Below are 119266 nucleotides of genomic sequence, written 5' to 3'. Positions count from 1 at the left end.
GCATATTTAGGAATGCACAGGTTCATCCCTTGCGCAGGGCCCAATAGAAATCCCAAGGATCTCCAGTGTACAGGTTCAACATTCCCAGCTAAGCCATCTAGAAATCCCTCATATCTCGCATGTATCGTTTCCTCCCTTCTTGCAAATCTAGTATGGAAATCCCCCAAATCTCCCAATTACAGGTTCATCCCTTCCGGCAAAGCTGCATATGCATCATCCAATATATCTCACAGGAGCCGATTCACCCCTCCCCGTGGAGCCCAATAGGAATCTTGCATATAGGAATGCCCAGGTTCATCCCGTCCGTCGTGCTCAATAGGAATGCCAAGGATCTTCAGTTTAAAGGCTCACCATTCCCCTCAGAGCCCTAGAGGAATCCCCCATATCTCCTGTGTTTCGTTTCCTCCATCCCTGCAAAGGTAGCAAAGGGACCTCAGATATCTGTCATTTATCGGCTCATCTCTCCACACAGAACTGTATAGGAATCCCATTGATCACCATGTGCAGGGTTATCCCTCCCTGCGAAGCCATATAGGCCTCATCCCATATATCTCCCAGGAACAGGTTAATCCCTTCCCGATGAGCCAATATACAAACCCCATAAATCTTCCCTGTGCAGGTTCATCCCTCTCCGCAGAGCCCTTTAAGAATCCCCCACATCTACTATATATCATTTCCCCCCACCCCCATGAGAATCCCACAGATCTCCCATGTATATGTTCATTCTTCTAGAGATCTCCCGTTTATAAGTTCATCCCTCAATTTAGAGCTGAATGGAATTTGCACACATTAGCATGTACATCCCTCCCCGTGCATCCCTACAGAAATCCCTCACATCTATGTGTCTGCTCATCCCTCCGAGCACAGCCGTATAGGAATAGCACACATAGGATTGAACATATTCCTCACTTCCCACTGAGCCCTACATGGATCTCACAGATCCCCAATGTTCATCCTTCCCAGCAGAGACCTTTAGGAATATAACAGATCCCCCATGTACAGGTTCACCCCTCCCCGCTCAGCTGCATAGGAATCCCTTGGGTCTCCCATTTTCAGGCTTCCCTGAAGAGCCCTATAGGAATATGCCAGATCTCCCATGTAAAGGTCCAGCCCTCCCCACCCAGCTGTGAAGGGATCCCTTGGATCTCCCATATTCATCCTTCCCTGAAGAGCCCTATAGGAATATACCAGATCTCCCCTGTAAAGGTCCATCCCTCCCCACCCAGCTGTGAAGGGATCCCTTGGATCTCCCATATTCATCCTTCCCTGAAGAGGAATATACAGATCTCTCATGTGCATGTCCATCCCTCCCCGCCCACCTGCATAGGAATCCCTTGGATCGCCCATATTCATCCTTCCCTGAAGAGCCCTATAGGAATATATAGATCTCCCATGTACAGGCCCACCCCTCCCCACCCAGCTGCTTAGGAATCCCTTTGATCTCCCATATTCATCCTTCCCTGAAGAGCCCTATAGGAATATACCAGATCTCCCATGTACAGGTTCATCCCTCCATGCCCAGCTGTATCGGAATCCCACGGATCACCCACGTCCATCCTTCCCTGCAGAATAGGAATATAACACATCTCCCATGTACAGGTCCATCCCTCCCTGCCCACCCGTGTAGGAATCCCTTGGCGCTCCCATATTCATCCTTCCCTGAAGAATCCCATAGGAATATTTCACATCTCCCATGTACAGGTCCATCCCTCCCTGCCCACCCGTATATGAATCCCACGGATCACCCATGTCCATCCTTCCCTGCAGACCCCTATATGAATATAACAGATCTCTCATGTACAGGTTCAACTCTCCCTGCCAAGTGGATAGGAATACCTTGGATCTCCCATGTTCATCCCTCCCTGCAGAGCCCTATAGGAATATAACATCTCCAATGTACAGGTTCGTCCCTCCCTTCCCAGCTGTATCGGAATCCCACGGATCACCCACGTCCATCCTTCCCTGCAGAATAGGAATATAACACATCTCCCATGTACAGGTCCATCCCTCCCTGCCCACCCGTGTAGGAATCCCTTGGCGCTCCCATATTCATCCTTCCCTGAAGAATCCCATAGGAATATTTCACATCTCCCATGTACAGGTCCATCCCTCCCTGCCCACCCGTATATGAATCCCACGGATCACCCATGTCCATCCTTCCCTGCAGACCCCTATATGAATATAACAGATCTCTCATGTACAGGTTCAACTCTCCCTGCCAAGTGGATAGGAATACCTTGGATCTCCCATGTTCATCCCTCCCTGCAGAGCCCTATAGGAATATAACATCTCCAATGTACAGGTTCGTCCCTCCCTTCCCAGCTGTATCGGAATCCCACGGATCACCCATGTCCATCCTTCCCTGCAGAGCCCAATAGGAAAATAGCAGATCTCCCATGTACAGGTACATTCCAGCCCACCGAGCTGTATAGGAAACCCACAGATCTCCCATGTTCATCCTTCTCCACTGAGCACTATATGAACATAAGATCTCTTATCCCTGCCCGCCCAGCTGTATAAGAATCCCTTGTCTCTCCCATATTCATCCTTCCCTGAAGAATCCCATAGGACTATACCAGATCTCCAATGTACAGGTCCACCCCTCCCCGCCCAGCTGTATAGGAATCCCTTGGATCTCTCGTGTAGTGGTTCATCCCTCCGCACTGAGTTATATAGGAATCCCTTGGAGCAGGTTTATCCCTCCTCCCGTTCTTGGATCCGTATTTTTTCACCTGCACACAATGGGTCAGAATCACACACAGGTGAATTCCTCCCCTCCCAAATGAGGCACTCACAGACCTCGAGGGCTTGGAACAACTATTACATAATTTGTTTGCATGCCCCTGTCCAACCAAGACTGCGTGAGATCTTTGTAGTGGCTTAATCCTGCAAGCCCCACGTCTTTAGACCACTCACACGCTCTTCTTCTCGTTTTTGATATGACGCCTTTTCAGTGTATCTTTCTCGCGTGTGTTTTTTACTGCCCTTCCTCTATTGATGTGAAAAAAATATGAGCGCTTTTCAGTCGATCCTTCCTGCAGTTGGGTGATAGTTTGCCACTGCTCATAGATGGCTTCTTGGTCTTGGGTTGTGATTGTTGCTCAGGGTGCGAAAGGAGCGTTTAAATGTATCCAAAACAAAAGGGGGCTCGTCCGGGATTTGAACCCGGGACCTCTCGCACCCAAAGCGAGAATCATACCCCTAGACCAACGAGCCAGCTGTGAGCAGAGCCATGAGCGAGCAGTCAGCCTTGTGGCGTGCCACATCAGCACTGCTTCCTATTTTACTGTTCATTTATGCATGATATTAAATGGGAGTTTTGTGTTGCAATCACAACTGATCGTTAATATCAGTTCACCCTCCTATTAAATTTAGAGGTGGAAAGACATTGCCCGTTTTGTTAATTTATGTACACAGTTTTGAAAAAAGAGGTGTCATTTTGCTGAAAGCAACTCTGACTCTGTACGATGCCCATCCCTGCCTGATCCTCTCCATGATCTCTAGCATCTTGCACTGCGCGATTGAAACATGAATAAGAGGATACTGCTCCAGTCTGTGGAAAAGTGGATCTGAGAGTCTTATGAAATTATGCACAGCAGCTGTGCAGTGGCTCGTTGGTCTAGGGGTATGATTCTCGCTTAGGGTGCGAGAGGTCCCGGGTTCAAATCCCGGACGAGCCCTCACTTCTTTTTTGACTCTTTCCAAATACGAAATAAACACAAGATTTAAATCTTCTATCACAATAAAACAACAGCAGTTTAGGATTTGAAGCCGCAACCCTATCGCACCCAAAGCAACAATCATACCAATTGACCAAGAAGCAGACCCACATAGAGCAAGGTGCTGAGATGGGAGTGGAATCTTTCACAGCTCCAAGTCCATTGAGTGCAGCATAAGGGACTGGGGCTGCTCAGAGCATGTACACATCGCAATCCTAATGTGGTGATCTCAATGGAATAAGGGCAGCGAGCCGGTCCTTGGAGATAGAGCTCTGATTACACATTTCTTTACATGGGCTCTTGGGTGCCAACTATTGATTTTCGCAACGGGGTCCAAAACGAAATTTTTATTTTCGCTATGACGGCACAAATTCCATCTCCAGAGCCAAAGCACACATTTTACAGCACATGTAGCAGCAGTAAATGGAAGAAAGCCATAGCATTACAGGCATGGCATGTCTAAATATAACCCCTCAGCAACAGTCGCCTAACCTGCTGAGGTGTGTCTGCAACATTCTGCTTTAGTATTCCCTACCTCTCCCATGCCCGCAAACCGCTTAAGCCGGTCCCCCATTCACACACCTCCCCAATCAAGGCTAAGGGGACAATGATGCAGCCTTCCCTCTTTGAAATGAGCAACACTTGCTAATTTTGCAAGCTGTGTACTAAGCTTTATTACGTCCGAGCCCAGCACGGGAGGAGCCAGAAGCCCTGCTTCGCCCAGTGATATCGAAGAGCATGTCACTGAATCTTTTATATTTCATGGTTTGTGGTTGTAGAAACTCCACGGGGCAACATAATACTCCTGCCCCCCCATTGTTTGAGGAGAACAGGGGCAAGTGTGCCCTCTATCCCCATGTACTCGTTGCCTATACCTGAAGCGCCCTTAATGGTTGCCTGGTCGGTGCAAAGCAGCGTAAGCGGCAGGGGGGAATAGGTACACGGTACAAATGCCCCAGAACTTCATGCATTCTGCCTTGCCCTCCTCCCTCCTCTACCTTCGTTGAGAGTTTTCCCATTTTTAGAATACACTTTTCTTTTGCTGTCAAACGTTTTGCTAGGAATTGTCCCCAGTGTTTAGCGGCTGAACGTTGACCTCACTATATCTCCTCATTGGATAATCCTTCATTACCTCAACGGCCTTCTTCTTCGGCCTAGTACTTAAGAGGTATCAATCCGCATGACAGGGACCCTTTCCTTTTTTTTTTGTTGTTGCAGATTCCACGCTTTTCCACCAAGAGCCCAATACCCACAGATGAAGGTTTTCTAGTGTGGGAATCCCCCAGATTTCCCATCTACAGGTTCATCCCCCCCTGCAGAGCCGTATAGGAATCGCATATTTAGGAATGCACAGGTTCATCCCTTGCGCAGGGCCCAATAGAAATCCCAAGGATCTCCAGTGTACAGGTTCAACATTCCCAGCTAAGCCATCTAGAAATCCCTCATATCTCGCATGTATCGTTTCCTCCCTTCTTGCAAATCTAGTATGGAAATCCCCCAAATCTCCCAATTACAGGTTCATCCCTTCCGGCAAAGCTGCATATGCATCATCCAATATATCTCACAGGAGCCGATTCACCCCTCCCCGTGGAGCCCAATAGGAATCTTGCATATAGGAATGCCCAGGTTCATCCCGTCCGTCGTGCTCAATAGGAATGCCAAGGATCTTCAGTTTAAAGGCTCACCATTCCCCTCAGAGCCCTAGAGGAATCCCCCATATCTCCTGTGTTTCGTTTCCTCCATCCCTGCAAAGGTAGCAAAGGGACCTCAGATATCTGTCATTTATCGGCTCATCTCTCCACACAGAACTGTATAGGAATCCCATTGATCACCATGTGCAGGGTTATCCCTCCCTGCGAAGCCATATAGGCCTCATCCCATATATCTCTCAGGAACAGGTTAATCCCTTCCCGATGAGCCAATATACAAACCCCATAAATCTTCCCTGTGCAGGTTCATCCCTCTCCGCAGAGCCCTTTAAGAATCCCCCACATCTACTATATATCATTTCCCCCCACCCCCATGAGAATCCCACAGATCTCCCATGTATATGTTCATTCTTCTAGAGATCTCCCGTTTATAAGTTCATCCCTCAATTTAGAGCTGAATGGAATTTGCACACATTAGCATGTACATCCCTCCCCGTGCATCCCTACAGAAATCCCTCACATCTATGTGTCTGCTCATCCCTCCGAGCACAGCCGTATAGGAATAGCACACATAGGATTGAACATATTCCTCACTTCCCACTGAGCCCTACATGGATCTCACAGATCCCCAATGTTCATCCTTCCCAGCAGAGACCTTTAGGAATATAACAGATCCCCCATGTACAGGTTCACCCCTCCCCGCTCAGCTGCATAGGAATCCCTTGGGTCTCCCATTTTCAGGCTTCCCTGAAGAGCCCTATAGGAATATGCCAGATCTCCCATGTAAAGGTCCAGCCCTCCCCACCCAGCTGTGAAGGGATCCCTTGGATCTCCCATATTCATCCTTCCCTGAAGAGCCCTATAGGAATATACCAGATCTCCCCTGTAAAGGTCCATCCCTCCCCACCCAGCTGTGAAGGGATCCCTTGGATCTCCCATATTCATCCTTCCCTGAAGAGGAATATACAGATCTCTCATGTGCATGTCCATCCCTCCCCGCCCACCTGCATAGGAATCCCTTGGATCGCCCATATTCATCCTTCCCTGAAGAGCCCTATAGGAATATATAGATCTCCCATGTACAGGCCCACCCCTCCCCACCCAGCTGCTTAGGAATCCCTTTGATCTCCCATATTCATCCTTCCCTGAAGAGCCCTATAGGAATATACCAGATCTCCCATGTACAGGTTCATCCCTCCATGCCCAGCTGTATCGGAATCCCACGGATCACCCACGTCCATCCTTCCCTGCAGAATAGGAATATAACACATCTCCCATGTACAGGTCCATCCCTCCCTGCCCACCCGTGTAGGAATCCCTTGGCGCTCCCATATTCATCCTTCCCTGAAGAATCCCATAGGAATATTTCACATCTCCCATGTACAGGTCCATCCCTCCCTGCCCACCCGTATATGAATCCCACGGATCACCCATGTCCATCCTTCCCTGCAGACCCCTATATGAATATAACAGATCTCTCATGTACAGGTTCAACTCTCCCTGCCAAGTGGATAGGAATACCTTGGATCTCCCATGTTCATCCCTCCCTGCAGAGCCCTATAGGAATATAACATCTCCAATGTACAGGTTCGTCCCTCCCTTCCCAGCTGTATCGGAATCCCACGGATCACCCACGTCCATCCTTCCCTGCAGAATAGGAATATAACACATCTCCCATGTACAGGTCCATCCCTCCCTGCCCACCCGTGTAGGAATCCCTTGGCGCTCCCATATTCATCCTTCCCTGAAGAATCCCATAGGAATATTTCACATCTCCCATGTACAGGTCCATCCCTCCCTGCCCACCCGTATATGAATCCCACGGATCACCCATGTCCATCCTTCCCTGCAGACCCCTATATGAATATAACAGATCTCTCATGTACAGGTTCAACTCTCCCTGCCAAGTGGATAGGAATACCTTGGATCTCCCATGTTCATCCCTCCCTGCAGAGCCCTATAGGAATATAACATCTCCAATGTACAGGTTCGTCCCTCCCTTCCCAGCTGTATCGGAATCCCACGGATCACCCATGTCCATCCTTCCCTGCAGAGCCCAATAGGAAAATAGCAGATCTCCCATGTACAGGTACATTCCAGCCCACCGAGCTGTATAGGAAACCCACAGATCTCCCATGTTCATCCTTCTCCACTGAGCACTATATGAACATAAGATCTCTTATCCCTGCCCGCCCAGCTGTATAAGAATCCCTTGTCTCTCCCATATTCATCCTTCCCTGAAGAATCCCATAGGACTATACCAGATCTCCAATGTACAGGTCCACCCCTCCCCGCCCAGCTGTATAGGAATCCCTTGGATCTCTCGTGTAGTGGTTCATCCCTCCGCACTGAGTTATATAGGAATCCCTTGGAGCAGGTTTATCCCTCCTCCCGTTCTTGGATCCGTATTTTTTCACCTGCACACAATGGGTCAGAATCACACACAGGTGAATTCCTCCCCTCCCAAATGAGGCACTCACAGACCTCGAGGGCTTGGAACAACTATTACATAATTTGTTTGCATGCCCCTGTCCAACCAAGACTGCGTGAGATCTTTGTAGTGGCTTAATCCTGCAAGCCCCACGTCTTTAGACCACTCACACGCTCTTCTTCTCGTTTTTGATATGACGCCTTTTCAGTGTATCTTTCTCGCGTGTGTTTTTTACTGCCCTTCCTCTATTGATGTGAAAAAAATATGAGCGCTTTTCAGTCGATCCTTCCTGCAGTTGGGTGATAGTTTGCCACTGCTCATAGATGGCTTCTTGGTCTTGGGTTGTGATTGTTGCTCAGGGTGCGAAAGGAGCGTTTAAATGTATCCAAAACAAAAGGGGGCTCGTCCGGGATTTGAACCCGGGACCTCTCGCACCCAAAGCGAGAATCATACCCCTAGACCAACGAGCCAGCTGTGAGCAGAGCCATGAGCGAGCAGTCAGCCTTGTGGCGTGCCACATCAGCACTGCTTCCTATTTTACTGTTCATTTATGCATGATATTAAATGGGAGTTTTGTGTTGCAATCACAACTGATCGTTAATATCAGTTCACCCTCCTATTAAATTTAGAGGTGGAAAGACATTGCCCGTTTTGTTAATTTATGTACACAGTTTTGAAAAAAGAGGTGTCATTTTGCTGAAAGCAACTCTGACTCTGTACGATGCCCATCCCTGCCTGATCCTCTCCATGATCTCTAGCATCTTGCACTGCGCGATTGAAACATGAATAAGAGGATACTGCTCCAGTCTGTGGAAAAGTGGATCTGAGAGTCTTATGAAATTATGCACAGCAGCTGTGCAGTGGCTCGTTGGTCTAGGGGTATGATTCTCGCTTAGGGTGCGAGAGTTCCCGGGTTCAAATCCCGGACGAGCCCTCACTTCTTTTTTGACTCTTTCCAAATACGAAATAAACACAAGATTTAAATCTTCTATCACAATAAAACAACAGCAGTTTAGGATTTTAAGCCGCAACCCTATCGCACCCAAAGCAACAATCATACCAATTGACCAAGAAGCAGACCCACATAGAGCAAGGTGCTGAGATGGGAGTGGAATCTTTCACAGCTCCAAGTCCATTGAGTGCAGCATAAGGGACTGGGGCTGCTCAGAGCATGTACACATCGCAATCCTAATGTGGTGATCTCAATGGAATAAGGGCAGCGAGCCGGTCCTTGGAGATAGAGCTCTGATTACACATTTCTTTACATGGGCTCTTGGGTGCCAACTATTGATTTTCGCAACGGGGTCCAAAACGAAATTTTTATTTTCGCTATGACGGCACAAATTCCATCTCCAGAGCCAAAGCACACATTTTACAGCACATGTAGCAGCAGTAAATGGAAGAAAGCCATAGCATTACAGGCATGGCATGTCTAAATATAACCCCTCAGCAACAGTCGCCTAACCTGCTGAGGTGTGCCTGCAACATTCTGCTTTAGTATTCCCTACCTCTCCCATGCCCGCAAACCGCTTAAGCCGGTCCCCCATTCACACACCTCCCCAATCAAGGCTAAGGGGACAATGATGCAGCCTTCCCTCTTTGAAATGAGCAACACTTGCTAATTTTGCAAGCTGTGTACTAAGCTTTATTACGTCCGAGCCCAGCACGGGAGGAGCCAGAAGCCCTGCTTCGCCCAGTGATATCGAAGAGCATGTCACTGAATCTTTTATATTTCATGGTTTGTGGTTGTAGAAACTCCACGGGGCAACATAATACTCCTGCCCCCCCATTGTTTGAGGAGAACAGGGGCAAGTGTGCCCTCTATCCCCATGTACTCGTTGCCTATACCTGAAGCGCCCTTAATGGTTGCCTGGTCCGTGCAAAGCAGCGTAAGCGGCAGGGGGGAATAGGTACACGGTACAAATGCCCCAGAACTTCATGCACTCTGCCTTGCCCTCCACCCTTCTCTACCTTCGTTGAGAGTTTTCCCATTTTTAGAATACACTTTTCTTTTGCTGTCAAACGTTTTGCTAGGAATTGTCCCCAGTGTTTAGCGGCTGAACGTTGACCTCACTATATCTCCTCATTGGATAATCCTTCATTACCTCAACGGCCTTCTTCTTCGGCCTAGTACTTAAGAGGTATCAATCCGCATGACAGGGACCCTTTCCTTTTTTTTTTGTTGTTGCAGATTCCACGCTTTTCCACCAAGAGCCCAATACCCACAGATGAAGGTTTTCTAGTGTGGGAATCCCCCAGATTTCCCATCTACAGGTTCATCCCCCCCTGCAGAGCCGTATAGGAATCGCATATTTAGGAATGCACAGGTTCATCCCTTGCGCAGGGCCCAATAGAAATCCCAAGGATCTCCAGTGTACAGGTTCAACATTCCCAGCTAAGCCATCTAGAAATCCCTCATATCTCGCATGTATCGTTTCCTCCCTTCTTGCAAATCTAGTATGGAAATCCCCCAAATCTCCCAATTACAGGTTCATCCCTTCCGGCAAAGCTGCATATGCATCATCCAATATATCTCACAGGAGCCGATTCACCCCTCCCCGTGGAGCCCAATAGGAATCTTGCATATAGGAATGCCCAGGTTCATCCCGTCCGTCGTGCTCAATAGGAATGCCAAGGATCTTCAGTTTAAAGGCTCACCATTCCCCTCAGAGCCCTAGAGGAATCCCCCATATCTCCTGTGTTTCGTTTCCTCCATCCCTGCAAAGGTAGCAAAGGGACCTCAGATATCTGTCATTTATCGGCTCATCTCTCCACACAGAACTGTATAGGAATCCCATTGATCACCATGTGCAGGGTTATCCCTCCCTGCGAAGCCATATAGGCCTCATCCCATATATCTCTCAGGAACAGGTTAATCCCTTCCCGATGAGCCAATATACAAACCCCATAAATCTTCCCTGTGCAGGTTCATCCCTCTCCGCAGAGCCCTTTAAGAATCCCCCACATCTACTATATATCATTTCCCCCCACCCCCATGAGAATCCCACAGATCTCCCATGTATATGTTCATTCTTCTAGAGATCTCCCGTTTATAAGTTCATCCCTCAATTTAGAGCTGAATGGAATTTGCACACATTAGCATGTACATCCCTCCCCGTGCATCCCTACAGAAATCCCTCACATCTATGTGTCTGCTCATCCCTCCGAGCACAGCCGTATAGGAATAGCACACATAGGATTGAACATATTCCTCACTTCCCACTGAGCCCTACATGGATCTCACAGATCCCCAATGTTCATCCTTCCCAGCAGAGACCTTTAGGAATATAACAGATCCCCCATGTACAGGTTCACCCCTCCCCGCTCAGCTGCATAGGAATCCCTTGGGTCTCCCATTTTCAGGCTTCCCTGAAGAGCCCTATAGGAATATGCCAGATCTCCCATGTAAAGGTCCAGCCCTCCCCACCCAGCTGTGAAGGGATCCCTTGGATCTCCCATATTCATCCTTCCCTGAAGAGCCCTATAGGAATATACCAGATCTCCCCTGTAAAGGTCCATCCCTCCCCACCCAGCTGTGAAGGGATCCCTTGGATCTCCCATATTCATCCTTCCCTGAAGAGGAATATACAGATCTCTCATGTGCATGTCCATCCCTCCCCGCCCACCTGCATAGGAATCCCTTGGATCGCCCATATTCATCCTTCCCTGAAGAGCCCTATAGGAATATATAGATCTCCCATGTACAGGCCCACCCCTCCCCACCCAGCTGCTTAGGAATCCCTTTGATCTCCCATATTCATCCTTCCCTGAAGAGCCCTATAGGAATATACCAGATCTCCCATGTACAGGTTCATCCCTCCATGCCCAGCTGTATCGGAATCCCACGGATCACCCACGTCCATCCTTCCCTGCAGAATAGGAATATAACACATCTCCCATGTACAGGTCCATCCCTCCCTGCCCACCCGTGTAGGAATCCCTTGGCGCTCCCATATTCATCCTTCCCTGAAGAATCCCATAGGAATATTTCACATCTCCCATGTACAGGTCCATCCCTCCCTGCCCACCCGTATATGAATCCCACGGATCACCCATGTCCATCCTTCCCTGCAGACCCCTATATGAATATAACAGATCTCTCATGTACAGGTTCAACTCTCCCTGCCAAGTGGATAGGAATACCTTGGATCTCCCATGTTCATCCCTCCCTGCAGAGCCCTATAGGAATATAACATCTCCAATGTACAGGTTCGTCCCTCCCTTCCCAGCTGTATCGGAATCCCACGGATCACCCACGTCCATCCTTCCCTGCAGAATAGGAATATAACACATCTCCCATGTACAGGTCCATCCCTCCCTGCCCACCCGTGTAGGAATCCCTTGGCGCTCCCATATTCATCCTTCCCTGAAGAATCCCATAGGAATATTTCACATCTCCCATGTACAGGTCCATCCCTCCCTGCCCACCCGTATATGAATCCCACGGATCACCCATGTCCATCCTTCCCTGCAGACCCCTATATGAATATAACAGATCTCTCATGTACAGGTTCAACTCTCCCTGCCAAGTGGATAGGAATACCTTGGATCTCCCATGTTCATCCCTCCCTGCAGAGCCCTATAGGAATATAACATCTCCAATGTACAGGTTCGTCCCTCCCTTCCCAGCTGTATCGGAATCCCACGGATCACCCATGTCCATCCTTCCCTGCAGAGCCCAATAGGAAAATAGCAGATCTCCCATGTACAGGTACATTCCAGCCCACCGAGCTGTATAGGAAACCCACAGATCTCCCATGTTCATCCTTCTCCACTGAGCACTATATGAACATAAGATCTCTTATCCCTGCCCGCCCAGCTGTATAAGAATCCCTTGTCTCTCCCATATTCATCCTTCCCTGAAGAATCCCATAGGACTATACCAGATCTCCAATGTACAGGTCCACCCCTCCCCGCCCAGCTGTATAGGAATCCCTTGGATCTCTCGTGTAGTGGTTCATCCCTCCGCACTGAGTTATATAGGAATCCCTTGGAGCAGGTTTATCCCTCCTCCCGTTCTTGGATCCGTATTTTTTCACCTGCACACAATGGGTCAGAATCACACACAGGTGAATTCCTCCCCTCCCAAATGAGGCACTCACAGACCTCGAGGGCTTGGAACAACTATTACATAATTTGTTTGCATGCCCCTGTCCAACCAAGACTGCGTGAGATCTTTGTAGTGGCTTAATCCTGCAAGCCCCACGTCTTTAGACCACTCACACGCTCTTCTTCTCGTTTTTGATATGACGCCTTTTCAGTGTATCTTTCTCGCGTGTGTTTTTTACTGCCCTTCCTCTATTGATGTGAAAAAAATATGAGCGCTTTTCAGTCGATCCTTCCTGCAGTTGGGTGATAGTTTGCCACTGCTCATAGATGGCTTCTTGGTCTTGGGTTGTGATTGTTGCTCAGGGTGCGAAAGGAGCGTTTAAATGTATCCAAAACAAAAGGGGGCTCGTCCGGGATTTGAACCCGGGACCTCTCGCACCCAAAGCGAGAATCATACCCCTAGACCAACGAGCCAGCTGTGAGCAGAGCCATGAGCGAGCAGTCAGCCTTGTGGCGTGCCACATCAGCACTGCTTCCTATTTTACTGTTCATTTATGCATGATATTAAATGGGAGTTTTGTGTTGCAATCACAACTGATCGTTAATATCAGTTCACCCTCCTATTAAATTTAGAGGTGGAAAGACATTGCCCGTTTTGTTAATTTATGTACACAGTTTTGAAAAAAGAGGTGTCATTTTGCTGAAAGCAACTCTGACTCTGTACGATGCCCATCCCTGCCTGATCCTCTCCATGATCTCTAGCATCTTGCACTGCGCGATTGAAACATGAATAAGAGGATACTGCTCCAGTCTGTGGAAAAGTGGATCTGAGAGTCTTATGAAATTATGCACAGCAGCTGTGCAGTGGCTCGTTGGTCTAGGGGTATGATTCTCGCTTAGGGTGCGAGAGTTCCCGGGTTCAAATCCCGGACGAGCCCTCACTTCTTTTTTGACTCTTTCCAAATACGAAATAAACACAAGATTTAAATCTTCTATCACAATAAAACAACAGCAGTTTAGGATTTTAAGCCGCAACCCTATCGCACCCAAAGCAACAATCATACCAATTGACCAAGAAGCAGACCCACATAGAGCAAGGTGCTGAGATGGGAGTGGAATCTTTCACAGCTCCAAGTCCATTGAGTGCAGCATAAGGGACTGGGGCTGCTCAGAGCATGTACACATCGCAATCCTAATGTGGTGATCTCAATGGAATAAGGGCAGCGAGCCGGTCCTTGGAGATAGAGCTCTGATTACACATTTCTTTACATGGGCTCTTGGGTGCCAACTATTGATTTTCGCAACGGGGTCCAAAACGAAATTTTTATTTTCGCTATGACGGCACAAATTCCATCTCCAGAGCCAAAGCACACATTTTACAGCACATGTAGCAGCAGTAAATGGAAGAAAGCCATAGCATTACAGGCATGGCATGTCTAAATATAACCCCTCAGCAACAGTCGCCTAACCTGCTGAGGTGTGCCTGCAACATTCTGCTTTAGTATTCCCTACCTCTCCCATGCCCGCAAACCGCTTAAGCCGGTCCCCCATTCACACACCTCCCCAATCAAGGCTAAGGGGACAATGATGCAGCCTTCCCTCTTTGAAATGAGCAACACTTGCTAATTTTGCAAGCTGTGTACTAAGCTTTATTACGTCCGAGCCCAGCACGGGAGGAGCCAGAAGCCCTGCTTCGCCCAGTGATATCGAAGAGCATGTCACTGAATCTTTTATATTTCATGGTTTGTGGTTGTAGAAACTCCACGGGGCAACATAATACTCCTGCCCCCCCATTGTTTGAGGAGAACAGGGGCAAGTGTGCCCTCTATCCCCATGTACTCGTTGCCTATACCTGAAGCGCCCTTAATGGTTGCCTGGTCCGTGCAAAGCAGCGTAAGCGGCAGGGGGGAATAGGTACACGGTACAAATGCCCCAGAACTTCATGCACTCTGCCTTGCCCTCCACCCTTCTCTACCTTCGTTGAGAGTTTTCCCATTTTTAGAATACACTTTTCTTTTGCTGTCAAACGTTTTGCTAGGAATTGTCCCCAGTGTTTAGCGGCTGAACGTTGACCTCACTATATCTCCTCATTGGATAATCCTTCATTACCTCAACGGCCTTCTTCTTCGGCCTAGTACTTAAGAGGTATCAATCCGCATGACAGGGACCCTTTCCTTTTTTTTTTGTTGTGGCAGATTCCACGCTTTTCCACCAAGAGCCCAATACCCACAGATGAAGGTTTTCTAGTGTGGGAATCCCCCAGATTTCCCATCTACAGGTTCATCCCCCCCTGCAGAGCCGTATAGGAATCGCATATTTAGGAATGCACAGGTTCATCCCTTGCGCAGGGCCCTATAGAAATCCCAAGGATCTCCAGTGTACAGGTTCAACATTCCCAGCTAAGCCATCTAGAAATCCCTCATATCTCGCATGTATCGTTTCCTCCCTTCTTGCAAATCTAGTATGGAAATCCCCCAAATCTCCCAATTACAGGTTCATCCCTTCCGGCAAAGCTGCATATGCATCATCCAATATATCTCACAGGAGCCGATTCACCCCTCCCCGTGGAGCCCAATAGGAATCTTGCATATAGGAATGCCCAGGTTCATCCCGTCCGTCGTGCTCAATAGGAATGCCAAGGATCTTCAGTTTAAAGGCTCACCATTCCCCTCAGAGCCCTAGAGGAATCCCCCATATCTCCTGTGTTTCGTTTCCTCCATCCCTGCAAAGGTAGCAAAGGGACCTCAGATATCTGTCATTTATCGGCTCATCTCTCCACGCAGAACTGTATAGGAATCCCATTGATCACCATGTGCAGGGTTATCCCTCCCTGCGAAGCCATATAGGCCTCATCCCATATATCTCCCAGGAACAGGTTAATCCCTTCCCGATGAGCCAATATACAAACCCCATAAATCTTCCCTGTGCAGGTTCATCCCTCTCCGCAGAGCCCTTTAAGAATCCCCCACATCTACTATATATCATTTCCCCCCACCCCCATGAGAATCCCACAGATCTCCCATGTATATGTTCATTCTTCTAGAGATCTCCCGTTTATAAGTTCATCCCTCAATTTAGAGCTGAATGGAATTTGCACACATTAGCATGTACATCCCTCCCCGTGCATCCCTACAGAAATCCCTCACATCTATGTGTCTGCTCATCCCTCCGAGCACAGCCGTATAGGAATAGCACACATAGGATTGAACATATTCCTCACTTCCCACTGAGCCCTACATGGATCTCACAGATCCCCAATGTTCATCCTTCCCAGCAGAGACCTTTAGGAATATAACAGATCCCCCATGTACAGGTTCACCCCTCCCCGCTCAGCTGCATAGGAATCCCTTGGGTCTCCCATTTTCAGGCTTCCCTGAAGAGCCCTATAGGAATGTGCCAGATCTCCCATGTAAAGGTCCAGCCCTCCCCACCCAGCTGTGAAGGGATCCCTTGGATCTCCCATATTCATCCTTCCCTGAAGAGCCCTATAGGAATATACCAGATCTCCCCTGTAAAGGTCCATCCCTCCCCACCCAGCTGTGAAGGGATCCCTTGGATCTCCCATATTCATCCTTCCCTGAAGAGGAATATACAGATCTCTCATGTGCATGTCCATCCCTCACCGCCCAGCTGCATAGGAATCCCTTGGATCGCCCATATTCATCCTTCCCTGAAGAGCCCTATAGGAATATATAGATCTCCCATGTACAGGCCCACCCCTCCCCACCCAGCTTCTTAGGAATCCCTTTGATCTCCCATATTCATCCTTCCCTGAAGAGCCCTATAGGAATATACCAGATCTCCCATGTACAGGTTCATCCCTCCATGCCCAGCTGTATCGGAATCCCACGGATCACCCACGTCCATCCTTCCCTGCAGAATAGGAATATAACACATCTCCCATGTACAGGTCCATCCCTCCCTGCCCACCCGTGTAGGAATCCCTTGGCGCTCCCATATTCATCCTTCCCTGAAGAATCCCATAGGAATATTTCACATCTCCCATGTACAGGTCCATCCCTCCCTGCCCACCCGTATATGAATCCCACGGATCACCCATGTCCATCCTTCCCTGCAGACCCCTATATGAATATAACAGATCTCTCATGTACAGGTCCAACTCTCCCTGCCAAGTGGATAGGAATACCTTGGATCTCCCATGTTCATCCCTCCCTGCAGAGCCCTATAGGAATATAAGATCTCCAATGTACAGGTTCGTCCCTCCCTTCCCAGCTGTATCGGAATCCCACGGATCACCCATATCCATCCTTCCCTGCAGAGCCCAATAGGAAAATAGCAGATCTCCCATGTACAGGTACATCCCAGCCCACCGAGCTGTATAGGAAACCCACAGATCTCCCATGTTCATCCTTCTCCACTGAGCACTATATGAACATAAGATCTCTTATCCCTGCCCGCCCAGCTGTATAAGAATCCCTTGTCTCTCCCATATTCATCCTTCCCTGAAGAATCCCATAGGACTATACCAGATCTCCAATGTACAGGTCCACCCCTCCCCGCCCAGCTGTATAGGAATCCCTTGGATCTCTCGTGTAGTGGTTCATCCCTCCGCACTGAGCTATATAGGAATCCCTTGGAGCAGGTTTATCCCTCCTCCCGTTCTTGGATCCGTATTTTTTCACCTGCACACAATGGGTCAGAATCACACACAGGTGGATTCCTCCCCTCCCAAATGAGGCACTCACAGACCTCGAGGGCTTGGAACAACTATTACATAATTTGTTTGCATGCCCCTGTCCAACCAAGACTGCGTGTGATCTTTGTAGTGGCTTAATCCTGCAAGCCCCACGTCTTTAGACCACTCACACGCTCTTCTTCTTGTTTTTGATATGACGTCTTTTCAGTGTATCTTTCTCGCGTGTGTTTTTTTACTGCCCTTCCTCTATTGATGTGAAAAAAATATGAGCGCTTTTCAGTCGATCCTTCCTGCAGTTGGGTGATAGTTTGCCACTGCTCATAGATGGCTTCTTGGTCTTGGGTTGTGATTGTTGCTCAGGGTGCGAAAGGAGCGTTTAAATGTATCCAAAACAAAACGGGGCTCGTCCGGAATATGAACCCGGGACCTCTCGCACCCAAAGCGAGAATCATACCCCTAGACCAACGAGCCAGCTGTGAGCAGAGCCATGAGCGAGCAGTCAGCCTTGTGGCGTGCCACATCAGCACTGCTTCCTATTCTACTGTTCATTTATGCATGATATTAAATGGGAGTTTTGTGTTGCAATCACAACTGATCGTTAATTTCAGTTCACCCTCCTATTAAATTTAGAGGTGGAAAGACATTGCCCGTTTTGTTAATTTATGTACACAGTTTTGAAAAAAAGAGGTGTCATTTTGCTGAAAGCAACTCTGACTCTGTACGATGCCCCTCCCTGCCTGATCCTCTCCATGATCTCTAGCATCTTGCACTGCGCGATTGAAACATGAATAAGAGGATACTGCTCCAGTCTGTGGAAAAGTGGATCTGAGAGTCTTATGAAATTATGCACAGCAGCTGTGCAGTGGCTCGTTGGTCTAGGGGTATGATTCTCGCTTAGGGTGCGAGAGGTCCCGAGCCCTGTCTTCTTTTTTGACTCTTTCCAAATACGAAATAAACACAAGATTTAAATCTTCTATCACAATAAAAAAACAGCAGTTTAGGATTTGAAGCCGCAACCCTATCGCACCCAAAGCAACAATCATACCAATTGACCAAGAAGCAGACCAACATAGAGCAAGGTGCTGAGATGGGAGTGGAATCTTTCACAGCTCCAAGTCCATTGAGTGCAGCATAAGGGACTGGGGCTGCTCAGAGCATGTACACATCGCAATCCTAATGTGGTGAGCTCAATGGAATAAGGGCAGCGAGCCGGTCCTTGGAGATAGAGCTCTGATTACACATTTCTGTACATGGGCTCTTGGGTGCCAACTATTGATTTTCGCAACGGGGTCCAAAACGAAATTTTTATTTTCGCTATGACGGCACGAACTCCATCTCCAGGGCCAAAGCACACATTTTACAGCACATGTAGCAGCAGTAAATGGAAGAAAGCCATAGCATTACAGGCATGGCATGTCTAAATATAACCCCTCAGCAACAGTCGCCTAACCTGCTGAGGTGTGTCTGCAGCATTCTGCTTTAGTATTCCCTACCTCTCCCATGCCCGCAAACCGCTTAAGCCGGTCCCCCACTCACACACCTCCCCAATCAAGGCTAAGGGGACAATGATGCAGCCTTCCCTCTTTGAAATGAGCAACACTTGCTAATTTTGCAAGCTGTGTACTAAGCTTTATTAAGTCCGAGCCCAGCACGGGAGGAGCCAGAAGCCCTACTTCGCCCAGTGATATCGAAGAGCATGTCACTGAATCTTTTATATTTCATGGTTTGTGGTTGTAGAAACTCCACGGGGCAACATAATACTCCTGCCCCCCCATTGTTTGAGGAGAACAGGGGCAAGTGTGCCCTCTATCCTCATGTACTCGTTGCCTATACCTGAAGCGCCCTTAATGGTTGCCTGGTCCGTGCAAAGCAGCGTAAGCGGCAGGGGGGAATAGGTACACGGTACAAATGCCCCAGAACTTCATGCACTCTGCCTTGCCCTCCACCCTCCTCTACCTTCGTTGAGAGTTTTCCCATTTTTAGAATACACTTTTCTTTTGCTGTCAAACGTTTTGCTAGGAAGTGTCCCTAGTGTTTAGCGGCTGAACGTTGACCTCACAATATCTCCTCATTGGATAATCCTTCATTACCTCAACGGCCTTCTTCTTCGGCCTAGTACTTAAGAGGTATCAATCCGCATGACAGGGACCCTTTCCTTTTTTTTTTGTTGTGGCAGATTCCACGCTTTTCCACCAAAAGCCCAATACCCACAGATGAAGGTTTTCTAGTGTGGGAATCCCCCAGATTTCCCATCTACAGGTTCATCCCCCCCTGCAGAGCCGTATAGGAATCGCATATTTAGGAATGCACAGGTTAATCCCTTGCGCAGGGCCCTATAGAAATCCCAAGGATCTCCAGTGTACAGGTTCAACATTCCCAGCTAAGCCATCTAGAAATCCCTCATATCTCGCATGTATCGTTTCCTCCCTTCTTGCAAATCTAGTATGGAAATCCCCCAAATCTCCCAATTACAGGTTCATCCCTTCCGGCAAAGCTGCATATGCATCATCCAATATATCTCACAGGAGCCGATTCACCCCTCCCCGTGGAGCCCAATAGGAATCTTGCATATAGGAATGCCCAGGTTCATCCCGTCCGTCGTGCTCAATAGGAATGCCAAGGATCTTCAGTTTAAAGGCTCACCATTCCCCTCAGAGCCCTAGAGGAATCCCCCATATCTCCTGTGTTTCGTTTCCTCCATCCCTACAAAGGTAGCAAAGGGACCTCAGATATCTGTCATTTATCGGCTCATCTCTCCACACAGAACTGTATAGGAATCCCATTGATCACCATGTGCAGGGTTATCCCTCCCTGCGAAGCCATATAGGCCTCATCCCATATATCTCCCAGGAACAGGTTAATCCCTTCCCGATGAGCCAATATACAAACCCCATAAATCTTCCCTGTGCAGGTTCATCCCTCTCCGCAGAGCCCTTTAAGAATCCCCCACATCTACTATATATCATTTCCCCCCACCCCCATGAGAATCCCACAGATCTCCCATGTATATGTTCATTCTTCTAGAGATCTCCCGTTTATAAGTTCATCCCTCAATTTAGAGCTAAATGGAATTTGCACACATTAGCATGTACATCCCTCCCCGTGCATCCCTACAGAAATCCCTCACATCTATGTGTCTGCTCATCCCTCCGAGCACAGCCGTATAGGAATAGCACACATAGGATTGAACATATTCCTCACTTCCCACTGAGCCCTACATGGATCTCACAGATCCCCAATGTTCATCCTTCCCAGCAGAGACCTTTAGGAATATAACAGATCCCCCATGTACAGGTTCACCCCTCCCCGCTCAGCTGCATAGGAATCCCTTGGGTCTCCCATTTTCAGGCTTCCCTGAAGAGCCCTATAGGAATATGCCAGATCTCCCATGTAAAGGTCCAGCCCTCCCCACCCAGCTGTGAAGGGATCCCTTGGATCTCCCATATTCATCCTTCCCTGAAGAGCCCTATAGGAATATACCAGATCTCCCCTGTAAAGGTCCATCCCTCCCCACCCAGCTGTGAAGGGATCCCTTGGATCTCCCATATTCATCCTTCCCTGAAGAGGAATATACAGATCTCTCATTTGCATGTCCATCCCTCCCCGCCCACCTGCATAGGAATCCCTTGGATCGCCCATATTCATCCTTCCCTGAAGAGCCCTAAAGGAATATATAGATCTCCCATGTACAGGCCCACCCCTCCCCACCCAGCTGCTTAGGAATCCCTTTGATCTCCCATATTCATCCTTCCCTGAAGAGCCCTATAGGAATATACCAGATCTCCCATGTACAGGTTCATCCCTCCATGCCCAGCTGTATCGGAATCCCACGGATCACCCACGTCCATCCTTCCCTGCAGAATAGGAATATAACACATCTCCCATGTACAGGGCCATCCCTCCCTGCCCACCCGTATATGAATCCCACGGATCACCCATGTCCATCCTTCCCTGCAGACCCCTATATGAATATAACAGATCTCTCATGTACAGGTTCAACTCTCCCTGCCAAGTGGATAGGAATACCTTGGATCTCCCATGTTCATCCCTCCCTGCAGAGCCCTATAGGAATATAACATCTCCAATGTACAGGTTCGTCCCTCCCTTCCCAGCTGTATCGGAATCCCACGGATCACCCATGTCCATCCTTCCCTGCAGAGCCCAATAGGAAAATAGCAGATCTCCCATGTACAGGTACATCCCAGCCCACCGAGCTGTATAGGAAACCCACAGATCTCCCATGTTCATCCTTCTCCACTGAGCACTATATGAACATAAGATCTCTTATCCCTGCCCGCCCAGCTGTATAAGAATCCCTTGTCTCTCCCATATTCATCCTTCCCTGAAGAATCCCATAGGACTATACCAGATCTCCAATGTACAGGTCCACCCCTCCCCGCCCAGCTGTATAGGAATCCCTTGGATCTCTCGTGTAGTGGTTCATCCCTCCGCACTGAGCTATATAGGAATCCCTTGGAGCAGGTTTATCCCTCCTCCCGTTCTTGGATCCGTATTTTTTCACCTGCACACAATGGGTCAGAATCACACACAGGTGAATTCCTCCCCTCCCAAATGAGGCACTCACAGACCTCGAGGGCTTGGAACAACTATTACATAATTTGTTTGCATGCCCCTGTCCAACCAAGACTGCGTGTGATCTTTGCAGTGGCTTAATCCTGCAAGCCCCACGTCTTTAGACCACTCACACGCTCTTCTTCTCGTTTTTGATATGACGCCTTTTCAGTGTATCTTTCTCGCGTGTGTTTTTTACTGCCCTTCCTCTATTGATGTCAAAAAAATATGAGCGCTTTTCAGTCGATCCTTCCTGCAGTTGGGTGATAGTTTGCCACTGCTCATAGATGGCTTCTTGGTCTTGGGTTGTGATTGTTGCTCAGGGTGCGAAAGGAGCGTTTAAATGTATCCAAAACAAAACGGGGCTCGTCCGGGATTTGAACCCGGGACCTCTCGCACCCAAAGCGAGAATCATACCCCTAGACCAACGAGCCAGCTGTGAGCAGAGCCATGAGCGAGCAGTCAGCCTTGTGGCGTGCCACATCAGCACTGCTTCCTATTTTACTGTTCATTTATGCATGATATTAAATGGGAGTTTTGTGTTTCAATCACAACTGATCGTTAATATCAGTTCACCCTCCTATTAAATTAAGAGGTGGAAAGACATTGCCCGTTTTGTTAATTTATGTACACAGTTTGGAAAAAAAGAGGTGTCATTTTGCTGAAAGCAACTCTGACTCTGTACGATGCCCCGCCCTGCCTGATCCTCTCCATGATCTCTAGCATCTTGCACTGCGCGATTGAAACATGAATAAGAGGATACTGCTCCAGTCTGTGGAAAAGTGGATCTGAGAGTCTTATGAAATTATGCACAGCAGCTGTGCAGTGGCTCGTTGGTCTAGGGGTATGATTCTCGCTTAGGGTGCGAGAGGTCCCGGGTTCAAATCCCGGACGAGCCCTCACTTCTTTTTTGACTCTTTCCAAATACGAAATAAACACAAGATTTAAATCTTCTATCACAATTAAACAACAGCAGTTTAGGATTTGAAGCCGCAACCCTATCGCACCCAAAGCAACAATCATACCAATTGACCAAGAAGCAGACCCACATAGAGCAAGGTGCTGAGATGGGAGTGGAATCTTTCACAGCTCCAAGTCCATTGAGTGCAGCATAAGGGACTGGGGCTGCTCAGAGCATGTACACATCGCAATCCTAATGTGGTGAGCTCAATGGAATAAGGGCAGCGAGCCGGTCCTTGGAGATAGAGCTCTGATTACACATTTCTTTACATGGGCTCTTGTGTGCCAACTATTGATTTTCGCAACGGGGTCCAAAACGAAATTTTTATTTTCGCTATGACGGCACAAATTCCATCTCCAGGGCCAAAGCACACATTTTACAGCACATGTAGCAGCAGTAAATGGAAGAAAGCCATAGCATTACAGACATGGCATGTCTAAATATAACCCCTCAGCAACAGTCGCCTAACCTGCTGAGGTGTGTCTGCAGCATTCTGCTTTAGTATTCCCTACCTCTCCCATGCCCGCAAACCGCTTAAGCCGGTCCCCCACTCACACACCTCCCCAATCAAGGCTAAGGGGACAATGATGCAGCCTTCCCCCTTTGAAATGAGCAACACTTGCTAATTTTGCAAGCTGTGTACTAAGCTTTATTAAGTCCGAGCCCAGCACGGGAGGAGCCAGAAGCCCTGCTTCGCCCAGTGATATCGAAGAGCATGTCACTGAATCTTTTATATTTCATGGTTTGTGGTTGTAGAAACTCCACGGGGCAACATAATACTCCTGCCCCCCCATTGTTTGAGGAGAACAGGGGCAAGTGTGCCCTCTATCCCCATGTACTCGTTGCCTATACCTGAAGCGCCCTTAATGGTTGCCTGGTCCGTGCAAAGCAGCGTAAGCGGCAGGGGGGAATAGGTACACGGTACAAATGCCCCAGAACTTCATGCACTCTGCCTTGCCCTCCTCCCTCCTCTACCTTCGTTGAGAGTTTTCCCATTTTTAGAATACACTTTTCTTTTGCTGTCAAACGTTTTGCTAGGAATTGTCCCCAGTGTTTAGCGGCTGAACGTTGACCTCACTATATCTCCTCATTGGATAATCCTTCATTACCTCAACGGCCTTCTTCTTCGGCCTAGTACTTAAGAGGTATCAATCCGCATGACAGGGACCCTTTCCTTTTTTTTTTGTTGTTGCAGATTCCACGCTTTTCCACCAAGAGCCCAATACCCACAGATGAAGGTTTTCTAGTGTGGGAATCCCCCAGATTTCCCATCTACAGGTTCATCCCCCCCTGCAGAGCCGTATAGGAATCGCATATTTAGGAATGCACAGGTTCATCCCTTGCGCAGGGCCCTATAGAAATCCCAAGGATCTCCAGTGTACAGGTTCAACATTCCCAGCTAAGCCATCTAGAAATCCCTCATATCTCGCATGTATCGTTTCCTCCCTTCTTGCAAATCTAGTATGGAAATCCCCCAAATCTCCCAATTACAGGTTCATCCCTTCCGGCAAAGCTGCATATGCATCATCCAATATATCTCACAGGAGCCGATTCACCCCTCCCCGTGGAGCCCAATAGGAATCTTGCATATAGGAATGCCCAGGTTCATCCCGTCCGTCGTGCTCAATAGGAATGCCAAGGATCTTCAGTTTAAAGGCTCACCATTCCCCTCAGAGCCCTAGAGGAATCCCCCATATCTCCTGTGTTTCGTTTCCTCCATCCCTGCAAAGGTAGCAAAGGGACCTCAGATATCTGTCATTTATCGGCTCATCTCTCCACACAGAACTGTATAGGAATCCCATTGATCACCATGTGCAGGGTTATCCCTCCCTGCGAAGCCATATAGGCCTCATCCCATATATCTCCCAGGAACAGGTTAATCCCTTCCCGATGAGCCAATATACAAACCGCATAAATCTTCCCTGTGCAGGTTCATCCCTCTCCGCAGAGCCCTTTAAGAATCCCCCACATCTACTATATATCATTTCCCCCCACCCCCATGAGAATCCCACAGATCTCCCATGTATATGTTCATTCTTCTAGAGATCTCCCGTTTATAAGTTCATCCCTCAATTTAGAGCTGAATGGAATTTGCACACATTAGCATGTACATCCCTCCCCGTGCATCCCTACAGAAATCCCTCACATCTATGTGTCTGCTCATCCCTCCGAGCACAGCCGTATAGGAATAGCACACATAGGATTGAACATATTCCTCACTTCCCACTGAGCCCTACATGGATCTCACAGATCCCCAATGTTCATCCTTCCCAGCAGAGACCTTTAGGAATATAACAGATCCCCCATGTACAGGTTCACCCCTCCCCGCTCAGCTGCATAGGAATCCCTTGGGTCTCCCATTTTCAGGCTTCCCTGAAGAGCCCTATAGGAATATGCCAGATCTCCCATGTAAAGGTCCATCCCTCCCCACCCAGCTGTGAAGGGATCCCTTGGATCTCCCATATTCATCCTTCCCTGAAGAGCCCTATAGGAATATACCAGATCTCCCCTGTAAAGGTCCATCCCTCCCCACCCAGCTGTGAAGGGATCCCTTGGATCTCCCATATTCATCCTTCCCTGAAGAGGAATATACAGATCTCTCATGTGCATGTCCATCCCTCCCCGCCCACCCGCATAGGAATCCCTTGGATCGCCCATATTCATCCTTCCCTGAAGAGCCCTATAGGAATATATAGATCTCCCATGTACAGGCCCACCCCTCCCCACCCAGCTGCTTAGGAATCCCTTTGATCTCCCATATTCATCCTTCCCTGAAGAGCCCTATAGGAATATACCAGATCTCCCATGTACAGGTTCATCCCACCATGCCCAGCTGTATCGGAATCCCACGGATCACCCACGTCCATCCTTCCCTGCAGAATAGGAATATAACACATCTCCCATGTACAGGTCCATCCCTCCCTGCCCACCCGTGTAGGAATCCCTTGGCGCTCCCATATTCATCCTTCCCTGAAGAATCCCATAGGAATATTTCAGATCTCCCATGTACAGGTCCATCCCTCCCTGCCCACCCGTATATGAATCCCACGGATCACCCATGTCCATCCTTCCCTGCAGACCCCTATATGAATATAACAGATCTCTCATGTACAGGTTCAACTCTCCCTGCCAAGTGGATAGGAATACCTTGGATCTCCCATGTTCATCCCTCCCTGCAGAGCCCTATAGGAATATAACATCTCCAATGTACAGGTTCGTCCCTCCCTTCCCAGCTGTATCGGAATCCCACGGATCACCCACGTCCATCCTTCCCTGCAGAATAGGAATATAACACATCTCCCATGTACAGGTCCATCCCTCCCTGCCCACCCGTGTAGGAATCCCTTGGCGCTCCCATATTCATCCTTCCCTGAAGAATCCCATAGGAATATTTCACATCTCCCATGTACAGGTCCATCCCTCCCTGCCCACCCGTATATGAATCCCACGGATCACCCATGTCCATCCTTCCCTGCAGACCCCTATATGAATATAACAGATCTCTCATGTACAGGTTCAACTCTCCCTGCCAAGTGGATAGGAATACCTTGGATCTCCCATGTTCATCCCTCCCTGCAGAGCCCTATAGGAATATAACATCTCCAATGTACAGGTTCGTCCCTCCCTTCCCAGCTGTATCGGAATCCCACGGATCACCCATGTCCATCCTTCCCTGCAGAGCCCAATAGGAAAATAGCAGATCTCCCATGTACAGGTACATCCCAGCCCACCGAGCTGTATAGGAAACCCACAGATCTCCCATGTTCATCCTTCTCCACTGAGCACTATATGAACATAAGATCTCTTATCCCTGCCCGCCCAGCTGTATAAGAATCCCTTGTCTCTCCCATATTCATCCTTCCCTGAAGAATCCCATAGGACTATACCAGATCTCCAATGTACAGGTCCACCCCTCCCCGCCCAGCTGTATAGGAATCCCTTGGATCTCTCGTGTAGTGGTTCAACCCTCCGCACTGAGTTATATAGGAATCCCTTGGAGCAGGTTTATCCCTCCTCCCGTTCTTGGATCCGTATTTTTTCACCTGCACACAATGGGTCAGAATCACACACAGGTGAATTCCTCCCCTCCCAAATGAGGCACTCACAGACCTCGAGGGCTTGGAACAACTATTACATAATTTGTTTGCATGCCCCTGTCCAACCAAGACTGCGTGAGATCTTTGTAGTGGCTTAATCCTGCAAGCCCCACGTCTTTAGACCACTCACACGCTCTTCTTCTCGTTTTTGATATGACGCCTTTTCAGTGTATCTTTCTCGCGTGTGTTTTTTACTGCCCTTCCTCTATTGATGTGAAAAAAATATGAGCGCTTTTCAGTCGATCCTTCCTGCAGTTGGGTGATAGTTTGCCACTGCTCATAGATGGCTTCTTGGTCTTGGGTTGTGATTGTTGCTCAGGGTGCGAAAGGAGCGTTTAAATGTATCCAAAACAAAACGGGGCTCGTCCGGGATTTGAACCCGGGACCTCTCGCACCCAAAGCGAGAATCATACCCCTAGACCAACGAGCCAGCTGTGAGCAGAGCCATGAGCGAGCAGTCAGCCTTGTGGCGTGCCACATCAGCACTGCTTCCTATTTTACTGTTCATTTATGCATGATATTAAATGGGAGTTTTGTGTTGCAATCACAACTGATCGTTAATATCAGTTCACCCTCCTATTAAATTTAGAGGTGGAAAGACATTGCCCGTTTTGTTAATTTATGTACACAGTTTTGAAAAAAGAGGTGTCATTTTGCTGAAAGCAACTCTGACTCTGTACGATGCCCATCCCTGCCTGATCCTCTCCATGATCTCTAGCATCTTGCACTGCGCGATTGAAACATGAATAAGAGGATACTGCTCCAGTCTGTGGAAAAGTGGATCTGAGAGTCTTATGAAATTATGCACAGCAACTGTGCAGTGGCTCGTTGGTCTAGGGGTATGATTCTCGCTTAGGGTGCGAGAGGTCCCGGGTTCAAATCCCGGACGAGCCCTCACTTCTTTTTTGACTCTTTCCAAATACGAAATAAACACAAGATTTAAATCTTCTATCACAATAAAACAACAGCAGTTTAGGATTTGAAGCCGCAACCCTATCGCACCCAAAGGAACAATCATACCAATTGACCAAGAAGCAGACCCACATAGAGCAAGGTGCTGAGATGGGAGTGGAATCTTTCACAGCTCCAAGTCCATTGAGTGCAGCATAAGGGACTGGGGCTGCTCAGAGCATGTACACATCGCAATCCTAATGTGGTGATCTCAATGGAATAAGGGCAGCGAGCCGGTCCTTGGAGATAGAGCTCTGATTACACATTTCTTTACATGGGCTCTTGGGTGCCAACTATTGATTTTCGCAACGGGGTCCAAAACGAAATTTTTATTTTCGCTATGACGGCACAAACTCCATCTCCAGGGCCAAAGCACACATTTTACAGCACATGTAGCAGCAGTAAATGGAAGAAAGCCATAGCATTACAGGCATGGCATGTCTAAATATAACCCCTCAGCAACAGTCGCCTAACCTGCTGAGGTGTGTCTGCAGCATTCTGCTTTAGTATTCCCTACCTCTCCCATGCCCGCAAACCGCTTAAGCCGGTCCCCGCTCACACACCTCCCCAATCAAGGCTAAGGGGACAATGATGCAGCCTTCCCTCTTTGAAATGAGCAACACTTGCTAATTTTGCAAGCTGTGTACTAAGCTTTATTAAGTCCGAGCCCAGCACGGGAGGAGCCAGAAGCCCTGCTTCGCCCAGTGATATCGAAGAGCATGTCACTGAATCTTTTATATTTCATGGTTTGTGGTTGTAGAAACTCCACGGGGCAACATAATACTCCTGCCCCCCCATTGTTTGAGGAGAACAGGGGCAAGTGTGCCCTCTATCCCCATGTACTCGTTGCCTATACCTGAAGCGCCCTTAATGGTTGCCTGGTCCGTGCAAAGCAGCGTAAGCGGCAGGGGAGAATAGGTACACGGTACAAATGCCCCAGAACTTTATGCACTCTGCCTTGCCCTCCTCCCTCCTCTACCTTCGTTGAGAGTTTTCCCATTTTTAGAATACACTTTTCTTTTGCTGTCAAACGTTTTGCTAGGAAATGTCCCCAGTGTTTAGCGGCTGAACGTTGACCTCACTATATCTCCTCATTGGATAATCCTTCATTACCTCAACGGCCTTCTTCTTCGGCCTAGTACTTAAGAGGTATCAATCCGCATGACAGGGACCCTTTCCTTTTTTTTTTGTTGTTGCAGATTCCACGCTTTTCCACCAAGAGCCCAATACCCACAGATGAAGGTTTTCTAGTGTGGGAATCCCCCAGATTTCCCATCTACAGGTTCATCCCCCCCTGCAGAGCCGTATAGGAATCGCATATTTAGGAATGCACAGGTTCATCCCTTGCGCAGGGCCCAATAGAAATCCCAAGGATCTCCAGTGTACAGGTTCAACATTCCCAGCTAAGCCATCTAGAAATCCCTCATATCTCGCATGTATCGTTTCCTCCCTTCTTGCAAATCTAGTATGGAAATCCCCCAAATCTCCCAATTACAGGTTCATCCCTTCCGGCAAAGCTGCATATGCATCATCCAATATATCTCACAGGAGCCGATTCACCCCTCCCCGTGGAGCCCAATAGGAATCTTGCATACAGGAATGCCCAGGTTCATCCCGTCCGTCGTGCTCAATAGGAATGCCAAGGATCTTCAGTTTAAAGGCTCACCATTCCCCTCAGAGCCCTAGAGGAATCCCCCATATCTCCTGTGTTTCGTTTCCTCCATCCCTGCAAAGGTAGCAAAGGGACCTCAGATATCTGTCATTTATCGGCTCATCTCTCCACACAGAACTGTATAGGAATCCCATTGATCACCATGTGCAGGGTTATCCCTCCCTGCGAAGCCATATAGGCCTCATCCCATATATCTCCCAGGAACAGGTTAATCCCTTCCCGATGAGCCAATATACAAACCCCATAAATCTTCCCTGTGCAGGTTCATCCCTCTCCGCAGAGCCCTTTAAGAATCCCCCACATCTACTATATATCATTTCCCCCCACCCCCATGAGAATCCCACAGATCTCCCATGTATATGTTCATTCTTCTAGAGATCTCCCGTTTATAAGTTCATCCCTCAATTTAGAGCTGAATGGAATTTGCACACATTAGCATGTACATCCCTCCCCGTGCATCCCTACAGAAATCCCTCACATCTATGTGTCTGCTCATCCCTCCGAGCACAGCCGTATAGGAATAGCACACATAGGATTGAACATATTCCTCACTTCCCACTGAGCCCTACATGGATCTCACAGATCCCCAATGTTCATCCTTCCCAGCAGAGACCTTTAGGAATATAACAGATCCCCCATGTACAGGTTCACCCCTCCCCGCTCAGCTGCATAGGAATCCCTTGGCTCTCCCATTTTCTGTCTTCCCTGAAGAGCCCTATAGGAATATGCCAGATCTCCCATGTAAAGGTCCATCCCTCCCCACCCAGCTGTGAAGGGATCCCTTGGATCTCCCATATTCATCCTTCCCTGAAGAGCCCTATAGGAATATACCAGATCTCCCCTGTAAAGGTCCATCCCTCCCCACCCAGCTGTGAAGGGATCCCTTGGATCTCCCATATTCATCCTTCCCTGAAGAGGAATATACAGATCTCTCATGTGCATGTCCATCCCTCCCCGCCCACCTGCATAGGAATCCCTTGGATCGCCCATATTCATCCTTCCCTGAAGAGCCCTATAGGAATATATAGATCTCCCATGTACAGGCCCACCCCTCCCCACCCAGCTGCTTAGGAATCCCTTTGATCTCCCATATTCATCCTTCCCTGAAGAGCCCTATAGGAATATACCAGATCTCCCATGTACAGGTTCATCCCTCCATGCCCAGCTGTATCGGAATCCCACGGATCACCCACGTCCATCCTTCCCTGCAGAATAGGAATATAACACATCTCCCATGTACAGGTCCATCCCTCCCTGCCCACCCGTGTAGGAATCCCTTGGCGCTCCCATATTCATCCTTCCCTGAAGAATCCCATAGGAATATTTCACATCTCCCATGTACAGGTCCATCCCTCCCTGCCCACCCGTATATGAATCCCACGGATCACCCATGTCCATCCTTCCCTGCAGACCCCTATATGAATATAACAGATCTCTCATGTACAGGTTCAACTCTCCCTGCCAAGTGGATAGGAATACCTTGGATCTCCCATGTTCATCCCTCCCTGCAGAGCCCTATAGGAATATAACATCTCCAATGTACAGGTTCGTCCCTCCCTTCCCAGCTGTATCGGAATCCCACGGATCACCCATGTCCATCCTTCCCTGCAGAGCCCAATAGGAAAATAGCAGATCTCCCATGTACAGGTACATCCCAGCCCACCGAGCTGTATAGGAAACCCACAGATCTCCCATGTTCATCCTTCTCCACTGAGCACTATATGAACATAAGATCTCTTATCCCTGCCCGCCCAGCTGTATAAGAATCCCTTGTCTCTCCCATATTCATCCTTCCCTGAAGAATCCCATAGGACTATACCAGATCTCCAATGTACAGGTCCACCCCTCCCCGCCCAGCTGTATAGGAATCCCTTGGATCTCTCGTGTAGTGGTTCATCCCTCCGCACTGAGTTATATAGGAATCCCTTGGAGCAGGTTTATCCCTCCTCCCGTTCTTGGATCCGTATTTTTTCACCTGCACACAATGGGTCAGAATCACACACAGGTGAATTCCTCCCCTCCCAAATGAGGCACTCACAGACCTCGAGGGCTTGGAACAACTATTACATAATTTGTTTGCATGCCCCTGTCCAACCAAGACTGCGTGAGATCTTTGTAGTGGCTTAATCCTGCAAGCCCCACGTCTTTAGACCACTCACACGCTCTTCTTCTCGTTTTTGATATGACGCCTTTTCAGTGTATCTTTCTCGCGTGTGTTTTTTACTGCCCTTCCTCTATTGATGTGAAAAAAATATGAGCGCTTTTCAGTCGATCCTTCCTGCAGTTGGGTGATAGTTTGCCACTGCTCATAGATGGCTTCTTGGTCTTGGGTTGTGATTGTTGCTCAGGGTGCGAAAGGAGCGTTTAAATGTATCCAAAACAAAACGGGGCTCGTCCGGGATTTAAACCCGGGACCTCTCGCACCCAAAGCGAGAATCATACCCCTAGACCAACGAGCCAGCTGTGAGCAGAGCCATGAGCGAGCAGTCAGCCTTGTGGCGTGCCACATCAGCACTGCTTCCTATTTTACTGTTCATTTATGCATGATATTAAATGGGAGTTTTGTGTTGCAATCACAACTGATCGTTAATATCAGTTCACCCTCCTATTAAATTTAGAGGTGGAAAGACATTGCCCGTTTTGTTAATTTATGTACACAGTTTTGAAAAAAGAGGTGTCATTTTGCTGAAAGCAACTCTGACTCTGTACGATGCCCATCCCTGCCTGATCCTCTCCATGATCTCTAGCATCTTGCACTGCGCGATTGAAACATGAATAAGAGGATACTGCTCCAGTCTGTGGAAAAGTGGATCTGAGAGTCTTATGAAATTATGCACAGCAGCTGTGCAGTGGCTCGTTGGTCTAGGGGTATGATTCTCGCTTAGGGTGCGAGAGGTCCCGGGTTCAAATCCCGGACGAGCCCTCACTTCTTTTTTGACTCTTTCCAAATACGAAATAAACACAAGATTTAAATCTTCTATCACAATAAAACAACAGCAGTTTAGGATTTGAAGCCGCAACCCTATCGCACCCAAAGCAACAATCATACCAATTGACCAAGAAGCAGACCCACATAGAGCAAGGTGCTGAGATGGGAGTGGAATCTTTCACAGCTCCAAGTCCATTGAGTGCAGCATAAGGGACTGGGGCTGCTCAGAGCATGTACACATCGCAATCCTAATGTGGTGATCTCAATGGAATAAGGGCAGCGAGCCGGTCCTTGGAGATAGAGCTCTGATTACACATTTCTTTACATGGGCTCTTGGGTGCCAACTATTGATTTTCGCAACGGGGTCCAAAACGAAATTTTTATTTTCGCTATGACGGCACAAATTCCATCTCCAGAGCCAAAGCACACATTTTACAGCACATGTAGCAGCAGTAAATGGAAGAAAGCCAGAGCATTACAGGCATGGCATGTCTAAATATAACCCCTCAGCAACAGTCGCCTAACCTGCTGAGGTGTGTCTGCAGCATTCTGCTTTAGTATTCCCTACCTCTCCCATGCCCGCAAACCGCTTAAGCCGGTCCCCCGCTCACACACCTCCCCAATCAAGGCTAAGGGGACAATGATGCAGCCTTCCCTCTTTGAAATGAGCAACACTTGCTAATTTTGCAAGCTGTGTACTAAGCTTTATTAAGTCCGAGCCCAGCACGGGAGGAGCCAGAAGCCCTGCTTCGCCCAGTGATATCGAAGAGCATGTCACTGAATATTTTATATTTCATGGTTTGTGGTTGTAGAAACTCCACGGGTCAACATAATACTCCTGCCCCCCCATTGTTTGAGGAGAACAGGGGCAAGTGTGCCCTCTATCCCCATGTACTCGTTGCCTATACCTGAAGCGCCCTTAATGGTTGCCTGGTCCGTGCAAAGCAGCGTAAGCGGCAGGGGGGAATAGGTACACGGTACAAATGCCCCAGAACTTCATGCATTCTGCCTTGCCCTCCTCCCTCCTCTACCTTCGTTGAGAGTTTTCCCATTTTTAGAATACACTTTTCTTTTGCTGTCAAACGTTTTGCTAGGAATTGTCCCCAGTGTTTAGCGGCTGAACGTTGACCTCACTATATCTCCTCATTGGATAATCCTTCATTACCTCAACGGCCTTCTTCTTCGGCCTAGTACTTAAGAGGTATCAATCCGCATGACAGGGACCCTTTCCTTTTTTTTTTGTTGTTGCAGATTCCACGCTTTTCCACCAAGAGCCCAATACCCACAGATGAAGGTTTTCTAGTGTGGGAATCCCCCAGATTTCCCATCTACAGGTTCATCCCCCCCTGCAGAGCCGTATAGGAATCGCATATTTAGGAATGCACAGGTTCATCCCTTGCGCAGGGCCCAATAGAAATCCCAAGGATCTCCAGTGTACAGGTTCAACATTCCCAGCTAAGCCATCTAGAAATCCCTCATATCTCGCATGTATCGTTTCCTCCCTTCTTGCAAATCTAGTATGGAAATCCCCCAAATCTCCCAATTACAGGTTCATCCCTTCCGGCAAAGCTGCATATGCATCATCCAATATATCTCACAGGAGCCGATTCACCCCTCCCCGTGGAGCCCAATAGGAATCTTGCATATAGGAATGCCCAGGTTCATCCCGTCCGTCGTGCTCAATAGGAATGCCAAGGATCTTCAGTTTAAAGGCTCACCATTCCCCTCAGAGCCCTAGAGGAATCCCCCATATCTCCTGTGTTTCGTTTCCTCCATCCCTGCAAAGGTAGCAAAGGGACCTCAGATATCTGTCATTTATCGGCTCATCTCTCCACACAGAACTGTATAGGAATCCCATTGATCACCATGTGCAGGGTTATCCCTCCCTGCGAAGCCATATAGGCCTCATCCCATATATCTCCCAGGAACAGGTTAATCCCTTCCCGATGAGCCAATATACAAACCCCATAAATCTTCCCTGTGCAGGTTCATCCCTCTCCGCAGAGCCCTTTAAGAATCCCCCACATCTACTATATATCATTTCCCCCCACCCCCATGAGAATCCCACAGATCTCCCATGTATATGTTCATTCTTCTAGAGATCTCCCGTTTATAAGTTCATCCCTCAATTTAGAGCTGAATGGAATTTGCACACATTAGCATGTACATCCCTCCCCGTGCATCCCTACAGAAATCCCTCACATCTATGTGTCTGCTCATCCCTCCGAGCACAGCCGTATAGGAATAGCACACATAGGATTGAACATATTCCTCACTTCCCACTGAGCCCTACATGGATCTCACAGATCCCCAATGTTCATCCTTCCCAGCAGAGACCTTTAGGAATATAACAGATCCCCCATGTACAGGTTCACCCCTCCCCGCTCAGCTGCATAGGAATCCCTTGGGTCTCCCATTTTCAGGCTTCCCTGAAGAGCCCTATAGGAATATGCCAGATCTCCCATGTAAAGGTCCATCCCTCCCCACCCAGCTGTGAAGGGATCCCTTGGATCTCCCATATTCATCCTTCCCTGAAGAGCGCTCTAGGAATATACCAGATCTCCCCTGTAAAGGTCCATCCCTCCCCACCCAGCTGTGAAGGGATCCCTTGGATCTCCCATATTCATCCTTCCCTGAAGAGGAATATACAGATCTCTCATGTGCATGTCCATCCCTCCCCGCCCACCTGCATAGGAATCCCTTGGATCGCCCATATTCATCCTTCCCTGAAGAGCCCTATAGGAATATATAGATCTCCCATGTACAGGCCCACCCCTCCCCACCCAGCTGCTTAGGAATCCCTTTGATCTCCCATATTCATCCTTCCCTGAAGAGCCCTATAGGAATATACCAGATCTCCCATGTACAGGTTCATCCCTCCATGCCCAGCTGTATCGGAATCCCACGGATCACCCACGTCCATCCTTCCCTGCAGAATAGGAATATAACACATCTCCCATGTACAGGTCCATCCCTCCCTGCCCACCCGTGTAGGAATCCCTTGGCGCTCCCATATTCATCCTTCCCTGAAGAATCCCATAGGAATATTTCACATCTCCCATGTACAGGTCCATCCCTCCCTGCCCACCCGTATATGAATCCCACGGATCACCCATGTCCATCCTTCCCTGCAGACCCCTATATGAATATAACAGATCTCTCATGTACAGGTTCAACTCTCCCTGCCAAGTGGATAGGAATACCTTGGATCTCCCATGTTCATCCCTCCCTGCAGAGCCCTATAGGAATATAACATCTCCAATGTACAGGTTCGTCCCTCCCTTCCCAGCTGTATCGGAATCCCACGGATCACCCACGTCCATCCTTCCCTGCAGAATAGGAATATAACACATCTCCCATGTACAGGTCCATCCCTCCCTGCCCACCCGTGTAGGAATCCCTTGGCGCTCCCATATTCATCCTTCCCTGAAGAATCCCATAGGAATATTTCACATCTCCCATGTACAGGTCCATCCCTCCCTGCCCACCCGTATATGAATCCCACGGATCACCCATGTCCATCCTTCCCTGCAGACCCCTATATGAATATAACAGATCTCTCATGTACAGGTTCAACTCTCCCTGCCAAGTGGATAGGAATACCTTGGATCTCCCATGTTCATCCCTCCCTGCAGAGCCCTATAGGAATATAACATCTCCAATGTACAGGTTCGTCCCTCCCTTCCCAGCTGTATCGGAATCCCACGGATCACCCATGTCCATCCTTCCCTGCAGAGCCCAATAGGAAAATAGCAGATCTCCCATGTACAGGTACATCCCAGCCCACCGAGCTGTATAGGAAACCCACAGATCTCCCATGTTCATCCTTCTCCACTGAGCACTATATGAACATAAGATCTCTTATCCCTGCCCGCCCAGCTGTATAAGAATCCCTTGTCTCTCCCATATTCATCCTTCCCTGAAGAATCCCATAGGACTATACCAGATCTCCAATGTACAGGTCCACCCCTCCCCGCCCAGCTGTATAGGAATCCCTTGGATCTCTCGTGTAGTGGTTCAACCCTCCGCACTGAGTTATATAGGAATCCCTTGGAGCAGGTTTATCCCTCCTCCCGTTCTTGGATCCGTATTTTTTCACCTGCACACAATGGGTCAGAATCACACACAGGTGAATTCCTCCCCTCCCAAATGAGGCACTCACAGACCTCGAGGGCTTGGAACAACTATTACATAATTTGTTTGCATGCCCCTGTCCAACCAAGACTGCGTGAGATCTTTGTAGTGGCTTAATCCTGCAAGCCCCACGTCTTTAGACCACTCACACGCTCTTCTTCTCGTTTTTGATATGACGCCTTTTCAGTGTATCTTTCTCGCGTGTGTTTTTTACTGCCCTTCCTCTATTGATGTGAAAAAAATATGAGCGCTTTTCAGTCGATCCTTCCTGCAGTTGGGTGATAGTTTGCCACTGCTCATAGATGGCTTCTTGGTCTTGGGTTGTGATTGTTGCTCAGGGTGCGAAAGGAGCGTTTAAATGTATCCAAAACAAAACGGGGCTCGTCCGGGATTTGAACCCGGGACCTCTCGCACCCAAAGCGAGAATCATACCCCTAGACCAACGAGCCAGCTGTGAGCAGAGCCATGAGCGAGCAGTCAGCCTTGTGGCGTGCCACATCAGCACTGCTTCCTATTTTACTGTTCATTTATGCATGATATTAAATGGGAGTTTTGTGTTGCAATCACAACTGATCGTTAATATCAGTTCACCCTCCTATTAAATTTAGAGGTGGAAAGACATTGCCCGTTTTGTTAATTTATGTACACAGTTTTGAAAAAAGAGGTGTCATTTTGCTGAAAGCAACTCTGACTCTGTACGATGCCCATCCCTGCCTGATCCTCTCCATGATCTCTAGCATCTTGCACTGCGCGATTGAAACATGAATAAGAGGATACTGCTCCAGTCTGTGGAAAAGTGGATCTGAGAGTCTTATGAAATTATGCACAGCAACTGTGCAGTGGCTCGTTGGTCTAGGGGTATGATTCTCGCTTAGGGTGCGAGAGGTCCCGGGTTCAAATCCCGGACGAGCCCTCACTTCTTTTTTGACTCTTTCCAAATACGAAATAAACACAAGATTTAAATCTTCTATCACAATAAAACAACAGCAGTTTAGGATTTGAAGCCGCAACCCTATCGCACCCAAAGGAACAATCATACCAATTGACCAAGAAGCAGACCCACATAGAGCAAGGTGCTGAGATGGGAGTGGAATCTTTCACAGCTCCAAGTCCATTGAGTGCAGCATAAGGGACTGGGGCTGCTCAGAGCATGTACACATCGCAATCCTAATGTGGTGATCTCAATGGAATAAGGGCAGCGAGCCGGTCCTTGGAGATAGAGCTCTGATTACACATTTCTTTACATGGGCTCTTGGGTGCCAACTATTGATTTTCGCAACGGGGTCCAAAACGAAATTTTTATTTTCGCTATGACGGCACAAACTCCATCTCCAGGGCCAAAGCACACATTTTACAGCACATGTAGCAGCAGTAAATGGAAGAAAGCCATAGCATTACAGGCATGGCATGTCTAAATATAACCCCTCAGCAACAGTCGCCTAACCTGCTGAGGTGTGTCTGCAGCATTCTGCTTTAGTATTCCCTACCTCTCCCATGCCCGCAAACCGCTTAAGCCGGTCCCCGCTCACACACCTCCCCAATCAAGGCTAAGGGGACAATGATGCAGCCTTCCCTCTTTGAAATGAGCAACACTTGCTAATTTTGCAAGCTGTGTACTAAGCTTTATTAAGTCCGAGCCCAGCACGGGAGGAGCCAGAAGCCCTGCTTCGCCCAGTGATATCGAAGAGCATGTCACTGAATCTTTTATATTTCATGGTTTGTGGTTGTAGAAACTCCACGGGGCAACATAATACTCCTGCCCCCCCATTGTTTGAGGAGAACAGGGGCAAGTGTGCCCTCTATCCCCATGTACTCGTTGCCTATACCTGAAGCGCCCTTAATGGTTGCCTGGTCCGTGCAAAGCAGCGTAAGCGGCAGGGGAGAATAGGTACACGGTACAAATGCCCCAGAACTTTATGCACTCTGCCTTGCCCTCCTCCCTCCTCTACCTTCGTTGAGAGTTTTCCCATTTTTAGAATACACTTTTCTTTTGCTGTCAAACGTTTTGCTAGGAAATGTCCCCAGTGTTTAGCGGCTGAACGTTGACCTCACTATATCTCCTCATTGGATAATCCTTCATTACCTCAACGGCCTTCTTCTTCGGCCTAGTACTTAAGAGGTATCAATCCGCATGACAGGGACCCTTTCCTTTTTTTTTTGTTGTTGCAGATTCCACGCTTTTCCACCAAGAGCCCAATACCCACAGATGAAGGTTTTCTAGTGTGGGAATCCCCCAGATTTCCCATCTACAGGTTCATCCCCCCCTGCAGAGCCGTATAGGAATCGCATATTTAGGAATGCACAGGTTCATCCCTTGCGCAGGGCCCAATAGAAATCCCAAGGATCTCCAGTGTACAGGTTCAACATTCCCAGCTAAGCCATCTAGAAATCCCTCATATCTCGCATGTATCGTTTCCTCCCTTCTTGCAAATCTAGTATGGAAATCCCCCAAATCTCCCAATTACAGGTTCATCCCTTCCGGCAAAGCTGCATATGCATCATCCAATATATCTCACAGGAGCCGATTCACCCCTCCCCGTGGAGCCCAATAGGAATCTTGCATACAGGAATGCCCAGGTTCATCCCGTCCGTCGTGCTCAATAGGAATGCCAAGGATCTTCAGTTTAAAGGCTCACCATTCCCCTCAGAGCCCTAGAGGAATCCCCCATATCTCCTGTGTTTCGTTTCCTCCATCCCTGCAAAGGTAGCAAAGGGACCTCAGATATCTGTCATTTATCGGCTCATCTCTCCACACAGAACTGTATAGGAATCCCATTGATCACCATGTGCAGGGTTATCCCTCCCTGCGAAGCCATATAGGCCTCATCCCATATATCTCCCAGGAACAGGTTAATCCCTTCCCGATGAGCCAATATACAAACCCCATAAATCTTCCCTGTGCAGGTTCATCCCTCTCCGCAGAGCCCTTTAAGAATCCCCCACATCTACTATATATCATTTCCCCCCACCCCCATGAGAATCCCACAGATCTCCCATGTATATGTTCATTCTTCTAGAGATCTCCCGTTTATAAGTTCATCCCTCAATTTAGAGCTGAATGGAATTTGCACACATTAGCATGTACATCCCTCCCCGTGCATCCCTACAGAAATCCCTCACATCTATGTGTCTGCTCATCCCTCCGAGCACAGCCGTATAGGAATAGCACACATAGGATTGAACATATTCCTCACTTCCCACTGAGCCCTACATGGATCTCACAGATCCCCAATGTTCATCCTTCCCAGCAGAGACCTTTAGGAATATAACAGATCCCCCATGTACAGGTTCACCCCTCCCCGCTCAGCTGCATAGGAATCCCATGGGTCTCCCATTTTCAGGCTTCCCTGAAGAGCCCTATAGGAATATGCCAGATCTCCCATGTAAAGGTCCATCCCTCCCCACCCAGCTGTGAAGGGATCCCTTGGATCTCCCATATTCATCCTTCCCTGAAGAGCCCTATAGGAATATACCAGATCTCCCCTGTAAAGGTCCATCCCTCCCCACCCAGCTGTGAAGGGATCCCTTGGATCTCCCATATTCATCCTTCCCTGAAGAGGAATATACAGATCTCTCATGTGCATGTCCATCCCTCCCCGCCCACCTGCATAGGAATCCCTTGGATCGCCCATATTCATCCTTCCCTGAAGAGCCCTATAGGAATATATAGATCTCCCATGTACAGGCCCACCCCTCCCCACCCAGCTGCTTAGGAATCCCTTTGATCTCCCATATTCATCCTTCCCTGAAGAGCCCTATAGGAATATACCAGATCTCCCATGTACAGGTTCATCCCTCCATGCCCAGCTGTATCGGAATCCCACGGATCACCCACGTCCATCCTTCCCTGCAGAATAGGAATATAACACATCTCCCATGTACAGGTCCATCCCTCCCTGCCCACCCGTGTAGGAATCCCTTGGCGCTCCCATATTCATCCTTCCCTGAAGAATCCCATAGGAATATTTCACATCTCCCATGTACAGGTCCATCCCTCCCTGCCCACCCGTATATGAATCCCACGGATCACCCATGTCCATCCTTCCCTGCAGACCCCTATATGAATATAACAGATCTCTCATGTACAGGTTCAACTCTCCCTGCCAAGTGGATAGGAATACCTTGGATCTCCCATGTTCATCCCTCCCTGCAGAGCCCTATAGGAATATAACATCTCCAATGTACAGGTTCGTCCCTCCCTTCCCAGCTGTATCGGAATCCCACGGATCACCCATGTCCATCCTTCCCTGCAGAGCCCAATAGGAAAATAGCAGATCTCCCATGTACAGGTACATCCCAGCCCACCGAGCTGTATAGGAAACCCACAGATCTCCCATGTTCATCCTTCTCCACTGAGCACTATATGAACATAAGATCTCTTATCCCTGCCCGCCCAGCTGTATAAGAATCCCTTGTCTCTCCCATATTCATCCTTCCCTGAAGAATCCCATAGGACTATACCAGATCTCCAATGTACAGGTCCACCCCTCCCCGCCCAGCTGTATAGGAATCCCTTGGATCTCTCGTGTAGTGGTTCATCCCTCCGCACTGAGTTATATAGGAATCCCTTGGAGCAGGTTTATCCCTCCTCCCGTTCTTGGATCCGTATTTTTTCACCTGCACACAATGGGTCAGAATCACACACAGGTGAATTCCTCCCCTCCCAAATGAGGCACTCACAGACCTCGAGGGCTTGGAACAACTATTACATAATTTGTTTGCATGCCCCTGTCCAACCAAGACTGCGTGAGATCTTTGTAGTGGCTTAATCCTGCAAGCCCCACGTCTTTAGACCACTCACACGCTCTTCTTCTCGTTTTTGATATGACGCCTTTGCAGTGTATCTTTCTCGCGTGTGTTTTTTACTGCCCTTCCTCTATTGATGTGAAAAAAATATGAGCGCTTTTCAGTCGATCCTTCCTGCAGTTGGGTGATAGTTTGCCACTGCTCATAGATGGCTTCTTGGTCTTGGGTTGTGATTGTTGCTCAGGGTGCGAAAGGAGCGTTTAAATGTATCCAAAACAAAACGGGGCTCGTCCGGGATTTGAACCCGGGACCTCTCGCACCCAAAGCGAGAATCATACCCCTAGACCAACGAGCCAGCTGTGAGCAGAGCCATGAGCGAGCAGTCAGCCTTGTGGCGTGCCACATCAGCACTGCTTCCTATTTTACTGTTCATTTATGCATGATATTAAATGGGAGTTTTGTGTTGCAATCACAACTGATCGTTAATATCAGTTCACCCTCCTATTAAATTTAGAGGTGGAAAGACATTGCCCGTTTTGTTAATTTATGTACACAGTTTTGAAAAAACAGGTGTCATTTTGCTGAAAGCAACTCTGACTCTGTACGATGCCCATCCCTGCCTGATCCTCTCCATGATCTCTAGCATCTTGCACTGCGCGATTGAAACATGAATAAGAGGATACTGCTCCAGTCTGTGGAAAAGTGGATCTGAGAGTCTTATGAAATTATGCACAGCAGCTGTGCAGTGGCTCGTTGGTCTAGGGGTATGATTCTCGCTTAGGGTGCGAGAGGTCCCGGGTTCAAATCCCGGACGAGCCCTCACTTCTTTTTTGACTCTTTCCAAATACGAAATAAACACAAGATTTAAATCTTCTATCACAATAAAACAACAGCAGTTTAGGATTTGAAGCCGCAACCCTATCGCACCCAAAGCAACAATCATACCAATTGACCAAGAAGCAGACCCACATAGAGCAAGGTGCTGAGATGGGAGTGGAATCTTTCACAGCTCCAAGTCCATTGAGTGCAGCATAAGGGACTGGGGCTGCTCAGAGCATGTACACATCGCAATCCTAATGTGGTGATCTCAATGGAATAAGGGCAGCGAGCCGGTCCTTGGAGATAGAGCTCTGATTACACATTTCTTTACATGGGCTCTTGGGTGCCAACTATTGATTTTCGCAACGGGGTCCAAAACGAAATTTTTATTTTCGCTATGACGGCACAAATTCCATCTCCAGAGCCAAAGCACACATTTTACAGCACATGTAGCAGCAGTAAATGGAAGAAAGCCATAGCATTACAGGCATGGCATGTCTAAATATAACCCCTCAGCAACAGTCGCCTAACCTGCTGAGGTGTGTCTGCAGCATTCTGCTTTAGTATTCCCTACCTCTCCCATGCCCGCAAACCGCTTAAGCCGGTCCCCCGCTCACACACCTCCCCAATCAAGGCTAAGGGGACAATGATGCAGCCTTCCCTCTTTGAAATGAGCAACACTTGCTAATTTTGCAAACTGTGTACTAAGCTTTATTAAGTCCGAGCCCAGCACGGGAGGAGCCAGAAGCCCTGCTTCGCCCAGTGATATCGAAGAGCATGTCACTGAATATTTTATATTTCATGGTTTGTGGTTGTAGAAACTCCACGGGGCAACATAATACTCCTGCCCCCCCATTGTTTGAGGAGAACAGGGGCAAGTGTGCCCTCTATCCCCATGTACTCGTTGCCTATACCTGAAGCGCCCTTAATGGTTGCCTGGTCCGTGCAAAGCAGCGTAAGCGGCAGGGGGGAATAGGTACACGGTACAAATGCCCCAGAACTTCATGCATTCTGCCTTGCCCTCCTCCCTCCTCTACCTTCGTTGAGAGTTTTCCCATTTTTAGAATACACTTTTCTTTTGCTGTCAAACGTTTTGCTAGGAATTGTCCCCAGTGTTTAGCGGCTGAACGTTGACCTCACTATATCTCCTCATTGGATAATCCTTCATTACCTCAACGGCCTTCTTCTTCGGCCTAGTACTTAAGAGGTATCAATCCGCATGACAGGGACCCTTTCCTTTTTTTTTTGTTGTTGCAGATTCCACGCTTTTCCACCAAGAGCCCAATACCCACAGATGAAGGTTTTCTAGTGTGGGAATCCCCCAGATTTCCCATCTACAGGTTCATCCCCCCCTGCAGAGCCGTATAGGAATCGCATATTTAGGAATGCACAGGTTCATCCCTTGCGCAGGGCCCAATAGAAATCCCAAGGATCTCCAGTGTACAGGTTCAACATTCCCAGCTAAGCCATCTAGAAATCCCTCATATCTCGCATGTATCGTTTCCTCCCTTCTTGCAAATCTAGTATGGAAATCCCCCAAATCTCCCAATTACAGGTTCATCCCTTCCGGCAAAGCTGCATATGCATCATCCAATATATCTCACAGGAGCCGATTCACCCCTCCCCGTGGAGCCCAATAGGAATCTTGCATATAGGAATGCCCAGGTTCATCCCGTCCGTCGTGCTCAATAGGAATGCCAAGGATCTTCAGTTTAAAGGCTCACCATTCCCCTCAGAGCCCTAGAGGAATCCCCCATATCTCCTGTGTTTCGTTTCCTCCATCCCTGCAAAGGTAGCAAAGGGACCTCAGATATCTGTCATTTATCGGCTCATCTCTCCACACAGAACTGTATAGGAATCCCATTGATCACCATGTGCAGGGTTATCCCTCCCTGCGAAGCCATATAGGCCTCATCCCATATATCTCCCAGGAACAGGTTAATCCCTTCCCGATGAGCCAATATACAAACCCCATAAATCTTCCCTGTGCAGGTTCATCCCTCTCCGCAGAGCCCTTTAAGAATCCCCCACATCTACTATATATCATTTCCCCCCACCCCCATGAGAATCCCACAGATCTCCCATGTATATGTTCATTCTTCTAGAGATCTCCCGTTTATAAGTTCATCCCTCAATTTAGAGCTGAATGGAATTTGCACACATTAGCATGTACATCCCTCCCCGTGCATCCCTACAGAAATCCCTCACATCTATGTGTCTGCTCATCCCTCCGAGCACAGCCGTATAGGAATAGCACAAATAGGATTGAACATATTCCTCACTTCCCACTGAGCCCTACATGGATCTCACAGATCCCCAATGTTCATCCTTCCCAGCAGAGACCTTTAGGAATATAACAGATCCCCCATGTACAGGTTCACCCCTCCCCGCTCAGCTGCATAGGAATCCCTTGGGTCTCCCATTTTCAGGCTTCCCTGAAGAGCCCTATAGGAATATGCCAGATCTCCCATGTAAAGGTCCATCCCTCCCCACCCAGCTGTGAAGGGATCCCTTGGATCTCCCATATTCATCCTTCCCTGAAGAGCGCTCTAGGAATATACCAGATCTCCCCTGTAAAGGTCCATCCCTCCCCACCCAGCTGTGAAGGGATCCCTTGGATCTCCCATATTCATCCTTCCCTGAAGAGGAATATACAGATCTCTCATGTGCATGTCCATCCCTCCCCGCCCACCTGCATAGGAATCCCTTGGATCGCCCATATTCATCCTTCCCTGAAGAGCCCTATAGGAATATATAGATCTCCCATGTACAGGCCCACCCCTCCCCACCCAGCTGCTTAGGAATCCCTTTGATCTCCCATATTCATCCTTCCCTGAAGAGCCCTATAGGAATATACCAGATCTCCCATGTACAGGTTCATCCCTCCATGCCCAGCTGTATCGGAATCCCACGGATCACCCACGTCCATCCTTCCCTGCAGAATAGGAATATAACACATCTCCCATGTACAGGTCCATCCCTCCCTGCCCACCCGTGTAGGAATCCCTTGGCGCTCCCATATTCATCCTTCCCTGAAGAATCCCATAGGAATATTTCACATCTCCCATGTACAGGTCCATCCCTCCCTGCCCACCCGTATATGAATCCCACGGATCACCCATGTCCATCCTTCCCTGCAGACCCCTATATGAATATAACAGATCTCTCATGTACAGGTTCAACTCTCCCTGCCAAGTGGATAGGAATACCTTGGATCTCCCATGTTCATCCCTCCCTGCAGAGCCCTATAGGAATATAACATCTCCAATGTACAGGTTCGTCCCTCCCTTCCCAGCTGTATCGGAATCCCACGGATCACCCACGTCCATCCTTCCCTGCAGAATAGGAATATAACACATCTCCCATGTACAGGTCCATCCCTCCCTGCCCACCCGTGTAGGAATCCCTTGGCGCTCCCATATTCATCCTTCCCTGAAGAATCCCATAGGAATATTTCACATCTCCCATGTACAGGTCCATCCCTCCCTGCCCACCCGTATATGAATCCCACGGATCACCCATGTCCATCCTTCCCTGCAGACCCCTATATGAATATAACAGATCTCTCATGTACAGGTTCAACTCTCCCTGCCAAGTGGATAGGAATACCTTGGATCTCCCATGTTCATCCCTCCCTGCAGAGCCCTATAGGAATATAACATCTCCAATGTACAGGTTCGTCCCTCCCTTCCCAGCTGTATCGGAATCCCACGGATCACCCATGTCCATCCTTCCCTGCAGAGCCCAATAGGAAAATAGCAGATGTCCCATGTACAGGTACATCCCAGCCCACCGAGCTGTATAGGAAACCCACAGATCTCCCATGTTCATCCTTCTCCACTGAGCACTATATGAACATAAGATCTCTTATCCCTGCCCGCCCAGCTGTATAAGAATCCCTTGTCTCTCCCATATTCATCCTTCCCTGAAGAATCCCATAGGACTATACCAGATCTCCAATGTACAGGTCCACCCCTCCCCGCCCAGCTGTATAGGAATCCCTTGGATCTCTCGTGTAGTGGTTCAACCCTCCGCACTGAGTTATATAGGAATCCCTTGGAGCAGGTTTATCCCTCCTCCCGTTCTTGGATCCGTATTTTTTCACCTGCACACAATGGGTCAGAATCACACACAGGTGAATTCCTCCCCTCCCAAATGAGGCACTCACAGACCTCGAGGGCTTGGAACAACTATTACATAATTTGTTTGCATGCCCCTGTCCAACCAAGACTGCGTGAGATCTTTGGAGTGGCTTAATCCTGCAAGCCCCACGTCTTTAGACCACTCACACGCTCTTCTTCTTGTTTTTGATATGACGCCTTTTCAGTGTATCTTTCTCGCGTGTGTTTTTTACTGCCCTTCCTCTATTGATGTGAAAAAAATATGAGCGCTTTTCAGTCGATCCTTCCTGCAGTTGGGTGATAGTTTGCCACTGCTCATAGATGGCTTCTTGGTCTTGGGTTGTGATTGTTGCTCAGGGTGCGAAAGGAGCGTTTAAATGTATCCAAAACAAAACGGGGCTCGTCCGGGATTTGAACCCGGGACCTCTCGCACCCAAAGCGAGAATCATACCCCTAGACCAACGAGCCAGCTGTGAGCAGAGCCATGAGCGAGCAGTCAGCCTTGTGGCGTGCCACATCAGCACTGCTTCCTATTTTACTGTTCATTTATGCATGATATTAAATGGGAGTTTTGTGTTGCAATCACAACTGATCGTTAATATCAGTTCACCCTCCTATTAAATTTAGAGGTGGAAAGACATTGCCCGTTTTGTTAATTTATGTACACAGTTTTGAAAAAAGAGGTGTCATTTTGCTGAAAGCAACTCTGACTCTGTACGATGCCCATCCCTGCCTGATCCTCTCCATGATCTCTAGCATCTTGCACTGCGCGATTGAAACATGAATAAGAGGATACTGCTCCAGTCTGTGGAAAAGTGGATCTGAGAGTCTTATGAAATTATGCACAGCAACTGTGCAGTGGCTCGTTGGTCTAGGGGTATGATTCTCGCTTAGGGTGCGAGAGGTCCCGGGTTCAAATCCCGGACGAGCCCTCACTTCTTTTTTGACTCTTTCCAAATACGAAATAAACACAAGATTTAAATCTTCTATCACAATAAAACAACAGCAGTTTAGGATTTGAAGCCGCAACCCTATCGCACCCAAAGGAACAATCATACCAATTGACCAAGAAGCAGACCCACATAGAGCAAGGTGCTGAGATGGGAGTGGAATCTTTCACAGCTCCAAGTCCATTGAGTGCAGCATAAGGGACTGGGGCTGCTCAGAGCATGTACACATCGCAATCCTAATGTGGTGATCTCAATGGAATAAGGGCAGCGAGCCGGTCCTTGGAGATAGAGCTCTGATTACACATTTCTTTACATGGGCTCTTGGGTGCCAACTATTGATTTTCGCAACGGGGTCCAAAACGAAATTTTTATTTTCGCTATGACGGCACAAACTCCATCTCCAGGGCCAAAGCACACATTTTACAGCACATGTAGCAGCAGTAAATGGAAGAAAGCCATAGCATTACAGGCATGGCATGTCTAAATATAACCCCTCAGCAACAGTCGCCTAACCTGCTGAGGTGTGTCTGCAGCATTCTGCTTTAGTATTCCCTACCTCTCCCATGCCCGCAAACCGCTTAAGCCGGTCCCCGCTCACACACCTCCCCAATCAAGGCTAAGGGGACAATGATGCAGCCTTCCCTCTTTGAAATGAGCAACACTTGCTAATTTTGCAAGCTGTGTACTAAGCTTTATTAAGTCCGAGCCCAGCACGGGAGGAGCCAGAAGCCCTGCTTCGCCCAGTGATATCGAAGAGCATGTCACTGAATCTTTTATATTTCATGGTTTGTGGTTGTAGAAACTCCACGGGGCAACATAATACTCCTGCCCCCCCATTGTTTGAGGAGAACAGGGGCAAGTGTGCCCTCTATCCCCATGTACTCGTTGCCTATACCTGAAGCGCCCTTAATGGTTGCCTGGTCCGTGCAAAGCAGCGTAAGCGGCAGGGGAGAATAGGTACACGGTACAAATGCCCCAGAACTTTATGCACTCTGCCTTGCCCTCCTCCCTCCTCTACCTTCGTTGAGAGTTTTCCCATTTTTAGAATACACTTTTCTTTTGCTGTCAAACGTTTTGCTAGGAAATGTCCCCAGTGTTTAGCGGCTGAACGTTGACCTCACTATATCTCCTCATTGGATAATCCTTCATTACCTCAACGGCCTTCTTCTTCGGCCTAGTACTTAAGAGGTATCAATCCGCATGACAGGGACCCTTTCCTTTTTTTTTTGTTGTTGCAGATTCCACGCTTTTCCACCAAGAGCCCAATACCCACAGATGAAGGTTTTCTAGTGTGGGAATCCCCCAGATTTCCCATCTACAGGTTCATCCCCCCCTGCAGAGCCGTATAGGAATCGCATATTTAGGAATGCACAGGTTCATCCCTTGCGCAGGGCCCAATAGAAATCCCAAGGATCTCCAGTGTACAGGTTCAACATTCCCAGCTAAGCCATCTAGAAATCCCTCATATCTCGCATGTATCGTTTCCTCCCTTCTTGCAAATCTAGTATGGAAATCCCCCAAATCTCCCAATTACAGGTTCATCCCTTCCGGCAAAGCTGCATATGCTCTTTGAAATGAGCAACACTTGCTAATTTTGCAAACTGTGTACTAAGCTTTATTAAGTCCGAGCCCAGCACGGGAGGAGCCAGAAGCCCTGCTTCGCCCAGTGATATCGAAGAGCATGTCACTGAATATTTTATATTTCATGGTTTGTGGTTGTAGAAACTCCACGGGGCAACATAATACTCCTGCCCCCCCATTGTTTGAGGAGAACAGGGGCAAGTGTGCCCTCTATCCCCATGTACTCGTTGCCTATACCTGAAGCGCCCTTAATGGTTGCCTGGTCCGTGCAAAGCAGCGTAAGCGGCAGGGGGGAATAGGTACACGGTACAAATGCCCCAGAACTTCATGCATTCTGCCTTGCCCTCCTCCCTCCTCTACCTTCGTTGAGAGTTTTCCCATTTTTAGAATACACTTTTCTTTTGCTGTCAAACGTTTTGCTAGGAATTGTCCCCAGTGTTTAGCGGCTGAACGTTGACCTCACTATATCTCCTCATTGGATAATCCTTCATTACCTCAACGGCCTTCTTCTTCGGCCTAGTACTTAAGAGGTATCAATCCGCATGACAGGGACCCTTTCCTTTTTTTTTTGTTGTTGCAGATTCCACGCTTTTCCACCAAGAGCCCAATACCCACAGATGAAGGTTTTCTAGTGTGGGAATCCCCCAGATTTCCCATCTACAGGTTCATCCCCCCCTGCAGAGCCGTATAGGAATCGCATATTTAGGAATGCACAGGTTCATCCCTTGCGCAGGGCCCAATAGAAATCCCAAGGATCTCCAGTGTACAGGTTCAACATTCCCAGCTAAGCCATCTAGAAATCCCTCATATCTCGCATGTATCGTTTCCTCCCTTCTTGCAAATCTAGTATGGAAATCCCCCAAATCTCCCAATTACAGGTTCATCCCTTCCGGCAAAGCTGCATATGCATCATCCAATATATCTCACAGGAGCCGATTCACCCCTCCCCGTGGAGCCCAATAGGAATCTTGCATATAGGAATGCCCAGGTTCATCCCGTCCGTCGTGCTCAATAGGAATGCCAAGGATCTTCAGTTTAAAGGCTCACCATTCCCCTCAGAGCCCTAGAGGAATCCCCCATATCTCCTGTGTTTCGTTTCCTCCATCCCTGCAAAGGTAGCAAAGGGACCTCAGATATCTGTCATTTATCGGCTCATCTCTCCACACAGAACTGTATAGGAATCCCATTGATCACCATGTGCAGGGTTATCCCTCCCTGCGAAGCCATATAGGCCTCATCCCATATATCTCCCAGGAACAGGTTAATCCCTTCCCGATGAGCCAATATACAAACCCCATAAATCTTCCCTGTGCAGGTTCATCCCTCTCCGCAGAGCCCTTTAAGAATCCCCCACATCTACTATATATCATTTCCCCCCACCCCCATGAGAATCCCACAGATCTCCCATGTATATGTTCATTCTTCTAGAGATCTCCCGTTTATAAGTTCATCCCTCAATTTAGAGCTGAATGGAATTTGCACACATTAGCATGTACATCCCTCCCCGTGCATCCCTACAGAAATCCCTCACATCTATGTGTCTGCTCATCCCTCCGAGCACAGCCGTATAGGAATAGCACAAATAGGATTGAACATATTCCTCACTTCCCACTGAGCCCTACATGGATCTCACAGATCCCCAATGTTCATCCTTCCCAGCAGAGACCTTTAGGAATATAACAGATCCCCCATGTACAGGTTCACCCCTCCCCGCTCAGCTGCATAGGAATCCCTTGGGTCTCCCATTTTCAGGCTTCCCTGAAGAGCCCTATAGGAATATGCCAGATCTCCCATGTAAAGGTCCATCCCTCCCCACCCAGCTGTGAAGGGATCCCTTGGATCTCCCATATTCATCCTTCCCTGAAGAGCGCTCTAGGAATATACCAGATCTCCCCTGTAAAGGTCCATCCCTCCCCACCCAGCTGTGAAGGGATCCCTTGGATCTCCCATATTCATCCTTCCCTGAAGAGGAATATACAGATCTCTCATGTGCATGTCCATCCCTCCCCGCCCACCTGCATAGGAATCCCTTGGATCGCCCATATTCATCCTTCCCTGAAGAGCCCTATAGGAATATATAGATCTCCCATGTACAGGCCCACCCCTCCCCACCCAGCTGCTTAGGAATCCCTTTGATCTCCCATATTCATCCTTCCCTGAAGAGCCCTATAGGAATATACCAGATCTCCCATGTACAGGTTCATCCCTCCATGCCCAGCTGTATCGGAATCCCACGGATCACCCACGTCCATCCTTCCCTGCAGAATAGGAATATAACACATCTCCCATGTACAGGTCCATCCCTCCCTGCCCACCCGTGTAGGAATCCCTTGGCGCTCCCATATTCATCCTTCCCTGAAGAATCCCATAGGAATATTTCACATCTCCCATGTACAGGTCCATCCCTCCCTGCCCACCCGTATATGAATCCCACGGATCACCCATGTCCATCCTTCCCTGCAGACCCCTATATGAATATAACAGATCTCTCATGTACAGGTTCAACTCTCCCTGCCAAGTGGATAGGAATACCTTGGATCTCCCATGTTCATCCCTCCCTGCAGAGCCCTATAGGAATATAACATCTCCAATGTACAGGTTCGTCCCTCCCTTCCCAGCTGTATCGGAATCCCACGGATCACCCACGTCCATCCTTCCCTGCAGAATAGGAATATAACACATCTCCCATGTACAGGTCCATCCCTCCCTGCCCACCCGTGTAGGAATCCCTTGGCGCTCCCATATTCATCCTTCCCTGAAGAATCCCATAGGAATATTTCACATCTCCCATGTACAGGTCCATCCCTCCCTGCCCACCCGTATATGAATCCCACGGATCACCCATGTCCATCCTTCCCTGCAGACCCCTATATGAATATAACAGATCTCTCATGTACAGGTTCAACTCTCCCTGCCAAGTGGATAGGAATACCTTGGATCTCCCATGTTCATCCCTCCCTGCAGAGCCCTATAGGAATATAACATCTCCAATGTACAGGTTCGTCCCTCCCTTCCCAGCTGTATCGGAATCCCACGGATCACCCATGTCCATCCTTCCCTGCAGAGCCCAATAGGAAAATAGCAGATGTCCCATGTACAGGTACATCCCAGCCCACCGAGCTGTATAGGAAACCCACAGATCTCCCATGTTCATCCTTCTCCACTGAGCACTATATGAACATAAGATCTCTTATCCCTGCCCGCCCAGCTGTATAAGAATCCCTTGTCTCTCCCATATTCATCCTTCCCTGAAGAATCCCATAGGACTATACCAGATCTCCAATGTACAGGTCCACCCCTCCCCGCCCAGCTGTATAGGAATCCCTTGGATCTCTCGTGTAGTGGTTCAACCCTCCGCACTGAGTTATATAGGAATCCCTTGGAGCAGGTTTATCCCTCCTCCCGTTCTTGGATCCGTATTTTTTCACCTGCACACAATGGGTCAGAATCACACACAGGTGAATTCCTCCCCTCCCAAATGAGGCACTCACAGACCTCGAGGGCTTGGAACAACTATTACATAATTTGTTTGCATGCCCCTGTCCAACCAAGACTGCGTGAGATCTTTGGAGTGGCTTAATCCTGCAAGCCCCACGTCTTTAGACCACTCACACGCTCTTCTTCTTGTTTTTGATATGACGCCTTTTCAGTGTATCTTTCTCGCGTGTGTTTTTTACTGCCCTTCCTCTATTGATGTGAAAAAAATATGAGCGCTTTTCAGTCGATCCTTCCTGCAGTTGGGTGATAGTTTGCCACTGCTCATAGATGGCTTCTTGGTCTTGGGTTGTGATTGTTGCTCAGGGTGCGAAAGGAGCGTTTAAATGTATCCAAAACAAAACGGGGCTCGTCCGGGATTTGAACCCGGGACCTCTCGCACCCAAAGCGAGAATCATACCCCTAGACCAACGAGCCAGCTGTGAGCAGAGCCATGAGCGAGCAGTCAGCCTTGTGGCGTGCCACATCAGCACTGCTTCCTATTTTACTGTTCATTTATGCATGATATTAAATGGGAGTTTTGTGTTGCAATCACAACTGATCGTTAATATCAGTTCACCCTCCTATTAAATTTAGAGGTGGAAAGACATTGCCCGTTTTGTTAATTTATGTACACAGTTTTGAAAAAAGAGGTGTCATTTTGCTGAAAGCAACTCTGACTCTGTACGATGCCCATCCCTGCCTGATCCTCTCCATGATCTCTAGCATCTTGCACTGCGCGATTGAAACATGAATAAGAGGATACTGCTCCAGTCTGTGGAAAAGTGGATCTGAGAGTCTTATGAAATTATGCACAGCAACTGTGCAGTGGCTCGTTGGTCTAGGGGTATGATTCTCGCTTAGGGTGCGAGAGGTCCCGGGTTCAAATCCCGGACGAGCCCTCACTTCTTTTTTGACTCTTTCCAAATACGAAATAAACACAAGATTTAAATCTTCTATCACAATAAAACAACAGCAGTTTAGGATTTGAAGCCGCAACCCTATCGCACCCAAAGGAACAATCATACCAATTGACCAAGAAGCAGACCCACATAGAGCAAGGTGCTGAGATGGGAGTGGAATCTTTCACAGCTCCAAGTCCATTGAGTGCAGCATAAGGGACTGGGGCTGCTCAGAGCATGTACACATCGCAATCCTAATGTGGTGATCTCAATGGAATAAGGGCAGCGAGCCGGTCCTTGGAGATAGAGCTCTGATTACACATTTCTTTACATGGGCTCTTGGGTGCCAACTATTGATTTTCGCAACGGGGTCCAAAACGAAATTTTTATTTTCGCTATGACGGCACAAACTCCATCTCCAGGGCCAAAGCACACATTTTACAGCACATGTAGCAGCAGTAAATGGAAGAAAGCCATAGCATTACAGGCATGGCATGTCTAAATATAACCCCTCAGCAACAGTCGCCTAACCTGCTGAGGTGTGTCTGCAGCATTCTGCTTTAGTATTCCCTACCTCTCCCATGCCCGCAAACCGCTTAAGCCGGTCCCCGCTCACACACCTCCCCAATCAAGGCTAAGGGGACAATGATGCAGCCTTCCCTCTTTGAAATGAGCAACACTTGCTAATTTTGCAAGCTGTGTACTAAGCTTTATTAAGTCCGAGCCCAGCACGGGAGGAGCCAGAAGCCCTGCTTCGCCCAGTGATATCGAAGAGCATGTCACTGAATCTTTTATATTTCATGGTTTGTGGTTGTAGAAACTCCACGGGGCAACATAATACTCCTGCCCCCCCATTGTTTGAGGAGAACAGGGGCAAGTGTGCCCTCTATCCCCATGTACTCGTTGCCTATACCTGAAGCGCCCTTAATGGTTGCCTGGTCCGTGCAAAGCAGCGTAAGCGGCAGGGGAGAATAGGTACACGGTACAAATGCCCCAGAACTTTATGCACTCTGCCTTGCCCTCCTCCCTCCTCTACCTTCGTTGAGAGTTTTCCCATTTTTAGAATACACTTTTCTTTTGCTGTCAAACGTTTTGCTAGGAAATGTCCCCAGTGTTTAGCGGCTGAACGTTGACCTCACTATATCTCCTCATTGGATAATCCTTCATTACCTCAACGGCCTTCTTCTTCGGCCTAGTACTTAAGAGGTATCAATCCGCATGACAGGGACCCTTTCCTTTTTTTTTTGTTGTTGCAGATTCCACGCTTTTCCACCAAGAGCCCAATACCCACAGATGAAGGTTTTCTAGTGTGGGAATCCCCCAGATTTCCCATCTACAGGTTCATCCCCCCCTGCAGAGCCGTATAGGAATCGCATATTTAGGAATGCACAGGTTCATCCCTTGCGCAGGGCCCAATAGAAATCCCAAGGATCTCCAGTGTACAGGTTCAACATTCCCAGCTAAGCCATCTAGAAATCCCTCATATCTCGCATGTATCGTTTCCTCCCTTCTTGCAAATCTAGTATGGAAATCCCCCAAATCTCCCAATTACAGGTTCATCCCTTCCGGCAAAGCTGCATATGCATCATCCAATATATCTCACAGGAGCCGATTCACCCCTCCCCGTGGAGCCCAATAGGAATCTTGCATACAGGAATGCCCAGGTTCATCCCGTCCATCGTGCTCAATAGGAATGCCAAGGATCTTCAGTTTAAAGGCTCACCATTCCCCTCAGAGCCCTAGAGGAATCCCCCATATCTCCTGTGTTTCGTTTCCTCCATCCCTGCAAAGGTAGCAAAGGGACCTCAGATATCTGTCATTTATCGGCTCATCTCTCCACACAGAACTGTATAGGAATCCCATTGATCACCATGTGCAGGGTTATCCCTCCCTGCGAAGCCATATAGGCCTCATCCCATATATCTCCCAGGAACAGGTTAATCCCTTCCCGATGAGCCAATATACAAACCCCATAAATCTTCCCTGTGCAGGTTCATCCCTCTCCGCAGAGCCCTTTAAGAATCCCCCACATCTACTATATATCATTTCCCCCCACCCCCATGAGAATCCCACAGATCTCCCATGTATATGTTCATTCTTCTAGAGATCTCCCGTTTATAAGTTCATCCCTCAATTTAGAGCTGAATGGAATTTGCACACATTAGCATGTACATCCCTCCCCGTGCATCCCTACAGAAATCCCTCACATCTATGTGTCTGCTCATCCCTCCGAGCACAGCCGTATAGGAATAGCACACATAGGATTGAACATATTCCTCACTTCCCACTGAGCCCTACATGGATCTCACAGATCCCCAATGTTCATCCTTCCCAGCAGAGACCTTTAGGAATATAACAGATCCCCCATGTACAGGTTCACCCCTCCCCGCTCAGCTGCATAGGAATCCCTTGGGTCTCCCATTTTCAGGCTTCCCTGAAGAGCCCTATAGGAATATGCCAGATCTCCCATGTAAAGGTCCATCCCTCCCCACCCAGCTGTGAAGGGATCCCTTGGATCTCCCATATTCATCCTTCCCTGAAGAGCCCTATAGGAATATACCAGATCTCCCCTGTAAAGGTCCATCCCTCCCCACCCAGCTGTGAAGGGATCCCTTGGATCTCCCATATTCATCCTTCCCTGAAGAGGAATATACAGATCTCTCATGTGCATGTCCATCCCTCCCCGCCCACCTGCATAGGAATCCCTTGGATCGCCCATATTCATCCTTCCCTGAAGAGCCCTATAGGAATATATAGATCTCCCATGTACAGGCCCACCCCTCCCCACCCAGCTGCTTAGGAATCCCTTTGATCTCCCATATTCATCCTTCCCTGAAGAGCCCTATAGGAATATACCAGATCTCCCATGTACAGGTTCATCCCTCCATGCCCAGCTGTATCGGAATCCCACGGATCACCCACGTCCATCCTTCCCTGCAGAATAGGAATATAACACATCTCCCATGTACAGGTCCATCCCTCCCTGCCCACCCGTGTAGGAATCCCTTGGCGCTCCCATATTCATCCTTCCCTGAAGAATCCCATAGGAATATTTCACATCTCCCATGTACAGGTCCATCCCTCCCTGCCCACCCGTATATGAATCCCACGGATCACCCATGTCCATCCTTCCCTGCAGACCCCTATATGAATATAACAGATCTCTCATGTACAGGTTCAACTCTCCCTGCCAAGTGGATAGGAATACCTTGGATCTCCCATGTTCATCCCTCCCTGCAGAGCCCTATAGGAATATAACATCTCCAATGTACAGGTTCGTCCCTCCCTTCCCAGCTGTATCGGAATCCCACGGATCACCCACGTCCATCCTTCCCTGCAGAATAGGAATATAACACATCTCCCATGTACAGGTCCATCCCTCCCTGCCCACCCGTGTAGGAATCCCTTGGCGCTCCCATATTCATCCTTCCCTGAAGAATCCCATAGGAATATTTCACATCTCCCATGTACAGGTCCATCCCTCCCTGCCCACCCGTATATGAATCCCACGGATCACCCATGTCCATCCTTCCCTGCAGACCCCTATATGAATATAACAGATCTCTCATGTACAGGTTCAACTCTCCCTGCCAAGTGGATAGGAATACCTTGGATCTCCCATGTTCATCCCTCCCTGCAGAGCCCTATAGGAATATAACATCTCCAATGTACAGGTTCGTCCCTCCCTTCCCAGCTGTATCGGAATCCCACGGATCACCCATGTCCATCCTTCCCTGCAGAGCCCAATAGGAAAATAGCAGATGTCCCATGTACAGGTACATCCCAGCCCACCGAGCTGTATAGGAAACCCACAGATCTCCCATGTTCATCCTTCTCCACTGAGCACTATATGAACATAAGATCTCTTATCCCTGCCCGCCCAGCTGTATAAGAATCCCTTGTCTCTCCCATATTCATCCTTCCCTGAAGAATCCCATAGGACTATACCAGATCTCCAATGTACAGGTCCACCCCTCCCCGCCCAGCTGTATAGGAATCCCTTGGATCTCTCGTGTAGTGGTTCAACCCTCCGCACTGAGTTATATAGGAATCCCTTGGAGCAGGTTTATCCCTCCTCCCGTTCTTGGATCCGTATTTTTTCACCTGCACACAATGGGTCAGAATCACACACAGGTGAATTCCTCCCCTCCCAAATGAGGCACTCACAGACCTCGAGGGCTTGGAACAACTATTACATAATTTGTTTGCATGCCCCTGTCCAACCAAGACTGCGTGAGATCTTTGGAGTGGCTTAATCCTGCAAGCCCCACGTCTTTAGACCACTCACACGCTCTTCTTCTTGTTTTTGATATGACGCCTTTTCAGTGTATCTTTCTCGCGTGTGTTTTTTACTGCCCTTCCTCTATTGATGTGAAAAAAATATGAGCGCTTTTCAGTCGATCCTTCCTGCAGTTGGGTGATAGTTTGCCACTGCTCATAGATGGCTTCTTGGTCTTGGGTTGTGATTGTTGCTCAGGGTGCGAAAGGAGCGTTTAAATGTATCCAAAACAAAACGGGGCTCGTCCGGGATTTGAACCCGGGACCTCTCGCACCCAAAGCGAGAATCATACCCCTAGACCAACGAGCCAGCTGTGAGCAGAGCCATGAGCGAGCAGTCAGCCTTGTGGCGTGCCACATCAGCACTGCTTCCTATTTTACTGTTCATTTATGCATGATATTAAATGGGAGTTTTGTGTTGCAATCACAACTGATCGTTAATATCAGTTCACCCTCCTATTAAATTTAGAGGTGGAAAGACATTGCCCGTTTTGTTAATTTATGTACACAGTTTTGAAAAAAGAGGTGTCATTTTGCTGAAAGCAACTCTGACTCTGTACGATGCCCATCCCTGCCTGATCCTCTCCATGATCTCTAGCATCTTGCACTGCGCGATTGAAACATGAATAAGAGGATACTGCTCCAGTCTGTGGAAAAGTGGATCTGAGAGTCTTATGAAATTATGCACAGCAACTGTGCAGTGGCTCGTTGGTCTAGGGGTATGATTCTCGCTTAGGGTGCGAGAGGTCCCGGGTTCAAATCCCGGACGAGCCCTCACTTCTTTTTTGACTCTTTCCAAATACGAAATAAACACAAGATTTAAATCTTCTATCACAATAAAACAACAGCAGTTTAGGATTTGAAGCCGCAACCCTATCGCACCCAAAGGAACAATCATACCAATTGACCAAGAAGCAGACCCACATAGAGCAAGGTGCTGAGATGGGAGTGGAATCTTTCACAGCTCCAAGTCCATTGAGTGCAGCATAAGGGACTGGGGCTGCTCAGAGCATGTACACATCGCAATCCTAATGTGGTGATCTCAATGGAATAAGGGCAGCGAGCCGGTCCTTGGAGATAGAGCTCTGATTACACATTTCTTTACATGGGCTCTTGGGTGCCAACTATTGATTTTCGCAACGGGGTCCAAAACGAAATTTTTATTTTCGCTATGACGGCACAAACTCCATCTCCAGGGCCAAAGCACACATTTTACAGCACATGTAGCAGCAGTAAATGGAAGAAAGCCATAGCATTACAGGCATGGCATGTCTAAATATAACCCCTCAGCAACAGTCGCCTAACCTGCTGAGGTGTGTCTGCAGCATTCTGCTTTAGTATTCCCTACCTCTCCCATGCCCGCAAACCGCTTAAGCCGGTCCCCGCTCACACACCTCCCCAATCAAGGCTAAGGGGACAATGATGCAGCCTTCCCTCTTTGAAATGAGCAACACTTGCTAATTTTGCAAGCTGTGTACTAAGCTTTATTAAGTCCGAGCCCAGCACGGGAGGAGCCAGAAGCCCTGCTTCGCCCAGTGATATCGAAGAGCATGTCACTGAATCTTTTATATTTCATGGTTTGTGGTTGTAGAAACTCCACGGGGCAACATAATACTCCTGCCCCCCCATTGTTTGAGGAGAACAGGGGCAAGTGTGCCCTCTATCCCCATGTACTCGTTGCCTATACCTGAAGCGCCCTTAATGGTTGCCTGGTCCGTGCAAAGCAGCGTAAGCGGCAGGGGAGAATAGGTACACGGTACAAATGCCCCAGAACTTTATGCACTCTGCCTTGCCCTCCTCCCTCCTCTACCTTCGTTGAGAGTTTTCCCATTTTTAGAATACACTTTTCTTTTGCTGTCAAACGTTTTGCTAGGAAATGTCCCCAGTGTTTAGCGGCTGAACGTTGACCTCACTATATCTCCTCATTGGATAATCCTTCATTACCTCAACGGCCTTCTTCTTCGGCCTAGTACTTAAGAGGTATCAATCCGCATGACAGGGACCCTTTCCTTTTTTTTTTGTTGTTGCAGATTCCACGCTTTTCCACCAAGAGCCCAATACCCACAGATGAAGGTTTTCTAGTGTGGGAATCCCCCAGATTTCCCATCTACAGGTTCATCCCCCCCTGCAGAGCCGTATAGGAATCGCATATTTAGGAATGCACAGGTTCATCCCTTGCGCAGGGCCCAATAGAAATCCCAAGGATCTCCAGTGTACAGGTTCAACATTCCCAGCTAAGCCATCTAGAAATCCCTCATATCTCGCATGTATCGTTTCCTCCCTTCTTGCAAATCTAGTATGGAAATCCCCCAAATCTCCCAATTACAGGTTCATCCCTTCCGGCAAAGCTGCATATGCTCTTTGAAATGAGCAACACTTGCTAATTTTGCAAACTGTGTACTAAGCTTTATTAAGTCCGAGCCCAGCACGGGAGGAGCCAGAAGCCCTGCTTCGCCCAGTGATATCGAAGAGCATGTCACTGAATATTTTATATTTCATGGTTTGTGGTTGTAGAAACTCCACGGGGCAACATAATACTCCTGCCCCCCCATTGTTTGAGGAGAACAGGGGCAAGTGTGCCCTCTATCCCCATGTACTCGTTGCCTATACCTGAAGCGCCCTTAATGGTTGCCTGGTCCGTGCAAAGCAGCGTAAGCGGCAGGGGGGAATAGGTACACGGTACAAATGCCCCAGAACTTCATGCATTCTGCCTTGCCCTCCTCCCTCCTCTACCTTCGTTGAGAGTTTTCCCATTTTTAGAATACACTTTTCTTTTGCTGTCAAACGTTTTGCTAGGAATTGTCCCCAGTGTTTAGCGGCTGAACGTTGACCTCACTATATCTCCTCATTGGATAATCCTTCATTACCTCAACGGCCTTCTTCTTCGGCCTAGTACTTAAGAGGTATCAATCCGCATGACAGGGACCCTTTCCTTTTTTTTTTGTTGTTGCAGATTCCACGCTTTTCCACCAAGAGCCCAATACCCACAGATGAAGGTTTTCTAGTGTGGGAATCCCCCAGATTTCCCATCTACAGGTTCATCCCCCCCTGCAGAGCCGTATAGGAATCGCATATTTAGGAATGCACAGGTTCATCCCTTGCGCAGGGCCCAATAGAAATCCCAAGGATCTCCAGTGTACAGGTTCAACATTCCCAGCTAAGCCATCTAGAAATCCCTCATATCTCGCATGTATCGTTTCCTCCCTTCTTGCAAATCTAGTATGGAAATCCCCCAAATCTCCCAATTACAGGTTCATCCCTTCCGGCAAAGCTGCATATGCATCATCCAATATATCTCACAGGAGCCGATTCACCCCTCCCCGTGGAGCCCAATAGGAATCTTGCATATAGGAATGCCCAGGTTCATCCCGTCCGTCGTGCTCAATAGGAATGCCAAGGATCTTCAGTTTAAAGGCTCACCATTCCCCTCAGAGCCCTAGAGGAATCCCCCATATCTCCTGTGTTTCGTTTCCTCCATCCCTGCAAAGGTAGCAAAGGGACCTCAGATATCTGTCATTTATCGGCTCATCTCTCCACACAGAACTGTATAGGAATCCCATTGATCACCATGTGCAGGGTTATCCCTCCCTGCGAAGCCATATAGGCCTCATCCCATATATCTCCCAGGAACAGGTTAATCCCTTCCCGATGAGCCAATATACAAACCCCATAAATCTTCCCTGTGCAGGTTCATCCCTCTCCGCAGAGCCCTTTAAGAATCCCCCACATCTACTATATATCATTTCCCCCCACCCCCATGAGAATCCCACAGATCTCCCATGTATATGTTCATTCTTCTAGAGATCTCCCGTTTATAAGTTCATCCCTCAATTTAGAGCTGAATGGAATTTGCACACATTAGCATGTACATCCCTCCCCGTGCATCCCTACAGAAATCCCTCACATCTATGTGTCTGCTCATCCCTCCGAGCACAGCCGTATAGGAATAGCACAAATAGGATTGAACATATTCCTCACTTCCCACTGAGCCCTACATGGATCTCACAGATCCCCAATGTTCATCCTTCCCAGCAGAGACCTTTAGGAATATAACAGATCCCCCATGTACAGGTTCACCCCTCCCCGCTCAGCTGCATAGGAATCCCTTGGGTCTCCCATTTTCAGGCTTCCCTGAAGAGCCCTATAGGAATATGCCAGATCTCCCATGTAAAGGTCCATCCCTCCCCACCCAGCTGTGAAGGGATCCCTTGGATCTCCCATATTCATCCTTCCCTGAAGAGCGCTCTAGGAATATACCAGATCTCCCCTGTAAAGGTCCATCCCTCCCCACCCAGCTGTGAAGGGATCCCTTGGATCTCCCATATTCATCCTTCCCTGAAGAGGAATATACAGATCTCTCATGTGCATGTCCATCCCTCCCCGCCCACCTGCATAGGAATCCCTTGGATCGCCCATATTCATCCTTCCCTGAAGAGCCCTATAGGAATATATAGATCTCCCATGTACAGGCCCACCCCTCCCCACCCAGCTGCTTAGGAATCCCTTTGATCTCCCATATTCATCCTTCCCTGAAGAGCCCTATAGGAATATACCAGATCTCCCATGTACAGGTTCATCCCTCCATGCCCAGCTGTATCGGAATCCCACGGATCACCCACGTCCATCCTTCCCTGCAGAATAGGAATATAACACATCTCCCATGTACAGGTCCATCCCTCCCTGCCCACCCGTGTAGGAATCCCTTGGCGCTCCCATATTCATCCTTCCCTGAAGAATCCCATAGGAATATTTCACATCTCCCATGTACAGGTCCATCCCTCCCTGCCCACCCGTATATGAATCCCACGGATCACCCATGTCCATCCTTCCCTGCAGACCCCTATATGAATATAACAGATCTCTCATGTACAGGTTCAACTCTCCCTGCCAAGTGGATAGGAATACCTTGGATCTCCCATGTTCATCCCTCCCTGCAGAGCCCTATAGGAATATAACATCTCCAATGTACAGGTTCGTCCCTCCCTTCCCAGCTGTATCGGAATCCCACGGATCACCCACGTCCATCCTTCCCTGCAGAATAGGAATATAACACATCTCCCATGTACAGGTCCATCCCTCCCTGCCCACCCGTGTAGGAATCCCTTGGCGCTCCCATATTCATCCTTCCCTGAAGAATCCCATAGGAATATTTCACATCTCCCATGTACAGGTCCATCCCTCCCTGCCCACCCGTATATGAATCCCACGGATCACCCATGTCCATCCTTCCCTGCAGACCCCTATATGAATATAACAGATCTCTCATGTACAGGTTCAACTCTCCCTGCCAAGTGGATAGGAATACCTTGGATCTCCCATGTTCATCCCTCCCTGCAGAGCCCTATAGGAATATAACATCTCCAATGTACAGGTTCGTCCCTCCCTTCCCAGCTGTATCGGAATCCCACGGATCACCCATGTCCATCCTTCCCTGCAGAGCCCAATAGGAAAATAGCAGATGTCCCATGTACAGGTACATCCCAGCCCACCGAGCTGTATAGGAAACCCACAGATCTCCCATGTTCATCCTTCTCCACTGAGCACTATATGAACATAAGATCTCTTATCCCTGCCCGCCCAGCTGTATAAGAATCCCTTGTCTCTCCCATATTCATCCTTCCCTGAAGAATCCCATAGGACTATACCAGATCTCCAATGTACAGGTCCACCCCTCCCCGCCCAGCTGTATAGGAATCCCTTGGATCTCTCGTGTAGTGGTTCAACCCTCCGCACTGAGTTATATAGGAATCCCTTGGAGCAGGTTTATCCCTCCTCCCGTTCTTGGATCCGTATTTTTTCACCTGCACACAATGGGTCAGAATCACACACAGGTGAATTCCTCCCCTCCCAAATGAGGCACTCACAGACCTCGAGGGCTTGGAACAACTATTACATAATTTGTTTGCATGCCCCTGTCCAACCAAGACTGCGTGAGATCTTTGGAGTGGCTTAATCCTGCAAGCCCCACGTCTTTAGACCACTCACACGCTCTTCTTCTTGTTTTTGATATGACGCCTTTTCAGTGTATCTTTCTCGCGTGTGTTTTTTACTGCCCTTCCTCTATTGATGTGAAAAAAATATGAGCGCTTTTCAGTCGATCCTTCCTGCAGTTGGGTGATAGTTTGCCACTGCTCATAGATGGCTTCTTGGTCTTGGGTTGTGATTGTTGCTCAGGGTGCGAAAGGAGCGTTTAAATGTATCCAAAACAAAACGGGGCTCGTCCGGGATTTGAACCCGGGACCTCTCGCACCCAAAGCGAGAATCATACCCCTAGACCAACGAGCCAGCTGTGAGCAGAGCCATGAGCGAGCAGTCAGCCTTGTGGCGTGCCACATCAGCACTGCTTCCTATTTTACTGTTCATTTATGCATGATATTAAATGGGAGTTTTGTGTTGCAATCACAACTGATCGTTAATATCAGTTCACCCTCCTATTAAATTTAGAGGTGGAAAGACATTGCCCGTTTTGTTAATTTATGTACACAGTTTTGAAAAAAGAGGTGTCATTTTGCTGAAAGCAACTCTGACTCTGTACGATGCCCATCCCTGCCTGATCCTCTCCATGATCTCTAGCATCTTGCACTGCGCGATTGAAACATGAATAAGAGGATACTGCTCCAGTCTGTGGAAAAGTGGATCTGAGAGTCTTATGAAATTATGCACAGCAACTGTGCAGTGGCTCGTTGGTCTAGGGGTATGATTCTCGCTTAGGGTGCGAGAGGTCCCGGGTTCAAATCCCGGACGAGCCCTCACTTCTTTTTTGACTCTTTCCAAATACGAAATAAACACAAGATTTAAATCTTCTATCACAATAAAACAACAGCAGTTTAGGATTTGAAGCCGCAACCCTATCGCACCCAAAGGAACAATCATACCAATTGACCAAGAAGCAGACCCACATAGAGCAAGGTGCTGAGATGGGAGTGGAATCTTTCACAGCTCCAAGTCCATTGAGTGCAGCATAAGGGACTGGGGCTGCTCAGAGCATGTACACATCGCAATCCTAATGTGGTGATCTCAATGGAATAAGGGCAGCGAGCCGGTCCTTGGAGATAGAGCTCTGATTACACATTTCTTTACATGGGCTCTTGGGTGCCAACTATTGATTTTCGCAACGGGGTCCAAAACGAAATTTTTATTTTCGCTATGACGGCACAAACTCCATCTCCAGGGCCAAAGCACACATTTTACAGCACATGTAGCAGCAGTAAATGGAAGAAAGCCATAGCATTACAGGCATGGCATGTCTAAATATAACCCCTCAGCAACAGTCGCCTAACCTGCTGAGGTGTGTCTGCAGCATTCTGCTTTAGTATTCCCTACCTCTCCCATGCCCGCAAACCGCTTAAGCCGGTCCCCGCTCACACACCTCCCCAATCAAGGCTAAGGGGACAATGATGCAGCCTTCCCTCTTTGAAATGAGCAACACTTGCTAATTTTGCAAGCTGTGTACTAAGCTTTATTAAGTCCGAGCCCAGCACGGGAGGAGCCAGAAGCCCTGCTTCGCCCAGTGATATCGAAGAGCATGTCACTGAATCTTTTATATTTCATGGTTTGTGGTTGTAGAAACTCCACGGGGCAACATAATACTCCTGCCCCCCCATTGTTTGAGGAGAACAGGGGCAAGTGTGCCCTCTATCCCCATGTACTCGTTGCCTATACCTGAAGCGCCCTTAATGGTTGCCTGGTCCGTGCAAAGCAGCGTAAGCGGCAGGGGAGAATAGGTACACGGTACAAATGCCCCAGAACTTTATGCACTCTGCCTTGCCCTCCTCCCTCCTCTACCTTCGTTGAGAGTTTTCCCATTTTTAGAATACACTTTTCTTTTGCTGTCAAACGTTTTGCTAGGAAATGTCCCCAGTGTTTAGCGGCTGAACGTTGACCTCACTATATCTCCTCATTGGATAATCCTTCATTACCTCAACGGCCTTCTTCTTCGGCCTAGTACTTAAGAGGTATCAATCCGCATGACAGGGACCCTTTCCTTTTTTTTTTGTTGTTGCAGATTCCACGCTTTTCCACCAAGAGCCCAATACCCACAGATGAAGGTTTTCTAGTGTGGGAATCCCCCAGATTTCCCATCTACAGGTTCATCCCCCCCTGCAGAGCCGTATAGGAATCGCATATTTAGGAATGCACAGGTTCATCCCTTGCGCAGGGCCCAATAGAAATCCCAAGGATCTCCAGTGTACAGGTTCAACATTCCCAGCTAAGCCATCTAGAAATCCCTCATATCTCGCATGTATCGTTTCCTCCCTTCTTGCAAATCTAGTATGGAAATCCCCCAAATCTCCCAATTACAGGTTCATCCCTTCCGGCAAAGCTGCATATGCATCATCCAATATATCTCACAGGAGCCGATTCACCCCTCCCCGTGGAGCCCAATAGGAATCTTGCATACAGGAATGCCCAGGTTCATCCCGTCCATCGTGCTCAATAGGAATGCCAAGGATCTTCAGTTTAAAGGCTCACCATTCCCCTCAGAGCCCTAGAGGAATCCCCCATATCTCCTGTGTTTCGTTTCCTCCATCCCTGCAAAGGTAGCAAAGGGACCTCAGATATCTGTCATTTATCGGCTCATCTCTCCACACAGAACTGTATAGGAATCCCATTGATCACCATGTGCAGGGTTATCCCTCCCTGCGAAGCCATATAGGCCTCATCCCATATATCTCCCAGGAACAGGTTAATCCCTTCCCGATGAGCCAATATACAAACCCCATAAATCTTCCCTGTGCAGGTTCATCCCTCTCCGCAGAGCCCTTTAAGAATCCCCCACATCTACTATATATCATTTCCCCCCACCCCCATGAGAATCCCACAGATCTCCCATGTATATGTTCATTCTTCTAGAGATCTCCCGTTTATAAGTTCATCCCTCAATTTAGAGCTGAATGGAATTTGCACACATTAGCATGTACATCCCTCCCCGTGCATCCCTACAGAAATCCCTCACATCTATGTGTCTGCTCATCCCTCCGAGCACAGCCGTATAGGAATAGCACACATAGGATTGAACATATTCCTCACTTCCCACTGAGCCCTACATGGATCTCACAGATCCCCAATGTTCATCCTTCCCAGCAGAGACCTTTAGGAATATAACAGATCCCCCATGTACAGGTTCACCCCTCCCCGCTCAGCTGCATAGGAATCCCTTGGGTCTCCCATTTTCAGGCTTCCCTGAAGAGCCCTATAGGAATATGCCAGATCTCCCATGTAAAGGTCCATCCCTCCCCACCCAGCTGTGAAGGGATCCCTTGGATCTCCCATATTCATCCTTCCCTGAAGAGCCCTATAGGAATATACCAGATCTCCCCTGTAAAGGTCCATCCCTCCCCACCCAGCTGTGAAGGGATCCCTTGGATCTCCCATATTCATCCTTCCCTGAAGAGGAATATACAGATCTCTCATGTGCATGTCCATCCCTCCCCGCCCACCTGCATAGGAATCCCTTGGATCGCCCATATTCATCCTTCCCTGAAGAGCCCTATAGGAATATATAGATCTCCCATGTACAGGCCCACCCCTCCCCACCCAGCTGCTTAGGAATCCCTTTGATCTCCCATATTCATCCTTCCCTGAAGAGCCCTATAGGAATATACCAGATCTCCCATGTACAGGTTCATCCCTCCATGCCCAGCTGTATCGGAATCCCACGGATCACCCACGTCCATCCTTCCCTGCAGAATAGGAATATAACACATCTCCCATGTACAGGTCCATCCCTCCCTGCCCACCCGTGTAGGAATCCCTTGGCGCTCCCATATTCATCCTTCCCTGAAGAATCCCATAGGAATATTTCACATCTCCCATGTACAGGTCCATCCCTCCCTGCCCACCCGTATATGAATCCCACGGATCACCCATGTCCATCCTTCCCTGCAGACCCCTATATGAATATAACAGATCTCTCATGTACAGGTTCAACTCTCCCTGCCAAGTGGATAGGAATACCTTGGATCTCCCATGTTCATCCCTCCCTGCAGAGCCCTATAGGAATATAACATCTCCAATGTACAGGTTCGTCCCTCCCTTCCCAGCTGTATCGGAATCCCACGGATCACCCACGTCCATCCTTCCCTGCAGAATAGGAATATAACACATCTCCCATGTACAGGTCCATCCCTCCCTGCCCACCCGTGTAGGAATCCCTTGGCGCTCCCATATTCATCCTTCCCTGAAGAATCCCATAGGAATATTTCACATCTCCCATGTACAGGTCCATCCCTCCCTGCCCACCCGTATATGAATCCCACGGATCACCCATGTCCATCCTTCCCTGCAGACCCCTATATGAATATAACAGATCTCTCATGTACAGGTTCAACTCTCCCTGCCAAGTGGATAGGAATACCTTGGATCTCCCATGTTCATCCCTCCCTGCAGAGCCCTATAGGAATATAACATCTCCAATGTACAGGTTCGTCCCTCCCTTCCCAGCTGTATCGGAATCCCACGGATCACCCATGTCCATCCTTCCCTGCAGAGCCCAATAGGAAAATAGCAGATGTCCCATGTACAGGTACATCCCAGCCCACCGAGCTGTATAGGAAACCCACAGATCTCCCATGTTCATCCTTCTCCACTGAGCACTATATGAACATAAGATCTCTTATCCCTGCCCGCCCAGCTGTATAAGAATCCCTTGTCTCTCCCATATTCATCCTTCCCTGAAGAATCCCATAGGACTATACCAGATCTCCAATGTACAGGTCCACCCCTCCCCGCCCAGCTGTATAGGAATCCCTTGGATCTCTCGTGTAGTGGTTCAACCCTCCGCACTGAGTTATATAGGAATCCCTTGGAGCAGGTTTATCCCTCCTCCCGTTCTTGGATCCGTATTTTTTCACCTGCACACAATGGGTCAGAATCACACACAGGTGAATTCCTCCCCTCCCAAATGAGGCACTCACAGACCTCGAGGGCTTGGAACAACTATTACATAATTTGTTTGCATGCCCCTGTCCAACCAAGACTGCGTGAGATCTTTGGAGTGGCTTAATCCTGCAAGCCCCACGTCTTTAGACCACTCACACGCTCTTCTTCTTGTTTTTGATATGACGCCTTTTCAGTGTATCTTTCTCGCGTGTGTTTTTTACTGCCCTTCCTCTATTGATGTGAAAAAAATATGAGCGCTTTTCAGTCGATCCTTCCTGCAGTTGGGTGATAGTTTGCCACTGCTCATAGATGGCTTCTTGGTCTTGGGTTGTGATTGTTGCTCAGGGTGCGAAAGGAGCGTTTAAATGTATCCAAAACAAAACGGGGCTCGTCCGGGATTTGAACCCGGGACCTCTCGCACCCAAAGCGAGAATCATACCCCTAGACCAACGAGCCAGCTGTGAGCAGAGCCATGAGCGAGCAGTCAGCCTTGTGGCGTGCCACATCAGCACTGCTTCCTATTTTACTGTTCATTTATGCATGATATTAAATGGGAGTTTTGTGTTGCAATCACAACTGATCGTTAATATCAGTTCACCCTCCTATTAAATTTAGAGGTGGAAAGACATTGCCCGTTTTGTTAATTTATGTACACAGTTTTGAAAAAAGAGGTGTCATTTTGCTGAAAGCAACTCTGACTCTGTACGATGCCCATCCCTGCCTGATCCTCTCCATGATCTCTAGCATCTTGCACTGCGCGATTGAAACATGAATAAGAGGATACTGCTCCAGTCTGTGGAAAAGTGGATCTGAGAGTCTTATGAAATTATGCACAGCAACTGTGCAGTGGCTCGTTGGTCTAGGGGTATGATTCTCGCTTAGGGTGCGAGAGGTCCCGGGTTCAAATCCCGGACGAAATAAACACAAGATTTAAATCTTCTATCACAATAAAACAACAGCAGTTTAGGATTTGAAGCCGCAACCCTATCGCACCCAAAGGAACAATCATACCAATTGACCAAGAAGCAGACCCACATAGAGCAAGGTGCTGAGATGGGAGTGGAATCTTTCACAGCTCCAAGTCCATTGAGTGCAGCATAAGGGACTGGGGCTGCTCAGAGCATGTACACATCGCAATCCTAATGTGGTGATCTCAATGGAATAAGGGCAGCGAGCCGGTCCTTGGAGATAGAGCTCTGATTACACATTTCTTTACATGGGCTCTTGGGTGCCAACTATTGATTTTCGCAACGGGGTCCAAAACGAAATTTTTATTTTCGCTATGACGGCACAAACTCCATCTCCAGGGCCAAAGCACACATTTTACAGCACATGTAGCAGCAGTAAATGGAAGAAAGCCATAGCATTACAGGCATGGCATGTCTAAATATAACCCCTCAGCAACAGTCGCCTAACCTGCTGAGGTGTGTCTGCAGCATTCTGCTTTAGTATTCCCTACCTCTCCCATGCCCGCAAACCGCTTAAGCCGGTCCCCGCTCACACACCTCCCCAATCAAGGCTAAGGGGACAATGATGCAGCCTTCCCTCTTTGAAATGAGCAACACTTGCTAATTTTGCAAGCTGTGTACTAAGCTTTATTAAGTCCGAGCCCAGCACGGGAGGAGCCAGAAGCCCTGCTTCGCCCAGTGATATCGAAGAGCATGTCACTGAATCTTTTATATTTCATGGTTTGTGGTTGTAGAAACTCCACGGGGCAACATAATACTCCTGCCCCCCCATTGTTTGAGGAGAACAGGGGCAAGTGTGCCCTCTATCCCCATGTACTCGTTGCCTATACCTGAAGCGCCCTTAATGGTTGCCTGGTCCGTGCAAAGCAGCGTAAGCGGCAGGGGAGAATAGGTACACGGTACAAATGCCCCAGAACTTTATGCACTCTGCCTTGCCCTCCTCCCTCCTCTACCTTCGTTGAGAGTTTTCCCATTTTTAGAATACACTTTTCTTTTGCTGTCAAACGTTTTGCTAGGAAATGTCCCCAGTGTTTAGCGGCTGAACGTTGACCTCACTATATCTCCTCATTGGATAATCCTTCATTACCTCAACGGCCTTCTTCTTCGGCCTAGTACTTAAGAGGTATCAATCCGCATGACAGGGACCCTTTCCTTTTTTTTTTGTTGTTGCAGATTCCACGCTTTTCCACCAAGAGCCCAATACCCACAGATGAAGGTTTTCTAGTGTGGGAATCCCCCAGATTTCCCATCTACAGGTTCATCCCCCCCTGCAGAGCCGTATAGGAATCGCATATTTAGGAATGCACAGGTTCATCCCTTGCGCAGGGCCCAATAGAAATCCCAAGGATCTCCAGTGTACAGGTTCAACATTCCCAGCTAAGCCATCTAGAAATCCCTCATATCTCGCATGTATCGTTTCCTCCCTTCTTGCAAATCTAGTATGGAAATCCCCCAAATCTCCCAATTACAGGTTCATCCCTTCCGGCAAAGCTGCATATGCATCATCCAATATATCTCACAGGAGCCGATTCACCCCTCCCCGTGGAGCCCAATAGGAATCTTGCATACAGGAATGCCCAGGTTCATCCCGTCCGTCGTGCTCAATAGGAATGCCAAGGATCTTCAGTTTAAAGGCTCACCATTCCCCTCAGAGCCCTAGAGGAATCCCCCATATCTCCTGTGTTTCGTTTCCTCCATCCCTGCAAAGGTAGCAAAGGGACCTCAGATATCTGTCATTTATCGGCTCATCTCTCCACACAGATCTGTATAGGAATCCCATTGATCACCATGTGCAGGGTTATCCCTCCCTGCGAAGCCATATAGGCCTCATCCCATATATCTCCCAGGAACAGGTTAATCCCTTCCCGATGAGCCAATATACAAACCCCATAAATCTTCCCTGTGCAGGTTCATCCCTCTCCGCAGAGCCCTTTAAGAATCCCCCACATCTACTATATATCATTTCCCCCCACCCCCATGAGAATCCCACAGATCTCCCATGTATATGTTCATTCTTCTAGAGATCTCCCGTTTATAAGTTCATCCCTCAATTTAGAGCTGAATGGAATTTGCACACATTAGCATGTACATCCCTCCCCGTGCATCCCTACAGAAATCCCTCACATCTATGTGTCTGCTCATCCCTCCGAGCACAGCCGTATAGGAATAGCACACATAGGATTGAACATATTCCTCACTTCCCACTGAGCCCTACATGGATCTCACAGATCCCCAATGTTCATCCTTCCCAGCAGAGACCTTTAGGAATATAACAGATCCCCCATGTACAGGTTCACCCCTCCCCGCTCAGCTGCATAGGAATCCCTTGGGTCTCCCATTTTCAGGCTTCCCTGAAGAGCCCTATAGGAATATGCCAGATCTCCCATGTAAAGGTCCATCCCTCCCCACCCAGCTGTGAAGGGATCCCTTGGATCTCCCATATTCATCCTTCCCTGAAGAGCCCTATAGGAATATACCAGATCTCCCCTGTAAAGGTCCATCCCTCCCCACCCAGCTGTGAAGGGATCCCTTGGATCTCCCATATTCATCCTTCCCTGAAGAGGAATATACAGATCTCTCATGTGCATGTCCATCCCTCCCCGCCCACCTGCATAGGAATCCCTTGGATCGCCCATATTCATCCTTCCCTGAAGAGCCCTATAGGAATATATAGATCTCCCATGTACAGGCCCACCCCTCCCCACCCAGCTGCTTAGGAATCCCTTTGATCTCCCATATTCATCCTTCCCTGAAGAGCCCTATAGGAATATACCAGATCTCCCATGTACAGGTTCATCCCTCCATGCCCAGCTGTATCGGAATCCCACGGATCACCCACGTCCATCCTTCCCTGCAGAATAGGAATATAACACATCTCCCATGTACAGGTCCATCCCTCCCTGCCCACCCGTGTAGGAATCCCTTGGCGCTCCCATATTCATCCTTCCCTGAAGAATCCCATAGGAATATTTCACATCTCCCATGTACAGGTCCATCCCTCCCTGCCCACCCGTATATGAATCCCACGGATCACCCATGTCCATCCTTCCCTGCAGACCCCTATATGAATATAACAGATCTCTCATGTACAGGTTCAACTCTCCCTGCCAAGTGGATAGGAATACCTTGGATCTCCCATGTTCATCCCTCCCTGCAGAGCCCTATAGGAATATAACATCTCCAATGTACAGGTTCGTCCCTCCCTTCCCAGCTGTATCGGAATCCCACGGATCACCCATGTCCATCCTTCCCTGCAGAGCCCAATAGGAAAATAGCAGATGTCCCATGTACAGGTACATCCCAGCCCACCGAGCTGTATAGGAAACCCACAGATCTCCCATGTTCATCCTTCTCCACTGAGCACTATATGAACATAAGATCTCTTATCCCTGCCCGCCCAGCTGTATAAGAATCCCTTGTCTCTCCCATATTCATCCTTCCCTGAAGAATCCCATAGGACTATACCAGATCTCCAATGTACAGGTCCACCCCTCCCCGCCCAGCTGTATAGGAATCCCTTGGATCTCTCGTGTAGTGGTTCAACCCTCCGCACTGAGTTATATAGGAATCCCTTGGAGCAGGTTTATCCCTCCTCCCGTTCTTGGATCCGTATTTTTTCACCTGCACACAATGGGTCAGAATCACACACAGGTGAATTCCTCCCCTCCCAAATGAGGCACTCACAGACCTCGAGGGCTTGGAACAACTATTACATAATTTGTTTGCATGCCCCTGTCCAACCAAGACTGCGTGAGATCTTTGGAGTGGCTTAATCCTGCAAGCCCCACGTCTTTAGACCACTCACACGCTCTTCTTCTTGTTTTTGATATGACGCCTTTTCAGTGTATCTTTCTCGCGTGTGTTTTTTACTGCCCTTCCTCTATTGATGTGAAAAAAATATGAGCGCTTTTCAGTCGATCCTTCCTGCAGTTGGGTGATAGTTTGCCACTGCTCATAGATGGCTTCTTGGTCTTGGGTTGTGATTGTTGCTCAGGGTGCGAAAGGAGCGTTTAAATGTATCCAAAACAAAACGGGGCTCGTCCGGGATTTGAACCCGGGACCTCTCGCACCCAAAGCGAGAATCATACCCCTAGACCAACGAGCCAGCTGTGAGCAGAGCCATGAGCGAGCAGTCAGCCTTGTGGCGTGCCACATCAGCACTGCTTCCTATTTTACTGTTCATTTATGCATGATATTAAATGGGAGTTTTGTGTTGCAATCACAACTGATCGTTAATATCAGTTCACCCTCCTATTAAATTTAGAGGTGGAAAGACATTGCCCGTTTTGTTAATTTATGTACACAGTTTTGAAAAAAGAGGTGTCATTTTGCTGAAAGCAACTCTGACTCTGTACGATGCCCATCCCTGCCTGATCCTCTCCATGATCTCTAGCATCTTGCACTGCGCGATTGAAACATGAATAAGAGGATACTGCTCCAGTCTGTGGAAAAGTGGATCTGAGAGTCTTATGAAATTATGCACAGCAACTGTGCAGTGGCTCGTTGGTCTAGGGGTATGATTCTCGCTTAGGGTGCGAGAGGTCCCGGGTTCAAATCCCGGACGAGCCCTCACTTCTTTTTTGACTCTTTCCAAATACGAAATAAACACAAGATTTAAATCTTCTATCACAATAAAACAACAGCAGTTTAGGATTTGAAGCCGCAACCCTATCGCACCCAAAGGAACAATCATACCAATTGACCAAGAAGCAGACCCACATAGAGCAAGGTGCTGAGATGGGAGTGGAATCTTTCACAGCTCCAAGTCCATTGAGTGCAGCATAAGGGACTGGGGCTGCTCAGAGCATGTACACATCGCAATCCTAATGTGGTGATCTCAATGGAATAAGGGCAGCGAGCCGGTCCTTGGAGATAGAGCTCTGATTACACATTTCTTTACATGGGCTCTTGGGTGCCAACTATTGATTTTCGCAACGGGGTCCAAAACGAAATTTTTATTTTCGCTATGACGGCACAAATTCCATCTCCAGAGCCAAAGCACACATTTTACAGCACATGTAGCAGCAGTAAATGGAAGAAAGCCATAGCATTACAGGCATGGCATGTCTAAATATAACCCCTCAGCAACAGTCGCCTAACCTGCTGAGGTGTGTCTGCAGCATTCTGCTTTAGTATTCCCTACCTCTCCCATGCCCGCAAACCGCTTAAGATGGTCCCCCGCTCACACACCTCCCCAATCAAGGCTAAGGGGACAATGATGCAGCCTTCCCTCTTTGAAATGAGCAACACTTGCTAATTTTGCAAGCTGTGTACTAAGCTTTATTAAGTCCGAGCCCAGCACGGGAGGAGCCAGAAGCCCTGCTTCGCCCAGTGATATCGAAGAGCATGTCACTGAATATTTTATATTTCATGGTTTGTGGTTGTAGAAACTCCACGGGGCAACATAATACTCCTGCCCCCCCATTGTTTGAGGAGAACAGGGGCAAGTGTGCCCTCTATCCCCATGTACTCGCTGCCTATACCTGAAGCGCCCTTAATGGTTGCCTGGTCCGTGCAAAGCAGCGTAAGCGGCAGGGGGGAATAGGTACACGGTACAAATGCCCCAGAACTTCATGCATTCTGCCTTGCCCTCCTCCCTCCTCTACCTTCGTTGAGAGTTTTCCCATTTTTAGAATACACTTTTCTTTTGCTGTCAAACGTTTTGCTAGGAATTGTCCCCAGTGTTTAGCGGCTGAACGTTGACCTCACTATATCTCCTCATTGGATAATCCTTCATTACCTCAACGGCCTTCTTCTTCGGCCTAGTACTTAAGAGGTATCAATCCGCATGACAGGGACCCTTTCCTTTTTTTTTTGTTGTTGCAGATTCCACGCTTTTCCACCAAGAGCCCAATACCCACAGATGAAGGTTTTCTAGTGTGGGAATCCCCCAGATTTCCCATCTACAGGTTCATCCCCCCCTGCAGAGCCGTATAGGAATCGCATATTTAGGAATGCACAGGTTCATCCCTTGCGCAGGGCCCAATAGAAATCCCAAGGATCTCCAGTGTACAGGTTCAACATTCCCAGCTAAGCCATCTAGAAATCCCTCATATCTCGCATGTATCGTTTCCTCCCTTCTTGCAAATCTAGTATGGAAATCCCCCAAATCTCCCAATTACAGGTTCATCCCTTCCGGCAAAGCTGCATATGCATCATCCAATATATCTCACAGGAGCCGATTCACCCCTCCCCGTGGAGCCCAATAGGAATCTTGCATATAGGAATGCCCAGGTTCATCCCGTCCGTCGTGCTCAATAGGAATGCCAAGGATCTTCAGTTTAAAGGCTCACCATTCCCCTCAGAGCCCTAGAGGAATCCCCCATATCTCCTGTGTTTCGTTTCCTCCATCCCTGCAAAGGTAGCAAAGGGACCTCAGATATCTGTCATTTATCGGCTCATCTCTCCACACAGAACTGTATAGGAATCCCATTGATCACCATGTGCAGGGTTATCCCTCCCTGCGAAGCCATATAGGCCTCATCCCATATATCTCCCAGGAACAGGTTAATCCCTTCCCGATGAGCCAATATACAAACCCCATAAATCTTCCCTGTGCAGGTTCATCCCTCTCCGCAGAGCCCTTTAAGAATCCCCCACATCTACTATATATCATTTCCCCCCACCCCCATGAGAATCCCACAGATCTCCCATGTATATGTTCATTCTTCTAGAGATCTCCCGTTTATAAGTTCATCCCTCAATTTAGAGCTGAATGGAATTTGCACACATTAGCATGTACATCCCTCCCCGTGCATCCCTACAGAAATCCCTCACATCTATGTGTCTGCTCATCCCTCCGAGCACAGCCGTATAGGAATAGCACACATAGGATTGAACATATTCCTCACTTCCCACTGAGCCCTACATGGATCTCACAGATCCCCAATGTTCATCCTTCCCAGCAGAGACCTTTAGGAATATAACAGATCCCCCATGTACAGGTTCACCCCTCCCCGCTCAGCTGCATAGGAATCCCTTGGGTCTCCCATTTTCAGGCTTCCCTGAAGAGCCCTATAGGAATATGCCAGATCTCCCATGTAAAGGTCCATCCCTCCCCACCCAGCTGTGAAGGGATCCCTTGGATCTCCCATATTCATCCTTCCCTGAAGAGCGCTCTAGGAATATACCAGATCTCCCCTGTAAAGGTCCATCCCTCCCCACCCAGCTGTGAAGGGATCCCTTGGATCTCCCATATTCATCCTTCCCTGAAGAGGAATATACAGATCTCTCATGTGCATGTCCATCCCTCCCCGCCCACCTGCATAGGAATCCCTTGGATCGCCCATATTCATCCTTCCCTGAAGAGCCCTATAGGAATATATAGATCTCCCATGTACAGGCCCACCCCTCCCCACCCAGCTGCTTAGGAATCCCTTTGATCTCCCATATTCATCCTTCCCTGAAGAGCCCTATAGGAATATACCAGATCTCCCATGTACAGGTTCATCCCTCCATGCCCAGCTGTATCGGAATCCCACGGATCACCCACGTCCATCCTTCCCTGCAGAATAGGAATATAACACATCTCCCATGTACAGGTCCATCCCTCCCTGCCCACCCGTGTAGGAATCCCTTGGCGCTCCCATATTCATCCTTCCCTGAAGAATCCCATAGGAATATTTCACATCTCCCATGTACAGGTCCATCCCTCCCTGCCCACCCGTATATGAATCCCACGGATCACCCATGTCCATCCTTCCCTGCAGACCCCTATATGAATATAACAGATCTCTCATGTACAGGTTCAACTCTCCCTGCCAAGTGGATAGGAATACCTTGGATCTCCCATGTTCATCCCTCCCTGCAGAGCCCTATAGGAATATAACATCTCCAATGTACAGGTTCGTCCCTCCCTTCCCAGCTGTATCGGAATCCCACGGATCACCCATGTCCATCCTTCCCTGCAGAGCCCAATAGGAAAATAGCAGATCTCCCATGTACAGGTACATCCCAGCCCACCGAGCTGTATAGGAAACCCACAGATCTCCCATGTTCATCCTTCTCCACTGAGCACTATATGAACATAAGATCTCTTATCCCTGCCCGCCCAGCTGTATAAGAATCCCTTGTCTCTCCCATATTCATCCTTCCCTGAAGAATCCCATAGGACTATACCAGATCTCCAATGTACAGGTCCACCCCTCCCCGCCCAGCTGTATAGGAATCCCTTGGATCTCTCGTGTAGTGGTTCAACCCTCCGCACTGAGTTATATAGGAATCCCTTGGAGCAGGTTTATCCCTCCTCCCGTTCTTGGATCCGTATTTTTTCACCTGCACACAATGGGTCAGAATCACACACAGGTGAATTCCTCCCCTCCCAAATGAGGCACTCACAGACCTCGAGGGCTTGGAACAACTATTACATAATTTGTTTGCATGCCCCTGTCCAACCAAGACTGCGTGAGATCTTTGTAGTGGCTTAATCCTGCAAGCCCCACGTCTTTAGACCACTCACACGCTCTTCTTCTCGTTTTTGATATGACGCCTTTTCAGTGTATCTTTCTCGCGTGTGTTTTTTACTGCCCTTCCTCTATTGATGTGAAAAAAATATGAGCGCTTTTCAGTCGATCCTTCCTGCAGTTGGGTGATAGTTTGCCACTGCTCATAGATGGCTTCTTGGTCTTGGGTTGTGATTGTTGCTCAGGGTGCGAAAGGAGCGTTTAAATGTATCCAAAACAAAACGGGGCTCGTCCGGGATTTGAACCCGGGACCTCTCGCACCCAAAGCGAGAATCATACCCCTAGACCAACGAGCCAGCTGTGAGCAGAGCCATGAGCGAGCAGTCAGCCTTGTGGCGTGCCACATCAGCACTGCTTCCTATTTTACTGTTCATTTATGCATGATATTAAATGGGAGTTTTGTGTTGCAATCACAACTGATCGTTAATATCAGTTCACCCTCCTATTAAATTTAGAGGTGGAAAGACATTGCCCGTTTTGTTAATTTATGTACACAGTTTTGAAAAAAGAGGTGTCATTTTGCTGAAAGCAACTCTGACTCTGTACGATGCCCATCCCTGCCTGATCCTCTCCATGATCTCTAGCATCTTGCACTGCGCGATTGAAACATGAATAAGAGGATACTGCTCCAGTCTGTGGAAAAGTGGATCTGAGAGTCTTATGAAATTATGCACAGCAACTGTGCAGTGGCTCGTTGGTCTAGGGGTATGATTCTCGCTTAGGGTGCGAGAGGACCCGGGTTCAAATCCCGGACGAGCCCTCACTTCTTTTTTGACTCTTTCCAAATACGAAATAAACACAAGATTTAAATCTTCTATCACAATAAAACAACAGCAGTTTAGGATTTGAAGCCGCAACCCTATCGCACCCAAAGGAACAATCATACCAATTGACCAAGAAGCAGACCCACATAGAGCAAGGTGCTGAGATGGGAGTGGAATCTTTCACAGCTCCAAGTCCATTGAGTGCAGCATAAGGGACTGGGGCTGCTCAGAGCATGTACACATCGCAATCCTAATGTGGTGATCTCAATGGAATAAGGGCAGCGAGCCGGTCCTTGGAGATAGAGCTCTGATTACACATTTCTTTACATGGGCTCTTGGGTGCCAACTATTGATTTTCGCAACGGGGTCCAAAACGAAATTTTTATTTTCGCTATGACGGCACAAACTCCATCTCCAGGGCCAAAGCACACATTTTACAGCACATGTAGCAGCAGTAAATGGAAGAAAGCCATAGCATTACAGGCATGGCATGTCTAAATATAACCCCTCAGCAACAGTCGCCTAACCTGCTGAGGTGTGTCTGCAGCATTCTGCTTTAGTATTCCCTACCTCTCCCATGCCCGCAAACCGCTTAAGCCGGTCCCCGCTCACACACCTCCCCAATCAAGGCTAAGGGGACAATGATGCAGCCTTCCCTCTTTGAAATGAGCAACACTTGCTAATTTTGCAAGCTGTGTACTAAGCTTTATTAAGTCCGAGCCCAGCACGGGAGGAGCCAGAAGCCCTGCTTCGCCCAGTGATATCGAAGAGCATGTCACTGAATCTTTTATATTTCATGGTTTGTGGTTGTAGAAACTCCACGGGGCAACATAATACTCCTGCCCCCCCATTGTTTGAGGAGAACAGGGGCAAGTGTGCCCTCTATCCCCATGTACTCGTTGCCTATACCTGAAGCGCCCTTAATGGTTGCCTGGTCCGTGCAAAGCAGCGTAAGCGGCAGGGGAGAATAGGTACACGGTACAAATGCCCCAGAACTTTATGCACTCTGCCTTGCCCTCCTCCCTCCTCTACCTTCGTTGAGAGTTTTCCCATTTTTAGAATACACTTTTCTTTTGCTGTCAAACGTTTTGCTAGGAAATGTCCCCAGTGTTTAGCGGCTGAACGTTGACCTCACTATATCTCCTCATTGGATAATCCTTCATTACCTCAACGGCCTTCTTCTTCGGCCTAGTACTTAAGAGGTATCAATCCGCATGACAGGGACCCTTTCCTTTTTTTTTTGTTGTTGCAGATTCCACGCTTTTCCACCAAGAGCCCAATACCCACAGATGAAGGTTTTCTAGTGTGGGAATCCCCCAGATTTCCCATCTACAGGTTCATCCCCCCCTGCAGAGCCGTATAGGAATCGCATATTTAGGAATGCACAGGTTCATCCCTTGCGCAGGGCCCAATAGAAATCCCAAGGATCTCCAGTGTACAGGTTCAACATTCCCAGCTAAGCCATCTAGAAATCCCTCATATCTCGCATGTATCGTTTCCTCCCTTCTTGCAAATCTAGTATGGAAATCCCCCAAATCTCCCAATTACAGGTTCATCCCTTCCGGCAAAGCTGCATATGCATCATCCAATATATCTCACAGGAGCCGATTCACCCCTCCCCGTGGAGCCCAATAGGAATCTTGCATACAGGAATGCCCAGGTTCATCCCGTCCGTCGTGCTCAATAGGAATGCCAAGGATCTTCAGTTTAAAGGCTCACCATTCCCCTCAGAGCCCTAGAGGAATCCCCCATATCTCCTGTGTTTCGTTTCCTCCATCCCTGCAAAGGTAGCAAAGGGACCTCAGATATCTGTCATTTATCGGCTCATCTCTCCACACAGAACTGTATAGGAATCCCATTGATCACCATGTGCAGGGTTATCCCTCCCTGCGAAGCCATATAGGCCTCATCCCATATATCTCCCAGGAACAGGTTAATCCCTTCCCGATGAGCCAATATACAAACCCCATAAATCTTCCCTGTGCAGGTTCATCCCTCTCCGCAGAGCCCTTTAAGAATCCCCCACATCTACTATATATCATTTCCCCCCACCCCCATGAGAATCCCACAGATCTCCCATGTATATGTTCATTCTTCTAGAGATCTCCCGTTTATAAGTTCATCCCTCAATTTAGAGCTGAATGGAATTTGCACACATTAGCATGTACATCCCTCCCCGTGCATCCCTACAGAAATCCCTCACATCTATGTGTCTGCTCATCCCTCCGAGCACAGCCGTATAGGAATAGCACACATAGGATTGAACATATTCCTCACTTCCCACTGAGCCCTACATGGATCTCACAGATCCCCAATGTTCATCCTTCCCAGCAGAGACCTTTAGGAATATAACAGATCCCCCATGTACAGGTTCACCCCTCCCCGCTCAGCTGCATAGGAATCCCTTGGGTCTCCCATTTTCAGGCTTCCCTGAAGAGCCCTATAGGAATATGCCAGATCTCCCATGTAAAGGTCCATCCCTCCCCACCCAGCTGTGAAGGGATCCCTTGGATCTCCCATATTCATCCTTCCCTGAAGAGCCCTCTAGGAATATACCAGATCTCCCCTGTAAAGGTCCATCCCTCCCCACCCAGCTGTGAAGGGATCCCTTGGATCTCCCATATTCATCCTTCCCTGAAGAGGAATATACAGATCTCTCATGTGCATGTCCATCCCTCCCCGCCCACCTGCATAGGAATCCCTTGGATCGCCCATATTCATCCTTCCCTGAAGAGCCCTATAGGAATATATAGATCTCCCATGTACAGGCCCACCCCTCCCCACCCAGCTGCTTAGGAATCCCTTTGATCTCCCATATTCATCCTTCCCTGAAGAGCCCTATAGGAATATACCAGATCTCCCATGTACAGGTTCATCCCTCCATGCCCAGCTGTATCGGAATCCCACGGATCACCCACGTCCATCCTTCCCTGCAGAATAGGAATATAACACATCTCCCATGTACAGGTCCATCCCTCCCTGCCCACCCGTGTAGGAATCCCTTGGCGCTCCCATATTCATCCTTCCCTGAAGAATCCCATAGGAATATTTCACATCTCCCATGTACAGGTCCATCCCTCCCTGCCCACCCGTATATGAATCCCACGGATCACCCATGTCCATCCTTCCCTGCAGACCCCTATATGAATATAACAGATCTCTCATGTACAGGTTCAACTCTCCCTGCCAAGTGGATAGGAATACCTTGGATCTCCCATGTTCATCCCTCCCTGCAGAGCCCTATAGGAATATAACATCTCCAATGTACAGGTTCGTCCCTCCCTTCCCAGCTGTATCGGAATCCCACGGATCACCCATGTCCATCCTTCCCTGCAGAGCCCAATAGGAAAATAGCAGATCTCCCATGTACAGGTACATCCCAGCCCACCGAGCTGTATAGGAAACCCACAGATCTCCCATGTTCATCCTTCTCCACTGAGCACTATATGAACATAAGATCTCTTATCCCTGCCCGCCCAGCTGTATAAGAATCCCTTGTCTCTCCCATATTCATCCTTCCCTGAAGAATCCCATAGGACTATACCAGATCTCCAATGTACAGGTCCACCCCTCCCCGCCCAGCTGTATAGGAATCCCTTGGATCTCTCGTGTAGTGGTTCAACCCTCCGCACTGAGTTATATAGGAATCCCTTGGAGCAGGTTTATCCCTCCTCCCGTTCTTGGATCCGTATTTTTTCACCTGCACACAATGGGTCAGAATCACACACAGGTGAATTCCTCCCCTCCCAAATGAGGCACTCACAGACCTCGAGGGCTTGGAACAACTATTACATAATTTGTTTGCATGCCCCTGTCCAACCAAGACTGCGTGAGATCTTTGTAGTGGCTTAATCCTGCAAGCCCCACGTCTTTAGACCACTCACACGCTCTTCTTCTCGTTTTTGATATGACGCCTTTTCAGTGTATCTTTCTCGCGTGTGTTTTTTACTGCCCTTCCTCTATTGATGTGAAAAAAATATGAGCGCTTTTCAGTCGATCCTTCCTGCAGTTGGGTGATAGTTTGCCACTGCTCATAGATGGCTTCTTGGTCTTGGGTTGTGATTGTTGCTCAGGGTGCGAAAGGAGCGTTTAAATGTATCCAAAACAAAACGGGGCTCGTCCGGGATTTGAACCCGGGACCTCTCGCACCCAAAGCGAGAATCATACCCCTAGACCAACGAGCCAGCTGTGAGCAGAGCCATGAGCGAGCAGTCAGCCTTGTGGCGTGCCACATCAGCACTGCTTCCTATTTTACTGTTCATTTATGCATGATATTAAATGGGAGTTTTGTGTTGCAATCACAACTGATCGTTAATATCAGTTCACCCTCCTATTAAATTTAGAGGTGGAAAGACATTGCCCGTTTTGTTAATTTATGTACACAGTTTTGAAAAAAGAGGTGTCATTTTGCTGAAAGCAACTCTGACTCTGTACGATGCCCATCCCTGCCTGATCCTCTCCATGATCTCTAGCATCTTGCACTGCGCGATTGAAACATGAATAAGAGGATACTGCTCCAGTCTGTGGAAAAGTGGATCTGAGAGTCTTATGAAATTATGCACAGCAGCTGTGCAGTGGCTCGTTGGTCTAGGGGTATGATTCTCGCTTAGGGTGCGAGAGGTCCCGGGTTCAAATCCCGGACGAGCCCTCACTTCTTTTTTGACTCTTTCCAAATACGAAATAAACACAAGATTTAAATCTTCTATCACAATAAAACAACAGCAGTTTAGGATTTGAAGCCGCAACCCTATCGCACCCAAAGCAACAATCATACCAATTGACCAAGAAGCAGACCCACATAGAGCAAGGTGCTGAGATGGGAGTGGAATCTTTCACAGCTCCAAGTCCATTGAGTGCAGCATAAGGGACTGGGGCTGCTCAGAGCATGTACACATCGCAATCCTAATGTGGTGAGCTCAATGGAATAAGGGCAGCGAGCCGGTCCTTGGAGATAGAGCTCTGATTACACATTTCTTTACATGGGCTCTTGGGTGCCAACTATTGATTTTCGCAACGGGGTCCAAAACGAAATTTTTATTTTCGCTATGACGGCACAAATTCCATCTCCAGAGCCAAAGCACACATTTTACAGCACATGTAGCAGCAGTAAATGGAAGAAAGCCATAGCATTACAGGCATGGCATGTCTAAATATAACCCCTCAGCAACAGTCGCCTAACCTGCTGAGGTGTGTCTGCAGCATTCTGCTTTAGTATTCCCTACCTCTCCCATGCCCGCAAACCGCTTAAGCCGGTCCCCCGCTCACACACCTCCCCAATCAAGGCTAAGGGGACAATGATGCAGCCTTCCCTCTTTGAAATGAGCAACACTTGCTAATTTTGCAAGCTGTGTACTAAGCTTTATTAAGTCCGAGCCCAGCACGGGAGGAGCCAGAAGCCCTGCTTCGCCCAGTGATATCGAAGAGCATGTCACTGAATATTTTATATTTCATGGTTTGTGGTTGTAGAAACTCCACGGGGCAACATAATACTCCTGCCCCCCCATTGTTTGAGGAGAACAGGGGCAAGTGTGCCCTCTATCCCCATGTACTCGTTGCCTATACCTGAAGCGCCCTTAATGGTTGCCTGGTCCGTGCAAAGCAGCGTAAGCGGCAGGGGGGAATAGGTACACGGTACAAATGCCCCAGAACTTCATGCATTCTGCCTTGCCCTCCTCCCTCCTCTACCTTCGTTGAGAGTTTTCCCATTTTTAGAATACACTTTTCTTTTGCTGTCAAACGTTTTGCTAGGAATTGTCCCCAGTGTTTAGCGGCTGAACGTTGACCTCACTATATCTCCTCATTGGATAATCCTTCATTACCTCAACGGCCTTCTTCTTCGGCCTAGTACTTAAGAGGTATCAATCCGCATGACAGGGACCCTTTCCTTTTTTTTTGTTGTTGCAGATTCCACGCTTTTCCACCAAGAGCCCAATACCCACAGATGAAGGTTTTCTAGTGTGGGAATCCCCCAGATTTCCCATCTACAGGTTCATCCCCCCCTGCAGAGCCGTATAGGAATCGCATATTTAGGAATGCACAGGTTCATCCCTTGCGCAGGGCCCAATAGAAATCCCAAGGATCTCCAGTGTACAGGTTCAACATTCCCAGCTAAGCCATCTAGAAATCCCTCATATCTCGCATGTATCGTTTCCTCCCTTCTTGCAAATCTAGTATGGAAATCCCCCAAATCTCCCAATTACAGGTTCATCCCTTCCGGCAAAGCTGCATATGCATCATCCAATATATCTCACAGGAGCCGATTCACCCCTCCCCGTGGAGCCCAATAGGAATCTTGCATATAGGAATGCCCAGGTTCATCCCGTCCGTCGTGCTCAATAGGAATGCCAAGGATCTTCAGTTTAAAGGCTCACCATTCCCCTCAGAGCCCTAGAGGAATCCCCCATATCTCCTGTGTTTCGTTTCCTCCATCCCTGCAAAGGTAGCAAAGGGACCTCAGATATCTGTCATTTATCGGCTCATCTCTCCACACAGAACTGTATAGGAATCCCATTGATCACCATGTGCAGGGTTATCCCTCCCTGCGAAGCCATATAGGCCTCATCCCATATATCTCCCAGGAACAGGTTAATCCCTTCCCGATGAGCCAATATACAAACCCCATAAATCTTCCCTGTGCAGGTTCATCCCTCTCCGCAGAGCCCTTTAAGAATCCCCCACATCTACTATATATCATTTCCCCCCACCCCCATGAGAATCCCACAGATCTCCCATGTATATGTTCATTCTTCTAGAGATCTCCCGTTTATAAGTTCATCCCTCAATTTAGAGCTGAATGGAATTTGCACACATTAGCATGTACATCCCTCCCCGTGCATCCCTACAGAAATCCCTCACATCTATGTGTCTGCTCATCCCTCCGAGCACAGCCGTATAGGAATAGCACACATAGGATTGAACATATTCCTCACTTCCCACTGAGCCCTACATGGATCTCACAGATCCCCAATGTTCATCCTTCCCAGCAGAGACCTTTAGGAATATAACAGATCCCCCATGTACAGGTTCACCCCTCCCCGCTCAGCTGCATAGGAATCCCTTGGGTCTCCCATTTTCAGGCTTCCCTGAAGAGCCCTATAGGAATATGCCAGATCTCCCATGTAAAGGTCCAGCCCTCCCCACCCAGCTGTGAAGGGATCCCTTGGATCTCCCATATTCATCCTTCCCTGAAGAGCCCTATAGGAATATACCAGATCTCCCCTGTAAAGGTCCATCCCTCCCCACCCAGCTGTGAAGGGATCCCTTGGATCTCCCATATTCATCCTTCCCTGAAGAGGAATATACAGATCTCTCATGTGCATGTCCATCCCTCCCCGCCCACCTGCATAGGAATCCCTTGGATCGCCCATATTCATCCTTCCCTGAAGAGCCCTATAGGAATATATAGATCTCCCATGTACAGGCCCACCCCTCCCCACCCAGCTGCTTAGGAATCCCTTTGATCTCCCATATTCATCCTTCCCTGAAGAGCCCTATAGGAATATACCAGATCTCCCATGTACAGGTTCATCCCTCCATGCCCAGCTGTATCGGAATCCCACGGATCACCCACGTCCATCCTTCCCTGCAGAATAGGAATATAACACATCTCCCATGTACAGGTCCATCCCTCCCTGCCCACCCGTGTAGGAATCCCTTGGCGCTCCCATATTCATCCTTCCCTGAAGAATCCCATAGGAATATTTCACATCTCCCATGTACAGGTCCATCCCTCCCTGCCCACCCGTATATGAATCCCACGGATCACCCATGTCCATCCTTCCCTGCAGACCCCTATATGAATATAACAGATCTCTCATGTACAGGTTCAACTCTCCCTGCCAAGTGGATAGGAATACCTTGGATCTCCCATGTTCATCCCTCCCTGCAGAGCCCTATAGGAATATAACATCTCCAATGTACAGGTTCGTCCCTCCCTTCCCAGCTGTATCGGAATCCCACGGATCACCCACGTCCATCCTTCCCTGCAGAATAGGAATATAACACATCTCCCATGTACAGGTCCATCCCTCCCTGCCCACCCGTGTAGGAATCCCTTGGCGCTCCCATATTCATCCTTCCCTGAAGAATCCCATAGGAATATTTCACATCTCCCATGTACAGGTCCATCCCTCCCTGCCCACCCGTATATGAATCCCACGGATCACCCATGTCCATCCTTCCCTGCAGACCCCTATATGAATATAACAGATCTCTCATGTACAGGTTCAACTCTCCCTGCCAAGTGGATAGGAATACCTTGGATCTCCCATGTTCATCCCTCCCTGCAGAGCCCTATAGGAATATAACATCTCCAATGTACAGGTTCGTCCCTCCCTTCCCAGCTGTATCGGAATCCCACGGATCACCCATGTCCATCCTTCCCTGCAGAGCCCAATAGGAAAATAGCAGATCTCCCATGTACAGGTACATCCCAGCCCACCGAGCTGTATAGGAAACCCACAGATCTCCCATGTTCATCCTTCTCCACTGAGCACTATATGAACATAAGATCTCTTATCCCTGCCCGCCCAGCTGTATAAGAATCCCTTGTCTCTCCCATATTCATCCTTCCCTGAAGAATCCCATAGGACTATACCAGATCTCCAATGTACAGGTCCACCCCTCCCCGCCCAGCTGTATAGGAATCCCTTGGATCTCTCGTGTAGTGGTTCATCCCTCCGCACTGAGTTATATAGGAATCCCTTGGAGCAGGTTTATCCCTCCTCCCGTTCTTGGATCCGTATTTTTTCACCTGCACACAATGGGTCAGAATCACACACAGGTGAATTCCTCCCCTCCCAAATGAGGCACTCACAGACCTCGAGGGCTTGGAACAACTATTACATAATTTGTTTGCATGCCCCTGTCCAACCAAGACTGCGTGAGATCTTTGTAGTGGCTTAATCCTGCAAGCCCCACGTCTTTAGACCACTCACACGCTCTTCTTCTCGTTTTTGATATGACGCCTTTTCAGTGTATCTTTCTCGCGTGTGTTTTTTACTGCCCTTCCTCTATTGATGTGAAAAAAATATGAGCGCTTTTCAGTCGATCCTTCCTGCAGTTGGGTGATAGTTTGCCACTGCTCATAGATGGCTTCTTGGTCTTGGGTTGTGATTGTTGCTCAGGGTGCGAAAGGAGCGTTTAAATGTATCCAAAACAAAACGGGGCTCGTCCGGGATTTGAACCCGGGACCTCTCGCACCCAAAGCGAGAATCATACCCCTAGACCAACGAGCCAGCTGTGAGCAGAGCCATGAGCGAGCAGTCAGCCTTGTGGCGTGCCACATCAGCACTGCTTCCTATTTTACTGTTCATTTATGCATGATATTAAATGGGAGTTTTGTGTTGCAATCACAACTGATCGTTAATATCAGTTCACCCTCCTATTAAATTTAGAGGTGGAAAGACATTGCCCGTTTTGTTAATTTATGTACACAGTTTTGAAAAAAGAGGTGTCATTTTGCTGAAAGCAACTCTGACTCTGTACGATGCCCATCCCTGCCTGATCCTCTCCATGATCTCTAGCATCTTGCACTGCGCGATTGAAACATGAATAAGAGGATACTGCTCCAGTCTGTGGAAAAGTGGATCTGAGAGTCTTATGAAATTATGCACAGCAGCTGTGCAGTGGCTCGTTGGTCTAGGGGTATGATTCTCGCTTAGGGTGCGAGAGGTCCCGGGTTCAAATCCCGGACGAGCCCTCACTTCTTTTTTGACTCTTTCCAAATACGAAATAAACACAAGATTTAAATCTTCTATCACAATAAAACAACAGCAGTTTAGGATTTGAAGCCGCAACCCTATCTCACCCAAAGCAACAATCATACCAATTGACCAAGAAGCAGACCCACATAGAGCAAGGTGCTGAGATGGGAGTGGAATCTTTCACAGCTCCAAGTCCATTGAGTGCAGCATAAGGGACTGGGGCTGCTCAGAGCATGTACACATCGCAATCCTAATGTGGTGAGCTCAATGGAATAAGGGCAGCGAGCCGGTCCTTGGAGATAGAGCTCTGATTACACATTTCTTTACATGGGCTCTTGGGTGCCAACTATTGATTTTCGCAACGGGGTCCAAAACGAAATTTTTATTTTCGCTATGACGGCACAAATTCCATCTCCAGAGCCAAAGCACACATTTTACAGCACATGTAGCAGCAGTAAATGGAAGAAAGCCATAGCATTACAGGCATGGCATGTCTAAATATAACCCCTCAGCAACAGTCGCCTAACCTGCTGAGGTGTGTCTGCAACATTCTGCTTTAGTATTCCCTACCTCTCCCATGCCCGCAAACCGCTTAAGCCGGTCCCCCATTCACACACCTCCCCAATCAAGGCTAAGGGGACAATGATGCAGCCTTCCCTCTTTGAAATGAGCAACACTTGCTAATTTTGCAAGCTGTGTACTAAGCTTTATTAAGTCCGAGCCCAGCACGGGAGGAGCCAGAAGCCCTGCTTCGCCCAGTGATATCGAAGAGCATGTCACTGAATCTTTTATATTTCATGGTTTGTGGTTGTAGAAACTCCACGGGGCAACATAATACTCCTGCCCCCCCATTGTTTGAGGAGAACAGGGGCAAGTGTGCCCTCTATCCCCATGTACTCGTTGCTTATACCTGAAGCGCCCTTAATGGTTGCCTGGTCCGTGCAAAGCAGCGTAAGCGGCAGGGGGGAATAGGTACACGGTACAAATGCCCCAGAACTTCATGCACTCTGCCTTGCCCTCCACCCTCCTCTACCTTCGTTGAGAGTTTTCCCATTTTTAGAATACACTTTTCTTTTGCTGTCAAACGTTTTGCTAGGAATTGTCCCCAGTGTTTAGCGGCTGAACGTTGACCTCACTATATCTCCTCATTGGATAATCCTTCATTACCTCAACGGCCTTCTTCTTCGCCCTAGTACTTAAGAGGTATCAATCCGCATGACAGGGACCCTTTCCTTTTTTTTTTGTTGTTGCAGATTCCACGCTTTTCCACCAAGAGCCCAATACCCACAGATGAAGGTTTTCTAGTGTGGGAATCCCCCAGATTTCCCATCTACAGGTTCATCCCCCCCTGCAGAGCCGTATAGGAATCGCATATTTAGGAATACACAGGTTCATCCCTTGCGCAGGGCCCTATAGAAATCCCAAGGATCTCCAGTGTACAGGTTCAACATTCCCAGCTAAGCCATCTAGAAATCCCTCATATCTCGCATGTATCGTTTCCTCCCTTCTTGCAAATCTAGTATGGAAATCCCCCAAATCTCCCAATTACAGGTTCATCCCTTCCGGCAAAGCTGCATATGCATCATCCAATATATCTCACAGGAGCCGATTCACCCCTCCCCGTGGAGCCCAATAGGAATCTTGCATATAGGAATGCCCAGGTTCATCCCCTCCGTCGTGCTCAATAGGAATGCCAAGGATCTTCAGTTTAAAGGCTCACCATTCCCCTCAGAGCCCTAGAGGAATCCCCCATATCTCCTGTGTTTCGTTTCCTCCATCCCTGCAAAGGTAGCAAAGGGACCTCAGATATCTGTCATTTATCGGCTGATCTCTCCACACAGAACTGTATAGGAATCCCATTGATCACCATGTGCAGGGTTATCCCTCCCTGCGAAGCCACATAGGCCTCATCCCATATATCTCCCAGGAACAGGTTAATCCCTTCCCGATGAGCCAATATACAAACCCCATAAATCTTCCCTGTGCAGGTTCATCCCTCTCCGCAGAGCCTTTTAAGAATCCCCCACATCTACTATATATCATTTCCCCCCACCCCCATGAGAATCCCACAGATCTCCCATGTATATGTTCATTCTTCTAGAGATCTCCCATTTATGAGTTCATCCCTCAATTTAGAGCTGAATGGAATTTGCACACATTAGCATGTACATCCCTCCCCGTGCATCCCTACAGAAATCCCTCACATCTATGTGTCTGCTCATCCCTCCGAGCACAGCCGTATAGGAATAGCACACATAGGATTGAACATATTCCTCACTTCCCACTGAGCCCTACATGGATCTCACAGATCCCCAATGTTCATCCTTCCCAGCAGAGACCTTTAGGAATATAACAGATCCCCCATGTACAGGTTCACCCCTCCCCGCTCAGCTGCATAGGAATCCCTTGGATCTCCCATTTTCAGTCTTCCCTGAAGAGCCCTATAGGAATATGCCAGATCTCTCATGTAAAGATCATTCCCTCCCCACCCAGCTGTGAAGGGATCCCTTGGTTCTCCCATATTCATCCTTCCCTGAAGAGGAATATACAGATCTCTCATGTGCATGTCCATCCCTCCCCGCCCACCTGCATAGGAATCCCTTGGATCGTCCATATTCATCCTTCCCTGAAGAGCCCTATAGGAATATAAAGATCTCCCATGTACAGGTCCATCCCTCCCCACCCATCTGCTTAGGAATCTCTTTCGTCTCCCATATTCATCCTTCCCTGAAGAGCCCTATAGGAATATACCAGATCTCCCATGTACAGGTTCATCCCTCCATGCCCAGCTGTATCGGTATCCCACGGATCACCCATGTCCATCCTTCCCTGCAGAATAGGAATATAACACATCTCCCATGTACAGGGCCATCCCTCCCTGCCCACCCGTGTAGGAATCCCTTGGCGCTCCCATATTCATCCTTCCCTGAAGAATCCCATAGGAATATTTCAGATCTCCAATGTACAGGTCCATCCCTCCCCACCCGCTCTATAGGAATCCCTTGGATCTCCCATATTCGTCCTTGCCTGAAAAATCCCATAGGATTAGAACAGATCATCCATGTACAGTTTCATCCCTCCATTCCCAGCTGTATCGGAATCCCACGGATCACCCATGTCCATCCTTCCCTGCAGACCCCAATATGAATATAACAGATCTCTCATGTACAGGTCCAACTCTCCCTGCCAAGTGGATAGGAATACCTTGGATCTCCCATGTTCATCCCTCCCTGCAGAGCCCTATAGGAATATAAGATCTCCAATGTACTGGTTCGTCCCTTCCTTCCCAGCTGTATCGGAATCCCACGGATCACCCATGTCCATCCTTCCCTGCAGAGCCCAATAGGAAAATAGCAGATCTCCCATGTACAGGCCCACCCCTCCCCACCCAGCTGCTTAGGAATCCCTTTGATCTCCCATATCCATCCTTCCCTGAAGAGCCCTATAGGAATATACCAGATCTCCCATGTACAGGTTCATCCCTCCATGCCCAGCTGTATCGGAATCCCACGGATCACCCACGTCCATCCTTCCCTGCAGAATAGGAATATAACACATCTCCCATGTACAGGTCCATCCCTCCCTGCCCACCCGTGTAGGAATCCCTTGGCGCTCCCATATTCATCCTTCCCTGAAGAATCCCATAGGAATATTTCACATCTCCCATGTACAGGTCCATCCCTCCCTGCCCACCCGTATATGAATCCCACGGATCACCCATGTCCATCCTTCCCTGCAGACCCCTATATGAATATAACAGATCTCTCATGTACAGGTTCAACTCTCCCTGCCAAGTGGATAGGAATACCTTGGATCTCCCATGTTCATCCCTCCCTGCAGAGCCCTATAGGAATATAACATCTCCAATGTACAGGTTCGTCCCTCCCTTCCCAGCTGTATCGGAATCCCACGGATCACCCATGTCCATCCTTCCCTGCAGAGCCCAATAGGAAAATAGCAGATCTCCCATGTACAGGTACATTCCAGCCCACCGAGCTGTATAGGAAACCCACAGATCTCCCATGTTCATCCTTCTCCATTGAGCACTATATGAACATAAGATCTCTTATCCCTGCCCGCCCAGCTGTATAAGAATCCCTTGTCTCTCCCATATTCATCCTTCCCTGAAGAATCCCATAGGACTATACCAGATCTCCAATGTACAGGTCCACCCCTCCCCGCCCAGCTGTATAGGAATCCCTTGGATCTCTCGTGTAGTGGTTCATCCCTCCGCACTGAGTTATATAGGAATCCCTTGGAGCAGGTTTATCCCTCCTCCCGTTCTTGGATCCGTATTTTTTCACCTGCACACAATGGGTCAGAATCACACACAGGTGAATTCCTCCCCTCCCAAATGAGGCACTCACAGACCTCGAGGGCTTGGAACAACTATTACATAATTTGTTTGCATGCCCCTGTCCAACCAAGACTGCGTGAGATCTTTGTAGTGGCTTAATCCTGCAAGCCCCACGTCTTTAGACCACTCACACGCTCTTCTTCTCGTTTTTGATATGACGCCTTTTCAGTGTATCTTTCTCGCGTGTGTTTTTTACTGCCCTTCCTCTATTGATGTGAAAAAAATATGAGCGCTTTTCAGTCGATCCTTCCTGCAGTTGGGTGATAGTTTGCCACTGCTCATAGATGGCTTCTTGGTCTTGGGTTGTGATTGTTGCTCAGGGTGCGAAAGGAGCGTTTAAATGTATCCAAAACAAAACGGGGCTCGTCCGGGATTTGAACCCGGGACCTCTCGCACCCAAAGCGAGAATCATACCCCTAGACCAACGAGCCAGCCAGTGTGGAACCTCACTAGTGTGTATATGTCTCCGCCCCCAAACAGGTTGCTGCACTTTCAGCATATCAGCATATTTTGCATTTTTCAAGTTACTTGTTAAAATCAAATCAGTTTACTGGCTCATAAACATTGACACGTTATATGGAGAATAAACCTAAAAATGGTCACTGTATATATTTTTATGTTATTGTGTATATGACCTGCTGATATGTGATCTAGTTATTTAAATTTCCGATCGCACTCTCGTTTCTGTGTATGCGTTATAAGTGGTGGAGTTTCATTCGGACGAGCGTACGGCGATCTCAAGCAATGAGCGCCAGGTTCTAATACACCGCAAACTCTATTTATCACAAATATATACGAAAAGCATTTCACGAAAATTGCAGATGAACAATACAAAAGCAATAAAAATAGCATGGTTTGAGTGGCGTGGCTTCTGAGGGGCGCGTGCAGCTTTATTTCTGTGCATAAAGAGGCTAGATTTTTATTTAGTAATTTTCGTTTCGGCCACCGTCTTGCTACTGTTAGTGAAAGACGTGAAGCGAAGAAATACTTTTTTTTTTCCATACAAAAAGTAAAACGAGGCTCGTCCGGGATTTGAACCCGGGACCTCTCGCACGCAAAGCCAAAATCATACCCCTAGACCAACAGTTACCTAGCTGTTTGCAGCAGTTTGGTATACTTTATGTATGACGCCTGGCAGTGCGATTTTCGAATATACCTAGTGATATATCACACGTTTCTGTTTCTTGTGTACTCAGAGGCAGTCCATCTCCACCGGGAACAATGTGGGCATTAATCAGAAATAGTATGTATACAGATCACACATAATCGACTGATGAAGAACAATTGTTCAAGAACAGTTCGTAATTGCCAACATGTCAGGCAATGATCGAAGCAGTCTGGGAATTGTACAGATACAGGCATCAGGGCTTGTATTGATCACCATGCACTGGCCAGGTCAGGAGCAATCATTTTGTTTGATCGGGATAGTGTGTTGAACGGTGCATTGCCAAGATGCAGCACAAGCAGTGTGATCAGGAGCAACGTGTGAAATGACACGAGTGTATTATTTTGGAACAGTTTCTGTATCGATTAGAAAATGTCAATGTATTGGTCAGATGCTATCTTTGGTGCTCAACGTCTTCCAGAATTAGGAAAGTGGAGATGCAGGAAGCATACACAAGTGATAGTATCGGACAGGTGTCTCCCTCTCACCCCCCCCCACAGCATCCAGCATCAGCTGGCTCATAGTTCTGTCCCACCCACCCCCCAGCCCCTGCCCCCGCCCCCCGTACACAGGCCTCTGGCCGGAGGGACTTGTGGGGTCGGTGGCTATGCCCGCGCGCCAGCTGGGCCTAACACTAACAGGGTAGTGTGACGTGGCGCCCGGCGCGATAGCATGGCATCAGCGCCTCGTACCGGGCCAGCATATAAGGTAGGCCCGCTCTAAGGGACATTCATTTGCCCGTTAATGGTAAATACTAACGGGCTGGCTGCGGTTTATTTTAAGCCCATGCCAAGCCCAAATTGTGTCTTTCTTTGCCTACCAGTGTAATTATTTCTGTGTCCATTTTCCTGTATGTGTGTATGCTATTAGTGTGGTTTGTTATGTCTGGACCCCAGAGTACACAGGGTCCATGCACATAGTTGCTGGGGGCACCCAGCCGACCTACACAGCTACAGGGATGGATCACCCTGTTTGACTGTGGGTGAAACACTTATTTATTTATTTATTGATTGATTGATTGATTTATTTATTCGCATTTGTTGAGCGCACAGCAGACCGAAGGCATCGTGGCGCTAGTTACAGTGTAGCTTATACTTAGTTACATACAATTCATGTCCTTACGGTTACATTGGACGAGATATACTTTTTACAGATATGAAAGAGCAGCAGGAGCACAATGAAAAACGGGGTTAGTTGAATAGGGCAGTTTTGAGCTTTTGTCGGAATGAGAAGAGGGATGCATCAGCTCTGAGGTCAGTAGGTAGGGAATTCCAGGGTTTAGGTGCGAGGAAGGGGAAGCCTATGCCTCCTGCTTTGTTTCTGTTGATGCGAGGCACTGCTAGTTGATTTGTGTATTGTGCTCTTCTTGGTCTCGTGGATAGATATCTACCTATCGTGTCAGATAAATAAGAGGGGGCTGTGAGATTGATGCATTTGTGGGTGGTTGTGAGAATTTTGAAAGAGATACGGTCTTTGACTGGGAGCCAGTGCGCTGCCTTTCTGGCTTGTGTGATGTGTTCTCTCTTTGGAATGCTGAGGGCTGCTCTTAAAGCATTGTTTTGGGTAGTCTGAAGCCTAGATACGTTTTTTTGGGAGGTGCCGGCTAGGAGCACGTTACAATAGTCTAGTTTGGCTCCTATAGTTGCTCGGGCGATGGAGAGGCAGTTATCCTTGGATAGGAATGGTTTTATTGCGTTAATGAGTTTAGTACTCAGTGCTGAGGCCGAGACTATGGCGCTGACTTGTTTGTCCATGGATAGTGTGGCATCTATGTGAACCCCCAGTGTTTTGACTGAGGATAGAACTGGGATGATGCAATTGTCTATGTTGAAATTGATGTACAGTGGGTTGAGGTTGGAGAGGGTGGATGTCTGTCCTAAAATGAGGATTTCGGTCTTGTCCCCATTCAAGCAAAGGCCGTTAGTAGCCATCCATGCTTGTATGGTAGAGTAGATTTGCTGTAGGGTAGAGGCGTCTTGGTGATAATTCCCTGTCGGGGGGAGGAGAACCTGCGTGTCATCGGCGTAATTTGTGTAAGTGATCCCCAGCGCATCTAGTTTATCAAATAGTGGCTTGGTAAAAAGATTATAGAGCGTGGGGGCAGTACAGGAACCTTGTTGCACACCACAGTGGATGATGGAGGGAGCTGCATGTGCTGTGTTAGAGAACACTTTCATAGCTCTACCCTCTAAGAATGATGTTACCCAGGATGCTGCTTCATTTGAGATGTGTGCGGCGTGTGTCAAATGACTGGTAAGAGTAGTGTGGTCTACCAGATCAAACGCAGCTGTAAGGTCAAGGAGAAGGACGAGGGCGGGCTTGCCTTTGTCTAGGATGTTGGTAATTTCGTTTTTTAAGTCTAGAAGGGCGGTTTCAGTGCTGTGTCCCTTGCGGAATCCAGATTGTCTTTTACCTAGGATTGCGTTCGATTCAAGGTATAGTTGAATCTGTTTGTGGGCGGCCTTGTCAAGTAGTTTCAGGAGGAATGGGACTGTGGTTATGGGTCGGTAGTTGTTAGGGTTAGCAGGGTCTAACGTCGTTTTTTTTAAGAGAGGGCGTACCCAAGCCTCTTTAAGGCTGTCTGGGACTATGCCAGTTTTGAAGGATGCATTGATGAAGGCTGTGAGAAGAGGGGCGAGTGGTTCTGCGCAATCTTTGATGATTTTAGGGGGGCATACATCACCCTTACATTGTGAGGGTTTGAGGTGTCTGAGAATGTCAGTGACCTCGGCTTCGGAGATTTCGGTAAATGCAAATTTGGGCACGTTTCTTACTTTTACATTAGGTTTTATCTGTGCATGTGCACTTTGCTTTGGTAGGGTATTGAAGTGGTGGGATATTTTGCTTTGGAGGAGGTTTATTTTTGAGAGCATGGCTGATTGGATGGATGCCTGTACACCATGCCTCGTCTTTGATGATCTCATCAGGGCATGTAGGTGGTACGGTTAGTTCTTTGAATATATTGAAAAGTTCTTTGGAGTGGGAGTTGGCATTGGAGATGCGGTGGTTGTAGGCTTCAGATTTAGCAAGGAAGATTGCGTCTTTGTATTTTCTTGCTATGGATTTAAAGTTAGCTTTTGTGGTATCGCAGGGGTTAAGCTGCCAGTTTTTGAGCGCTAGGCGTTTGTCTTTACGCAAAGTCTGGAGTTCCTCTGTGAACCCGGAATTGGAATGGAAGGATTTTTTTTCTTTTTTGTTTTCCAGTGGGGCAACTGTGTTGACAGCCATTGTGATGGTGTCTTTGAATATTCCTGCAAGGATTTTGGGATCAGCGGAGAACGGGGGTGCTAGGCATGGCAGATTGAGGAGTGCACTGATATTGTCAGCGGTGAGTTTTTTGGCACTTCTGGCTAAGGCCGCCGGTGCTTTATTAGGCACTTTAGCGCTAAGTGAGACAGGGATGTCAAATAGGAGAAGGTTGTGGTCTGTCCATGGGAGGCTAGTATTGGAGGTGATGGCTGTATTGCAATTGTGGTCTATAATCCAGTCTAGGAAGCGTCCGAGTAGGCGAAGTGATCTTTTGAGAGAAGCCTAGGCCTTGGAGGTCTTTGGCTAGGGAGATAGCAGTTTTGTCCTTAGAGTCGTTGAATCCTAGGTTAAGGTCACCTATAAGAAGTGATTTTGTGGATTTTTTAAGGTTGTTTCCTAGGAGGTGATTGACTTGACCTTTGAATTTAGTGGTTGGGCCAGGTGGACGGTATACGGTATGAATATTTATTGTGCTATTTGGAGAGAGTGCTAATTTGACTGATAGGATGTCAATATTATCTTCCTCTTGGTGGGGTACGGTTCTGATAGAGAGTGTTTCTTTGTGAATAATGGCTACCCCCCCTCCTGTTCTGGCTATCCTTTCTTGTCTAAGGATGGCATACCCTTGTGGTAGGGCTAGTGAAATGGCTGGGCCAGAGGCTTCGTTGAGCCAGGTCTCTTTAATCGCAAGTAAGTCTAGATTTTGGGTAGTTATTAGGTCATTTACTTCTAGAGCGTGGGCATTGAGTGATCGTACATTGATTAAGGCGCATTTGTATAGCATTGGGCCAGTGCAAGAAGTTTTGTTGGGTATGGTGTGGGTGTCTGCTTTAGGTACAGTGGTACATTGAGAGTAGGAGTTAATGATAGGTGTAGTAAGCGTGGGTTTGAATTTGTGGCACATGGATGTATTATCACAGGGGTGGGGCGTGTGCACTTTAGAGGTGCGTGAGCTAAGTCTGCAATTTCGGTGTAGTAAGTGTGTAGGGGTGGTATGGTGGTGGATAGAGATGGTGCGAGCTCTGAGTCTGTCTAGCCTGAGGCTGAGATTAGGTATCATTAGTGCTGTGTTATTTGGAGTGTGTGAGGGCTTAGGCAGGAGGTCTATTGTGTGTCCTCAATGATTCGAGGTGATTAGATAGTGGTGGAGGTGCTTAGATGTAGAATGGTGTGATGTGGTCATAAAGGTGAGTACTAGGACGGGCAGAGAGTACATATTGTGCGTGAGTTCGTATGCTCGTATGCTTAGGTCAAGTATTACTGTTAAGCGGGATAAAGGTTACACAATATAAGCCTGGAGGGCAGAATGCATAATACACTATATACAGGAGGCGGGGGGTTAGCATATACTGATGGGGCCCAGGTGAGCTAAGAGCAGTAGTCAGATAATCTAGATGCAACTGTCACAGGGCTTGGCACATATGGTATTAAATCACAATCACAGTCTCAAACTGGGCAGAATCGAATGTTTCAGGCAGATATTAGTAACAGTGGCAATCTACCTAGATTCCAGTATCACAAGTGGAGCAAAACGCAGTGGTCAGGTAGTAAATAATAACAGTGGCACCCTGCCTAGATTCCAATATCACAAGTGGAGCAAAATGCAGTGGTCAGGTAGTAAATAATAACAGTGGCAACTTGAGTAGATTCCAATATCTCAAAGTGGAGCAAAATGCAGTGTTCAGGTAGTAAATAATAACAGTGGCAACCTGCCTGGATTCGAGTATCACAAATAGTTCAGATCATGTAGACCGAGGTGGGTGCTCCTAGGTGCTACGGGCAGCAATCAGAGGCATTCAAGTAAGCATATAACGGTGCAGGCAGTGTAACAGCATTGAAACACAGTATGGTTCGAGAAAGGTGTGCCGCCGTGAGCAGTGTGCGATCAAGGCGAGATCTGGGTATAATTGTCAATTGGGCAGCTACTGTGACCAAAGTGATGTGGGCCAGTGGCGGTAGGTGTGTAGGGCGACAGCCAGGTGGTAAGGTTTAGTGCATGGGGGTGAGAGTTAGCCAACTTAAGGGATCAGTGGGTGCGCGTATTATGCTGGTGGTGGGCTTACCAGTTGACCTCAGTGGCTGGAAGGCGACGGTGAGTGGTCCTGGGGCAGCGGGTCCTCCATGCTGGTGCTCTCCTGTGTGGGCCAGGGGGACTGGCAGAGGCAGAATCGGCAAGAAACAGGCACAAAACAGGCATTGGCCTTGCCTCCCGTGGGCCTTGGAGGGAGTGGGCCGGCTTCGCCTGCTGGCGGCCAATGGGGGTACAGATGGGCCCAGAAGCCAATCAGATGGCAGCTGAGGCAGAAGGGGCTGCGGGCATCGGGTGGGCGGCCATCTTGGAGCTTGCAAGTGCCTCGTGTGCCTTAATGGTGGCAGGAGGCTTCTTGTGGCTTAGTGGGCGATCGTAGGAGCAAGTGGCTGATCCTGAGCCAGAAATGTGAATGCTTGCGTGCTGCAGAATTCTGCCTGCAGATAGCGCTAATTAAAGGTAGCGAGGCGCGGGAGAATCTGCGCTTACCATGAAGTGTGGAATATCATGGCAAGTTCGGTGGCTGTCTCCTTGAGTCCACTGCTCCTGCAGGGACAAGGACTGGAGCTCCTGCTCCACCGGAGGTGCTGGGCACTTGTGTACAGGCTTGTTATAAATGCCATATAATGTCATATCATGGCCTGGGGGCACCCATGCCAGTCCAGCCCACACAGCCAGAGTTGCCACGCAGAGACTCTGGATCACCCATGCAGAGGTGCCACACAGGGGCTCTGCTGTTGCTGACATTAGGCAGGGTTGCCAGGCAGGGTCCCTGACATTAGGAAGGGCTCTGCAGGGCAGGCACTCTAACTGGTAGGCCACAGGCGCATCGCAGTACGAAGAGACACCAGGCAGGAGCCTGGTGGGTCTGACTGATGAGCGGCTCGTCTTCCTCTTCTTGTTGAAAGATTTTATCCATCAGCTGTGAGTTTTTGGATACCATTACTCCATATTCTCGGGTTGAGTATGTAGTCGTGGGTTAGGATTCTTCTTGGTCTGTGTGGACTTGTCACAGTAGGGCTGGTTTCACAGGGTCTTCGCCCTGATGGGCCGCAGGTAGCGGTTAAAGGGGTTTGCAGTGGTGGCAGTGAGTCTTCTGATCAGAGGTTTCGGGTTCTGATCCAGTCCTTGGCAGAAGTTCTTACTCATTTTCGCTAGATGTTGGTCCAACATCTCGATGTCCAGTTCTCTGTGAAGATCAGCTGTCCTTGTGAATATTGGAGCTCCAGATGATATCTGCAGGGCCTTGTTCTGGACTATCTGAAGACTCTTCCGGTGTCACTCATGGCAGGCGTCTCTTTTATCTGCTTGGTCACATGGTCACAGACATGTGACATCAGCAGCACAAGCCCTAAGCAGGGATTCGTTCCTTGAAAGGGGCACAACACTACATGGTTGAGAACTGGGAGTGCAGGAACAAACTGGCTACGTGCCCACCCACTACCCCCACAATGGGGTGTGGCTCTCAATTAGGGAGAGGACCTAGGTTCCAAGTTTTGTTTTTCTTTTTTTATAATTCTAATACAGCACAAGGGGCGGGGGCCCAGGCAAAGTGCAACTACAATGCTGTCCTACATTTCTTCCTTCTTAGTAAGGGGAGACGAAATTATCACTATTGCAACAAAATCAATGAAATTAAGATTGCACGTGTCAAACCAACAGCACAAAAAATGAAGTATCTGCAGAGAAAAGTCAAACTTTGATGCACTTCGTGCACCCACATGGATATTTACTGATTTTGCAGATTAAAATGGGGTTTAAAGTGGGATTCGGAACCAAAAAACTGAGCAAAGGGATGCGCACAATTCTGGCACCCGTGGTGGTAGCTCTGCGCCGGGAGGGTTACAGACATTCACCTATCTGGGCGATTGGCTGCTTAGAGACCCAACGCAGGACTTCATACGCCAGATGGCGAAGACATAGACTTTCCACTTAGGGTTGATGGTAAACTGGATGAAGTCACGGTTAAAGCCAACATAGAATCTTCACAACATCAGGGTCCTATTCAGGGCAGACCCAGACAGTGCCATGCTTCCACCAAACAGACCAAGCACATTGAGGAGATTACTGAAGGAGATGTGAGGAATTCGACCATCCGCACAGTGGGGGTGCGCTCGACTGGGCTTTTTTGAAATTTTGAATGAAGTTGAATGATGGTAGATCAACCACCAGAAAATGTGTGGGTGTTAAGATGTATTTCTAAACTCTGACCTGGTGGGCAACATTTTAGGAGGCCACCATAGTTTAGGTGAACCGGGGAACCTTCTGGACAAACCAGAGCAATCTACAGTAGCTTGGCAAGCGGTCAAGACTAAGTGTCAGGAGGGGAAAGAGTGATCGTAAGCCCACAATGAGCACACAATACATGTATGTCCTCTATGAAAAAACACAACTAAACCACAGTAATAATAAAACTATTACCTCACACGCTTTTCACTATGTAACATATATAAAAAATGTGATTAGCCTAATGCGGATAGAGGGGAGAAAATAACCACAACCTGCATCAGAAGGGGGTAGTTTCAACACAGATATCGCATTAGGCAGTTCTTTGAAGTCAATCCATATCTTATGCAGTCCAGCCTTAACAAGTGAGGAGCCTTATGCTCAAAAGTACAGCATTGCGTTAACAACGCACGATCGTGCGTAAAGCGAAGAGGGGGTTCTCTTTAGGGAGCTGTGGCTCTTCAGGAAGGGCGATGAAGAATAAAGCCCTACTCCTTGAGGAGGGTCTACCCTTGCAGATAGAGCAACGTTCGGAGTTCAGGAATAACTGGGGAGCACAGGCTAGCCCAGCTGAGGTAAGTATCTTTTCAGGGATTCTCGTGCGTAAAACAGATGGATGTGCCAGGGGGCCACAAGTGATGAAAGTACTCACCAACCCTCGGCACAGTCCGGGCCAAACTTTGCCAGTCTAGTCCAGTTCGCTGGTAGGTTTCACCCCTGCAGTTACAGGTCACTCCGGCTCTCAGCAGCTGCGCGACAGGACGATCGTCCGTGGCGGGACGTAGCCTTTTCTCAGCTCTCGAAGAAAGGAGAAGGATAGTTCCAATGCAGCACATCTCAAGACACAGTGGGGCAGGTCTGCAGGCACTTACAGCGACAATCACCACAGCAGGGTGACACAGGGACTAAATCATGATCCAGAGGAGCCAGAACAACTAGTTTTGGTGGGAGTGGGCCCAGGACCACAAGTAAGCGATGCCGAAAGTCTCGAGTCTCAACTCGGGACGGCGGTGCTCCTTTACAATACCCCTCGTTTGAGCTAGTCAGTTCACTGGATGGCCCAGGAACACTTCTGAAAAGGCTCTTTGCGAGGGTAAGCAGGAGGTGCTGAGAGTAGTTGGTACCACTACTCCAAAGGGGCGAAGCGCCCTTGCAGGCCTTCTTGGTATTATACAAAAGCAGGGGTCAGACGGGACAACAGGGGTGTCAGGGTGCCACGAGTCTGTACTTTCGTTCAGGATACTTGGCTCCTTCTGTAGTTCGGTGTGTACTTCAAGTAATCGACCTGGAATAGATGCAGAGCCCCTTCTCTTATCCAAGATTCGTTTTGCACTCAAATCTCGGATAGCCAATGGAAGATCTGCTCTCTTGCATGCACGCCAGGCGTGGGCCAATCATGGCCCACAGTGGTTCCAGCCATTCAGACCAACCAGACATACTGGCACCAGTAGTGTGGATTGGGACTAGGCAGTCCCAAACCTCTTCCTGGGCACTAGTACACGTGACATGCAGGAGCCCACGAAAGATGCGGTTTTCTCAGGAGGCAGAATGCCAAAATAAGGAATAGCCAGTTCTCTTGACCTGGGTGAAGGCAAAGGGACAAAATGGGCAAAGGACAGAACAAAAGACTTTGTGGCACGTGCATTTTGGGCACTGGCCACAGTCTTGGGCCAAACGTGGTAAATGCGGTATGGTCCATAAAAATGAAGTAAAAATACTTTAAACGCAAACTGCTGCCACCAGTTCATCCTAGGCACACTTGTACAAACACCAAAAAAAATCCTTAGAGGATGGCTAAGGCCATACAAAAAAAGACCACTATGCGCTGTACTGTATGGCACCTGGCACATAGATAAAAAGTTACCAAGAAATGGTAACATAGTGAAAGACTAAGGGAAACATAGTTTCCCAGTACTAACAGCCTGAAGGATGTGTCAGTTTCCCCATAACAAATGAGCAAAAGCCCAGAGGAGCGCAGCTGAAGGCTGTGCTCCACTGGTAAAAAGTTAGGTTAGGTAAGCTAAACTAAAGCAAAACGTTTGGGCGGGGGAAGGGGGGTCCATAAATGGAGGGAAAATTGCACCTAAGGGAAATCTTTCCTAACATTGGGGTTAAGCCGCACACACTTTCCTATGCCCACTGCACGACATACACATAGACCTGTGTACTCTGGGTGGACACAGCCAACAGGCGCAGTCCCCCTTTCAGATTTGGTTGGGATATGACAGCCAAGAGTACACCATGTCATCTCAGAAGGGGGAGGGCAAAACCTTCCTCCTGCCATGGCCAGACCAATTAACTATCAAAGGCTCCATGGATCTGCCATGTCCTTTTGTTCAGCCCTGCAGAATGGTGGCAGTGATTAACACAATTAGCATACTAATAGAGTATACATAAAACAGGCCCACATAGGGCTTGGCTGCAGAGGAGACAGGAAATCTCAACAACCTTTTATATGCACTGTGTCAACCTGAAGCCAGCTCAAACCCTTAGTATCAATAGACAGTGACATATAATGTCTGGGCCTGCATGTTTACAGTAGCCATCCCCGGAGGGTGACCCCATTCAGAAGGTACAAGTATGTGGATTGACGGAGACAGAAAGTCTGTTCCTGTGGCAGCTTCAAGGGAGACCTGCCGCTTTAATCAGGAACCACAGAGAGCTCCATTAACTTGAGAGACCCTTTGATCCACAACAGACAGGAAGATGAGTGGGACTTAGTATTACATGTATTCACCCCTTTACCTTTTCTGTTGCAAAGCACCCTGGTTATGACTTCATGCAAACAGGAGATTGTTGGTGGGGGGCCAGGATTGGTTTATTAAGGTAGGCTTAGCCTATAGCAATCAATGTGGCCCATTTGGCTTTAAAGGAGGGCTGAGCCCCTCTTTTGGGGAGATCATCTGAAGACTTGGCAAGGAGTAGCAAGAGGAACTCAGCATTGGACCCTGGCTGAAGGTACATTCTGCCTTACATCTTCCGCCAGCGAAGGAAGGCCAGGACCTCCAAGAGGGAAGCAAGATCCCTCCCCTAAACAGCTCCCAGGGAACAGGGGGAGATACTGATTCCAGAGGACCCTCTAGCAGCTCTAGAACCAATACACAACCAGCACACAGCGTGCACTGCTAGGCTCTGCAGCAAACTTCCTAGGTGGGAAGTGCCAGAGAGTCTATGAACCAAACCCAGGACAAGGCAGAGCTGCCTGCAACACTCTCCTCAGCTTTGGGGCGTCCGCCTTAAAGGACGACATAAGCCCAGTGAATAAACTAGGAGGAGTGCATCAACAAGCATCTACCGATGTCTGCCTTCAAGGACGTTTTTGAGCCAGTCGAGCCCCCCGAGCTGCAACCAACTGAACCGCTGACTGTTGTTACGCTGCAGTCACTAAAGCCGTCAGAGGCGCCTCGACCAGTGCTTCAGCCGACCAGGACGGAGACAACGATTCCTGACCCAGAGCCGACCGTGTAGGCCAGCATGCAGCCATCGGTCCAGCCTCGCTCGCTGAACTGCCTGCTGCCTGTTACCCGCAGCTGTCTCCTGTCTTGAACTCTGTCGCTGAAGCTGCAAAATGCCCTGAAACCGACGCTACACTTTTGAGCACCAAGAACATCTACAACACAAGGTACATTGTGGTTCTGTCCGCCTGGTCCTTCTTTTAAGGCACCTAGTAACATTGTATGACCCATTGCTCCCTTAGTGTTGAAACCAAATATCCTTGAACTATAGCGATTAATTATTTTACAGAATACCCTTCTGTCAATATCCAGAGTGCATCCCTTTTCCTTCTTTGCAACTGTCTGTCCCCTCCATTCCTTTACAGCGTGGGTTGTATTTTGTAGTGTGCTAGAACTGTCTGTTGTGATAATATTGAAGTAAATATTAATGAAGTAAATATAAGTAACTGGACAGTCCATTTTATCATTGGGTAATAACTGTATTTTCGCTGTGTTGCAACTAACCAACGATCCACGACAGGGGCACAACAAAACCTACATTTTGAGGGGGGGGATTAAGTGGTGATGGGAGGGACCACTTCAGAAAATAGGTGGGGCAAACTTTGAGACTCCGCCCCCACTGTTCTACCCCCTCACCCCCATGGTCTGGTGTGGGGACCAACTATTAAATAGTATATTTTAAAGCACAATATGCAGAAAGGCGATGGAAGTCTTTCTTGAAAGTAGCAGCTTTAAACTTTTACTGCATTTGTTCAGGTACATTTTTCGGAACAAAAACAGTAACACTTTAGCACCGCTAGTTTCGGGAAAGGCTTCCCTTACCTCTCTGCCTCAAAAAATGAAGTGCGCACATCCAGGGGTGTACGTAGGCTAACATTTAGGCAGGGGCTATTCCTTCAAATGTTGGGAGAGGCGCTAACTTCAGAGACAGTGGAAGAGTGACAAACTTACTTGTGTAGGGGCATCTAACTTCTTTACTCATTGTAATGAGACTATTATAATGAATCTTCAATGTTACAATCAGTTAACTCTCTCCTTTAAGTCTGAAAACACCCACTTCTTGCAGATCCTGAAGGTAATAGAAAGTGTGAAAATGGCAGATGGTGTGCAATGAAAGACTCAATATCATAGCATAACAGAACATAACAGAGCCTGGGGCAGTCCTCTGGACAGCCCAAGCAACATCAGTGGCTGGGAGCAACAGGGGAGAAAATTTAATGTTGGTTCTACCACAGTCAGTCAGCTGTACTAGAATCACTGGTGCACTGACCACCAGACCCGTAATGAGGTCCTATGTCTGCCAGTCAAAACAAGTGATACGAGACTGGGGGAGGGCCAGTGCTGCAATAATGCTATGTAGCAGTATGGGAGCTACTAGCAGAGGAACACCAGGGTACACCAATATGTCCCTACAATTATTAAGACGGTCTTATTGTAAGGGTGTAAACGTAATAACTTATAAGCACTTCAATTTTTGCAGTTGAAGTCAGGGTGAGATGACATTATTTGCCCGGGATCACACACTTACGCTAAACAGCGAAGCAGCGATTTTAAATAAACTGTGCGATTTGGGCACAGCCACCTTCTTCCACGCTTTACTTGGAACAAATATTTAAGTTTTGGGTGTCAAGACCCTGACTTCCTTGTGGAGCTTTACAATAATACCATGATCAAGGACCTTGATACTATTGCTCCCCTCAAACTATGTAAGAGTAAACAGCAGGCACACCTCAATGCTTAGTTTGCCCCTCACCTTAAAGCTTTAAGACTGAAAAAGAGAAAACTAGAAACATTGTGCGACACCATCATTCTGAGGAAAACAAATTGCAACTAAACCTTTTTACTAAAAAATATTTAAAAAAGATAACCCATACTAAAAAATATCTCTTCAATCAAAGAATTGCCAACGCCAGCTCCAATACCAAGGAACTGTTTGTGATCTTACGGGGACTTGAATCTCCCATACCTCTGCCTGACAACGTCCCTAAAGACAAACACAGGTGCACTAGTATCCACAATGCCCTAGCCAATACAATTACAACTCTACAAACCAAAATTGCTACACAAAATGCCTCTCTGCCCCCCACCGAGACGCAAATTACCAGCCCGACCACAGACACATCTGGTCAAGCATTATTCAAATTCACCAAAGTTTCCATCCAGGAAACTGAAAAAATCATTACATCACTGAAGCCATCCAACCACAAGGGTGACAACTGCCCTGCCCAACTAATCACAGATGCAGCGAGATATTTAGCTCCTTTCATCTCTAAATTAATCAACGCCTCTTTCTCAATAAATACTGTCCCAAGTAATTTAAAAGAGTCCTGGGTTTTACCTCTCCTCAAGAAACACACTCTAGACCCCTCCATCCCTACTAACTACAGACCCATCACCACAGTACCATTCCTTCTCAAGATAATAGATAGAGCAGCCTATCTTCAAATTCAGAACTATCTTGAAGTTAACCAGCTTTTAGGCTCCCGCCAATCTGGATTTAGACCACAAAATGGCACAGAGACGGCCCTAATTGACCTCAAGGCACAAATTAACAAGCTCAGTGACAGGGGAAACACTGCCATGCTGCTCCTCCTTGACCTGTCGGCGGCCTTTGACTTGGTGGGCCACGCAGTCTTGTGCAAATACCTTGCATCAGTCGCCCACTTCACAAGTGATGCTATAGCCTGGGTCCAGTCATTTGTAGATAATAGAATTATGAGAGTTTTCTCCACGTCTGCATCAGTGGACCCGATCCAGACAACATGGGTGTTGCACAAGGTTCTTGCGTCTCGCCAACCATGTATAACATATTTACCAAGCCCCTATTTGATAAATTGGATAGAGTGGGTGTCACCTACACTAATTATGCTGACGAAACCCAGATCCTCATTCCCTTTCGGGCAATTTTGTTTCTGATACAGCCTTGGTAAATGAATTATACCTCCTCATTCAGTCATGGATGGCAACCCACGGCCTCTGCCCGAATGACGACAAAACCGAGATCCTGGTTCTCGGGTCTGCTGCTGATTTAAAAAAACTCAACTCCAACTACTTAGCCATTAACATTGATGGCAACATAATCACTGTAGCCAAAGAAGTGAAAAGGTTAGGTTTCTACCTCGACTCCACCCTAACTCTAAGGAAACAGGTCAACTCACTGGCATCATCTACGGCCTATACATGCAAAATGATTAGAGCCTGCAGACCTTTTTTAACCCAAACCAGCTGCATGACCTTGGCCAACGCCTTAATAATGTCAAAACTGGATTATTGTAATGCCTTATATTTGGGAGCCAACAGATACATTACTGACAAAATCCAAATCCTGCGAAATAACGCCCTCAGAACTGCCCTGAACTTACCGATTAGAGAACACATATATAACATGAGAAGAGAACACCACTGGCTAAAAATAAGTGACACGATTCTCCTTAAAACAGCCTTGCTCACATTTAAGTGTCTCAACAAAGCAACTCCCGCTTATCTTACTGAAAGAATAGTCAAAAGAACTTCAACCCATCCTTCAAGAGTGGCTAACGCATACTGCCTACAAGTACCTAGATTTAGACAAAAAAAAAACAGGCGGGAATAGTTTCCTGGTAAAAGCTGCCCAAATTCGGAATGCACTTCCACTTGAGCTTAGAATGGACCAGTCCTACTACAGCTTCAGACCTAACACGCTCAATTGGCTATGCTCCAGTAACCCTCATGATTAACTGCATGTACCGCTGCACAAGTTATCAAACTTTATCCTGTACTTTGTACCTGGCCATGGGCCGCTCTGTAATTGCCTGTAACAGTCTACGCATTTATGTATGTATGAACCCCTTTATGTCCCCTTATTGTGCTATGTATATATGTATCTCCTGTATTGCCTATAATCTGTAACTAAGCTTAAAGTATACTTTGTACCTTGTTGCGCCCAGTTACCTACGGGTTCGGTGCGCCCTGCAAATAAATAAATAAACAAACAAACAAACAATAATACTGTCCTATAGAGTTTACTTGCAAAATACACAAATTGCATAGTAAAACATCATGACAACATGTAAATCCTTATAGCAGCATGTTGAGCCAAAATAATATCAATGTACCTTTTATTTTCCACATCCTGAATGCAAAACTATAAGATGCAAAAGGCAAAATATCTATTTACCCACTTTATTTTCAACGCTTTAAGACACACAATAAAAGAAGTTGTGTATTAAACTCACTTAGGTTTGGAGATTCGTCACTAACCTCCAGCGTGTTGTTATGTATGGTTTTAAGAACATTCAACTAAGGACATCAAAGCAAGCTTTACTTTTTAGCATATCAAGCTATAAGACATTATGGGTATGAACACATTTTTTCAAAGGGTGCTTTATAGTGTTGGTGGCTTTAACTGTCACAGATTTGCAAGGTGACTGGTGGTCTTTCAGTTGGAAATTCACCATTATGCATAAAAAAGGCTTTGCTGCTGATGACAAAAGAAAGATGTTGTCAAGTTCATTTCGGAACTGGCTGCAGAGCCAGGGACGCAACCTGTGTGTCTCAGGGGGCTGTGACTCAGGGAAACGGGCAGTGCTTGATCATCCAAGCCGAGCAGATTGTAGATTTTCCTCAGAAGAAAGAAAATGCACCAACAGGTCCATTTTCCTGATCCTTTGAACTGTTAAAGGTTCTTCATGGAAGCCCCGCCTCTCAGCTCACATTTTGGGGGGGCTTTCGGCCGGTCAGCTCAATGACATTGCGCGCCTGATCCACAACCTCGCGCAAAGAAGCCTGCCGTTCCACCCACGTTACCAAAATTGGACAAGGAGGTTTATAATTTGCTTGTGTTTCCAATCTGTTTGGATCCCTTCTTGTGTACTAGAGGTGTGGGGCTGATTGATGTTTTAGAAACCGATATTCATCACTGGACCACTGGTGCCCAGGAAGTTGATTCATTACAGGAGATTTGTGGTTTACAGCAAGCATTAGCAAGGCATTATCTACAGTTATAAGGCCTGGGTACAAAATTGGCCATGCTTCATCAGAGCCCACCAGTGAATCACCTACACAAACATTGGGTGACGCCATCTCAGGATTTTGAAGCAATCCTCCCAGTGGATGACAAGTTCACAGAGAGCTTACGTTGGTATTGACACAGGAAGAACCTGAGCAAAGGATTCCCATTAGCATCTCCATTTCTGATACCGACACCAACAGGGTGTTTTGGGGTGCTACACTGGGGCACATAGTCCTCAAGAAAAATGGTGGGAACAGGAAGCGAAGCTCCAGACCTCTAACTGGAAGGAGCAAGTGACTGTGTACAAGGGTCTTCAATGGTTCAGGAATGGTCCTTTAGAAATCTGCAATGCTCCGGGAATGCTACATAAAAAAAATGTATTTGTGTTTATGATTAAAAGAAAACTATACACAATTATTACATATTAATACGACATTCAAAATGATGATCGTAGGAAAATCTTACACAATTCATACACCATTTAAAACCTTACATTTCAACCACTTATTCAAATTTTATCAGATTTAAAATCCCACTTTAAAAAGTATCAAAATATTTCAGATCACTGTGGCATTAATCTTAATATTCATTACAGCTTTTAAAATGATTGATAAATTCAAACTACTAAAAAGTTCCTATGAAGTTCTTATTTGCGGGCGGCTTTTATCGTTTCATTTAAGAATATGCCTTAGGAATCTTATGACTGTAACAATAATGGGGATTTTCCTACCAATTACCTATGATTATAGAAGTCGTGGAGTGGACCAATCTCTGAAAGCAGAGAATGCTTTTCTGCATGAGTGCGGGGCATTTCATGACTAGATGGTATAAGGTCTCTTATTTCTGTTCTTTGTAGGACATACAGTTTTTTTCTGTCCTGGGGATACCCATCCTTGGCCCCACTGCTTGCAAGGTGTGCACACAATTGAAGCGAAATATTACATATTCGGCTTGAATTCTTTCAGCGGGAAACGGGGGACACATAGGATCGTGTGCCTGTAGAATTCATATATTGTGTGGCAATGTCTCTATATCAGGCCAGTCTTTGGAGGTCCATCTCGTCGCAGATTCTGTCCCATTGCCTCATACCCTTTTTCAATCTTTGCAGTGGGGCGTCCCCCAGAATTTTGGCTACTAAGAGATATGACTCACAGTCCAATTTCAACTCAACTAACATTTTCATATTCCCTTGATTCATTACTTTCTTTAGCCCTCTAAATAGTGTGTTCTCTGCTCCATTGTTTATTTTACAAAAAAGCCCCAGTAGTCTGCACTTATAGGCCGTCCACCACGATTGTAGACCAAATTCCAGATGGATGACACTAATAGGCAGTGACCCCTGCAGACCTATGACTTCATGCCAGATTCAACCCTCCTGTCAGTCAAACCACGTTCTATTATTAAAATGAGGTAAGTCAGTGCCATACAGAACTGCCAAGGTGTACTTTGCCTTTATAAAATTATATCAAGGGCAACAGAGAGTACGCACATTTTCTTAGTTTAACAATTTTCATAAGGGACATCAGGGACAGAACCTTGGACTCCATCCTGACCATACTTCGTTTCATACTCCCCAAAAACGATATCAAAAAGGCCAAATATATAAAACTAGCTGGAGGTACCTGGCGTTGCAAGTGTCCTGATCGAGGCGTGTCTCATGTGCCCTGGAGGATGCTGCTCTTGTCAGCAAGTCTTGCTTCAATTTGCTCCGGTGTTTCATGTGCCCTGGAGGATGTTGCTCATGTCAGCAAGTTTTGCTTCAGTTTACTCTGGCATCTCATTTGCCCTGAAGAATGTTGCTCTTGTCATGTGATCGGCAAGCCATGCTGCTTTTTGTTGTTGTGTTTCACAAGTTCTTGATATTGATTTTCGCTTTGCATCAGATGGAGCTTTTCCAAGTGATGTGTGTTTTTTGTGTGGCATGTTTCAGTCCCTTAATGGCTTCAGTACATTTGAAAACATGTCCAAGAAAGATTGATTGATTGTGCTCTCTTCTCTTGAGTTAACTGTAACCTTGCCATTTAACATATTTGGAGTGGCGTGATAAAAAAATTGTAATTCATATTTTTTTTATTCTCTATAAAACTTCTTTAATTAAACAGTTTCGAACAACTGTTTACAGTAGTAATACATTTTAAAGGAATAACCAACATATCGAACATTGTGCTTCAGACACTTTTCCAAATGTTGCCTCGTTCTAGTACCTACTGTAGTGAATCAGGGTGAACATTTTTGCATCCAAACATAGACTACAATTTAGCTCCAGACAAATGAAAAATCCATGCCAAATTTGGTAGCAGTGGGTTCAATGATGTGGATTTGTATAGCTGGACAAACATACAAACACCCAAACAATTTTTTGCATATAAGATTTTTGCATCCAAACATAGACATATGGCCTCATTATAACCATGGCGCTGACGGAATGAAGGGGACCGGTACGGGACCGGCCCCCTTCATTCCGTCAGGGCCGATTACGAGGTTCCCTTCGCTGGACCCGGATTAGACGTCTGGTAAAACCAGACGTCTTTTCCGGGTCCCGCGAGGGGAAGAGGGAGGTAACAACGGGACACTCATTATGTGCCCGTTGTTACCTCCCTCCCCATTCCCATTGAGCCCTATGGGGGCTCAAATGGGAATGGGGAATGGTTCCTGCAAGGAGGTTTTACCGGGTCCTCCTATGTCAGAGTAACCCGGTAAATCCCCATTGCAGGAACCCGGTAAAGGAGGCCGGTTTGCCCTCCGCATTCAATCAAAGCCGCGTATTCGTTTTGCCATGGAGCTAAATCAGCATATTCAAGAGGCCGGGATCGATGTTCCAAGAGGCCAACTTCCCCCACAGTTTCCCCCTCATCACCCTGTCAAACGCTGATGACAGGTCCAAACTTACTATATAGAGAGAACTGGCCTTGTCCTCCCAAGTAAGGGACATGCAAAGATTCAAAAGGAGACCACTTGCCACAGTCCCAAACCCCTTATGAAATCCCATTTGATATACACTTTATCTATTTGTACTCTCTGCCCTTTTAGTAAGAGCTTTCAATGAAGAGGCCCAAGAGTATCTTTGAGGAAGTGTCTCTCACGGTAATGGGGCAATAATTCAAAGGGGAACAACGGTCACCCCTCTTATCACCTTGTAGATATAAATGGCATACCTCCCTTTCCTGCTCCTCTTGCGCTTCTTCCCATCCTTCTTGGGCGGCATTGAGAGTGCTTTCTTAGAGCCCTCCTTGGGCACTGGGGTGACTTGGCTGGCTCAGACATGGTCTGCAGCTGACGTTCACTCTGTGATGAGTGTAGAAATATACTATGTAACCACACTGGCTTACATCAACAGGCAAGGATGTTCAAGAACCAGGCCGCTGTCACTTCTCGCTCATGAGCTATGAGGCTGAAGAGAAAAACTCTTGATCTGCTTGGGGGCAATGCATATCAGGGAAGTGGAGAACATAGCACCAGATCTTTTGAGCAGGCATTTCCCAGAGTCTCAGGAATGGACGTTAAACCTTGGCCGGTCAATGAAATCCATATGATCTTTTTTGCTGCCCCAGGAAATGCTATTATCCTGTCTTCTTGCTCCAGATTCCAGTGAAAAAACAGTCTTACTAGGCCCAGTGACATTGAGATCGCGCAAGTGCAGGGGAGAGGAAGGGCAACAGTGCCAAGGGAAGGGGAGGAGGAGCAAGTGCAGGACATAGGATATAAACAACAAGAAACAAGAAGTGCGGCCAGCAGGTGGCAGTGCAAGGTTAAGTGCAGAACAGCAAGTGATAGATAGTGCAGGTAGGAGGTCTGTAGGGTTACAGATACAGCCCCAAGTGCCAGGTTGCCAGGAGGCAGTGCAGGTGTGCAGGGACCTGGGCCTGCGGTTCAGAGAATGGCCAGGTAACCAGTACAGTAACAGACAGGAGATCAGCAGGCAAGAGGAAGAGAGAAGGCCGAAGCAAAGAGGAAAGTCTTGAGCTGCTTCCGGAACCATAGATGGTTCTGCTCAAGTTTCAGAGAGGCAGGGAGGCTGTTCCAGAGGAAGGCACCTGCCCAAGAGAGAGATCTTCCCCCAGCTTGTTGCTTGGAAAAGCGCCTGACCCTCAAGGAGTTGGAGGAGCAAAGGGCTCGAGTAGTAAGATACTTCAGAAGAGAAAGCTAGATATATTTTGTCCCAGGCCCCAGAAGGCCTTGTGAACAATGCAAAGGGTCCTGAATTTGATCCTAGCAACCACTGGGAGCCAATGGAGGGATGTATGTGCTGGAGAGATATGATCCCTGGGCTTGAGGCCAAGGACAAGTCTCACAGTCCTGTTCTGGATGAGTTGCAGAGGACGGCGAGTAGAGGCAGGCAGATTTAAGAAGAGGCTGTTACAGTAGTCAAGCCTGGAGAGAACCAGAGCTTTAGAAACAGTGAGCTTCTGGGGGAAGGAGAGGAAAGGGAGAGTACCTCTGAGAAGGTGCAGTTGGTAGTTTGACTTCTTAGAGACATCGGAGATGTGAGGAGAGAAGGAGAGTGTGGAGTCAAAGATAACCCTGAGGTTCTTAGCATCGCAGGTGGGAGCAGGAGGAGGGCCAAGGGAGGCCGGCCAGAGCGTGAGGGGGAAAAGGAGTGCTGGTGTTCCAATGAGGGGAATCTCTGTCTTGTTGGCATTCAGGCAGAGATCGTTGGCGGCGCACCACTCTTTGATTACAGAGACACAATCCAGGATGAGAGAAGGATAAGAGGAGACAGTGGGGAGCCTAAAAGCGAGCTGGGTGTCATCTGCGTAGCACTGGAAGTTGGAACAGAAAGCAGCAATGCAGTGGGCGAGAGGTGGCAGGTATTGGTTGAACAACCAGGGAGAAAGGTTAGACCCCTGGTGAACACTTCAGGAGGAGAGAGGGATAGAGAAGAGGAAGGACCCGAGTTGGACCTGGGAGGGTCGATCAGAGAGGAAAGACGTTAAGCAGGCCAGAGCCTGATCAATGATACCCAGATTATCACAGAGCCGGTTGAGCTGGATGGCATGATTAACCATGTCAAAGGCTCGCACCTTGAAACACTTTTGTATGGGCGTGATATAAATAAAATATATCATATCAGAGGAGAGATCAAGTAGGATGAGGACAGAGGGGAGATTAGAATCAAGGTTAGAGAGCTGGTCTTCACAGATATTCAGGAGAGAAGTTTCCAGTCTTCTGGCTGCTCTGAAACCAGACTGATGGTCATGAAGACTGCCAACAAATTCAGTGTGAAGATTAAGCTGGGAGATGGGCAGCTTTTCCAGGAGTTTTCCCAGGAAAGCAGTGATAGAGATCAACCGATAATTAGCCAGAAGGGAGGAGTCGGCTGAGGGCTTCTTGAGGAGAGGGTGCACAAGAGAGTGCTTCAGGGGAGAAGGGAAGATACCGGAGGTGAAGGAGTTGTTGCAGAAGTCAGCCAAGGCTGGGGCGAGGGTGTCAACGTGGTCCTTGATGGTTTTGGAAGAACATGGAAGAACCTGTTTAGATGAGGTTTACATAGATCGGACTTGTCCAAAAACCTCATCAGGGGAGAAGAGAGGAAAGGCGCAGAAGAGAGGGGGGGTTGCCGCAGGGGGGCCGTAGGGAGATGTGAGTGTGGGGGGAGAAGCAGGAGATGCCTAGAGGGTGGACAAGATGTCCTGAGTTTTAGAGAAGAAGTGAGAAGTCAGGGCCATACAGAGGGCCTTGAAAGGGATAGGAGAGGTAGAGACTGAGGCAGAATTGGCCAGCTCTTAGCAGATTTTAAAGAGTTTGGCCGAGTTGTTAGATGCGGCAGAAACACGGGCTTGGATGTGAGCTCTCTTCTTAGTGAGGACAGAAAGTCGGTATTGTCTTTGGAGCAGGCGACAGGCCAGTTTGTCAAAGGGTGTACAAGATTTCAACCATTTCCTCTCAGCCACCGTACACTTGCGTTTAAGGGTGCCGAGGTCTGAGTCGTACCAGGAGTTGCACTTGATTTTTGGCTTCATGCAGATCCTCATAACAGGGGCAAGTTAATCAAGAGTATCAGATATAACAGAGTGGAGCATGGAAAGGGCTGTGTCAACTGACACACGCTTCATGGGTCAAATGACTGAGAAGGTGGGTGGCAGTGTGGGGGTAGGCTTGGCCTGAGGGGTAGAGAGAGATGAGAGTAGAGGAGAGGAGAAAGTGGTCACTCCATGAGGGATGAGTGGTGAGAGAATTGGAGAGGGGATCAGAACATCAAGAATGTGCTCCTATTCCCAGTGCCCAGTCAAAGTTTTGAATACATAGTTTCGAAATGCAATACTTTTGAAACAAAAGGATCGAAAAAAAGGTTCCATGTAATAATGTTGCCACAAAAATCTTGCCATGCAAAAATATTGCCGAAAAATGGCCATTTTTTGTGGTGACATTATTGCATGGAACATGCGGGGGACACCCCCGCAACTTTTTTTTTTTTTTTTGCCCCTGTCCCCATATATATGGTCACCCATATAATATCGCCACGACCTTTTCCCGGCAATATTATTTACGATGACCATATATATGGGGATAATATTACCTGATACCAAAAAAAAATGTCTGAATGCTTTGTTTTATGTATTATATTTTTTTGGGTTTGGTATAGGAGAAATCAGTGTTTTTTCCCCAAAAAAACAGGGTTTGGGGGGGGTACCCCCCACAAAAACAAAACGTGCATTCGATTTTTTTTCCCGATTCTTTTGTTTCGAAAGTATTGTGTTTCGAAACTATGTATTCAAATCTTTAACTATAAACCCCTATTCCCTCAACCAGTGTCTGGTTCGGACCTCAGGCTCTCTTACAGCAGATGTAGTTGGGACGCATGCCATTTAAAAGGCAGAATCTGCAGAACAGAGGCCTCTCAGCTCAGCTCAGCACAGCTCAGCTAGCCGTGTAATTTCAAATTCCCGACAGCCTGTGACCCTTATAGTGTATAAAAGGCACCGGAAAAATGTTGTCACTGGGAGAAACTTTGACACTTCACTATCTTTCGGTTTGCCAACAGAAATGCAAATCCTACAAGACAGATTCACAGGGGGTTTGGCAGCGTCTACAAAGGGTGGCTATAAATGTCTTCAGTGAACCCTGCGAAGAGCTTTCTCAAGGGAAGGGATTATTTAAACGGTCATTAATGCGGGTGGGGTTCTCCTTTGAAACTGCCATTAGTTTTTAGGGTCCGTCAATCCTCTCGCCCCATTTTTCATCCTCTACAGGAATTTCAGCAGAAACTCCTTTAATTTAAAACAGTTCTTTTGGTGGCAATCACACCTGCTAGAAGGTTGGGGGAAATGGGCACATTTTGGGTTGAATCCCGTTTTTTATCTATACAACCAGAATCAAATGTCTTAGTGTGATCCGCTTTTCATTCTGTAGGTGCTATCGAAATGTCATCATTCTAAGTAGGTGGTATTGCCTGTTTTTTTTTCCAAATCCAACCTCTCCAGAAGAAGAGAAATGGTGTTAACTGGATGTCAGAAGGGCAGTACTGACAAACTTGGATAAGATATTTCCCTTTTGATAGACAGGCCATTTTGGTGTTATGTTTGGGGCCAGTGAGGCAGTGAAGAAAGCCTCAGTTATCTCTATTACCAGATGGAATTGTGCTACTATACAGCTGGCTTATGAAATTGCATGGGTTCTGCGTCCCGCATGAGCCCAGGGCAGATCGACAAGGGGCATGGTGGCAACCTGAGCTGAAGCCCAACAAGATCCCTTGTTGGACATTTATAAGGCGGACTCTAACACTTCCACCAAACACTACAGACCAAATACAGATGGGCAAGCCTCTTGTGCGTTTGATTTGGCGCACCTGAATTCAAGTACCTACTCCATCAACAGGCGTTTTTATTCCTTAAAAATGAGTACCAGGACAAGGAAGAGGAATGTGCAGGTAATTCTCTGATTTCTTACTGGTAACAGTCATTACTCATAGTATGCCTCTTCCTCCTCACAGCCCTTGCAACCTGTTTCTCCAACCCACAGTGGGTGAAGGACCCTCGAACTTGAGGGCAATAGTAATGTATGCGATTTTAGAGGTATTTAACATCCTCGAGGGGCGGGTCTAAAGAAAAGAAACTCTGTAGGGGTTCCTGACTAAAGAGGTGAAACCTCAAAAGTAAATACTGTGAAGAGGAAAAGTAGGATTAGAAATAATGCAGATTACCAGGAAGTAATCAGAGCATTTATTGCAGTTAACTAAATGTGGAACATTTGAGGAAGAAAGGAAGATAAAGGGTTGAGCGGGAGTGTTGTAGGAGTTGATGTGAGTGAGGTCAGTTCCCTGGCAGATTCTGCACTTGAGTTTACATTGTGCAGCTTTCAGTCTGTGCCTGTGCTTTTATGGTCCTTCTCATTCCTGTCTACCCACCTCACATCTACCATAGTGCAGGGACCAAGGGCATCATCGCTAGTCACTGCGACAGAATGCCACCTGGTAAGAGTGGGATAACCTGAACTATTGTCACAGCAGTCTGTATTGTACCACTGACAAGAGGCTTGCTTTGGACCAATCGGCTACAGCATTTTGCCTTTATAAGGGCTTTAATCCTGTCCTTAGTTTAGTCATGTTTGGACTCCCAGAAGTAGAAGGATTCGCTGGAACTCTGTTGGCAATACAAAGTTTTCCAATGTCATCTGCCATAATGGTGTAGAAAGAAGCCTCCAGGGAAGAGGAAAACTCTTTTTCCTACTCACCACAAGGGTGCATTTGGGGGTGACACTGCTTTTGACAAAGCCTCTGCAACCGAGGAACCGGTACCCAGGAACCAGCGTACTGATGGTGGCATAGCCCTGCAAGTGTGCTCTACAATCTTTCCTGGCAGGGAAGCACATAAGAATACTTACCTTGCCCTTGGGAGACCTAGCTGGTTCTCCCAGAAACCATAGAACCAAGGAAGCAACCCCAGGCTCTCACTGCATCTGCACATCGATACTGGTTAGCACACCTTCAACGCTGTCAAAGTTGCAGCATGGGAACTAAAGTCATTTTTGACCTCAACACTCAACCACCTCTGCCTCCTCAAGTTTCACTCAGCACCAAAGCTTCAACATTTCCGCATTTAAGACCTGCTGAGTCTTCTCGCATCCCCAACTCGACACTGCTGCCTGTTCACCAGCTTCTTTGAACTCCAAGCCTTTGCCACTGCAGTACACCAACTCTGTGTTGTGCCAACCAAGCCTGCTCACTGCTGAAGACCAATCCCTGCTTCTGCATAGCCAAAGCCGCTGAGTTTGCCAGTGCTGCTCACCCAACATCACCTGCCGTCCCCAGCGTCTAAAAACCTGCAAGCCGTTGCTGCTTGTGAATAGCACTACATCATTGGAACTCCTTGCTGTTGCTCCTCGACT

General features: G+C 47.9%; 18 non-coding genes across 18 annotated transcripts; all 18 read right to left on the bottom strand.

Moving 5' to 3' along the window:
* Nucleotides 1-3144: 3144 nt before the first annotated feature.
* On the bottom strand, nucleotides 3145-3216 carry TRNAP-UGG (transfer RNA proline (anticodon UGG)). Its single transcript has one exon. It is a non-coding gene; the product is annotated as a tRNA-Pro (tRNA).
* A 4981-nt stretch (nucleotides 3217-8197) lies between these two features.
* On the bottom strand, nucleotides 8198-8269 carry TRNAP-UGG (transfer RNA proline (anticodon UGG)). Its single transcript has one exon. It is a non-coding gene; the product is annotated as a tRNA-Pro (tRNA).
* Nucleotides 8270-13250: 4981 nt separating this feature from the next.
* On the bottom strand, nucleotides 13251-13322 carry TRNAP-UGG (transfer RNA proline (anticodon UGG)). The gene has a single exon. It is a non-coding gene; the product is annotated as a tRNA-Pro (tRNA).
* Nucleotides 13323-22439: 9117 nt separating this feature from the next.
* TRNAP-UGG (transfer RNA proline (anticodon UGG)) lies at nucleotides 22440-22511 on the bottom strand. Its single transcript has one exon. It is a non-coding gene; the product is annotated as a tRNA-Pro (tRNA).
* A 4982-nt stretch (nucleotides 22512-27493) lies between these two features.
* Nucleotides 27494-27565, bottom strand: TRNAP-UGG (transfer RNA proline (anticodon UGG)). The gene has a single exon. It is a non-coding gene; the product is annotated as a tRNA-Pro (tRNA).
* A 4580-nt stretch (nucleotides 27566-32145) lies between these two features.
* TRNAP-UGG (transfer RNA proline (anticodon UGG)) lies at nucleotides 32146-32217 on the bottom strand. The gene has a single exon. It is a non-coding gene; the product is annotated as a tRNA-Pro (tRNA).
* A 4981-nt stretch (nucleotides 32218-37198) lies between these two features.
* On the bottom strand, nucleotides 37199-37270 carry TRNAP-UGG (transfer RNA proline (anticodon UGG)). Its single transcript has one exon. It is a non-coding gene; the product is annotated as a tRNA-Pro (tRNA).
* A 4580-nt stretch (nucleotides 37271-41850) lies between these two features.
* On the bottom strand, nucleotides 41851-41922 carry TRNAP-UGG (transfer RNA proline (anticodon UGG)). The gene has a single exon. It is a non-coding gene; the product is annotated as a tRNA-Pro (tRNA).
* A 4981-nt stretch (nucleotides 41923-46903) lies between these two features.
* On the bottom strand, nucleotides 46904-46975 carry TRNAP-UGG (transfer RNA proline (anticodon UGG)). The gene has a single exon. It is a non-coding gene; the product is annotated as a tRNA-Pro (tRNA).
* Nucleotides 46976-52878: 5903 nt separating this feature from the next.
* On the bottom strand, nucleotides 52879-52950 carry TRNAP-UGG (transfer RNA proline (anticodon UGG)). The gene has a single exon. It is a non-coding gene; the product is annotated as a tRNA-Pro (tRNA).
* Nucleotides 52951-57930: 4980 nt separating this feature from the next.
* On the bottom strand, nucleotides 57931-58002 carry TRNAP-UGG (transfer RNA proline (anticodon UGG)). Its single transcript has one exon. It is a non-coding gene; the product is annotated as a tRNA-Pro (tRNA).
* Nucleotides 58003-63905: 5903 nt separating this feature from the next.
* Nucleotides 63906-63977, bottom strand: TRNAP-UGG (transfer RNA proline (anticodon UGG)). Its single transcript has one exon. It is a non-coding gene; the product is annotated as a tRNA-Pro (tRNA).
* A 4980-nt stretch (nucleotides 63978-68957) lies between these two features.
* On the bottom strand, nucleotides 68958-69029 carry TRNAP-UGG (transfer RNA proline (anticodon UGG)). The gene has a single exon. It is a non-coding gene; the product is annotated as a tRNA-Pro (tRNA).
* Nucleotides 69030-73574: 4545 nt separating this feature from the next.
* On the bottom strand, nucleotides 73575-73646 carry TRNAP-UGG (transfer RNA proline (anticodon UGG)). The gene has a single exon. It is a non-coding gene; the product is annotated as a tRNA-Pro (tRNA).
* A 4581-nt stretch (nucleotides 73647-78227) lies between these two features.
* Nucleotides 78228-78299, bottom strand: TRNAP-UGG (transfer RNA proline (anticodon UGG)). Its single transcript has one exon. It is a non-coding gene; the product is annotated as a tRNA-Pro (tRNA).
* A 4580-nt stretch (nucleotides 78300-82879) lies between these two features.
* TRNAP-UGG (transfer RNA proline (anticodon UGG)) lies at nucleotides 82880-82951 on the bottom strand. The gene has a single exon. It is a non-coding gene; the product is annotated as a tRNA-Pro (tRNA).
* Nucleotides 82952-87931: 4980 nt separating this feature from the next.
* On the bottom strand, nucleotides 87932-88003 carry TRNAP-UGG (transfer RNA proline (anticodon UGG)). The gene has a single exon. It is a non-coding gene; the product is annotated as a tRNA-Pro (tRNA).
* A 5184-nt stretch (nucleotides 88004-93187) lies between these two features.
* TRNAP-UGG (transfer RNA proline (anticodon UGG)) lies at nucleotides 93188-93259 on the bottom strand. Its single transcript has one exon. It is a non-coding gene; the product is annotated as a tRNA-Pro (tRNA).
* Between the last annotated feature and the right edge of the window lie 26007 nt (nucleotides 93260-119266).

This window comes from Ambystoma mexicanum, chromosome 12, assembly GCF_040938575.1.
Source record: "Ambystoma mexicanum isolate Mex_15411 chromosome 12, UKY_AmexF1_1, whole genome shotgun sequence".
NCBI lineage: Eukaryota > Metazoa > Chordata > Amphibia > Caudata > Ambystomatidae > Ambystoma > Ambystoma mexicanum.
The sequence above is the reverse complement of the archived record's forward strand: the minus strand, read 5'-3'. Positions and strand labels throughout refer to the sequence as shown.